General features: G+C 36.4%; 2 protein-coding genes across 5 annotated transcripts in view; one reads left to right on the top strand and one right to left on the bottom strand.

The window, feature by feature from the left end:
- The first annotated feature begins 6,871 nt into the window (after positions 1 to 6,871).
- LOC145671352 (dnaJ homolog subfamily B member 6-like) lies at positions 6,872 to 67,578 on the top strand. The gene is made up of 7 exons (XM_081740402.1): positions 6,872 to 7,021; positions 9,212 to 9,310; positions 30,538 to 30,647; positions 39,138 to 39,323; positions 50,197 to 50,416; positions 57,197 to 57,400; positions 67,075 to 67,578. The coding sequence occupies exons 2-7, from the start codon at positions 9,246 to 9,248 to the stop codon at positions 67,175 to 67,177; spliced, it is 888 nt and encodes a 295-aa protein (XP_081596528.1). The 5' UTR covers positions 6,872 to 7,021; positions 9,212 to 9,245; the 3' UTR covers positions 67,178 to 67,578.
- Positions 67,579 to 135,045: 67,467 nt separating this feature from the next.
- Positions 135,046 to 144,179, bottom strand: part of LOC145671353 (uncharacterized) — a 26,336-nt gene continuing 17,202 nt past the window's right edge. For all 4 annotated transcript variants that reach the window (XM_081740406.1, XM_081740403.1, XM_081740404.1 and 1 more), the window contains exon 3: positions 135,046 to 139,087. In XM_081740406.1, the coding sequence (XP_081596532.1) occupies positions 137,776 to 139,087 (1,312 nt within the window). In that variant the 3' untranslated portion in view covers positions 135,046 to 137,775. The remainder of the gene's footprint in view (positions 139,088 to 144,179) is intronic.

Consider the following 144,179-nt stretch of genomic DNA (forward strand, 5'->3'; position numbering starts at 1 on the left):
ATTCAAAGAAAAATTTTCTGGCTGCCAGAAGGTCAGGAGTAATTGATCTAGTCCAGGATTTGAACACATGATCAACAATCTAATCTAAAAAAGGGGCTCGAAAATATTTCGTATGCTATCTTAATTTTGTTTTGTTTTAAATAGTTTTCTGTTCCATGCTAGGAGTAAATTTCCGACAAATAATTGAAATTTACATCTCTTGGAATAAAAAAAAATCGTTCGTCTACTGATGTAAAAGAAGTTAAACCTGTGAAATGATAGGTGCAATGATCCTTAATAATAATTAACCAGTAATAAAATTGCAATGACAATTAGATAAAGAATAATTTTTTATGAAAAAAATCATAAACTCACGATTATCTCTTCATAGGGTCTTAATGGATCATCTAGACTTACAATGAAAATATTTTAACCACCTAACAATTGTTTGTGTAAGCTTAAGGAACTGATTAGCGTAGGTAAGTGGTTAACGATTTGGGCTTGCTAGCAGAACATCCATGTTAGAATCTCGGAAGACTTTTTTTTAACATGCTTCAATCTTAGCCCATACTCATTATGATAAGGAAAATCATCTTCTATGGCCAACGAAATAGATGTTCGAGTAAGAACAATAAAAGGAAAGCAAAGTAGGAGCATGACTGGAGACAAATATTTGCAAACACATTTCCTTCAATTGTTCTATAGGTGATATTTTTATTTTATTACATTTGCTAACTCATGTGTAAGCAGCATTTCTTCTCTTATGCATATGTAGTGAAATAGTACATTATACATACAATGAGTATCAGTGTCCTTGATATGTGGCATCATTTTACAATTCCATCCAAGGATAAAGATTAATCTTAAAATGGAGTTTCCTTTTTGAGTATCAATTTCACAGCAAAATCCTGTTCCAGTGTTCCACAGGCTTACCAACCGTTTGGAAAGCTATGTATAACTTGAGTTGCATTTGTCCAAAAGTTGTGTTACAAACAAAAATACTGGATCAGACGAAATGGAGATACAACAGTGAGAGAAATAAGATACTTTTTTATTTACTGTACGTAATAATGGGTGAGTATTCGCATAAAGTAAGAGAAATGTTCAAAGAGTAGATTAAAGACATTTCCAAACTACTATCTGTAAAATTAAAATATTAACATTGTAATTTAATTTATTGCATAGGTTCTAAGAAAATCAATGTATGACCTCCGTGAAAATGAAACCTAAAATTTGAGTTCACTGATATTAAAGTGGTGTAGTATCTTTAATGTAAGTTTATTTATTTAGATCTTTTAACGTTACGTTTATTTTTTGACAACTTTGTATATATAACTTTTGTCGGAAAGAGAAGTTTGATTTTGATCCATCCGACCCCCTGAAGATTTGATTCATCCAGTGCCTATAGTAGGATATACTCTACTAATCTTCCTTAACATATCTACTATTTCAATCTCAATCTACCCTATCCTACTTACCTAACCTAACGTACTCTACTTGTCTTATGTATTTTACTTGCCTAAACTTGTTACCATACATTGGTAAAGCCATAAAAGAGAAATGTATAAAAAATGATGAGCGACTTTAAATCCGCGGAAGGATATTAAAGAATTCTAGGCACATAGGGATCTGCAATTATCAGTGCGTAAATATAGTAGTGTATATATATATTTTTTTTTTCCTTTAGTGTATTCTAATTTCTTAAGATTTCATTTTGTAATCATTATTATTTGTATCTAAATGAAAAATACTTGGCTTCAGCTGCAACCCTGATTTGCCTCTGAGTCACAGAGCAGTACCAACTGTTTAATGACTTTTATACGAATTGATTCAGACACGTGAATTGTTTTTGCTGTGTATTCATCATAGACGAAGCTCAGAATTTATTCTCTAACACCTAAGTTCAGTATGTATTACGGAATTAAGATTAGTTAAGCTTGACTTCGGCCATGCGTTTCACTTCTCTGTACTATATTGATTGCTTATCAGCACCAACTCATAAAACGTTCTAGGGAATTTGCTCTAGAAAAATGTTCTAGTAAATACACTCTGCAATATATTCTTGTTCAGTTATAAATGCCTTTTGGTACAGAAACGGCTGTAATTGATTACTGGGTTTTGAGATACGAGGGCATTCGGAGAAAAGAACGTGTGGTACATCAACCAAGCACACCACCTTTGAAAGTATTCCACTGGATCACTCTTTCCCGTGTTCTGTTATATGCAAAGATTCTGTCCAACGAAGGATGAGCTATAATTTTCAAGCAGATTATAACTAGAATAAGATAAAAGTCAAATCCTTAAAATTTATTTTGGACAACTGACAACCGTCGGCTCGAAGAAGTTACTGAAATAAAGTAATATTGGCCTACTCTGAAAACCCTTCGCTCAAACATCCGTGGCGGAAACTGTCAAAATTGTGAAGATTGCATCATACTGCCTAGAATTCAAAAGATTTGTACAGAACATCCAGAATAATCAAACAGTTTCGAGTCTTAATCATTTTTTCGAGCGATAATGTATATTTATTTCTTGTATTTTGGCTTCTATAGGTTAATAATCTCTGAGGCTTTTGTTTTTATCTTTCTGTAAGTTGGTTTATTATTATTATTGAGAATGGGATTTAGATTTCTGGGCTTTCGGCATCTAAGACCATGCAACCCTTCACGTTTTGAGGAATGATGTCCCTCGACGAGCACACAATCAGGGGAAAGAGAAGAAAGAAAGGATGGGGGGAGGAAGGATGCGACCTGGGACCTATACGTTAGGTACCACCCCGCCAGTTGCCTGGTGTGAATGAGGAAAACCCAGGAAAACCTCATTCAGGGTGGCTGGCCGGTCGTTTTACACTTTTCCGAACGAGTGCCTCCACCGGGAATCGAAGCAAGGGACTGCTCACACCGGAGCCGAGAGCGGTAGCGACTACGCTACCCGGGCCACTATTATTTATTATTATTATTATTATTATTATTATTATTATTATTATTATTATTATTATTATTATTATTATTATTATAGTACATATATTATTCTTTAGGTTTATTTTGTGTTTGTATGTTTCTTATCTCGATATTTACTCTTTCAGATCTACCAGGAAATTAGGGACAGAACAGTTAGGGCACCGAATAAGAATATGGATTTGTTAAATTTGTAGAACAATATTTGTAAGAATATTTTAATAGATCAGTGAGTAAATAATCAAAATAGTGTTCTTACCTATCAGAATAGTATCAGATACATATCTGCGTAGAAACACATTAACCCATAAGTACTATGGTTCGTCTCTCAGATTGCTGCGACTTTTTGTATCATCATATTTTCTACACGCCTGCCACTACAAGTGAATTTTCTGGTCTACCTTCCTGTCTAGCAAATAGTTACATATTGTGAAGTTTGTGTTATAGTTGATCCCCTGTGCGCGGCGCTGGAGAGGTTGCGTGGTCTCACAGACGTACTATAGTAGTTACGTGAGTGTTTTAGGTTTAGCAATCTTCCGTTATCTGCCAATTATTAGCAGATTGTGTCTTACCGTGTGGCTCGTCTGGCACCACACATTAAATAATGATCCAGAGACTGGAAAACCTGAAATAAACATATCTTATAACAGGACTAAAGGCGGAGTGGATATTCTAGACTAAAAATGTACAAATTACACGTCAAGTCGTCGAAAAAGACGATGGCCACTGACAATTTTCTTTATGCTGCGTATGCTGGATGTTGCGTATGGTGTCATTGCCTATGTTTTGCATCAAGTCTACGCTAAGTCCGCAGTGATGACAAGACTTGATTTCATGAAAATGGCAAAAGGACTTCTTAGGCATCACATGGAATGTAGTTTGTTCATCGGACATCTGCCACAAAGGTTAAGTTTTTCAATCAAGAGCATACTGCAGATTGAAAGTGAGCTTTCCACCATCCAGCACGAATGAGGACTTCGAGAAGATGAAATCGTGGCCTTCTGTCTTCTGCGTCCTAAGCGGAAAGCAAGATATTCATATCAGCAATGTGGAGTGCAAATGTGCTTTCAGTGCAACAAAAAAGAAGTTCCAAGTACCTACCCCAAGAAAGTGCATGAAGTCAGAAAAGTTAGTATAGTACTTTCTTTACCGGTAAAATCAAGGTGACCAGACGTCCCGTTTTAGCCGGGACAGTCCCTTATTTTCAACCGTTGTCTCGTTTCTTCTGACTCTCAAACGGGGCGCCTAAATGTCCCGTTTTTAAGCAAACATGACCCAGATGTCTCGTAATTATTATTCAAAATATAAATGGTCAATGCTAATTCTACACTTTTCCGTACCAACACTGATTGGGAATATTCAGCCGTGCCTAGAACTTCTGAATATTCAAATGAAAATTGAGTGTTCTGTGGTTCAAGTGGGAATTCTGAGTGTTGAAATAGTTAAAAGTATTGTTGGGTAGTTAGAAACGTTCATTCTTACTTGTGTATTTTGTAAATTGAAAACACTGCTGACAAGTGAGTCCTAAAATGCAATGTGGAAGTCACCCCACCCCCCTTGCCGATTCATATGCGTCCCGTTTTTCAAAGTAAAAGTTCTAGTCACCTTGGGTAAAATTCATTTTTGTTTACTTTCGACATCATATAAGAACGAAAAATTAGTTTTATTCATTACCTTTTCACTAAACAAAAATATAGCAATACTTTCCTCTAGGTTTGAAAAACCTACAATTCCATGTTTTTTCTCCGCTTTTACTGTATTTTTTATTTTTAGAGCATCTATATGAACAATATATTTTGGATTAGTGTTATTTTGACTGTATAGAAACAGAGAAATAATTGAATATTTCAACAATTAAAATTTTAGAATAACAATGAAAGCATTGTTGCAACTTTTGACTACGTTTTCTTTCTCATTGTTTTAAAAATATACAACTTTTTTACATAGTGAAATTACTATGTTTTATTTTTCTATAAAGAACTAAAATATGTAGGATACGTTTTTTAAAAATATTTAATAAAACTACTTATCAGAAAATGTGAAACAACAATGCGGTCTGGCAGACCGCTACATAGTATTTATGTGATTATTTTCGTCCATAGTACTTAAGGGTTAATGAAAGTCTTGCCTGTTAAGTACAGATATCTCCATAAGGTAGACATTAACCACATTATGCATGATCCTTTACGATTTCAAAAGTGGTTTGAACGAGACACAAAGCTTTGACCGTTTGCAGAGGGCAATTGGGGACCTTGCTCCTTCCCGTGCTACAATTTTTCGGTGGTTTGGTGAATTCAGAAGAGGCCGGACATTGCTTAAATATGAAGAGAAAGCTGGACGTCCGGCAACAGCTGTGTCAGATGAAAACATTGCCGCTGTGAGACAAATGATTCCAGAAAATCCTCGAACAACTTTCAAGGACATTGAATCTACAGTGAACATTGGATCGCCAGCAGTAACAAAAATTCTTCATGATCATCTTCGGCTCAGGTAGGTTTCATCTCGTTGGGTGCCTCACACTTTGACTGAACAGCAGAAGCGCATGCGTGTGGAATGGTGAGAACAAATGCTTGCAAGATTTGATGGAGGCAATTATCGACGCGTCTCTGACATTGTTACTGGTGATGAGACTTGGATCTATCAATTTGACCCTGAAAATAAAAACGCCAGTCTACAGTTTGGATCTTTCCAGACGAAAATCCACTCACGAAAGTGAAGCGACCGCGAAGTGTGGGGTAGAAGATGGTCGCAACTTTCTTCTCCAAATCTGGCAATGTTGCAACTGTACCGCTTGAAGAACAAAGGACTGTTACTGTTCAATGGTACACCACTGTTTGCCTAACAAAAGTGTTCCAGAAGAATCGGGAACGGCGTCCAAGAACTGGATTGCGGGGATCCTGCTTCATCATGACAACGCGTCCACACACACGGCCAACATCACAATTCAGTTTTTAGAATCTACGCAGGTCAAACTTATGACTCATCCGCCGTATAGCCCTGACCTGGCCCCGTGTGATTTTTTCTGTTCCCCAGGATCAAAGATCGCATGCGTGGGAAGAAATTTTGCAGCCCTGAAGAAGCTGTAGTGGCTTACGAGAATGAACTTTCAACACTTGAAGAAAAAGACTGGCAACATTGCTTCCAAAAGTGGTTTTCGAAGATGCAAAAGCGGGTACAATGTAATGGTGAATACTTTGAGAAAATGTAAGTGTTAAATTGATTTTAAGTATGTAAGTTATTTCACGTCTCGAAACTTTCGTAGTGACCCTTGTAGCTATCTGTAGGGATTGTTGTAATTCATGGCTTCCTTAAATATAGAAGTGTCTCAGTATTAACGGATTCACAAATTGCTTAAATTTGTGCGTGATGATACATTATTTTAGAAGACAACAGAAAGTAATGGAAATATATTGTGATCTTACCATTAACGTCTATAACAACGTAAAAATATAATCCCATGCGCAAGGTGTTTTTATGCAATACAAAGTTTTCCTCTATTCTTTTTTTATTTGTATACTCACGTGGCAGACGCGCGTGGCGTTCCTTACGGACGCACTCCAACGCTACTGAGCTTCTGCTCTGATTCGGTTAACATTAGCCATGTTTTTCAATACAAACCATGTAGAAATTGGTCAGTGTTTTTTGGACAATAGTTTTTGATGGCATTTGCACAGTTAAGCTCTACTAGAATGAATACAAGTTCACATACCAAAAATTCGTGTATTAGGCACAAACTGTCGATTTGATGAGAAAGATATATATAAATGCAATGAATGTATGTATGGATCTCCAGTCTCAATGCCCAATAATGTTACGGAACGAGATTCATGCCCATCGATAATTACCTTTGATCGTTTTCATCAACTTTTAAGTAACAAAACAATTTCTTATTGCAAAATCAATGGTGTAGGTGACAGTGATCTTAGTCTGCACTTGAAGATACAAAACCTCAATTGAGATTAAGAAAAAAGAACATTTTTCAGAACTTTCAAATTTATATTTTCTTCTGACACTCTTTCGGTTTTTCTAAATTTTTGTGTTATTATTATTTGAAGAAGATTTTTGTTCATTTTTCTCTTGTAAAGGTATGTTTTTGATCTCCATTTAAAATTTTCATCATTTTATTAGGTTTATGTTTCGGCTGTAGATAGTTTCGTAATAGAAACAAATAGCTTTAGTGGTGACATCCCCATTAAAATTTTAATCAATCAGGGAACAAAAGTTCCTGTCTCTCAACTGAAATTTTAGGATAAAAAGAGCTTAGTATCTATTCACAAATGTCGGTGGATATGTCTATATTTCAAATGGATTGTTATCTTACCTGAAACATTTACTATCCTTAGAATTCAAAATGCAATGAAATGAGATCTTAGTGTTTAACGTTCCATGTTTATGCATGTTTATGCCTGTTAGGCTAAGAGAGACGATGAACAAAGCAAGTGAATGAAGATTGAAGAATTGGTCGAATGAGAAACAGGGAGGGGCTTGTGTATAGACCGCTCCCCCAGTTCTTTGTCACCGGAACTGGAAGAGTCACTACTACTGATACTACTACTACTACTACTACGGTACTATTACTACTACTACTACTACTTATATCGAGAACAGAACCCAACCAATCCCTGCAGGGCTTCTAACCCGTTCCTACTACTAGCACTACTACTACTATTGCTACTAACTACCAATACTACTACTACAACTACTACTGCTGCTGCTACTATCGCTACTACTACTACCACTAATACTAAAGATCAATTACCAAAAGATTTACATATTAAATCTTTATAACATGCGATTCCGATTCATTATGAATATCAATCGTTAGAATCACTATGATTCGTTAAAAAAATCACTGGGGGGAGTGGGCTATACTCAATCCCAGGGAGGAAAAGGTGGTCCCCCAGAAAGACAACGAGCACGATGTTGTCCACCAGGAACTTACTTAGCCGGAGATTAAACGACGGATGCCACGCACCAAAGGTAAGCGCTCTACCACTGAGTCACCGTGCTAGCACCTTCTGTAGAAGTAATCCTCGTTGATGGTAATGTACTTCTGGTAACCGCCAGTCAAATCCCTGGAAACTCCTGATGCTCTTGTCTCTAGGGACGGCCTTCTGCTGAATCGTAACATTACGTTGTATATCGGAAAAGACTGAAACCTTCTGGCCCTTTTGGGCTGATTTCAATTTTGGAAACAAGAGAAAGTTCGGAGGACCCAAGTCTTGGGAATAGGATTGATTGGCACAACTCCCCCGTTAGCCAGGTATTGCTGAGTCAGAAAGCCAGTGTTTGGCCGGGCATTATCATGAAGGAGGTTCAAATCGCCTTGCTTGTGTACTGGGAATTTATCCTCTTAATTTGTTGCAGCAGGCGATTCGGTATTTAACGTGCTGCCTTTAAGGAGGAATTCATTATGGATGAAACACTCAGAGCCTATGAACGCCACAAGCATTGTCTTGATGCTGGGTCTCTAAATTCGGTGTTTCTCCGCGACCGTAAAAGACACCCTTCTCCTTAACACTTGCTTTGGGTCCATAACTTAAGCACCAAATCTCGTCGTCTAACACAATGGTTTTATTAAATATGAGTGTTAATCCGCCATGTCGATGAGGTTTACATAGGCATGAAGTCTAAGTTGCATTTGTTCTGGAGTGAAAGCGTGCGACATGAGTCGGGAGGAAAGCTTTCGCCTACCCAAATCCTGTATTACTGATAAGGGCTGTCGTACGTCCAATTCCCATTTTCTCCGCTATTATTCACAATGTTACATGACAATCCTGAGTGAAAAGTTCTTTCACTTTCTGTACATTGTCTGGGATGAGTGCAGCTGCGCATCTGGAAGTTTTGGGGGGATTTTCCACTGTCTCGTCCCTCTTGGAAACGTAAACCACATATAAACACACTTCAATGTGACAACACGTTCTTGGTAATTTTTGGTCCTCATTTCATGAGTGTCTTTCACAGATTTCCCAAGTTTGAAACAGAATAGCATATTCATTCGCAGTTCCATTTCAGTATCCATTTATGGCTTTGACCGCGTGCAGTACATCTTCATTCTACAATGTGCTATTTACACACGATAAGCCCACCCGCAGTAACGCAGCACGGAAAATCGTTCAGACATGTCTTGACGTGGTCGGCGTGGGTTGTGGTGATGGCGCAATCTTACGGCCGTCGGCGGTACTACGTCATTCACTGAACTTTCTGAACAGAGTTTGTAGTTGGTTATCTACATTTACTTTTTTGTAATAATATTTTGTATTTTTAACCTATAGGTAGGGCTACTTATATTGGAGTGTTGCGGGCACAATGGTTAATTACTATAAAATACTAGAAGTGTCACGAGATGCTACGCTTGAAGATATCAAAAAAGCGTAAGTATTTTTGACGTTTGTGCCAAACAATAAGTCCAAGAATTTAAGGTTTAGATTATGTTAGTTTAAGTTTCATATTTCTTTACTTACTTTTCAGTACTGAATCTGTACTTTTGTTAGAAGCCCTTTCTTATATAAGATGTATCCTGAGGCCCGAAAAAGTTTTCTTTTCCTATTTAGATTATTAAGTAATAAAAATGTTTCATCTTTCATTTTTGGGGATTCTATTTTATATGTTCTGATTCGGACTGTGTATTGTGACTGAGAAAAGGACGAAGTTGTGATTGTTAATTATCAGTGTTACTCTTGGAGACGAATATGGTACAGTATATTTCTTGAATAACAAAATCTAATTTTTATACATCGTTATTATGCAATACTAATTAATTTCCTAGGTATATGTTATGCCAAATCAAATTTTAGAATGTGAAATCATCTTGCCCAGAGTGTATCTCTTTTTTCAATTTATAATGTAATATTTGACTTTGTTTTCGAAACGAGGATTCGAGAGAAGGATATTAATTTTCCAATTCAAATATTACATCCCCTATGAAAGTTTCCTGTATAAAACAATTTGGTCCAAAGTAAGTGTATGTGCTAAAAGATAATAGGAAATGGTATCAGTTTATAATGTAAGATTTGAGTTCGTATTTGAAGTAACCAGGAACCGAAAGGGTTATATTAATTTCTTGGGGAAAACATTACCTTCCTACGGAACTTTTGGATATAAAACCATGTTGTCTAAAATGAGTGTGTCTGTTAATATTATAGATAACGCGGATTGGTATCAATTTATGACGCAATATTTGTCATCGATAATGAAGTAATCTAAAATCGAAAGTGAAAATTAATTTCTTAGGAAACATACTACCCTCTATCAATTTTCGAATATAAAGTCATTTTGCCAAAAACAAGTGCGTCTGGTAACATAACACGGAATGTTATGAATTTATAACGTAATATTTGCATTTCGTTTTAAAATAACCAGGAAGCGACTAGGGATTTTAATTTCCTAGAAAAATATTAATTGCGTATCAAATCTCTGGCTGTAAAACCATCTTGTCCAAAGTGAATGAAAATGTTAAGAGATAACATAGAATGATAATTTATTATTTTGTAAAAGGTGCATTTCGCCAGCCCCCCCACCTTGGAATTTCGAAACGAAACCTATGGCAATCGTTTGTGCTACGTTTGTGCCGGAATGTACCGCAAAAATTTTCGTTTGTACCACTTCCGGTACGAAGTTATAAGGGTTTTAAAGTGGGAAGGCTGGAGAAACGGCAGCCTCCAAACTTGGAATTTCGAAACAAAACATATGGCAATCGTTTGTGCTACGTTCGTGCCGGAATGTACCGCAAAAATTTTCGTTTGTACCACTTCCGGTACGAAGTTATAAGGGTTTTAAAGTGGGAAGGCTGGAGAAACGGCAGCCTCCAAACTTGGAATTTCGAAACAAAACATATGGCAATCGTTTGTGCTACGTTTCTGCCGATATGTACCGCAAAAATTTTCGTTTGTACCACTTCCGGTACGAAGTTATAAGGGTTTTAAAGTGGGGGGGCTGGAGAAGCGGCAGCCTCCAAACTTGGAATTTCAAAACAAAACCTATGCCAATCGTTTGTGCTACGTTTGTGCCTGAATGTAGCGCAAAAATTTTCGTTTGTACCACTTCCGGTACGCAGTTATAAGGGTTTTAAAGTGGGGGGGCTGGAGAAGCGGCAGCCTCCAAACTTGGAATTTCGAAACAAAACCTATGGCAATCGTTTGTGCTACGTTTGTTCCGGAAAGTACCGCAAAAAATTTTGTTTGTACCACTTCCGGTACGCAGTTATAAGGGTTTTGAAGTGGGGGGCTGGGGAAACGGCAGCCCCCACCTAAAAATTTCAAAACAAAACCTATGCCAATCGTTAGTGCCGGAATGTACCGCAAAAATTTTCGTTTGTACCACTTTCGGTACGAAGTTATAAGGGTTTTAAAGTGGGGGGATGGAGAAACGGCAGCCTCCAAACTTGGAATTTCGAAACAAAACCTATGGCAATCGTTTGTGCTAAGTTTGTGCCGGAATGTACCGCAAAAGTTTTCGTTTGTATCACTTCCGGTACGAAGTTATAATAGTTTTAAAGTGGGGGCAAACTTCAGAAACATCAAATTCAGTACAAATAGAGATAGAAACATTGAGTTAACGGGAATCGTTAGTGCACTTATAAGCACTAAGCACTAACGTTAGTGCTATCATATTTTGAGATTTACTCAAGATTTTTGGTGGGGGGGGCCAACTTCAGAAATATGAAATTGTATACAAATAAAGGTAGAAACATAGTGTTAATAGCAATCATTAGTGCACTTAACCGCACTAAGCACTAACGTTAGCGCTACTATATTTTGAGATTTATTCAAAAAATTTGGTGGGGTGGTCAACTTCAGAAATATCAAATTCTATACAAATAGGGATAGAAACATGGGGTTAATGGCAAACGTTAGTGCATCGTTAGTGCACTTAAACGTACTAAGCACTATCGTTGGTGCTACCATATTTTGGAATTCATTCAAGATTTTCGGTGGGATGGGCAACTTCAGTAATTTCAAATTCTATACAAATAGAGATAGGAACATAGAGTTAACGGCAATCGTTAGTGCATCGTTAGTGCACTTAAAATACTAAACACTGACGTTAGTGCTACAATATTTTGGGATTTATTCAAGATTTTAGATGGGGGCAACTTCAGAAATATCAAATTCTATACAAATGAAGGTAGAAACATGCAGTTAAAGACAATCGTTATTGCATCGTTAGTGCACTTAAATGCACTAAGCATTAAGGTTAGCATTACCATATTTTGGGATTTATTCAAGATTTCTGGTGGGACCAACTTAAGAAATATCAAATTTCATACAAACATTTAGTGCTTTCTAGAAGCACTAACGATACACTAATGAATGGCATTAATTTTTTGTTAGTGCTTGAAGTTGACGCAAGTTCACCGTGCCCTCCAAGGATATTGTACCTGTAGCACCTACACTAATGAAGTACTAACGTTAGGGGTTGGTGCACTAAGAACCACTAGCAATTGCACTAGAAGATATCATTAGTGCTTTTGAATATGGCGAAAATTTGATGCAATTAAAAATTCCCAATAAATGTCTTATAGGAGTTTAGTGACATGTAATTGTCCATAACTACACTAATATTGAAGGACAAACGAAACTGTTAGTGTTTTCTAGAAGCACTAACGATGCACTAACGATTGCACTAGAATAGATCATTAGTACTCTTGAATTTGACGGAAATTTGACGCAATGAAAAATTTGCCTAAATTTCTTGTGAGTCTCGTGATATGTAATTGGCCATAACTACACTAATAGTGAAGCACTAACGAAATTGTTAGTGCTTTATAGAAGCACTAACGAATTGGACTATTTTTTCCGTTAGTGCTTAAAGTGTCGGTGCGAAATTCACGCTGACTTCTCCATAGGTTTTTTTACTTGTAACACCTACACTAATGAAGCACTAACGTTAGGTGTTTGTGCTCTAAGAAGCAATTACGATGCACTAACAATTGCACTAACAGAGGTAATTAGTGCTTTTGAATGAGATGGGAATTTGATACAATGAATAATTCCCCATGTGTTTCTTATGGGAGTTTTGAGACTTATAATTGGCCATTTCTACACTAATGGTGAAACACTAACGAAACTACTTGTATCTTCTAGAAGTACTAACAATGCACTAACGTATAAAACTAATTTTTTCGTTAGTGCTTGTAGTGGGGGCTAAGTTCACGATAAATTCGAAAGTTTTCTTTCCTTGTAATATTAGTGCTTCCTAGTGCACCAACACCTAAGTTTCGTGCTTCATTAGTGTAGGTGCTACAAGTAAGAAACCTTTGCGGCCCAGCGTGAACTTGGTTCCCACTTCAAGCAGTAACGAAAAATAAGTCCATTCGTTAATGTATCGTTAGCGCTTCTGCAAAACACTCATAGTTCCGTTAATGCTTAACTATTGATGTAGATATGGCCAATTATATGCCACAAAAATCCCATAAGAGATTCATGTGGAATTTTTCATTGCGTCAAATTTCCGCCAAAATCAAAAGCACTAATGACCTCTTCTACTGAAATCGTTAGTGTTTCTTAGTGCATTAACACCTAACGTTAGTTCTTCATTAATGTAGGTCCTACAAGTAAAAAAACCTTTGGAAGCTTTCATGAACTTGGCGACCCACTTCAACCAATAACGAAAAAATTAGAGCTGTTTTCGTTAGTGCTTCACTATTAGTGAAGTTATGGCCAGTTAATCTCAGGAAACTCACATAAGAAATTTAAGGGGAGTTTTTCACTGTGTCAAATTTCTGCCAAATTTAAAAGCACTAATGATCATTTCCAGTACAATCCTTAGTGCATCGTTAGTGCTTCTTCGTGCACCAACCCCTAACGTTAGTGCTTAATTAGTGTAGGTGCTACAAGTAAAATATCTTTGGTGGTCAGCGTGAATTTGCGCCCTCTTCAAGCACTAACAAAGTAATTAGTGCATTCGTTACTGATTCCTGAAAATACTGACCCTTTGTATGGAATTTGATATTTCTGAAGTTGCCCCCCACCAAAAATTTTGAATAAATTTCAAAATGTGGTAACACTAACGTTAGTGCTAAGTGCATTTAAGTGCACTAATCACGCTCTAACGATTGCCGTTAACTCCATGTTTCTACCTCTATTTGTATAAAATTTGATATTTTTGAAGTTGGCCCCCCACCAATGATCTTGAATAAATCCCAAAATATGGTAGCACTAATGTTAGTGCTTATTGCGTTTAAATGCACTAACAATGCACTAACGATTACCGTCAACCCCATGTTTCTACCTCTATTTGTATAGAATTTGATATTTCTGAAGTTGGCCCCCCACCGAAAATCTTGAATAATCCCAAAATATGGTAGCACTTACGGTAGTGCTTAGTGTGTTTAAGTGCACTAACGATGCACTAACGATGCGCTAAGTTTAGTGAAAATCTGTCTGCATAAAGATGCGTGGGGGGCTAACTTCATATGAAGTAGGTCCCAAACCAAAATCTTCAATATCTCGTAAACGCTGAAATTAGGTCTCGTTTCGAAATTCCGAGGGGGCATCAAAACGGCAGCCCCGTAGCTTGAAACTCTCGTATCTTTGTACCGGAAGTGGTACAGAAAAGAGTTTAGCGAAACGTTCCTGTTCAAAAGTAGTGCAAAGAGTGGGCATAGGCTTCATTTCGAAATTACTGGGTGCGGGGCTGCCGTTACCACAGCCCCTCTTGAAAACTCATATAACTTCGTACCGGAAGTGGAACAAACGAAAATTCTTGCGGTACATTCCGGCACAAACGTACACATACGATTGGCATAGGTTTTGTTTCGAAATTCCAAGGTTGGAGGCTGCCGTTTCTCCAGCCCCCCCACTTTAAAACCCTTATAACTACGTACCGGAAGTGGTACAAACGAAATCGTTTGCGGTACATTCCGGCACAAACGTAGCACAAACGATTGGCATAGGTTTTGTTTCGAAATTCCAAGTTTGGAGGCTGCCGTTTCTCCAGCCCCCCATTTTAAAACTTTATAACTTCATACCGGAAGTGGTACAAACAAAAATTTTTGCGGTACATTCCGGCACGAACGTAGCACAAACGATTGGCATAGGTTTTGTTTCGAAATTCCAAGTTTGGAGGCTGTCGTTTCTCCAGCCCCCCATTTTAAACCTTTATAACTTCATACCGGAAGTGGTACAAACAAAAATTTTTGCGGTACATTCCGGCACAAACGTAGCACAAACGATTGTCATAGGTTTTGTTTCGAAATTCGAAGTTTGGAGGCTGCCGCTTCTCCAGGCCCCCCATTTTAAAACCTTATAACTTCATACCGAAAGTGGTACAACCGAAAATTTTTGCGGTACATTCCGGCAGAAACGTAGCACAAACAATTAGCATAGTTTTTGTTTCGAAATTCCAAGGTTGCAGGCTTCTGTTTCTGCAGCCCCTCCACTTCAAAACCCTTATAACTTCGTACCGGAAGTGGTACAAACGAAAATTTTTGCGGTACATTCCGGCACAAACGTAGCACAAACGATTGCCATAGGTTTTGTTTTGAAATTCCTAGGTGGGGGCTGCCGTTTCCCCAGCCCGCCACTTCAAAATCCTTATAACTGCGTACCGGAAGTGGTACAAACAAAAATTTTTGTGGTACATTCCGGCACAAACGTAGCACAAACGATTGGCATAGGTTTTGTTTCGAAATTCCAAGTTTGGAGGCTGCCGCTTCTCCAGCCCACCCACTTTAAAACACTTATATCTTCGTACCGGAAGTGGTACAAACGAAAATTTTTACGGTACATTCCGGCACAAGCGTAGCACAAACGATTGCCATAGTTTTTGTTTCGAAATTCCAAGTTTGGAGGCTGCCGTTTCTCCAGCCCCCCCACTTTATAGGAAAGGGGGCCAAGAGTACGCAAATTTTAATTAAACTTATATATTTTGGTAAAAAATAGTTACAACGGAAAACTTTTACATGGAACACAAAACTTGAACTCTCCTTTACGAAATGTGAACTCAACTTTTATATACCTCTATTCTTAGAGGAAGTAGAACTCATAAAATGAAAACATTCAAATTCGTACTCTTGCCCCTATATGTGGGGCAAGAGTACGAAATCAAAGGGGAAAGAGTACGCACTCAAAAGAGCATTAACAATTATCACAGATGAAGGTGCTACTCCTTTATATGATGTGCATTGTTGATACCACCATTCATGGCATCTTGCGCACTTGATCCAGTCTTCTATTGGTGGATCACTGTAAATGATATTGCATAATGGACACTCGTACACTATTTCCTCACTGACCTGAAGAGTTGTAGCTACAACTTCGGTTGTAGCTTTCCTGGTGCAAGATGATGTTTGCCTTTGCTCTTCGGAGGGCGCCATTTCGAAAGTAAGTTCTGCTTGAAAGGAGAGGATGTCAGAATCTCTGATTGACTTCGAGAAGATCAAGATCTACTGGTTGAGTGCTTGGTAGCAGTTGGAGGAGGACTGACAACCACCGAAGGAGTGCATGGTGTAAATGGTCCACATGGGCCCCTGCTTACCTCCAGTTAAGATCTAGTTTACTGGTTGAAAGTTTGGTAACCGATGAACGAGCAGTCAACAGAGAAGTGTTTGATGTGGATAATCCGCATGAGCTCCTGCTTGCTTCTAGTGAGAATCCAGTGTTACTGGTTGAAGGTTAGATAACAGATGAATGAGAACGAGCAAACGGCAGAAGAGTATTTGAAGTGGACAGTCCGCATGAGCTCTTGCTTGTTTCTAGTGAGGATCTAGCGTTACTGGTTGAAGGTTTGGTAGCATGAATGACAACGAGCAACCGGCAGAAGAGTGTTTGAAGTGGACAGTCAGCATGAACTCTTGCTTGCTTCTAGTGAGGATCTAGCGTTACTGTTTAAAGGTTTGGTAACAGATGGAGGAGGACGAGCAACTGGCAAAGGAGTGTTTGATCTGGATGCACCGCATTGGTCCCTTTTTACTTCCAGTGAATCATCCGATGAACGATTTTGGGCTCTATTCAGGTCTGATGCTTGATTTTTTGCTTCAGGAATGCTTTCGTCTTCAGACCTGGCTTCTACATTTAAGTCTATCACATCCACAATAGAAGGAAGAAAATCTTTTTCAGTGAACACATCTGGATTCAGTAGGACAACTCTAGATTCTTGAAGGCTGGATACCAATGGTTGCAGCGTTGTAGTCATCATCATCATAGGTATTCTGCCTTTATTGGCAGGTCACTTGCCGCAGCTGAGAAGCTTCCATTCTCCACGGTCCTCCGCTAACTTCTTCGTCTTCACGTATGATCTTTCTGTTTTTATATCATCCATTAATTGTAGTCTCCTTCGCCCCCTCCCTCTCTTTCCCGCTACGATACCCTCTAGGACGTCCCTCATGATACAATATCTTCTTAGGCAATGTCCCAACCAGTTTCTCTTCCTCTTCCTAATAATATCTAAAAGTGTTCTTTTCTCACCCACCATTTCTAACACTCTCTCATTCGTTTTCCGCTCGACCCAACTAATTCTTTCCATTCTTCTCCACATCCGCATTTCGAAGCTTCCAGTCGATTTTCATCACTTTTACGTAATGTCCACGTTTCCGCCCCATACAGTACAACACTCCACACGAAGCATTTTATGAGTCTTTTTTGTAGTAAGCCTCAGTAAACAAACTCGCAACTTGGAATTATGTGGGATGGATGATTCCTCATCCATTTATCACACACAGTTGAATACCAGGATTTCATCGGGTCAAAAAAAGGAGCGATCTAATGGTTTCAAATTATGACTGGGATTTGGTGGTAAACTCAACATCACTATCCTATTTTGCCTGCAGAAATCAATCGCTTCGATTGAAATGTGAGAGGTCTGATTGTCAACAAGTAAAAATACCTTTTTCGTAACCGAATTTGATCGCACATGTTGGTGTAAATAATATAACCATTCTACGAAAAGTTGTGAGTTAATAAACCAGAAGTAGATATTCCCACAGAACCTGGCGGCGAGCCATCGAATAATTCTTGTTTCATTTGTTTTGTGGGAAATATCTGGGGAATAAAGGAACCAGATGCACTCACCATGAAACAGCTGTTATGTTAACTCCAAAATCACTTGATTTTTTCGTCGACTTTTGGAACTTTATGAGGAACCGTATTTATTCCAGTTTCGTACATGTTGTATATATCCCCCTGGAGAAAAGCCGTTTTGTCTTACAAGATCTTTTAGACAATTAAAAAAACATTCAACTTGTGGTTTGCTAAAACCACGAGCTCTCCCCAGACCAGTCTTTGAAGGCTGTTGCAAAGCAATTGTTAAATGTCTACGACGGAAAGACTCTGTCCAATCTCTTTCTGCCATTCGATTCAAATGGCTAAAGGATATGGGGCACCTAGTTACGTTCAGCAAAATTCTATATGCCATTCTTCTTAGATCTTTTAAAGTTAATTCATAGAAGAATTGATCCAGTAATGTGATATATTACACTAATTCGTTCTCCATTTCTTCGGTAAATAGGCCTACTGGCTTTATTGTACCTAAAGACGTTGCAGATTCTCATTCAAAAAAAGAAAAGAAAAATCCTTAATTCTCCTTACATCAGTAATGGGAATGCATAGGATACAAAAAAATCAGATAATATTTAGACACTTTATAAAATATATTTCCAGCTTATTCCATCAGTTACAGAATGCTTGTCACCTACAAGGGTAACTTGAAAACTTCTCGATCTATCCTTGATGAATCTACATATTGTCAAATGTTAGGTTAGGTTAGCTTCATATATATCTTTATAGAATCCCATACCAATCATTGGACTGATACCGCCTTATGCAGAGTCGTTTTAACGTATGATTACTAAAGGACTGACAACTACAAGAAACATACGGTAGTCGAACTTTTTAGTATGGCACTAATCACGCGTCAGAACGACTCTGCATAAGGCCCATTGAAATTTATTACTGAAGACTACTGACATTTAAGATAAAAGAGGACAAAGCGTAGTATTTCTGAAACCTGAATAAAATAAGCAAGCGTAACGTTATTCAATAACTGCAGATGTCACTTTCGCACACGTTTATCTGTTTCGAAAACTCAAACACCACCTTAGATACTGTTATGTAAGGAATGGTATTTAGAATAAAAATTTATCCCTCGTACATAAGAAAATATCAGGATTCTTCAGAATTCTTAACGTTAGAGGCTACATATGGGAACCAGTATTCGTAAAGTTTGCCGTCACTCTCTATTACAACGGAATCTACATTCTTTTTTGATTGTTAGTTCTAAGTCAAATTAGATTCTTTTTCATAGAACAGAAGGGGCAAGAGTACGCACGCGTACCCTTGCCCCGTAGGTATCTGCGTACCCTTGCCCCCTCACTACACAATTGACTTTCCCGTGATGTTGTACAGCCAACTGTTGGAAGAAAGTCAATTTACTCCATCCTGTCAAACAATGGATATGTTAGAAACTAACGCTTTATAGTACTTTGAAATCGTTATAAAATTGTGTAAGTTATTTATTAACTACTTATGTCCCAATATTATATCAAACTATTAGAAAAACATAAATAATTGCCTAGATAGCTTGTAGTTTGCCTAAGCACACTCAAACTTGTTTAGGTTCTAGACGCCATTAACATCAAACTCCACGTGACGCATTATTGCAATACGCGAATATATTCACCTGATTTTAGGGAATCGTATCCTTACCCCTCACGTACTCTTGCCCCCCTCTACTCTAAAACCCTTTTAACTTCGTACCGGAAGTGGTACAAACGAAAATGTTTACGGTACATTCCGGCACAAACGTAGCACAAACGATTGGCATAGGTTTTGTTTCGAAATTCCAAGTTTGGAGGCTGCCGTTTCTCCAGCCCCCCACTTTAAAGCCCTTATAACTTCGTACCGGAAGTGGTACAAACGAAAATTTTTGCGGTACATTCCGGCACAAACGTAGCACGAACAATTGGCATAGGTTTTGTTTCGAAATTCCAAGGTAGGAGTTTCCGTTTCTCCAGCCCCCCCACTTTGAAACCCTTATAACTTCGTAGCGAAGGTGGTACAAACGAAAATTCTTGCGGTACATTCCGGCACAAACGTAGCACAAATGATTGGCATAGGTTTTGTTTTGAAATTTTTAGGTGGGGGGCTGCCCTTTCCCCAGCCCCCACTTTTAAACCCTTATAACTTCGTACCGGAAGTGGTACAAACGAAAATTTTTGCGGTACATTCAGGCACAAACCTAGCACAAAGGATTGACGTAAATTTTGCTTTGAAATTTTTAGGTGGGTGGGCTGCCGTTTCCCCAGCCCGTCACTTTAAAACTATTATAACTTCGTACCGGAAGTGGTACAACTGAAAATTTTTGCGGTACATTCCGGCACAAACGATTAGCATAGTTTTTGTTTCGAAATTCCAAAGTTGCAGACTTCCGTTTCTGCAGCCCCTCCACTTCAAAACCCTTATAACTTCGTACCGGAAGTGGTACAAACGAAAATTTTTGCGGTACATTCCGGCACAAACGTAGCACAAACGATTGGCATAGGTTTTGTTTTGAAATTCTTAGGTTGGAGGCTGCCGTTTCCCTAACCCCCCACTGCAAAACACTTATAACTTCGTACCGGAAGTGGTACAAACGAAAAAGTTTACGGTACATTCCGGCAAAAAGGTAGCACAAACGATTGGCATAGGTTTTGTTTCGAAATTCCAAGTTTGGAGGTTGCCGTTTCTCCAGCCCCCCACTTTAAAACCCTTTTAACTTCGTACCGGAAGTGGTACAAACGAAAATTTTTGCGGTACATTCCGGCACAAATGTAGCACAAACGATTGCCATAGGTTTCGTTTCGAAATTCCAAGGTTGGAGGCTTCCGTTTCTCCAGCCCTCCCACTTTGAAACCCTTATAACTTCTTACCCGAAGTGGTACAAACGAAAATTTTTGCGGTACATTCCGGCACAAACGTAACACAAACGATTGCCATAGGTTTCGTTTCGAAATTCCAAGGTGGGGGGGCTGCCGTTTCCCCAGCCCCCCACTTTAAAACTATTATAACTTCGTACCGGAAGTGGTACAAACGAAAATTTTTGCGGTACATTCCGGCACAAACGTAGCACAAACGATTGGCATAGGTTTTTTTTCGAATCTCCAAGGTGGGGGGGCTGGCGAAATGCACCTTTATATTTGATTTTGTAATCGAAGTAACTAGGAGTATATGGGATAGTTATTTCGTAGGAAAATTGTATCCCCTATAAAATTTTGAAATATAAAACCATTTGCTCAGAATGAGTGCTTATGCTAACAGGTAACAGAAAATAGTGTCAATTTGTAACGTTACATTTCACTTTGTCTTTGGAATAACCGAAACCTGACAGTAGATATTAGCTTCCTAAGAAAAGGTTGCCCCTGTGTCAAATTTTTTTGAATACGAAGTCATCTTACCGAAAGTGAATGCGTGTGCTGAACCTAACAGCACAACATGTGCTAGTAATGTGCCATTTAGGTGTCCCAACTATTTTTAGGTACCCGACATTTGGCACATATGATATTCATGTGCTAAGTATGTACTTCAGCTACCCACAGTTTTACGTACTTTTTACACCTAATTGATATTTGCAACAATGTACCACAAATATAGCATTTATATACCTGGCTCAGTTTCGCACTCTAAGTCATTTGTTTTTATGTCGTTATTTGTTACATATATCTGTCATCTTCTAGGCATGTCTTTTAGGTACATACTGCTTCAGATACCTAACAACACAAAATGTGCTTGGCATATGCCATTTAGATGTTCTAAATTCATCTCCCTCATTTGATGCATTTGTTGCTTCTTTTTCTAAGCGATTGTGTACTAGAAGCAACAAGTGCATCAACTTTATTAGATGGTAACTGTCGCCGATCATTTGAAAGTGAATATGGAAGAACCATGAAATAAAGTAAATAAACAATGGTCATGTTGTTATAAAATTACATTGCAAGCAGATTTTTTATCTTATCCCAAACGGTTATCGTCGAATATACGTTGTTAACCAAATTCAAAAAACCTCAACAATTTATACCTCGTGTACAATTTATAGCCGTGACCAAGTTGGAAGAGCACGCGGCTAGTAATCCAAAGGTTGGTGGTTCGCGCCCATCCTGGGGAACATTTTTTTACTTGTGTGAAGAGACTAATATTCATTATTTATTGACTTTCGTTGATCTCCCACAAAATCATTTATTGTTTGTATAAGAATCATGATATTCTTTAAGACTTATCATCGGTGTTGTGAGACTATTCTTTTTTTCTTCCTAATTACATAAAACTATTTCTTATGTGTCGAAGAACGCTAGTCATTCGGAAGTCTTAGTTAATGAAATTCATTTATGTCTGAGATTAGAGATTTAAAGTGATTTTTTAGACTCAACGTAATGTAAACACATTACGCATATAGGCGATTTAACGTATTATAGGTGAGTAATTTTGTAATTCATTGACGTTTACATCATAGGGAACATACCTAGAACATACTAAGCACGTTCTCCAGATACATGTCAGGCATGTGCGTAGGGGCGGACATAGACTGTGACTATCACTTGTCATCCATGTCTCTCAGAGGTTCATAAGGCACATACTACACATATTACCATGTACCTGAGGGAACATGATAGGCAGATGCCTGCTATGTAATTGTGCTGTTAGGGAAGAGATAACAGGGAATAATATCAATTTATAATGCAACATTTGATTTTGAAGTAACAATGAACCAACAGAAGGTTTATTACTATTATTATTATTATTATTATTATTATTATTATTATTATTATTATTATTATTATTAAAAAATATTAAATTCGTATCTAATTTTCGGATATAACTATCTCGCACAAGGTGACTTTGTCTGACATGAGGTAACACTGAATAATATCAATGTATAATGTAAGATTTGATTTTGTCTTAGAAGTAACCATTAACCGAAATTGAGATGCTAATTTCGAGGGAAAATGTTACCCCTTACATCTTGTTATATATTTGTATATACATTGATATGGTATGATTTTACGTTCAAATGTTTCAAATAAATGGCAATTCGAGGTTTCCCCAGCCTGTTTGCTCCTCGGCTGTTTCTTTGCAGTGTCCCTTTATATGGTATGACTTATCTTTCAAGCTTTTGTAGATAAATGGGAATTACAAGGTGTAATAATTCTCTAAGTTATTATGAAACCCTCGTCGAGCGTTTCTTTAATAGATATATCTTGATATGGTGTGCTTATCAGTTCAAATATATCAAATAAATGGGAATTCAAGGGGGGTAAAAATTCCCTCTATTATTATTCCCGAGTCATCTGGATTTTCCGTAATGCGTCTTCTGGATATCGTATGATTCAATGTTGAATCTCATCAAATCGAATGAAATCAAATGTTTGAGTTTTACGTCCGACGTGTATTCCTGTTTGACTATGGGAGAGGATGAGTAAAGCAAATGAATGATGATGGGAGAATTAGTGGAATGAAAAAGTGGGAACAGACGGGTGTACCACTAGAAAACCCACGAACACGATGTTACCACCACAAGCATACTTGGTTGGGGTTAGAACCAAAGACCCAACTCACTTTGAGCACTGTTCTAGCAACGCTTAAACCTTCTACTGTTATTCTGGGTATACTTATGTGTTGTTTAGGATGTGACTAAGTCCTAAGCTCGAGCCTTAGTAGAGTCAAGAGCTATAGTCGAAAATTCACAAAAATGTAGCAGTAGAATAGACAGTAATTCAAATTTGTCAGCAGTGAGAATTTGGTGGTCACAAACATTTCACGGTGTAGTCTGAGGGAGTGATGCATAACACCACGCAACGGCTGTATAATTCAGAGAAGTATCTCACGACGATAGCCTAAAGGTGGTTCATTTGCTTCTGCATAAAAGCTAGGAACTTAGCTAGTACGAAGAGCAATAACAGCTACCTGAATACTCAGTTAATAACAATCAGGTTATTTTAACAGGGAAGACAAAACTGATGAATAAACAATATAACAGGTCGAACTGGATCAAAATTTGGCTAAGACACAATTATAAAGACATAGTACAGTTAGAAAGTACACGAAATAAATTCAGATCTCTTAGACAAAAGCACTTAGTAACACAAATAAGAGGTGCCCATTTTAAGGAATGATAAAAAATGGAACCCAAAACTGAATCGTCTTAATGAAAGATACACAAATTCTACCAGATCAACAAGGTAGGTTCGTTAGTGGTAGAAGGGTACCTACTCTGTTGCAAGTGAAAAAACCAAAAGCTTATCTTCTGCGACCAGCGAACATGACGATTTTGCATAAGATGAAGCTGTATAGTAATTTCATGAGCGTATTTTGTGTTGCAATAAATAACAAGTCCGTGTAAAGCGGTCCAGAGACAATAGCCTAGATCTGTCATTGATGACGACATTGAATAGTATAACAATGAGAAAACTACGTAGCGAAACATCGTTTACCAGCAGAAATCGCTCTAAAAACAGCAACTCTCAGACTTTTAAAAATAATGTTCATTCCTAAAATACTTTATAGTTTTGTCATACCGCTAGGAAGACCACACTCTTACAGCTATTTTAAAATGTATTGCCGAAAAGTAGTGTTACAAGCCTTTCCCCACAAAGATATCTATATCTATCTATCTATATATATATACAAAGTGTTAATGAACTATACCGACAATCTGTAAATGGCGATTCTTCACATCAAAATAAGTTAAAAAGTCTTATAGACGTGTCGGGAAAAGTGTATGATTTTCAAGTTATGGTTGTCCAAATTCGCGAAAGAAGCCAAAATTCAGGAGGCCCTCCTTCAAATTCGAGAAATCACGGAGTGGTGGTCCCTTATCAGCGTAAAGGAAGTCACGCATACATAATCGAAAAATGCATATTTCATTAATGTTCAATGGGTGTGCAGAGTATTCCCTGCAGGGTGAAATTCCCAGACATGCTATCAACCGAATTTTCAGATATCCTATGGTTTTATAATTGGTCCAAAGTTGGCAAACGATAAGCTTTTACAGCGGTGAACAAAGAATCCTTTGGGGCGATGTCGCAAGTGTTAAGGATCGTCGACAGCACGGTTTCTCGTACTCGGGAAAATGCATGCTGCGATTTTTTCTTTCACGGTTATAACCAAAGAAAACGTGAAATATACAGGACGAAATACATGGCATCATACGTTATTCCGAACACAAAAAAGCATGGAGCTTCCGGTTCCTAACACTTCTACTTCCCTCCGAAGCATTGGATGTCGATTGTTGTGAAGGTTTACCTCGTGCCTACTTTGGACACTCCTTGAAATTAGGGTATATATGAAAACTGTATTGAGCGCATATTTGAGAATTATACCCTGACAAGAATACCCTACTCACCTATTGAAAATTGATGCAATATGCTGTTTTGGATTGTGTATGCTTGATTTCCTTTACACTGATCAGGACCATCATCTACAGTTTTTGGAATTCCAAACAGGACCTGTTGAAATTAAGCTTTTTCGCGAATTTGGACAGCCATATCTCTGAAACTATGCACTTTTCGCAATAGATATATATGAGCTCTTTCTCTTATTTTTATGTGAGGAATCACCTCTTACAGTTTGTCGGTATAGTTCATTAGAACAAGATCATTATAACAAACGTTATAAAACATTATATATATATAGGTCCGCGGTGGCTCAGTGGTAGAATGTTCATCTTTGGTGTATGGGGTCTTTGGTTTGATCCCAAATAGTACAAAGTTAACTTTGTGGTAGACAGGTACCATGTGTGTGGTCTTACTCTGGTTCTAACGTTTCCTGCCAGATACAATATTCCAACATTTCCTTCATTTCTCATCGTCACCGTCTCTTTTAGCGTAACCAGCATAATCCTAGGACGTAAAATGAACTATTTCATTTTCATTTCATATATATATATATATATATATATATATATATATATATATATATATATATATATATATATAGAGAGAGAGAGAGAGAGAGAGAGAGAGAGATACAAGCGTGTTTCCATGATGCTGTGCAAAACTCAGAGGGATGAAAGCTGATGCCAAAAGAAGTCAGGATAGGAACAAGTGTCCGGAAATGCGTGGTTTTGGAGATAAGGCCCGCCGACAATTTGTCGTAAGGGTACAAACCTGGTCATAACTTGAAAATTAAATGTCGGATTAAGGTCCGGTAAAAGGCAGTGTGCATTATTTTTACCTGCATATTTCATTAATGTTGGAATGGATTGACAGCATGGGCGGCGCAAGGTTAGTCCCTAAAAAAATATATAGGATATTTCGAGCATCTGCAACAAACATGCGACAAGAAATTGGAAACTGTGTTCATTACAGATGTTTCAGATAGTCATGATGCCACTAGCTTAATTATGAGCTACACATAGTAGTATACGTACGTGATGGTGATTGTGCACGTAGGAAGGATGGAGAGGGAGGATGGTCAATCACAAAGGAAGGAATCCGAAGTGAGGAACTTCTACTAGCACATGCGACTAGTGGCACGGTAGGAGTGTGAAAGAAAGCCGTAGCAGGGCGTCAGTAAATATATCGCGCAGAGATGGAGTGGGTAGATAGCGTGACCCACGAGACATCGTGACCCAAATCCACTCTGACCCACCATACCATATGAATCGACTCATCAGTCTGACCCACGAATTTAATATTGTACGAGTGTGTGAGCTATCGTGGATGGCTGTGGGTCATTGTGGGTTGCGTCATTTCTTTAGTTAGTATTAGTTGGTTGTGATTCGTAGGTCATAGAAAGACTTAGGCTCTCAGTTGATTCAGTGCAAAAGAGAGTGTCGTCTTGTGCGTATAATTTGTGGGTTCGTTACATTTAGTTAAGTGCAATCGTAGCAAAGCGGACGATTTAATAATCCGCGAAAAGGTTGAAGATATCGAGTTAGATATACCACATCTCCCAGCAATAATATTATTTAGCAGAAATAAGTTTCTCGTTAATCCCTTTCAGTAATTGAGATACGTACTAAATAAGAGTATTTTCATATTGAATGTCACGTATTTACGCTCAATCATAACGTATTTACTGGATATTACTGCATATAATTACTGTTGAGAGAAATTAAATTTCTGTAACCTCTCAGTAACAGACAAGAATTCATGTCCCATTGGTGTCCGTTATTCAGAAGTTTCAATGTATATATATGACAACAACATACTGATGATGGAGGAAGGCCTCTGGAATTAGTAAGATTGTGTGTGATACGCCGAAAAAAGCAAATTCTAAACACAAACTTGCTCATGAGGGTAAAACGCTCAATATCAAAACAGACGCATGCTCGTACAGATTATAGATACATATTAATGGGCCTGTAGCTTGTGTCTCTTATAGTAACTTTTTCTGGTTTCAGAACGGGAAAAATCAGAGCATCAATCTATATATTGAAAATCACTATGTATGTGACTCTAAATCTCCTCAGCCGCCCGACCGATCTCGATCAAATTTGTAACATGGATGAGATTCGAGACTGGGCTGTTTTAGGGTATTCACTTTGTTGGTAGAACTGGGGGTACTGGGAGGGAACATAAAAAATAAATAAAAAAACTTAATAACTACTGAACCACTCGACCGATCTTGATCAAGTTTTCAACATAATGAGGTTCAGGCCTGGGATCGTTTTTATGATTTAAATTTGACGGAGCAACTCAGGGAAGGGGAAGGAGGGGAAGATATATATAAAAATCAATTTATATAAGACACAAAGTGATTATCTTTATAAGTTGATAACTCGAACTACCCGATCGATCTGAATCAAATTTTCAAGGTACATGAGGTTCGGATTTAGAAATATTTTTGTAATTTTACTTTAACGGTAGATCCAAGGGGAAGGGGAGGGGAGGGGACGTAAGTATAGAAACCAATAAAACCTAATAACTTTTGAAACCCAACCAATCTCGATCGAATTTTCAATATATATGAAGGTCGGGCCTATACGTGTTGTTTTCGTTTCACTTTGACGATCCAACGTAGGGGAGGGGGAGACATATATGTAAAATATTTAAAATAAAAATGGCTTCCTTTGTGACTTCATCACTCTTGAACCATCCGACTGATCTCAATCAAGTTTTCAATATACATGAGTTTAGACTCAGGGACTACTTTAGGCTATTCACCCTGACGATGCAACGTAGGGGAGGGGAGAAATTGAAAAATGATCAAAAATCACCGATATTAGTGTTTAATCCACAGTTTTCGGGATCCACATGTCATCCTACCAGAATCATAAACATATGCCGTAATGCAAGATATGATTGGCGCAGGAGTTTTGTAATATATAATAAGATGTAAAAACAATTACTAAATCAAAGTTACACTACTCACAAAAGAGAGAATCGAGTTGAAGAACCGTGAAGGAGAACATTATAATACCCCAAACGTTACAATACCCCAAATTAGTGTTACGGAAATTTAAAGCGTTTCTGTCATTACTGGTACGAAAGCGATTAACTTCACCGAATAATGGAAAATAAAATACATAAAAAATAAGTCCCGATTTTGGCTATATTTGTTGGATTAGGCTCAATAATTTCACCTGTTGGTAGTGCAGCTACACTAGTACTGAAACAGTGTTTATTTCTGTAGGAAATTCGACTCAGACAAGTCACATAAGTTCGATTCTGAGATAGTTTGCTTAATCTTTCTAACTATACCGCTTTGAAGGTTTAATTTAATGCTTACACGAAGAATGCTGTGCACGAAGAATGCTAACTTGTTGAAGATTATTAGCAGCTATATGCAGTTCAACGGTTACAAGAACATGGCGGTGAGCCAGTATAGTTATTGTATTTCACAAAAATCATCGCCTAGATATTGTGGAATACGAGAACCGTAGAACCGTAGAACCGTAGAACCGTAAAAGGTGTCTCTGACAGTCTTCTCAAATAGATTTAACTACCGCATACAACAAAAGTTATCAGGAAGGAAAACTTACTCAGCTCCCAGAATATTGATCAGTCAGCATTCTTCAACGGAAGATAATGTTTATTATTAATAGGTTGACCATCAGTGATCAATGGAAAATGTTCACTGCAAGAAAGATCACGAAGAGTCTGCATGTGACGGAAGCTATTAAGGAAACACTAACAGAGAGATATCAATGTATAAGTAAATACTGTGTCCAGTAGAAAACTGAAGAACAGTATAGTCGTCCTACTTCATCTAGGAATTTTGGTAAATGAAGACCACAAAATCGTCAATTCGGATGCATCCCCTTAACTGATGGTAAAAATTCATTCGTCCGGAATTGAAACTCGGGCTCAAGTTGGAAAAAATTGTGTTGAGGAAAATAACACACACTATTGCTGCTCTATTGAACGCATCTGACAAAAATGATATGTTATAATTCATGTGAAAATTTCTGCTGATTATATGATTAAAAATATTGTGATGGATTGACTTTACCTTTATAAATTTAATCTGAGGCCTAACGTACAAAGTCACTAAAACTACTTACTAAGTCAAATTTAAAAGTAGATAATATATTTACTGTGAGTACCTGCGATATGTTCTGTAAGTTTTGTTTTGCTATTGTTATCGGTATTTGTTAACCTTTCAAATGTATTTTCAATAACATTAAAAAACATGTACAAAGAAAACTGAAATGTCGAAAGAATTGCCTCCATATTCTGTTCTTTGTATGATAAGCCAGTCCCCTTACAGAAAAATAAGACATTTTGTGTGAACGACATATTGAAATAAAACTTTGGCAACTAATGACCGGTTTGCCCAATGTGTACAAAAGATTTTTGCTGTCACTTGGACACGTCTTCGTTCTATCTGAAAACAAGCTTTGTGTATCTCGAAATTTCTACTTATCTTATGACCAGGGCCTGTATACAAGGAGATCGCTCATTGAACACTTGCAAATTGTGACTCAAACTAATCGAGTAATCCTTGCCTTTAAACTTTGTTTCAGTTTTACGTTGTACATATAATAGAACATACACTTAATTAAAATCTCGATATTCATTTATAAACAATCTGCAGTATATCTGAAAAATGATGTAGATTACCAAATATATATATTTGAGGAATAAGTATTAAGTTACATTTGGTATTAAAATTTTACATTTTCAGACGTCGGTAAATTAAAAACTGAGTGGCATGGTAGGAAAAAACTTGATAGCCTTCATAGAACTCATTGTGTATGCCATCTTTCTCAAAATTATTTAAACAATGTAATAATCGTTTTCAATTTATACAGGAAGTCTTTTGTAAAAGCACAATTAAGATGGAAAATTTGAGGTCGTCAATAAAAGATGTATTTGTGACGCATTAATTTATCACTCTTGTTCTTGTGTGTGTTACTAGTTGTTTCGGCGACCTGTGTTAACTACACACGGTTTATAAAGTGATTATTATAAGTTGAAGAGTGAATAATACATGTCAAAATAACCTATCAGTAAGCTTAATGAACATAGACAGTAAAATGTTCAATCTTAAGTGTTTTCAAGTAATTTCGCTTAGGAAAATTAATTTTAGCTAATAAAGGGAAGCTCCCGAATATTTTTGTTGTTTGAGAATATAATGGCAATTCGGAAGTCGGTTGTTCAAAGAAATTAATATTACTTTTATTTTTTAAAATACGAATGTTTCACCATCAATTTTGCTTTCCTAAAATATTACTAATTTCATTACAGCTACAGAAAACTGGCACTAAAATGGCATCCAAACAGAAATAAAAATAATGCAGTGGAAGCAAATAAACGATTCAAAGAGATCTCCAAAGCGTTTCAAGTCTTGTCAGATAGTAAGTATTTTTTTAGAGTTTTTTTTTTAGTTATATATACTCGTAAATTCAGTTTCGCTTAATATTCTTTTATCAGAATTTGGAATGCATTCATGTAGAACGCGAATATTAAATGTTCACCAAAATTTATCAGATCTCCTGCTTACTTTGTTAGCATATTTGACTTTTTGCTGGATATTCCTAATTTACTGAAAGTGGATTTGGTCGCTCGTAGAAGTTAAATGTTATTTGGATTTCATGTTAAATTTAGTTCAAAGATTGATATACTCCTATTAAACTAAAGCATTAAACGATCTACAAGCAAAGCATCTGTAGAAACTAAGAGTTTAGGTCTCAAATTATCCTTCCGCTGTTCGCAATCTCACCATTTCAGGGCAGAGCGTCAATGTGAAAGTACGTTTTCAGAGAAGCACAGACAACTTGGGTTGAGTTGCAATATGTGACGAGTATGTAGTATGATCAGTCATACAATTTATGATTTGTCTAAATGTGTCAGCAGCTATAATTCACAGCCGAGTTGGTGAAATATGAGTAAATATATAATGAGTGTCTTTAAAATAGTACGAAAATTAGTGCGACAGTATAACAAAGCGCGGAATAGTGTTCATGATTAGGATCGCTTACAGAATTTGCGTGCAAAGCATTTCTTCATCAACCGAATCGTCATCCCCTACATCCAGATTTCCTTGCTGACCAGACCAAAGCCTCGAGATAGATGATGCGTTCAGACATGTTATAATCATGTTAACATTAGGTTATAATCAAAGGTGGCATCGTTCTTCAGTATAGGAATACGAAGTATAGTCCTTCTTTATGACAAACATTTCAACAAGCATAACAAATATGTTTTAACATAGTCTACACTGTATATGTAGTTGAGTGCAAAATAAAATGTTATTCTGTTACATTTTGCGTCATTTTAGCTGGATTACGGAACTTAATCTCTTGATGACCCCTCTATGTACATTTGATCAAAACTATATAAGTTCCCAAAATTCCTTTCTAATCGTACATTTGAGTACATTGAATGCTTTTAAGTAAATACAATTTCCTGTTATAAGTTAGCACTAAGGAATTACTACACTACTTGAATTATAATTTATCAGATACTGTGCTCTATTAGCAAAACACTACTATTATCTGTGTTCCATTATACAAATAAGTAACTTTAAAATTACTGCCATCCAAAGGCAAAACACCGTATCTGCAGATTTGGTCGAAATTGAGTTATTAAGAGCAGGCACATCAGAAGGACGTTTTTCATCAACTGACAATAGCAGAAAGCTGTATCTGCAGAAGAGGCCGAGTTATCACAGACAGACAGTTGCCGTATCTGCGTCTGAGGAGAGTTTCCAATTACAGAAGACCGCGTCTACATTTCTATTTGCCACTGCAGCGGCGGCAGTTACGGCCTTTTGCCATTGTTGCAGCACTCGGGGCGTCAAAAACAAAAGCAAGAAATATAGTATATGTTGTATATGGCACGAAAGCGTTTGCAAAGCAGAGTAAATTGCGTCCCCTTGTTGGCAGTGTATATTGAAATTGAGAGATGTGTCAAAAATTCGGTTCTGGGCAGACAAGTGCAGTGCTCAAAACAACAATTGGATCCTATTTACAATGTGTGTTCATGTCATCAACTCTACTACGGTAGTCCTTGAAGAACTTGAAATATGTTTTCTTCCTATAGGTCATACATTTATGTCTGCGAATTCCATTCATCATGGCGTTGAAGCACAAACGAAACGTATGAAAAACGTGTTCTATCTTAATTATTTCAAAGTGTGTTGAAAATGCAGTGAAATCGCACCGACTGCATAAGATGCAATATGACATGTTTGTGCATTTGCCAAATGAAGCTTCCCCAAAGAAACTGAAGGAAGATTCGCGACCATTTTTAGGTCGAATAGTCTCTGTGTGATTTCGGAGTAATTCGCGGAAAATGTACGTACTGTAAATATTCGAATGACACACAAGCTAAATATAATGAATTTGATTTCCTTAAGGTTGAGTTTACAATCCCATTGTCACTCCAACATCATGTTGAGCAAAGAGGGATTCCACAGGGGAAGAAAGAGGACATTCTGGAGAAATTTTGCCCGTTAATGTTACCCTCACGCCATGATTTTTGCCGCAGATTAGCAACTGCGATTGTTGAAGATCTTACTGTTAAAACAATAAAGCCCAACTTATCCAATGTTAGTTAAAAAATAAGTTTTTAAGTAAATCTAGTATAAAGGAAGTCCTGAAAAATTTCTCTTCGCAAACAAACAAAAGTGTATAAGTATGTGCGCAATGCATAAGGTCCTCTCGCTTGTCCAAATATGGTCTTAAGATGTAACGTTGAGGGTAAATTCCACCTTAATGCATTCCTATCCACAGTCTCTCATGGTTAATTTTAGAAATTATTTTATCCATTGCGTTGCGTTGGTAGTTGGGAGCACCAGGTTGGCACAGACTGGCAACAGTGAATTCGTTCTGCGCTGAACGAGAATATGAAAATGATCATACGAATGCATTTAAGTTTGAAACATACCCTTTATAGTTCGTAGTGCAACAAACAAGTATAATAACTAATAATAAGTGCAAAATATATTATATAGAAATGTATACATTCATCAAGTATATTAGAAAAATATTTAAAAAGCGCTAAACGTGGGACGCTCACTCATAAAGTCGTACCTTATAATGAAAAGAAATGGAATAAAACTGGATTATCACAAATCAGATAAATAATATAAGCAAAAGGTGAAATGAACAGTTAATAAACACGTTTACGCGATTTCAACAGATCCTAAAATAAACGTAAATTCATACAATTAGCACAAAAAATAACCGTCATAAGTGTGTAGTGAAATTTCGTCCAATATACTATATTGGACGAAATTTCACTACACACTTATATAAACTATTCACTACACACTATTATATAAAAGCGTACTGTCGTTTTTAGTTTTTCGAAATTTGTCGTTTTTTCGAAAAAAATTCGTTTTTCGTTTTTTCGAAAAATTTCGTTTTTCGTTTCTTTGAAAAAATTCGTTTTTCGTTTTCGAAAAATTTTCCATTTATCGTTTTTCGAATTTTTTTTCAATTTTTGTTTTCCGAAAAATTTTTCGTTTTCCGTTTTTCGATGATTTTTCGTTTCTCAAGAAAGTTTTCGGAATTCATGAAATGATAATGTGGAAGGAAATGGAAATACCCCAGGAAAATCTACGGACAGGATGTTGTCTGCCACGAACTTACTTGACCTTGGATCCCACGCACAAAATGTAACCGTTCTAACACTGTAGCTACCGTGCCGCCTTGGATTTGGGTTTGAAAATATAGTGATCAAAATTAGTATGGTTATGGACTGTGATGTATTTAGCACGCACGTTAAATATTATTGTGTTTGGGACTTTGGTTCCAGAGTTATTGCTAATCAAATTTGTGTTTTAAGTTAGTGATATCAAAAAATCTCATTAAGACGCATTTGATTAAACTCAAATGATCTTGACGAAAGTTGGTAGGATCGTAAATATTGACGAACTTGGTATGTATGAAAGCTCAGTATAAAATATTATGGTGTACACACTTTTTGTTCCTGAGTTATTAGCTGTCACTGTTAGGTTCGGAATCAGTGAAATCAAGAAATGTCATTAAAGCGCGAAAGATGGAGCTCATCCAATTTTTACCAAATTTGGCATGGTGGTAGATCTTGACGAGCTTAAGGTAACCAAGAAAGATCTGTCGCTTTTTGACCCAACACCTTCGAACATCGATATGTAACCTAAGACTACCTGGAAGATCAAAAATAGTCTCCATCAGCATCGACGACCTTCTGCCAACGTTTTGGAAGGTCATGTACTCCATCGCGGTAGAACTTGGTGGACCATGAAGCGAAGAAGAAATCAAATGCATTTTGCGCCTCTACTAGAGATTTGAACTGGCCTTCTCTAAGATGATTGTCCAAGGAATGAAACAGGTGATAATCGGTCGGTTCAATATTCGGGGAGTATGGCGGATGCAATAGTGTTTCCCATCCATAGTGTAGAATTGTGTCGCGGGTCATCCTAACCACATGGGGTTAGCGTTGTCCTGTAACAGGAGGACCTTTTTGCGATTCAGAAGTGCTGGCTCCAAAATTTTAAGTTTTTTCTTGAATACGGCTCAACTGCTGACAGTACACAGTTGCATTGATGATCTGACTAGCTGGTAGCAGTATTTGTTCTCAAAATACTGTCCAGAAAATTTGCTTAGTAAAATCAAGCAATTTCATTAAAACGCGTTAAACTCATCCGATATTGGCCAAAGTTGATATGGTCATAGAAATCTTTGAGTTTTACGTCCCACGGTTATGCCGGTTAGGCTAAAGGAGACGGTGATAATGAGTAATGAATGAAATGGTGGAATGAAGAAAGTGGGAGGAAACGGGAGAACCCCGAGAAAACCCACGCACACGGTGTTTGTCCACCACAAAGTTCACTTGGCGGGGGCTGGGATCGAACCCGGATATGGTCATAGACTTTAATGAGTCTGGTACGCGTGCGAGCTCAGCACGTAATATTGTGATGTACAGATCTTTGGTTCTTGAGGGATATAAATTAGAAATAATAATCCACAAAGGTAAAAAGTGTAAAATTTATATTTTAGAGAATATTAAAATATAATTATTTACTAATAGTGATTATCAATGCGTTATCGACAATATATAAATAATTATCGAGGAATTTCTCTTCTGTCAACATCCTATAAAATCCTTTCAAATATTCTATTAGCAAGATTTGCCTCATACGCAGATGAAATTATTGGAGATTATCAGTGCGGACTTAGACGAAATCGATCAACTATCGACCAAATATTTACCATTCACCAAATACCCGGAAAGAAGTGGGAATATAATACACCGGTACATCAACTATTTATTGATTTTAGAAAGGCTTACGACTAGGTTAGAAGAGAAACATTATACAACATTCTTTCAGAACTTGGAATATCGAGTAATCTAATTAGATTAATTAAGATATGTTTAAACGAATCCCAAAGTAAAGTCCGGGTAGAAAACTTTTGTCCACGAGCTTTCACGTTGAAAATGACCTGAAACAAGGAGATGTGTTGTCGCCATTATTATTCAACTTTGTGCTGGAAATCGATATGAGGAAAGTCAAAAATAGCAACCAGGAGCTAGAGTTGAACGGTATTCACCAGGTTATGGCATAGCTGATGATGTAAATTTAATAAGGGATAAGAGGAGAACAATAGAAAGCAATGCAGAGATTTTATTAAACGCTTGCAGGGAAATGGGTTTAGAAGTAAATGCAGAGCAAACTAAATACATGGAAATACGTCGGGACCGTAATACGGCAAATTATGAATGCCTTAAAATATTAATAATACTTTTGATAAAGTGGATACTTTCAAATATCTAGAATCAATATTAACAGACGAAAATAATATTCACGAAGAAATTAAATGTGGACTAAAAGCAGGAAATTCATGTTAGTATTCAGTTTATAAGCTCTTGTCGTCGCGAATTCTGTCGAGGAGTTTGAAGCTTAAAATATATAAAACGATAATCATGCCTGTTGTTCAACATGGTTGCGAAACATGCCATACCTAATTGATACAACTTAATACCGTACTGTTACACAAAGTAACACAAATACATAGATATATTCCCGTACTCTGGGCTTAACAAGTTAAAAATGGTGGTTATGGTATGCAAGCTTCGCGGGTGCCTCTGGGTTTACTTTTGTGCAGGTCCGGTATGCAATAAAAATCGGTATTATTGCATAGCAAACACGAGCGGAGTGGAGCTGGAAATAGCTGCAAAAGAAACAATAGTGCAATTACATTTGTGTTCTTTCATTGGTTAATAAAACAGTATATTTTCTAATCACTAAGGTCAATATAAAAAGTAGTACCATAGCACTATACAATCACTCACCCACCTGCCTGTACGTTAATAATAAGAACAGTAAAATACATCCAATAAGACATAAACCAAAAACCGTTATACTGTGAATCACGATGGAAGGGAATTACTGTAAGGCAGTTTCGCCACCGATACTTCACTTGATGATGAAAGGGCAGCTTATCAATTTTGTAATGTATTCATTTCCTTTACGATTTTTATTAGTATTTCATTAATAGGTAGTAGTATTTACATAGTATGAGACGTTAAGTATTTTCTGTATTTGGCAATAGCTATGGACGAAGAATAAACAATATCGTTTGCAAAACGTTTAGGTATTTGTCAATCTGCTCCCGTGGAAACATTTACAGGTTTATACCGTATCTGCAAAGACACAAGAGATTTCCAACGACAGAAAGACGTATGTGCAGTTCTCACCAAATGTAGCCAACTGACGTCATACTAACAATCACGTTAAACAGCATGCTTTAAGAGGAACAAAATCCGCTATTAAGGATTTGGAGATCTTTGAACTAAGTTTATGGTTTCTTGTAAAACACGAACTCGCGTTATTCTCAAAAATACTTTTTTGTAGATACGGTGGTTTGCCTTTGGACGGCAGATTAGTGTATGCTTAGACATAAAATAACATTTAACTGTTCAAGACTGTATGAAATCACTAACTCCATTATATCGTTACACCGATATATAGCATATTCTCTTCAGAATGCAATTTAATGTAATTCAAGGTGCATTATCATGAGAAAATGCAATATTAAAACGAAGATCAATGAACACATTCCATAGGGAAAGAGCTGAGGAGATAATCATTATCTCCAATTTCTCGAGATAATAAACATAACTGCTCATAATATACGATTGTATGGTCTTTATAAAGAATAAATGAAGTATCTCGATACAATTTGCATTAAAGTGGAAAATCCGAAACTAAATACTGACCAAGAAAATTAAAATAAAATATGGATACCGGTATCCATTAAGCAGTGAAAGTAAGCGCAATAGTTGGGAACACTGAGATGTTAACTAATTTTATGGAACAAGTCTTATCTGTATGACAGGTTCACAGTACTTATTTTCCTTTTCTTTTCAATTTCATTGTCTACGTCTATACCTAGAACGTTTAAATTAAGAAGATATTATTCTAGTTATGATCACTGATGATTGTAGAAATTGCATTTATTCTCATATTGAGGATGTAGCGAAGTAAGACTTACTCCTTTTTTCATTGTCATTACGTATAACGAAGATCAATTAAATAATAATAGTTACAGTGACGAGCATAAGTAATTATTCATATTTTACAGCGTTTTTATCATTAACTAAGAAGTTGTCAACCAATATTAACTTAGTTTTCTTTTAAGGAGAAGCAGGGGCGTTATTTAGGGGTGGCAGGAGGGAGCAATTGCCCTCGTCCTGCAAGATTTTCAGGAATTCATATACTTTAATCGATTGTCTACTAATATAGTAGTGCAAAACGTGAAAGTCTTATCTCGGTGGTGCTCTTGGCCACCTCAATCGAAGTCTGAAATGACGCCCCTGAGTAAAAGGTACAGTACAAGTAACTCTAATATAGAATACTGAATTCAAATTGACTAATTTGTTAAACAAATGGGAAATATTTTCTCTATTATACGTTCTTTTACTTTCGAGTCAATATTTGTAGTTTCTTTCTTTGCTGATGTCAGTATAACGCAAATATACACGTAGTTTTCAATGGACTTTTCTTGTTGCCTGACAATTTGTCACTCATTAAGAGGAATATTAAAAAGCAACTAATCAGGATTTTTGTGTTCTATTCCCTTCCCTACTTGCTGAGATAAGGAATGACCAGTAATTGCAGTACTAAGTTTGTAAAAACGAAAGAACTACAATCTTTTTTTTTAAAAAAGCTACTGCATTATGAGAGCTTTCGCACGCGAAGCTTTATTTCTGTTTTCCTTGTTGCAAAATAACGTTAACCTCTACACGCTACCAAAAATCGTACTCGAAGCCTAAAATTATATTCTGAAGGAAATATGTACGGTGGTTTTTCTGGTGATCGTGCATGATTTTCTGGTATACAGTCTATTTAATATTATAAGTTCTTATTATTACTATTATTGTTATTATTATCACTACTATTATTATTATTACCTAAATTACGATTAGCCTGATTTCGGAATTGTTTAATTCATCGGAACCAAACGAGTCGACCCAGAGAAAGGATCGAATACTTGCCTGGAGGATTGAGATTTCAAAACCAGGGAATATGAAACTTTAGAACTTACCGCAACCGAAAGTTTCTATTCGAATGAACGAATCGTTGTTTAGAATGGATTGCAAGATATCGATTTCAAAAAGAAAACTACCCATAACCACTTTTCATGCATTATATGAAAGCTAGTACCATCTATATCTTGTGGCTTGTATTTCTTTACTGTGGGATATCCCAAACTTTTCCAATTTCCTATCTAAAATTTGTAAGGTGATGAAATTTTAAATTAACTGTCTCTTTTGAACATTGTACAGGTAGGATACGCTCTTCTTCCACCAAGTTCTTCAACTGTGTATTAAATGATATGTCTATTTGTTTCTTTCAGAAAAGAAACGCAAAGCATATGATGACAAGTTAAGCAAAGGAGGTTTGATAAGCGGCGGAACATCAAGTAGCGGTGACACCAACCTCGACGTAGACTTTGAGGAATCCCAGCATTTTGCTTTCCGAGATCCAGAGGAAGTATTCCAAGAGTTCTTCGGCAGTGGATCTGTTGATATGTTTCCACAGGGTAAAGTTTGCCTTACGTTCATTTGCGAGGTCTCACATATAATGTGAGTTGATTTTGAATTTAACGTCCCTTTCAGCATCGAGGCTCTTTGTGACGTAGACTAACTGATTAACGTGGAATCCGAACCACATGAACTCCCGCCTAGAATCGAGACTACGTCTGACACACTAAAGGCGCGTAAGCTAACCAATTAGCCACGCAGGAGCTTGTCTTACAAGGAAATGCAGTGGTTATAGAAACAACTATCTCAATAACGATGTTAAAAATTTAGTTTCCTAGCAGAAGAACTAATGTTAAAGTATGGCTGAATAACTTGTTTAACACTAGAAGAGTTTGACTCGCTCTAGTTCAGATTTTTTAATTATAACCTTTTTTTCTGATAGTTACTTTTAATCGTTTTCGCTTGCAAATATATTGAAAAAAAATCAAAAGTTTAGTTAAACACCTTTGTATGTTTCTGCTTGATTTATCTTAAATCAACAATAGTCATTGTTTCTTCCCTTATAGTTTCAAATATACATGCGTCGAACTACTTTTCTGATTTTTATGGAACTACGATATATGTGAGTTGTCATAATGTTCTAAAGTTGAACGTAGAAATACTGCTTATAAAAAAAAAAGTGACTTGCCTGGCAATCCTGTCAGTACATTACATTTTTTCATAAACGACTATATACTGGAACATATTCAGAATTGCACAATGACTGAAGCTGACAAATAAGTACAAAAACTTATTTTTAGCCCTATTTTACAACTAATTGAAACATTAATTTGGAATGTACTATTTTCATCTGGTGTATTCGATATGTCTGGCATTCCAGTACATTGCCTGTGGACTTAGCTTTGGAACTTACCGTTGGTAAAATGGCTATATAATGAAATCGATTCTGTGTGGAATTCTCGAGCAGACGTAAGGCTGCAACGCTTTGACTAGAAATCTATGTGTTCAGGGAAATCAAAAACTGACAAATTTTCTGCTTTCAACTGTCTTGAACACGTTTATTGAAAAGTGAATACGAAACGGAGTACCATGTTCAAGTTCTGTGCTGTTCTTGATCCTTGAACAGCTTTTCCATTAGTATAATTCTATCGGGTAGATAGAAATTCTTTATATTCCTTCAAAGCCGGATACATTTGGCAAATAAAACACTTCATTGCAATATACAAAGAAACTACATATGTTTTGAATGGATTTTATTATATGGGGAAAAAACGTTAATTAGTGAAAGAACAATGCACACGGTAGTGATAGTAGAAGACCGTGCTTTTACCCCGTGGAAAAATTTTCGCCCAGGGTACGTTCACTACGCGCTGGATGGTTGGTTGCTAAGTGGGAATAAAATATTAGGACTATGGCCATACTCTTAGATGCCTGTATAAACAAGATGAAACATGATTTTTTGCTCTTCTTCCCGTGAAAATTTATCGTTGCCAGGTCTTAAATGAATAGTTCGTATATTGGTAGTTATTTTGGACTCCGCCCAGCGTCGGCTATGAGCTGAGGCTGAGATATCCAATGATCGAAGCTTCCCATAGAAAATTGGATGTTGGGTTCCAAGTGAAAGTTATTACTGAAGAACTGATGATAATGATGATGATCCTCAGATTCATCGATTTTTGGTCTTAGTTGCTAAGGGAATATACAATTTCATTTAAAGTGGCTTTTACAGGAAGCACCGGATCAGATTATTCCATCTTTATTGATGACATAGATTGAGAAGTCGTATACTCAAGTCAAATATTTTGTAGACGTAATTGGAGTATGGCCTTGAGTTCACACGTGAAATCGGTTGTGGATAGTGAATAATGATGAAAGATTGTATAGGATTGGAAAAAATAATTTTAATTGATAGTTGTAACAGTATGTTTGTGTTCGGCGGTTCGTCTTCCGCTGGATTCAATAGCTGTGAATAGGTATGATCACTTGCTGTTTTTATTAAAATAGGTAAGTAAGAAAACTATAAATACGGTATTAATATTAATTAAATGATAATATTACTTGAAATTTTACGTCCCATGATTATGCCCGAAGCATTATCACTGTGTGTTATATCTTCGTTTAGCTACAAAGGAGCTCGAGAGACAAGGAGGAATAAAGTGTATTGTTCATAGTCTTTTAGTACTTGGCAATGGCAATGAATTCTGAGGTTAAAGAAAAACACATACACATACATACAAGCGAATACAAGGTTAGCATCTGATTGAGCTGTGAATATCTGTTTCGTATTTATGAAAGCTCCGTATCTTCATTGTACATTGAATTCGGCATTAAAAAAGGCATACTGGACATATACATGTACATACATACGTTGTGTAGTTTGAAGAATAAAATAAGATAACAGAGTATCTATTTGAGTTCGTTGATGTTTCGTATTTCATTCCGCTTCCAGCTGGCGTGGGAAACGTTTGGAGAATTGTCTGAGACCCAGATGTTGAACGCTAAACGAAAAGAGGCATCACTTGTATGTTAAAATAATATTATGAATATATATTTATTTTAACTATTTATATCGTGTTTTAGCTTTGATAATATCAAATGATAGAAAGCTTTAGGCAAAATTCCCCGATACACGAAGTGTTTGTTTCTGGCGTACAAAACATGAATGCTCTATGAACAACCGCCCTTGTACTTATGTAATATAAATAAAATAAAAGTGTTTATCTGTCTGTGTGCCGGAATGTGGTCTGGAGCCAGACGAGTGAAACGAAAATTATCAAAAATTTGGTCCAAGCCTCAGACCAAGACGAAGCTTTCTTTTAATATTTGAGTACACTCGAGTTCACGTTACTTTCAAATTTATTCCCCATGAGTTAAGGAACACCCCATAATAGAGGGTGGGTTATCGAAACATATACAAATATCTAGAGAGAGAGAGAGAGAGAGAGAGAGAGAGATGAAATCTTTCAGTTTAAGATCCCACAAATATACTTTTACGTTAAGTGGCGTTTCATAAGACCTGTTCATAAAGACACAGATGTGGACATCGTATTATCATCAAGTGTTACTGCCATGTTGGGATTGATTCAAACGTAGATTTAGAGATATATGCGGCAATGCCAAAGAGTTCCAAATTTACGTTTAGGACTTCAATCTAGAATGTATGTATATTGTGATATAATTGAATCCGTATTTGTTGCAGATACATACGCACTATTATTAGTATCATAAATATGAATCCTGTGAATTATACATTTGGAAGTACTACTATAGAAATTTTTAATCCTATACATTATGTACCTATAAAAAAGATACATTTTGAACCCGTCAAAATAGGTATAAGAGACAGTACAGGCTCTCCACTGGCATTTACTTTGGAAGCTGTATGCGTTAAACTTCATTTTCGGCCAGTGCAATATCATCAGCAATTATGAATAATCCATATTTACGATATTATTTAAAAACAAGCCCTTTCTGGAACTGGAAACGTTTATATTGATCACCTTATCAAGTTGGACATGGTATTGAAAATTTTCTTGGATGATGATTTCCGTCTGTCATGCCATTAGTAAAACAAGGAGCTAAACAATAGGAAAGAAATTATTATAATCTGGAGCAAACGTTTATTTACGTCATCATTGATAAACAGCCTATTAACGAATCCTTTCCTCAACGAATGGGTGAAGCAAGGTCCACCTTGCAAGGAAAAACTGAAAAAACTGAAATCGATGCTAGGATCTGCATATCAGCGAGGGAAAAGGAGAATTACACATCTTTCCATCCTTGGCCCTTCATTATTGCACGTCATCATGAGGAAGAAAAATAAGTGCAAGATACCGGTAGTCTATTTTACTTTTACTTGTGTTTTTGCAAGATGAAGAACGAAAATGCTTTACCGTTAGAACATTTGAAGAAACATTTGTAAGGTGGGGATGATGGTGGACAGAATTTAAAAGTAAAGTGGTGTCCCGGCGGAAATATTTATCAACAACTAGGGTGCCATAATTAACGATATACAGTAAGGAATTAATATGAATAAACTGTGTTCTGATGAGGAGGCCAACTTTATTGATTATAGAGTTTGGAACAACTAGCATAAAAAGCATGTATCGATTTTAGAATTACTGGCAAGTTTTGATTCACCTTCATTTAATGTGTTCCCATTTTATTAGTAGTAGTGTAATGTTTCTCTATATTCTGTATTTTTAATTTTACATAACAACATTGTTATTATTATATAATTAGTTTAGCAGAAGAATAATAAACAATTATTTTTATGTAACGCTTATTGATTGGCAAATGTCGAGCTAAAACTCGACTCAGATTTAAGTCGAGTTTTTGAATCGAGTCAAAGGTAATATTCTCGAGTCAAGTTCCGAGCCGATTCACTGTTTTTAGCGTCGAGTTGAGTTTGATAAATGGTTCGCTTGTTTTAACTCGTTTTAAATCGTGGCCTGATTACACTCGAAAGCGAAAGCAATGAGAAATGTAAGCTAAGCAGTAATATGGAATACTTTTAATGTTGCTCACGAGAGGAAACACTCCTCGCATCTCTTCTCGTCTCGATATTAAGACTACAGGAGATATTTTAATAACAAGCTCAGTTAGGCTCGGCTCAACTGATCCGATGGCTCGAGCCGGCTCGATTGGGGTGAACCATCTGCCCGAGCTGGCTTGGTTAGGATCAGCCATCTGCTCGGTTCGGCTCATCTGGGACGAAGGCTCTAGCTGACTCGGTTGGGTGAGCTGTTGGCTCGGCTCACTTCTCGGTTCACAGCCTAGCTGCTCAAGTCGTTGACAATTCTAGACCTGGGCCGAGCAGTTTTGAAGATATTTGGCCAGTACCCTATAACTTTTAACAATGTTTGGCTCGAGCCCGAATACTCAACCTAGACCCTCAACCCTAATTGAGTAGCTCGTGAACAATGTCCTTGACTCCTAGACTTCACGACTACCGAGGTTGGCAATCAACTACTCTTTTAGTATTCAAATACAAACCGCTTATCTTTAATGTTTAAACACAGTGTTGTAATAATAATAATAATAATAATAATAATAATAATAATAATAATAATAATAATAATAATAATAATAATAATAAAAGTACTAGTAGTAGTAGTACTAGTATCATTGATAACATACATTGTCTATGCAAGATACTTGAAGAGAATACTCGAAACTATACACCAGATTTGGCTGGACTCCACTCGAAACTCCACCCGAAATCGAGTCGAGTTGGAAGAAATTTTTCGAACCGAGTTTTCGGGTCGAGCTCAAAGATGTCTGTTTCTATTCGAATCGAGTTAAAAAAAAAAAACTCGCTCGTGCCCAGAGTAGGGTGACCAGATTCTAACAAACGAAAAGTAGGACACAAGTATAATAGTATATGATAGCTTACTGCGTCGCCAATAAGCATACTTTTATTTCATTTAATGTTAACCTCAAGTTAATCAACTTTTTTGTTAAAAAGAAGAACCACTGAACAAAAGTATTAAAGGAATTCAACACAACTCCAAATGCTTTGATGAATAACAAAATGGTTTATTTTATGAACGTACAGTCAAAGTTCGTGTTGGGCTAAAAAAATTTCGAAGCGTGGTATTATTTTAAGAAATGAGAGAAAATTTAGACCGGCACAAGGGAACTTCTATTTAAATTGGTTAGCATCACTGTCATAAGTTCAAAAAGAAACCTTTCTACCTTACCGATATCTCAACAAGCCCTTCTCAGTAACAGCAATGCGTTGTAAAAAAAAAATGGTTTGTTGATTGTTCTCCATCCCTTGTCTTTTGAGGAGTGTTAAAAAACACAGCGGTTCATCATTTAGGAAAAGAGTGTATTTGATTCAAAATATTGTGAATAAAGAACGAAACATTAAGATATTGCAAATAAATTAACTCTGGACATTTCGCAGGACATTTTAAAGAAGAAGGACATTTCTCGATGTTCTAGACATCTTCGCAACACGCAGAACCTCTTTGAAAAACAGTACTGTACGGCGAAAATCAGCACATCTGGTCACCGTAGCCCAACTCTACGAGTAACGCAGTATGGCATTTTAGTCAATGTTACGTTATATGAAAATATTCATATAGCTGTCAATTAAAAAATTGTCCTTGCATTTACATAAAGCGATTCAGAACGTGCAATAATAATAATAATAATAATAATAATAATAATAATAATAATAATAATAATAATAATAATAATAAAAGCTGTAGTAATAGTAGTACGAACAATTGAAGTATTAAGATTTTTTCACACATTCAAAGTTTCGGAATTAAAAGTAACGCGTTACTTTCGAAGTAAAGTAACAGTTACTTATTGGGGCAAGTAACGCGTTAGTTACGCGTTACATTTTAAGAAAAAGTAAAGTAACTTGTAACGCGTTGCATTTTTACAAATAACTTACCCAACACTGCAGACTCTTAAATAGAAATGCACTCTCCTTGGTGGGAGAATAAATTAGTCCATAAGAGAATGTCCCACTGTTTTAAAAATTATTAAAATTGGTCTGTATTCCCCAATGGTGTACAAATATGTTGGAATAAAACTGACAGTACAGTAACAGAGTGCGATGTAGAATATGTTTGTCTTCAGCACAATGCATGATTCATACGTTGACATTTCAAACAATGAGAACAAGATTTTAGAAAGAGTAACATGTCACAGTGACAATGCGATTTAGATGACAAAGGTATAGTCAATGCTAACAGGCATAAGGTGGGTTGTTCATTGATTTCAGAACTGTCTGGAGTTAGCAATCGTATGGTTCCGATCTGTGTCATGAAATGACATCAAAATATCTTAAATGCTAGGAATACATCAAATTATTACCAACCAAACTGCCCGAAATGAATGCATGTCTAGGGTAATTATGCAACAAACCAGAGGAGAAAGCGAAAACAATGGCGCCACATCAAATAATGACAAATAAAGTGTAATGTGTCTACCATTACGCTGCTGGATTTTGAAACATATAAGCAGTATGCGGATATTGTAGCTGAAACTTTGAGAGTGTGTGATTTCTGGTCTTGCTAACGAAACATAATTCTAAATGATTTCAAAATAGTGTCGTGAAAATGTAGTCTCGTCTTGGAGAGTATATTTCTTTCTTTTGGAAGAGATTTGCCTCGTTTTATTTCTTATCACGAAACATCTGCTTGTCTTGTCTCGTGGCAAGATTTGTGATAAGAAAAAGTTCCAGAAACAGTTCTTAGATAATATGTCCAATATGTTTGTCTCTGCTATTAGTAGCTAAGCCCAAAATTTAATTGAATATTATTTCGCTCAGCAAATGATATTTATGTTAGGTTGTTTAAAAGTAATAACAATAACAATGACTTACGTAAGTTTATTAAAAAGAACCTAAAACAAAATCTTACCTGCAATAAACGTATTATTCAGATAGTTAACATGACTCGACGGGCATTCTAGGTAAGTTTCATTTCTCGAGTATCCTAGTATTACGTAAAGCGTTAATATTTCATTTTGCTTAATTGAATAAATAATATCTCAGTTTAGATGTTATGAGATTTTAAATGATGTACAAAATATTACGGGATATTGATCAGAAGTTCATTGGGAAGGGTCGAAAGTGAAACGATTGTAATGTTATATTTTCTTATTAAAACTTAAATCTTATTTTTAATGCATTCTAGTGTATTTAAAAACCGACAAACATGAGCTAATATCTTGAAGTGTTGCTGGATTAAAGTGAAGACCTGAAAGATTGCTGCAATCTAATATTTTCGAAGTGCCGCTTTGTAAGATAAATTAAACATTGGTCAGCCTACTAAATGACGAAATTATATGGAAGTATGAATTGAATACGACATCGAATGTTAAACTGATGAGAGATTTTCACTTCTGAAGCTGTAATGGTATTTAGCGTATATATAATAAGCATACCGAGAGTAACACGTTACACTAAACCGACTTTGACAAGCTATGTCTGTCTAGAACTGTCAAAAATAACAAACAAACATACCTCTTCATAACTCGATGGCTACAGCGCTCGGTCTGGGATTCGTTTTAAGATGAAGGCGCTGAACTCATACACAAACCTGGCGTGGATCTTCCTTTAACCAGTAGTTACGGTCCTATACAGCCCTCCTAATAAAAAGCGACGGCTAACTACGATCAACCAATGACAAACAAGCAAGTAATTAACATCGCGAATTACAACTGGGTTTAATACAGACAACACTAGATCCGGAGGGTAACCAAGTGTAGTACCTCACTGTGAGTATCTGTGGGATATGAGAGCCAAAGAACGAGATTGGAACCTCTAAGCACGTGGACAAATTGAGTAATCAACTGACATTTTTATCTAATATTCAAGAGAGTTTAAAAGAGACGTATATTGAAATTGAAAAAGAGAGAAATGGTTTGGAATTGAACAATGGTTTCCGGCTTACTATACCTTAGAATTTCTAGCGAAGTGATGGAAAGAGAATGAGGTTCAAGCCGAAATGACGATTTGGATCTTTTCAGTATCAAAGTATGGATTTATAATCCAGTGTGTCATTTGAAACGCAAAAATCTTGCTGGAGATCGGAGTAGATGTGTGACCAGATTAAGATCTTGTTTACGAAATACTTGGGTACTTGCTTACACCTTGTAAAAGTAAAGGAAAATCATTATATTTCAATTAAAATCTAGAGTTACATTAAGTTTAAGTTACGGTCATTTTTTGAAACATTACTCGAAAGCAGGCCATTTTGTGAAACATTACTCTAAAGCAGACTCAAGCATGATTTCCTTCTTTAGTATAATTGAATTTTTAATCTGTAGTGTGGGAGGTTGACCTACTGTTACATGCTCTATTAGTGCATATTGTAAGTAACAATTTGCTTAGGATTTTATATTTCATAGTTACTTAATATGTATTAGTTCTAATTCGTGTTCAATGTGCAGAAGTAAAAGGCAGGATAGCCTTTCATAAGAGTGATCTCTTATTTGTAAATATCAGTCAAGAACATCTTTGAAAATCCTGCAAGAAAGACAATGCTGTAATCATTTATGAATACGCATCAATGTGAAATACGATTGATTTTATCATTGTGGGTAATAGTTACATAGTGATAACTTTATCTGATATTTCGATCAAATGTATATTAAAATAATCTACTTCTATTAAATATAAGTAACAAAGGTAATATTTTAAAACTTCAGATTTCTTATGTGCAATGTTACCTGCAAATTAAGTTCCTTTGTACTCTCCATCTTCATAATATCCGCTTAAAATTTAATTTACTATGGTTTTATCTAAAATAAAATTTAGAATAAAGTTGAAATATTATACCTTCTGAAGCGTTAGTTGTGGTGATGCATGTACATATTGACTCTACTGTTCATATCACTTAAGAAAGTACTACAAATTACAATCTCTCAGTAGTAGAGTGCGCATCCAGAGCTTGTTAATTTGTGGTGCAGAACAAACTTCCCATAGGCTTTCTATGTTCTAAAGTTCAAGTTAGTCCTTATTTGAAAGCGCATTGTTTATAATTTTAAAATACCGTAAAGTCATTACGTATCTTTTCATTTCGTGTGGTTTCCCTGTCGTGGCTTTTTCATTTGTTACTTCTGTTTAGAATATAAACTTTGTAAGAGTGAGAATAAGTAGCTTGTAATATTGTTTTTATTATTTCTGAACAGTAAATGTAATCGTATTATAAATGAATTACACTTCTAATCTGTATCATAATCTACAGACAAAACGCTTTCGCATCAAATATTGTATTATGTATTCTAAATCTTTCACATGTGTCTTAAACTCTATGACTTGTCATAGACATTAATCTTTTATTTATTGCTAATATAATTATCCAGAAGAAACTACTTTTCTTAGATTTTAATATTGATCTAAGTTATCAAAACAGCCAGACCTTGGAATTGAGTTAACCTCCTATTTTCACAAACGTACTTTAAAAGCACCTTTAATAATAGGTTACAAACTTTATAGCCTTTTCTACTAGTTCTAATTTCCAAATAATCTTCTCTCTTTACAAACTCTTACAGAAACATTGCTTGTAATATTAGCATTCTAATCCATTTCATATTTCGTGCTTTTCGTCTAAACATTGCAAAAGGTTGTTTCTTTGTGTAATACCTCTTAAACTAAGTGAACCATCACCAGAAGTTATTTATAGTAGTCTTCTTAATATCGTTGCTACTTACAATCTCTGAATTATTCTAAGTTTTTATTTGACTTCCCTAATGGCCATCAAGCTAGTATTGTTACCACCAATGAAACAGATATAATCGCTTGTATGCACGACTGTTGCTTAATATGACGATGGTACTTTTGCTTCGCTTCTAGGTCAGTATAGTTCATTTTCACTTCCTCCTTTTTTATACTTTCTTAATTTTCACAAATATAGGTGAAACCAAAAATCCAGATATCCTCTTGTCTTTGAGAAACTAGTCTAAGAAAAAACTCATTCCCAAGGGTAGAAAATCCATTGTGATTTTTCCGTAAGGAATGATTTACACAACATTTTAGAATTATTAATGAACTATTTATTCGTGAAATACAAACAAAATTACCTGAGACATTTTGAGAAAATTAACCAAACAGTCTTACGCCTAAGAATAAGCTCGTAGGTTTTTAAAGATAAATCAGTTATGCAATAATATATGGTTATTATCGACATATTTGTTTATGAAATATGAAGAAAATCGCGTAGTCGTTTTTGAGAAAATCGTCCGAGAAAATCTCACATCAAAGAACAACTATAGTGTTCCGCCTAGTGGAAAAAGAACTGCACATCAAGGAAGATGCTTGGTAGTTGAGTGTCCATATTATTCTGTTAGTCCGTTGTTCCTCATGCATCTGAGTCTGCTGATAATTACTCATATAGAATATTTGCACTTCAAAATAAAACCTTTTTTCCTTCCTTATAGCAGAATAAAAATTTATTTTCTTTTCAGGAACGAGTGACCAAAACAATGATAGGAATGAAAACACAAATGCTGGTAACAATGAGATGTCAGGAATGAATGTCGATGGTCCATCTCCTGCTGGAGACAAACATTCCACATCCTTGTCTACTCCTGGCAATAATGTCAGAGGAGGCCAAAATAGAGGCTATTATAAGAGCACCTCTATTTCCACCGTAATTGTTAACGGGAAAAAGACTGTAACTAAGAAGTAAGTTTCACACCCAGCTTTAACCTTATGTATATGAATAATGTGCAGAATATGTTTTCACAACACGTTGAGACCATCCAATGTATTAACACTTGTAACTAAAGAACGTCCACAAATCGTCTGCCTGTTGTGCTAAAGCGTTTTCTAAGCGTGGGTTTCACTCTAGCAGCCTCTTTTGCAACTACGGTCTTCTTATGCTCCGTAACGGCTGTCTATCAATCTGAATACACATTGCCGTCCACGCTGGTGTTTACAAAAAGTCGTTTTTCCAGTGCAACTATGTGCAATCGTAGTCTTAGATCTGATATTTTGTCTTATGATACGTAAAACGCTTCCGTACCTTGGTTACGGAGGTATCCATCGTACAAGCTTAAACAATTTATTTAACTTCGAACTTCGTTAGTTTTGACAAATTTCACTAACGATTGCACAGGACAGTGTCTCGACTGCAAATAAAATTTACAGCGTGCTGAAGCGTTACAGTGTTTGAAAAGGGCAAAAACTGCAGTTTAATGTACTAGTTCCATTATACTATTAGCTCTACCTACTAGCATGTAAAAGCAGTAAAATATTTCACGAGATGTTTACATATATTTTAACCCTGTATCTCGTATGCTGCATCACTTATAATCATTAGATTTTCGTTGTATGTATATAGGCTATCACATCATTAAGATGAAGAGAAATAGGAGAAAGTCAAATGTAAAACAAGAAAAGTATCCATTGGGATAGAAAAGAATCGTCCTCATTCAATGTAATATTTATAGATTGTTTCAGAAAAATGGGACCAAACGATAAGTAGAGACTTCCTACTTCATAATAAATATTTTCGAACAGATAACTTAAGATGAACGAAGGCAAAGCAAGATGTAAATGTGTTAAAAGTCTGGATCGGTCAATTTAATTAGATAAACTTAAGGGCTAGGGATGATTTTAGACTTGGAATCACTTATACAGTTGAGGAAAATGTTATATGCATTCACTTAACACCATTCTATTTTGAGAATGACTTTATATTTTGTCTCAAATAGAAATTCGGTCGTGTAAAACGTTTCAGTCTTAGAATTCACAAAGAAAACTACTAGTAAAGTGAGTTTTGCTAAACATGTGAGAAATTTAGCAAATGTTTTATATAAATATTTTACTACACTGATTTTTAAATATATTTAAATTGAGAATCTAATCCTGAACTATGTATTACAAAAGGTTGTTTTTGTTTCAAAGAATTCGAAGATAATCCTAAATAGCTGATATAAAAGTTGACAGACATTGTCAACAATTACTACTTCCCCACCCATAGTGCTAATTTATGTTATACAAAAATAGAATGGGTACAAGCCCTCGGAATATAACGTACGTCACACTCGCGTTTCTGGAATATCGAGCTGACGGTTAATGCGCTGGTGCACTGGAGGTGGAACTCCGTTCTTCCATTGCAATGATGTCTTCCCTTTCCTTAACTGACTGGACGGCAACATGTTGTGATGTTACGTGTACACTGGGTAATGTTTCGGATTCATGTAATGTTTGAAAAACCCGTGGGAATGCCCTAACACAGGGTGTTCGGCCAGGGGCGTCATTTAGGGGGGGGGGCAGGAGGGGGCAATTGCCCCCCCCCAGTTTAGGATATACATATACTTTAATGGATTGTTTACCAAGATACTAGTACAAAATGTGAAAGTCTTATATCGGTGGTGCTTTTGCCCCCCTCAAGCAAAGGCTGAAATGACGCCCCTGTGTTCGGCGATCAGGGAGCGTTCTGGCATTCTGTCACAGTCGCACGGCCACTGCCATTACAGTACTCGTTCATAAACAACATGTCTGCGTATTCTGCATGGGTGAACGTATGCGATATGTTGGTATTCATGGACAAAATGGACTTGCTGAATTAAACAACGCATACGGCCTCCCGAATGCCCACTGATCCATCTCATGATTGCACACTTGGCAGTGTGACCACTCAGCAAAAATATTTAGTACTAACCTATGTAGAAAAAAATACTATATCTGGGGAAATATTACTGAAATTTTATCTCCTCCCATTTCACCCTGTTCATGACATTTTACGATAATATATAAGGTTTCCGGCAGCTCCCCCTCCCCTGTGGGTGGGGGAATGACCCCCACATTCTTCAAAAAGCACCCAACTTTAACTTTTTTCAGTGAATATTCTATTCAAACCTGCAGACTACTTACAACTACCCCGACTTTCAACTTTCCATGGAGTTTTATAACTCTATTGTACTCCCCCTTCTCCTCAAGGCCTACATCTACAGATGGTATCTGCCGTGTTATTTCTTTGTATTATCGTTGACGGCGACATCTCGCCTTTCAAGATTTTAAATAGTACTAGATGGTTCGCTTTCTTCCTACACCATAATACTTGCCCCAAAAGCACTTGCCGTGATTCAAAAAGAAACACTGGGTCTATCATCCCGTTTCCCGAGAACTATGCATTTTCAAGCGACGAAAAACTAAAAACTGCCATATTTCCTTCTCGTTGCAGGAGGCGACCGGACGGGACCTATATCCTACTTCCGCAATTGTAAATCTCACTATTGAAAAAAGGCAGAAAAAAAGTTACCAGGAACATTGAAATTTTCGTACATTACCAAAGTTTCATTAGATTCCTTTTTTGTCCCTCAAATGTATTTATGAGAAAAGAAGAGAAGGAGAAAAGTACCATATTTGTTGATGAATGTGCTAGAACACTAAAATATTATAAAATGTACTAGATCTAGTACAAAAGTACTAGCGGTGGCCACACTGACACTCGATACGCTTGCAGCTGTTGTGTCGGTGCGACATCACAGTGCTATCATCTGTTGGAAATCAACCACACTTCTTGTAGGATGTATAAGTCATCTTTGCCAACATTATTCTGTCCACCATACCGCCTACACAACATTTTGGTGAGTAACATTCACACTTGTTTCATAATGAATCATGGATGTGTGTAGTCATCAACCTGCTTCACTTCCGTAACGATGGAAATCGGACACATGTTCATAGAACTTTTTCACATGTAGAATCACCTAACAAATTATGTGACAATATTCCTGAATCATCCTGAATAAAGACTTCCCAGATTTCTAAAGCTCAAACTGGAACATTTTAATGTCAATATTTTACCATAAATTTTCGTGATAAATTTTCAGCTTCACGGAACAAATGCACAATCAAACTTTATACGGCATGCTTTTCGAAATTGTAATATAAGATTTATTGTTACACATCACTCAGAATTCGAACAAAATGACACTACATAAATATTAGTATCCACAGATATAAAAAAGACAGTAGGGGTATATTTTTATTTGTAGTACCAATAATAGTAATTGATTAATAATGCAGAAATCAGTGTGAAATGTTTTGGTTTGAAAATTTGTTATTGACCAAGTGAAGTGTCGCATTCTAAATTCTAAAGCAGTTCAATTTATCTCAAGACTCATTTCTGCTTAAATATATACATACAACAAATACCAAGACAAAATTAATTAACTAACGAATTTAATATCTGCAAAAGAAGAAGAAAGGACACATTATTCAGGCTTTTAATTTTCACTTCAATGAACCTTTCTTAAAAAGCACTTATTGTTGTTTATTTTATCAAAGAATTCACTGCAAGTCATTGCAAACTTCATTTTGCAAAGGATTAGTCTTCTCACTGTTGACTCTTCCATTAAAGTTCTCAATGGAAAAAGCACATAGAGTGTGTTAAATAACTTTGTGACTAGAAACTAAATTTATTCATGTGATCGATACTAAACACGAAACTGACCGGGACGCTGGGGCCACCCATCAAAACCGAGACATCTGGCAAGCCATATATGTATATATCAACGAAATGAATAAATAAGTTGCCTGAAATTGAATAACGTTTATAATTTTAAAGAAATTCATAAATTGTATATATATGATGCTAACATGTAGGTGATTGTTTGCCAATATCAATTTAGAGTGCTTATTATCGTGGTACAGATTATTTTTTTATTGTACGTGCAAAAATAAACATGCTGTTATTAAGAAGATAGTACTTGTTGTTGTAAGTGCTCCGTTAACGGTGACGCACTTGTTTCTTGCAAACAAATGTGTGTGTTTATATCATTTTCTATATTGCTTGTTTTCTTGTTTGTGTCCTGTTAATTGTTATATTCATTCATTTCTCATTTTTATTCTAGGAGTATATGACTTTGTGGATGGTAATCGTTATTTTTATCACATATCCTATTATTCTTGTTGATCATATTGGTAACATTCTGATCCTTCGGTAAAGACTTGTTTACGGTACGTGCTATGGGCAATCGTTGAATCACCTGATGATTCTTTGGTATGTTGTTGCGCCGGCCAAACTTGTTTTAATTTATACATTTCAGAAACGAAACAATCACATAGATAAGGAATCATTAATTTATGATACGTGCTCACCCTCTCGTTAAAACTTCAAATCAAATGTTAGAAATACTGAAAAATAACTAATGTATATATTGTAAAAATACGTAGGAATTGTGACTTTTCCATAGTATTTTGTTAAAGAGGGGATTAATATAAGAAATCCTCCCTTTTCGTACGTCCATTGCGCGCGAGGTTCACAACATGACCGTGATTTAGGAATAAGTATTTCGTAGTATATATCGTCGTATGACATATTGCAAGTAAGTGTTGGAGAGCAATCGCAGTACCAGGTGAAAAAATACGTACCGTAGTCAGGGGTTACCAACTATGTTAGGATATTCACCAATTTTCAAAATAAAAGTGTATTCCATAGTTTTTGTTGCAGTCTATTTCTTGCTATAACAAAACGGACATCAGTTATGCATCATCCAGGCATTTGGTATTAACAGTGTTGCTAGTACTAATTTAAGAAAAAAATGTTGTTAAAGCTGATGTCATAAATGACTATTTAACTATCAAGCCATACTTTGTAAACACAATATATTGATCTGTTTCGATATTTTTGCACATGTCATTAAAAATAAAGAAGAAATTATTATGGGATTGGATGTTGGAAACGTTTCCGGACAGAGTTTCCATAATTTCTGTTTTTATATACAACCCTTTCCTTCCTTAATCCTTCTCACATAATTGTTTACATGTACATTCGTGATTAATATTACTTCTTCATGAAGATAAACCAAAGAATTACACTTTCTTCGTCTGGAATCCTCATTCAGGTCACGTGTTTCAATTTCGACTTATAAATAGTTTTCGAAGTGAGATGATACGCAGTAGTATGACATACTATCTCTGGTTTCTCAGTAATGAAGGCACACCGCCTCTGGTTTTTCACTGATCAAGACATATCGTCACTGGAGAGTTAATGCTTTAATAAATCCATTTTTATACACAGTAATTAACGAATAACTTTGTACGTGAAAAGATTTTATTTATGTAGAAATAATTTCTAAGTTGACAACACCGACATTTTTGTTATTTTTTCCTACCTTTTGTTTTCCTAATGACGTGTCTTCAAAGTTGTTCATTTAGTTTATATTTTGATGTGCCATATTGAATTGTTTCTTTCTTATATATGTGTGGGTCTTCCTGTCTTAATGCATATAAAGGTCGTGTTTTGAGTATGGGCAGATTTAGGCGTTGTTTCCTGTGAGAGGTGGATCGTTTGGGGGTTTGGAATACCCCTCAGTCGAGAGGGAGTCCGGGAGTTTTGCCGCAGGAAAATGTTAATATCCTCAGTCGTTTTTTGAGCATGTTTGTGTATAATTCTTTACAATACGTCATAAAGGGATATTTTTTATTTTTTCAGAAAGTTGTAGGTGGGGAATCAAAGTCTCTCCATAACAAAAGAGAAACTCTCCAATGGTTTTCAGTTTGTATTTAAATAGAAATACAATCTTTTATTTCAAAATTTCACTGTATTTAAACATTTAGATAGCCGGTGTGTCGAGTCAAAATGGTAATAAACCATAACGTCTCTGCTTGCTTTTCACTTCGACCACGAGTTATAATGCTTCAAATTTCATGTGAGAAACTTTATAAGCATTAGGTGTTTCGTCCAACACATGTACTCTCAATGACAAGAGGATTGAAACACTGCTAATAAAGTTAAGTTTCACCAAGTTAAACTTATTTTCGGCAGTTGTCAGAGATCGTCGCGTTGTAATCGCCCAGTTAAAGTGTTGTAACACCTGCTTGCGTATCGTACACTTTCGCTTCGCACATTCCTATTTAATGCGTGTCGGCAAACTACAGTATGCTGAGCACTGTATTGACAGACTGAATATTCGGCAAGTCCTTATAGAATGTCCAGAATATCAGACCTCAGAGATTCGTTACAACTACTTAAAACATTATTGAGATTTTGGGAGAAAGTATTGGCTTAAGTGAAAACATTCCTAGTTTTTCCATAAAATTGTAGTAGTTATGCACCATGATGTTTTTCGTTTTTCAACAATTGGTTGTGTGTTTCTTATTATTGATATTTTTGTTTGTCTCAAATATTCTGTACGTATAGAATGTCTCTTTGTATTTTCTTGTCATATGTCTGAATTGTATTTATTAATTTTGTCTTTCTGCGACACGTGTTTTAATTTGATATGTATTTTAAATATTTAATTTTGTAAAACATTTATTAATATACATTTTTGAGATTTTTATTTTGATGTTTAATGTAACCCATAAGTTTGCCAATTGCTTTACTGTGACAGGGACAAATGTCGCCGTTGATGTTTCGATTATACCACACTCAATACTTCATTCATAAAGCTCTATATATATATTTTTATTTTATGTGTACATAAGTATTTTTCTTGTTCCTTTCAGGGTCTGTGAGAATGGGCAAGAAACAGTGGAGGTATATGAAAATGATGTTCTTATTAAAAAGACTGTGAATGGCGTTGAGCAACCGTTGCCGCCTTCGTCTACTCATAATAACAATAATAATAATGTCGTACGAAGCCCAAATGGGGTAACGGTCAAAACTACTTCCACCAAAACAATTACAAGAAAGGAGACTCTTACGAAGAGGTGAATTTCTTACCTAGTTTCATCTTGATACAGGCATATGGAATATATTTTAGTAATGCGTTTACGGTCATTTATTGCATTGGTGCAACATTTCTATCACCAATGAGTGGCTTTGGAATAAGATTTTGTTCTTGAATATATTGTCTGTAGTAGTGATAGGGTTTGTGAGCATGGTATTCTCTTTAGGAGTCACTTTTAGAATTGCAGCCTTCTAATGTTTCGTTACAACTCTACACAACATTAACCTGTGTCCAGCAATCAATACGTATTCCCGTCCTTGTTGGCTTTTCGAGAATGTTGTGTTTCGAGTGAAACTGGATAGATTGTAACCTCATGTACTATATCTCATTATGTCAGACATTTTCTCTACCTAGGTTGCAGAGGTACACGCAACATTGTCCCCATAACTACCTAAGTTTTAATTCCTTTGGTCAGGCTGGGTTAATTGACTTTTGGACACGACATAGTCTTAACTACATACAACTTTGCAAAGAACTCCCAGAGTTATTCGGTATTTCGATTAGACCAAAGTCTAGATGAAGCAGTACCACCTAGTAACTTCACTATAGAAAATGCTAAATTAGTTGTTAAATTCACGAGGTGTTTACATATTGTTATCTACCCTATATATTATATCCTATATTACCTATAGTTACTAGATCTTTTCATATAATGTCCGAAGATTATACATTTAATTAAGGAAGATTGATGTATTTTTGTGGTGGAATGACAAAAACGGGAGAAAGCAGGAGAATTCTGACAAATCGTACGAACATGGTGTTTGTCTATCACAAGTCATACTTTGTGAAAGGTGGGTCTAAGGTAGATACTTCACGCCAGAGACGAGCAATCTAATGCTGTGCCACCCGGATCTTTCGTTAGATTTTTGTATTGTTTTAAATGCATTATATCTGAAAATGTTATGGAAAAGTTTGAGAAATTGTTTCTAACTCTGTACAGAAGAATTTAACATAGAGAGTTTGCGGCCAGAAAAGCGAAGGTAACATATACTGTGTGTCAACAGGTCTCCATAGGTCATGTACTTGGAGATCTTTCAGATCTCGAGATAGTTATAGATTTAGAATGAGTGATGCGGTAAAGGCACACTTAAATAACTTCAAACTTTGAAATTTTTAATTTTGTTTGAAATACCAATGGAGAAAGCATGGGTACCCATGGATGTCATGTAAATCATGTTCTAGGGTTAGAGTTTACAAAGTAAACCAGTAGTGAAGTCCATTTGGCATAAGCTAACAGATTAGCAAGTCATCCATAATACATTTTATAAATGATTTTCATTACAGAATCTGCTGTAAAACATATTTCAGAGTGCTGTTTTCGTTTGAAAACTTTGGAGTAATACATACATATCGCTAACTTAAGATCTACAGCCATCTGTATTCTTAATTTTTAAATTAAAAGGTTTAATCCAGAATTTTAGAACATCCTGTATTTCTGTTAGCCTCGCTATCTTTAAGTTGCTGGGCTCAGAATCATCAATATGTAATTACGAATCATCTCTGAAAGTTTGGCAGTAACCTTTTAAAGCTCTCTGTATATTGCGGGTAACTATAAAAGATATCTAAGAAAAGTTAATCTGTCTATTAAGACATACATACTGACGAAGTATGGAGTACAATGTTACAAAAGAGGATTTCTGTTTAAGTGAATGTATTTAAAAATCAAAACCCATACAATGGAAACCCTATCTGAATTGATTGGAGGGTGTAATGGATACTTCATTATAATATAATTTCTCGTGTTATTTCAAGGTATAATGATATATCGTTAAACCACGAAAGAAGACACTTCCCATTTCTTAACGGATTTTTATACACTACAACCTTGCTAATCCAGAAATTTCTTGCATAGGAGAAAACCAAGTGTAAAAGCCCTGGACTAAAAGTGCCTAATATTTTTGCATTTACATTATACGACTTAATTTACATCGTACACCAACTAAATTTCTTACAGATGGATACAGAAGAGACTTTGTCACCACTCATTAAACTTAAATACCATACAATATAATACAGAATACCGTGCACAAAAACTTGAAATTTTTACTCAATATGAGGGTTTTCTGCTTTGCTGAATTCCCATTTCTTTCTTTTTAATGTAATAAACGTTTACCTGCCTTATGTTTTGTTTAGCAGCAATGGCTTTCTATAAAGATCGTTGTTTTATCTTCTTTAAAACCTCCAATTTATTTGAACAACTCCAGCTTTAGGTGTTTCCTTTTAAATTCCATTGCTGAATTATGACAATTGTTTCCATAATCATGAAAATTTCAAATACAAATTAAAATTACATATATGTGCTGTTACAGCAGCGTCACAAAACTCTTCTAAGGTAACAGTCTCTTTAGTCTAAGCGCATTTCGTCCAAAGTATATCTTGTCCAGAGACATTCGTTCCGGTCGCATTTGGTTCAGTGACATTACGTACAACAGACATTTGGTGCAACGTAAAATTCTTCCAAATTACAATTTATTCATAATCATTTTTGTCCTAAGAACAAACACAAACATTTTGTCCGAACAACAACTTCTTCATTGAAAATTCTATCCAAAGGATACTTCGACTATTGGACATTCGATCCAAAATACATTTTGTCCAAACACTGGTTTGGTACAACTTTGTATCAATAATAAATAAATAATACGTTAATAACTGTACGAAATTTTCCTTTTAACTGTGAAGTTCTCAGTGGATCTGTAAACACTCACAGGTCCGAAATTTTTCCAAAGGCATATTCACAATGGAAGAACTGCGGATGGACTTCGAGTTCTTCTTGTTCCAGTAATCATGTTACTAACAGTACGGTTTTACGAAAATACGTATTTCTCTATAAGTAGTCGTATTAATTCCGTTAGTGGCTGCATCGGTATGTTCTGATTGTTCAAAATATTACCACCAGTCTTTGTCTGAAGACCTTGCAGTTAATCTTATTCTTTAGTGAAATTACATTTCTATATCTATTAGTGCTGAAAAGCATAAAATGTAGTAAAATAATAAGGATCAGATTCTGATGCTTACAAATGTTGTGTTCCAGATCAATAGAGTCGACTTAAATGATAACAAAGTAACAAGAGCTAGGAAGTGAACGTTGAATGAATATAAAGAAGCCAACATCATGAACATTGCTGAGTATAAATTGAGCGGTACACATCATTGTGTCAGTAAATTGTGTATTTTGTCATTGTAAACCATTGCACAGTATAGAGAAATTAGAAACTATTCGTCGATTTAAAAGAATTATTAACTATTACCTTGTAGTATTAAATCGTTAATCAAGTATCATGTATTTACTACGTTTCTTTCTTTCCGAAAAACCTTCTAGTTAAATGTAATACTTTTTCTTTTACCATTCGCAACTAAAATTAATAGAACAACTTAAAAAACATCCGATTTTAGTTTTAAAAACACCTATTTTTAGAACGTTTTTCTTTTCATTTTATTGTATCTTCGCTTATAACACTGGTCGGCAAAATGAAACTTTTTTCGCTCCCACGAACGAAAATAGTGCTTCTTATAGGTGTCGAGCTCCTGAGTTCGAATTCGTAACCAGTTTTTCTCCAGGACGTACCAGTTTTCAGGAAGGAGGGGGTGTTTCAATATCCACCCAAAAATGTTATTCTCCACCCATAATAATTTGCACGTTATAATTTAAATATCAATACAAATCATACAGATAAAATTGCATAAGAAGTTAAGGTTTAACACTTGAATGTCACTTGGTTTTCCTACTCCTCTTATAATTACTACAGGGTGTCTCGCGTGTCACATTCCAAGAGAAGTCTGACAACATATTCACACTCCATTTACAACTGTAGAACCTCTCCATGGTAGATATTTGCTGGTGAAACCTTTCCCGTGTTCGTCAGAGACCTCCGCCAAGCTGTACATTTCAGGGAAAAAGTCCAGGTGGCAATGCAGGAAGTGTAACTTTAAGGACGTATTACATCCCATTTTACGAAATGAAGTAATTAACCTGCCCACAATGTCTTTGTTATCAGGTGACTTATGATTCCCTAGAAAGTCACTGCACACTTCTCGAAAGGCCTCCCAAGACTCACTTTCCACTTCATTAAGCTTAGAAGAAAATGTAGTATTCTTAAAACCGTCTCTGATTTGAGGTCCCATAAAAACACCTTCTTTCACCTTGGCCTCGCTGAGTCTTGAGAATAGTTTTCTGAGATGATTAAATGCTTCAACATCCCGGTTCAGGCCCTTGACGAAGACCTTCATGAGCCCTAATTTGATATGAATGTGTGGTAAGAATATTTTCTCCGGATTCACAAGACGTTCATTAGCCACGTTCATCTCCCCTGGGACCAGTTGCTTCCTTGGCAACCATTTTGTGATGGTGTACTGATCTTTAGTTCGACTATCCCAATGACACGAGAAGCAGCAGTGCTTTGTCTAACCTCCTTGCAAACCTCTGAAGATGGCAATAACCTTAAGGTCAGGGCATACAGATGACTGGAACTGTTCGTACTTTATTTTCCGCAATAGGTTTCGCATGCTCTCGTATGTTTCTATCATATGTACAGCAGTAGGGGTGATAGAGATGGCTGGCTTTTCATTGTCATTGTGTAGTAACCCTGCCTTGAGACTTATCCTAGAGGAATCTACGAATAGCCTCCAATCTTTATTGTTGTAGTTCAACTTCAGTTATCCCATAAGCGATGGAATGTGACTGCAATACACCAAATCACCATCTTTTGTAAAATTAGGAAGTAGGCTCACCTCTATTTTCCTATACATCGATATATTCACATCTTGGTTTAGTATATTCCATTGTTGAAGTCGTGATGCAAGCAACAGGGCCTTAGACTTGGGAAGGTTTAAGTCTCTGATCAGATCATTCAGCTCTTCCTGACTTATCGCATGTGGTTCATTAGTGTCAGGCACTGGAGTGTAATTGGGATCTGACTGTCTACTCGAAGATTGTGCAACATCCTCACAAGCAGCAGGTTCTTCATCGGATGAAACACTGCACAGGGTGTATGAGTCTGGTGGTACAGGTACAGGCAGACAAGCATTATGTTTCACAGGTCTCCTCGCGGAATCCAAGTTAGGATACTGTATTTTATGCTTCATGTTTTTTGAGAAACCTTTTATATTAGTCAAGCAGAAGTGACAGTCTGAAACATGATCATGGGGCTCGCGCCAAACAATAGGTACGGCGAACGGCATCGATTTCAACCATTTTGTGAGAGTACGCGCACACGAGTTACAACTTTCTTTCGGAGCCCAAACGCGATCCTGATCGCCGATTTTACAACCGAAATACAGACGGTAGGCTGTCTTCAGGAACGGTGACAATGGCCTACGTTGTCCCTTGAAAAACACTTCCCGACATATGTAGCAGAATGAATCTGTCGAATTGTTGCAAGTTCTCGACATGTTTCTTTTAACACAAACGTCAATATTTTACGCAGAAATATTTTTCACCTACGGTATACATAGACACAGCGTAACACCACCTTTAACACGAAGACGAACTCGAAACTGAAATATTTGTTTCACGCGACAACGTGGTGTATGTCTTGGCGGCTTTTTTCAACAATCTGTATCTCGTCTAGACAAAAGGGAGCCGACGAATGATCTCAAGTTCATTACGAAATCTTTCTCCGTCATTAACGCCTAAGTTTTAGTGTATGCTGTGTGGAACGACAATAAATTTTTGCATCCCAAGGGGAGGGGGTACGTGTCCGGGGGTTCATGAGCTAGAGAAAATAATGTTCCTGGGATATAGCCTAGTAACAGTTCTTGGATTAAGATAAAAATGCAGAACTATGCACTCCAAACACGGGAAACACATATTAAATACGAAAAATACGATTTTTCGGTCAATTGTGGAAACACCACCCCGCCCCCCCAAAAAAAACCTTCCGTGCTGGAACTTTCTCGATGAGATATTCGTAATCAGCTTTTTCAAATCTATCCTGTACACCCTTTTACCCTCGTAACAATTCAGAATTATGCACTCCAAACACGGAAACACATATTAAATACGAAAAATACGATTTTTCTGTCAATTATGAAAACAGCACAACGCCAAAAAAGACTTACGTGCTGGTACTTTCTCATGAGGTATTCGTAATCACCCCACCTCCTGTAGAGCAGGATCGTGGGAGGAAAGGTAGCTAATGATGTGTTGTTGATCTTGAACTTCATGAGAAGTCACTGTTTGTTTCATGATTCTGAAACTTTTCTTTCCTTTGCAGGCTTGCATGAAGAGGACAGTGTTCTGTAGTAGTGCCGGGATCATGGTGAACAGTAAAGCTGAGCAGTGCATTAACAACAATTTTAAAAAAAAACATCAACGGAATGTTGTTCAATGTTAAAAGAGGTGTATGGTGATAATGCTATGTCATGTGCGCGAGTTTTCGAATGACACATACGTAGGGAGAAGGTTGAAGATAATGAACGAACCGGCCGCCCTTTGAGGTCAAGAACGGACGAAAATGTTTAAAAAATTAATGAACTTGTGCGGAAAGACAGACGTCTGAGCATTCGGGTCATTGCAGACATGACGAACATTAACAAAGAGACAGCAAGACAAATTTTGCATGACAATTTGAACCTGACAAAAGTTTGTGCAAAAGTGTCTAGAAAAACCTCTCCCAGGAAGAAAAATACATTCGAAAGATCATTTTCTGTGACGTCATGGAAGGACTAGAAGCAGAACCAGACTTGTTAAGACGTGACATCACCTGTCATGAAACATGGATTTTCCAGTATGATTCCGAGACTAAGCGCCAATCCATACACTGGAAGACTTCCACATCGCCAAGAATGAAAAAAGCACGATTGAGCAAGTCGAAAGTGAAGGCAATGCTCATCGTTTTTTTCGATAGCAGGGATATCATTATGACTGAAATGGGTGCTTCAGGGTCAAGCAGTGAATCAGACCTACTACAAAGAAGTCCTAATCAAGCTGAGAGAAAGAATAAGGAAAGAGAGACCGGATTTGTGGAAGAACGATGCATGGATCCGCCACCAAGACAATGCGCCTGCCCATAATGCAATTTCTGTGAAGCAGTTTTTAGCAGCCAAGTGCATTCCTGTGTTCGACCACCCTCCGTATTCCCCAGACTTGGCTCCCTGTAACTTTTATCTATTCCCAAAAGTGAAAAGTGCATTGAAGGGAACACATTTTCAGTCTGTGGAAGAGGTGAAACGAAAAACGACAGAGTTGTTGAACAGGGAGACTTCTGATGACCTACAGCATTGCTTTAAACAATGGAAGGCACGGATGCAGCAGTGTATAGATAGGGGAGAGGAGTATATTGAAGGGGATAATAGTCAATTGTAACTTTCTTTGCAATACATCTCAATTATGACATCAGTCTCGTTATTTCATTGCAACACCTCGTATATATATATATATATATATATATATATATATATATATATATATATATATATATAGAGAGAGAGAGAGAGAGAGAGAGAGTAATGCGTTTACGCGTGTACCTTGTTATCGAACAAATACAACTGATAACTTTATTTCTATTCAATCAGTTCATCTTTAATAATATATACCCAACTTAAACAACTTTATTCATATATAACTCAAATTAATTTTATAAATTAATTGTGTTATTGTCTAGTTCGTTTATGCGTATAAAGAGTTTTCGTATTCTGTTGTCCTCATGTTAGCAACAATGTAAATTAAATACTACAAGAAAATAATATCGACGGCCCTAAAAGAGTGTTAGAAAGTTCAAAGTAGTATAAAGCGCTTGAAAGTGAAACCAAGAACAAAAAGACTGTAAAATAGAACATAAACTATTACTATTATATAAAAAGCTCTTTTTCAACCAAACAATTAAATATAGTTTCACCGTTCATTGTATACAAATTAATAGTTTCAACGTTCACTAATAGATAGACTACAATTCAATCCCGTGCCGCAGCTGTGAAAATAAATCGAGTGCAATTGAAGCGCCCGCCAAGTGTATACTGAATGATGTAATTCAATTTCCCCAGGCAGGGCATAAAACATATATAACGCATTGTCGCATGAATAAGGTTTATGGAGGGAACTTTGATAGAAAACTTACTTTCGTAAACTTTCGTAGTTAATTGTCGAAACCTGGAGTAACATACAACACGTGATCAAGGCACGAATCATGTGGTTCGTAAAAGGCATAAGTTTGGGTTTCTGAATTGTCAGATGTTGGAATTTCAGGGAACTCAGCGGTCGCCTGGAAAATCGAATTGCATCATAGAGTTCAAACCTGAAAGGAGCTTCGAATGCACTCGATTTGTTTTCACGCCCGTCAGTCCATATTGATTAAACGACAAAAGGAGTCTCTCGCGGACGTAGATGGGGGAAATGCAATGAAAAAATTGTTTTATCTTTGTTCCGTAATCTCACCTGGTTTTCTTCAGATGGCTTAAGGAGCTTTGGAAAAAGTATCCCTCTATATTTTGTTTATATTATCCTCCATAGGTGAATATTAAACAAATTATACGAACATCAATATTAGTGTGAAACGTGTGTGACCTTTATGAAAAAGAGGGTGCAGCATAGTGGTTAGCACTCCAGCACTAAGGCTGAGGAGGGTTTGAGTCTTCTGACATTTTCCTCTGATTTTAGATTAAAGTTGTCATTATACGTCAAAAAGAAAAAGAAAAGAAACACAATTGTTCACATGAATCAACCTATTCCTCAAAAGAGCCCATACTTAGCAATGCTATGGACGAAACGGACGATCAGAAGAGAGAGAGCAAGATAAATGTGTCATGGTTGACAATTTGGCTAACAATTTAAGATAAAAACGTCTAAATTAGCCTCGTGAAAGATAAAAATCTGTAAAAAATATAAAATGTTGGAAACTATGAAAAGTGCATAAATCTTGCTGAGTGTTTATAACGTTAGTGAAAATATTTGAGCCACATATTTCAACACTCTTTCCCTGCTTGGGATAATATTTGAATTGAAATGAAGTTATAAACACTCAGATTGACCCAAGTGATATCAAAGTTTTATAAAACCAAGTCGCTATTTTTTGTGAAAGTTAACATTCTAGGTAAAAAATTTAAAAACGGTAATCACTTGCCTTGTAATGACAAAAGCTTGATCCATCCTAGTGGGAACTACTTTCAAAAATTGATTATAAACTGCTCAGCAGTTTCGTAATTTTGTCATTTTATAGACACAAAATTAGAAATGAGGATTTGTTGAAACTGTTCCGTTTCTCTTTCAACAGCAGTTTTGAATTTTTATTTGGGAGTATGAGACACGTGTGAACCTATTTTTAATTAGAGAGTTTATATATTTAGCTTAATTTCCCTCACTTTAGGAGCTACCGAGAAATTCTACTATTAACATCAACTTTGACGCCGTACCTTAGGATAGATATTTTGATAAAACCAAAAAGGCAAAGCCCCGATCCGCTACAAGTGCTAAATATATATAGATATGCATTTCAAAGGCGGAATTGTCGTGAGCTTATAGAGTGGGCAAACAAACACACTTTCAGAATACATGTGAGGTGAAAATTGGCTAATAAATACTAAAATTACTCAAATATATAAGGGTACAAACTGGAATGTACAGTGCTCGTACAATGAATAACCAAAATAGTATCACAGTTAGAGAGATGGATTTTCTTTTATTTTGCTTGTTACGTTAATAAATGATTTTCTTTCCAGGTATTGGGAGAATGGCAAAGAAATAGTAGAGGTTTATGAAAATGGTGTTCTTACGAAAAAGCTTGTAAATGGTGTTAAGCAACCCATCAATCCCAAACGTTAAATGGAATCCTTCTAGGAGATCTTAATCTGGAGCGATTTTGCTGTTTTCATTCTGGGCAACTCAATCATTAAACATCAACCTACGAAAAATGATATATTCACCTACTTGAAAAATAATTTTAAAAAGACTGTGCAACATGAAACTGAAACAGGTCTTTGTGTCTAATAGTGTACCCGAACAAATTTAGTTTCTCTTATTGTTTTTACAGTATTATTTCTATTCCATGAAAGTTACAAGAACCATCCAATCAGTTAATTTCTTGTCACCATGTTTTGCATTGATGCGAATTATCACACTTCAATAATGTTGCTTCCTAATAATCATCTGTTAATTTGTAATATGTCACTACAATAGTTATAAATAAAAAATTTTGGCCACCACACTGAACTTTCTGGATCAAATTCGTTTAAATAATTCATATTATGCTGGGGTGATTTTTTCTTTTTTCTAATTACGAACCAACCTATGAGGAGTTTTTTTGGAAGTTTCATACAGACAAAGCATTCACAAGTTAAACTATCCTTTATTGATCTTTTTCATAAGAAATGGCTTGTTCCGTATGCTAGAATTGTTAGTGAAAAGTTATTTATAAAATAACAAAGAAACAGCATGTGTTGTATTTTAGAAAACTCATAAAAAATCACTCTCAAGAGTAAACCGATATTAAATGTGTACCCGTAATAGCATTCTAGACATTTAACAGGCTTACTCAAAATCTTTAAGCCTAAGTTTGTAGACTTGCACAAATTTTCATTTACATTGCTGGACGAGACCTAACCATGGCTTTAGCAAACTTGATAGTTCCTCAATTGAAAGCTTGTTTCAGACTTGTCAGTAATGCATAATATAAGACTTCCCTTAAAATTTCTTTAAATTGACACACCTCTCAAGCATGACTTAAAATTTAAACTTCGCAAAGCAATTAACGGAGAGAACTTCTAAGTCTGACGCGCTAGTATACTTGTGCAGCCTTTATTCTTACATCTGGTCTAAGAACAAACAGGTTTATATGTCAAAGCTATCAGCATTCTAAGCATGAGTTGATATTTAGAAAACTTAGTCTTACTTCAGACGTGATTGCTTGCTCGGAAAAATTCCTGGGAATTTTCTGATGGAAGTGTTTTATACAACATTACAGGAATATTAGTAAAATATTGTTCATGAAATTTTAACAAAATCGCCTGAGACATATTCAGAGAGTTGTACGAAGAAACTTAACCTCACGAATACATTGTCTCTCATAGACTTTCTTCTGATAAAGGAGTCGTTATATCATCGAGTTATTAATGAAACATTTCATTACGAAATCTAATCAAAATTATCTGGGTCTTTATTTGAAAAAGACCCTTACCGCTCGTAGGATTTTTAAGATCAGACCTAGATTATTAATATAATATTTAGTTACGAAATATGAACTATCTTTGATAGTTTTTTTTCTTCTTAAACTTCCGGAATTCCTGCTGGAAAAAAGCGCATTTGAACTCCTGCTGTCAGAGCTTAACTAGTTTTCAAAACAGATATCATTCGGTAGATATACCATGAATCACCTTCGAATATCTAGTTGTAGAACCCTTGAAAAGTTATAAAAGTATTGTATTAATACATGATGATACAAATGTCCTCTTACCATTTGTCATCATGGTGGCCATCTGAAAATTTGCCATTTGAATCCAGGTCTAATATTTTAAGTGGAAAGGAGGTTATCGATATATACATTTAAGCTAGAATTTTCTCTCAGAAAGGAGAAACTGAAGTTATTTTTTTAACTAAATTAAATTGGTAATGAACTTCTGTGAAGTAAATAATTCATGTGGGATCCTACAACATGTACTCTGTCTTCTCCGTTGTGTGCTACACATAAAGCAAGACACTTTTCTCAGTCCTGATGATCAGCCAATAATTCTTCCGGCATCAGAGAATCACAAGCGTGCCTGATTCGTTGTTTGGGGTGTCGGAGTTCAGTGATTTTTCTTGATAAACAAGTGCTTTTAGATATCCCCATAGATATAAGTTTAATGGTGTCAGGTCGGGCGAACAGGGAGCCCACTCAATTGTTCTTCGGCGACCAATCCAGTGACTCGGGATCTGTGCATTCAACCCCTCCCTGGCATATATTGCATAAAGAGGAGGCGCACCATTTTGTTCCAAAAATGCAAGGCTATCACCCTCTTTATTCAGAAGAGATGGGAACACTGTTCCTGCAGCATTGCAGGATATTTGTCAATATTTAAATTCCCATGCGAAGATTAGACCGATGATACGTCTTCTATATCCCATATCATACCATCATTTTTTCCGCAACAACTACCTTCGAGGCATTTGTCCATGCTGGGTTTGTGTCTGGCCAATAATGGTGATTCTGTTTATTGACCTTACCGTGCGCATGGGACAAAGCTTCATCACTAAAGGACACACTAAAAGTAAGCCATGTTACACATCGCCACAACCCACTCTGCAAATTACTTTCTTCTATTTCCTATCTGAAACAACAAGCATTAAAGAAATTAAACAAATAAATACAAAGATAAGTGCAAATATTCAAAAATCTGTCTAACGAGGAATAACCATATTACTACTATAATCATAAGAGTCATAATAAAAGGAACTGATAGGGAGAAATATAGAAAGTGAGCTAAAGATGTCTAGTAGAATGATATGCACCTATAAAAGGTCTGATGAATTCTCAGTCCTGACTTTATAAAAATAAAAACACTTAACTACACGTTCATTCATATAAATATGAAGGTGAGAATGAAAATACAAGATCTAATATAAAACAAGTACTTACAAAAAAGGAAACTCTGATACGTTGGATAATTAAAAATGTAAAAGGAAATATATGAGGTAGCGTTATACTATTAGTAAAAGGTATAATATATACAAGTAGAAGGTTTTGTACAATAGAACAACACAAAACGATAACACTCTATATAATATACAATAAGGATAGAATCAAAGAAAACTTTCCACGTCCGTAAGCAAATAATACTTAAATTACTAGTCCGTTTGTGATTCAAATATTGTTGTTGCAAAGATTGGATAAAGTTTCTCCATCAATAAGTTAATCATCTGCCAATAGTATATAAATCTTCCAATTATGTTAAGATTTATATCTCACTTCCAATTAGGTTAAGATTTCCCTTCCATAAGTTATGATATTGTTCAAACCAAATTCATAATGATGCATTTTTATACGAACCACAAAATAATTATTAAAAATGAATTTAATCATTATTATATCATTATTAGGGCCTAATAGATCATTTAACGATACTGAGAAGGATTGCACAGGGCCTGCCTTAGGTGACGCGGGGCCTGATTGGAAAAATTTTACGGGGCACCCTGTTTACAACTAACTTGCACCAAGGTCTGTAGAACCAATATATATCTTTTACCTGATGATTTATTGATATTTCCTACCCCTCTTTATTCTATTCTTTCAAATATTAGTGACTTCATATTTGAAATACATTGTTTATAAACTAAAACTTGCCTTAATTACACTGCTCGACAAAATGCAACTTTTTGAAAACTGTTTTTTTATTTGACACCTGATTTTATATAATTTGAGGTTGCTAATTACGAAAATGAAATTAGTTTTCCCCCCCATCACATCAGTTTCTTGTTTTTCACAAATCGGAAAACTTGATGGCGTAAATTGTGCTATTTATACAGCAACGCTAGAGTAACATTATGAGTATATACGTGTTTCTAACATAGGAACATTATTTTGCGTCAGAACTAATCTAAACATCGATATTCCAAATAATTAAGATCATCAGTGACGTAACTAGGGAGCAAACGGGGCTTGGCCTCGGGCGCCGGATTTGGAGGGCCCAAAATGGGCAAATATTTGGGGGAGCGTTTTAGTTTGGTTAGTCAGGACGGTGCTAAGGCGCGTTCTTGCCGCGACAACTAGCGTATTTACGTCGCTGAAGGTCATTGATAAACAACTGACCTCATTTTTGTCTCTCCCTTTTCACTTGCAAGCTAGTAAAACTAGACTTTCTTTTGTAAGTAGTTCGTGAATCTTCACCTACCAACGTCCAACAATAATCGGCCAACATTGCTGTTCTCCAACGCCCCTGATAGTGGAATTCATTTGCTTTGATGTCCTGGTGAAATCTTTCACAATTTTCTTCACTTTAATCACCGAAGTTAGAAGAACAGCTATCTAAATATGAATACAGAAAATAAATCCTAAGACTCATTTTGTACCCTAGTTTTTAAACTTCTGGAGCATATTAGACACAATGTACTTTTCTTCTCTGCTGTTCCCGAGAATATTATGACACACGCTCCTGAATGCTCTTCATGCTTCCTTTTCAATACTTGTCATACAATGTTCAAAGTCTGACTGATCTGAGACTTTCTGATCTGAGGACCAATGAATATTCCTTCTTTTAAATTAGCACTCGAAAGTTCTGGGAATTTTCTCAGTAGACACTGGAAGCACTGCCCATCTTTATTCAGACCTTTTACAAATTGTTTCATTAGGCGTAGTTTAATATGCAAGGTGGCAATATGACTTTTGAAGGGTCTACGAGGCAGATGTTTTTTTACATTTTTACTTCCTATATTGCGGCTTTCCCTGACAATCAATTTGAGTCCAGTGTTTATCGCGTTCTCTGCTGTTCCATTCGCAAAATGTGGCTTGGATATTTGGTGTACTCTTACTTCTGTCCAAGAAGCATATCTATCAACTTCAGATCGCCCCACAATAACCACTGATGATCCTCGTATTTTATTTTTGAAAAATCATTTCCTTATTTTCGTAAGTCTCCTTTAAATGTACAGAATGAATAATGGGTATACACTGCGATATAGTTCTCGCAATCACATCTTACAAAGTGCTGTTATTGAGTTCCCAACTAGTAACGCGTTGTGATATCATTCAGTGGTACCAGATACAGTACATATTTTTCAATGTTGGCAGAATAAGTAACTGCACGTCTTTTATTACAAATTCAAAGATAATCAGAAGGATATGGCATCGAAAGTATCTTTTTTATATTTCTAAGCATAATCAGTACTTCTTCCGAATTATACATACATACGGCTTTTTTCCTGTCCCCCACCCTCTATTTTAAGAAAATTGTACGTGATAGGGCAAAACTAACTACATTTTTGGATTTCTCAGGTCAAAAACATTAAGAAAACCGTAATACTTTTCAAACAGCAAAATCATTGTAAAGCTGTGTTATATTTCAATGATAGAACAATCGTAAATCCCAATCAACTGTGTTTACAGCATAAAAGCACATTCGAGCCACACCCTCTTTTATTCTGTGAAACAAACATAAATCTGTCGACGCAACTGTTGCACTTCAGTTTTCCCCGCACATAGGTTACACTACCGCTCTCTTTCGATTATTTTTGTTGATTAGTAAGGTTAGTGAAGAAGTACTAAATAAAGGACGAAGCCTATTGCACACAGGCACGGATTATTTTTTTTTTATATATTTATTTACTTATTTAGTTTTACATATAGTTTCAGTAACAAACCTTGTAGCACTGATAACACATATCTACAAATTTCAACTTTCAAAAATGTGCAGAGATAAAAACAATGCAATCCTTACTAGATCAAACGTCCTGAAAACGAAAATGCAGTCGGTTTTTGTTTTCGTATCATACTTAGACTTTCTGCTATAATAATGATGATTATCACTGACGTTTTCACGAGTTTGTTTCGGGATGGGGGGCTTTTCTAACTTTATTCCTGAAAATGTGAAAATTCTGCGAGATGTTTCATTTACTTTAATATAGAAAATAAACTTTCGGGGCTGGGGCTTGAGCCTGGAAACCCACCCTTAAATTAACCACCGATAATGATTAATTGCTGACAGCAGTGGCTAGGCCTAAATATAATTTAAGATAATTATAAAGTAAAAGGTGTTTATGAAACTAAATTCTAAGTTTTAATGAAACAAATACATGTATGTCATACTAAACACTGCAAACACATCATTTACAAAGTTATTTAGATATATATCGTTATTACGTATTCATATACAGGGTGTTTCGGGAAAAGCCGTCAAGCTACGCATATGTGTTCACAACCTCAATAGAAGAAAACCATCTGCAACAGTGATCGAAAACGCTTAATTACGGAGATAGAGATATTAAAAGGGTAAGAGGTATGACCAATTGCAGTAATTATTTTTAATTAGCTCTCTCTCCGTAACTAAGCGTTTCCAACCAGTCACATAAAAACATTTTTCTTGTATTGAGATCCTGAACACATATGATAAGTTTGTCAGTTTATCCCTGGAAAACCCTGCATGTTTACCTATAAGCTGATTAAGAAAATTATTAACGGCAAATACAGTTTCGAAACAGTTTCCCGTTTCTATGTTGTGGGGTTCTCTTTCAGAAGGAACTAACAGTAATCTCTCATCATGGACGGGTCCCATTTTCCTTTATAAGATTGTTCCATCTGCAAAATGTTCTGGTGGAAACGCTGATTCTGTTCATTGCCTATAGCAGCTATAATTTTCCAGAGAAATAACTCAAATGGAAATGCAGACATTAATGCATTTTAAAATACATATTTCACCCTTGTGCCTCGCAATTCGTCAAGAAGGTTCTGCAACAGTATTTTATAGTTTTCTTCTCTTACAAGTAAACCAATTGATGTCGAAATCTAATTTCTTGACCAAACTTGGCAGACAAGTGTGGAATATTAAGAAACGACCGTAAGCAAAATTTAAAATACTTCTATCCACAAAGAGGGTCGCAGTGACCAAAAACCTGATTGATGACATAAGCCATAAAAATGTGTTTCAAGTTTAAAAATTTCATTTTATTTGTAAGATGGGTAAAGGGGTGAAAAAACGAAAACACATTAATCGACAGCGGGAGGAAGCATACATGTATTTGATTGTATGCTTATCATGGCCACCATCTTGAAGTCGGCCATCCTGTACCTCGCTCGACTTTTTTAAAAAAGGAAGGGCTTCATGTAATATATCAAATTAGGCTAGAATTGTACGAGAAACACAATGGTAAAGTCTAGGTTTCCATAAGTTCTATTTGTAAGTCATAATGAAATGTACATTGATATGGATTCGTTGGTTTAAATATTTCTTAGCAGCTGTATCTTTTTGAAAATAATACAAGTCAGGAAAACCTAATGTACGCTGGTAAGAACATCGTATGTAGCTCCTTATGAAAGGTATAATCAGCTTGAAATCGTTATCGATTACACACAAAATGAAATGGTGGTGATACGATCACAAATCTTAAGGAACTGATGGAAGACGGATGACATACCATTGGATTATTCGAGTTAGACGACAAATGTTCATAAGGAGCCACCTATTCAGTACGCACTAGTATAGATTCGGTTTTCCAGACTTGACCCTTCGGTGCACCGAGTATAATGATATGATCTATCTATCTATCTATCTATATATATATATATAGATATAGATATATATAGATCTATATATATATATATATATATATATATATATATATATATATATATATATATATATATATATATATAGATAGATAGATATATATATATATATATAGATAGATAGATAGATAGATAGATATTACACTCAAAGGAAACAATATTTTTACTCCTAGTGGTGTGTGTAAGGAAATTTGGGGACTGTTAGGAGTGTGCAGAATACTCCTTAAACATAATATCTATTTTTACAATAGAAGTTGTAAATGTAAAATAATAATAATAATAATAAACTACTGCAGCATTAAATTCAGAAAATATTTGTTATGCCCGGAAACTTTCTACAATCTATTCACTTACTTGTTAGAGAGAGGCCATACCCTCCCTTGTGGAGTCCATGGATGTATTTGTATTGGAATATGTTGTTGTGTGTACTTGACAACCGAGAGTAGCAGGGCCATACTGCAAATGCAGTGCAATAACGTGTACACAAATCCATGATGACAAGAGCAAAGGGAGTTTGTAATTTTCCTACAACATAACCTCCTAGCATATAACGGTAATGCAATCTCTAGGCTTGTTAGAAGGAATGGTTCTGAGTAACTTGGAAGGAGGATGTTGCTCTGGTTTCAAATGAGCACACGTGATACAATCTCTAATGAAGTTCTTAACTGAACTCCTTAATTCTTTCCAATGTAATGTCTTAGATATTATATCTATTGTAGGAGCTATTCCGGGGTGGCCCACATCAGTATGGTACGCGATAAGGATGTTGTGAACCAGAACTGGTGGAACACAAATCTTCTAATTAGTAAGATGGTGAAACCCTCTGATAAGCAATATGTTGTTGTCTAACTTGTAATGTTGTTTCCATGCTCCTAAACTGTTTCATTCAAAGTTTCTTCTAAAACTCGGATGACATCTGAACACACTCTTTGAAGTTTTGCTTATCGCTTAGGTGAAATATACAATATTTCGTCTTGCAACATTTGCAAAGAGCATACCTTAGGAACAGCCATTGTGATACCTAAAGAGTACTATATAATATTGATAACAATTACCTTCAAAATTGAATGCAGAGTATGTTTGAGATTCTGGATACAAAAAGCACTGATGGTAGTGAAGGGATTGCCATGAAAATTAGCCAATAGATCATATGTCCTTTCAGGTTGAATCTGCCGTAAATTGGAGTCGATATTGATCAATTTCAGATCAATGCATAGGCGTAATCTATTGTTTTTCTTTGGTACAATCAAAATAGGATTATTGTGAATAGATTGACTACCAGTAATTATAACAAGTTTAATAACATTTTAATCGCACTTCGTACAAAAATAAAATACTTGTAAGATATTGAATACTACTTTCGTACGAGGGACTCTGTGGTACCAATTTCCATTTTTCTGAAATCCTTTACAACTACCGGGGTAGTTAGTAAAAATTTCTTTACACTGAAAAAAACAAAAACAAATCAGTAATTGATTTCGTCGGGCCTGATTTAATTAATTTGCACGGCTAAATGCTGCCTTTAGATGCTCTGCAGTTGTTACTCGCTTAATGTATACTTCATTCTTCTCACATCCTATGCTATAGACATATGACTGCTCGAAGACGCCATCTTACTCGTCAGCTCATTCAGCAGATCCATCTTTGGTCTCAACACAATTTTGACATTTAATGGGTAGGAGAGAAAAAATACTCTAATGTAGTTGTATTCCACTGAAACATTTAACATAATAAAGTTAATAATACACTGAAGTTGCTCTAATGCATTTAAATTCATCATAAATTTCTTGTTTAGAGTCTAGAACGATGAAAATTTCAACCGTAAAAGTAAGTGAATCTAATTTTACTGGGATGACGGTCCAACCTCTACGTTTTCTCTTAAACTTCCCACTGCAATCTACTAATGAAACCTATTCAGCTGATTGTAACCTAGTAAACGAAATTTATCTTGTAACTTATTTCAGAAAACTTTTTTCACAATAAATTAATTTTTGCTTTGTTGTCAAACAACGTTTTGACTTTAATATCGTTTACACATAGTATTGCCGACGTTTCATAATATTGCCGGCAGTACGCTCTAGCAATAGTTTCTTCTATTTTATCATCACCATTGTCATTACGGGCGTCCTGATCCAAATCTGAGTCAGATTCGAACGTCAAATTTCGAACACGGAACATTGTTGGGATTTTACTATTGTTGGAGTTGACGGTTTCCTTACTTTTTTCCGGTGGTTCGTGGGTTCGATTCTGATTGTGTCTTTCGTCATTCCTATCTCTCCAGCTGTCACGATGGTTTTGTTGACCTTGTCTATTTCTTCAAAAATAATCTACGGTTATCACGATTATTATGGCTTCGCCAGTTATCATCCCCGTCACTTCTGAACTCTCGATTCGAACTTGTTCTTTATTTGCGCGTGTGTTATCACGACCATTATTTCCTGAATTAAATCAGTTTCGTCGGTTACCGTTATCATTATGATTTTTTCCCTTCGGTTTTCTTTTGTGTATTGGTTGGCTCTCTTTAGTATGTTTTACACGTATCACTTAACCAGCTTTCCAGTTACCACCATTATTTGAATTATAGTCGCGTATGAGGTTATTGTTTTCTTCTAAGCTCAGAGATTCAATTCTAGTGACGGTAGCCAAGAATTGTTGAAGCGAGGTGCATGGGTGCAATGTGAACTCTTAACGATTTTTACTCGGTAACGTACCGATTATGTTGTTGTTCGATTGTTATCCGTTCAAGGGAAAGCCCGAGGAAATTGACACTTATAAAAACATTTTTCAAAGTATAAATAACCTAAATTCTTTACTGAGTTCAACACAAGGACGTACAAACTTAAGATGATAATCATGTCGATGAGCATTTTAAGAATTTACCAGTGCTATTACCGAACAACTGAAAACTAACAATATTATTTCATCATATATTCACGCTTATTGTCGTTTTATTTAGTCTATGGAACATACTCGTAAATTGTTTATATTAGTTCCTTTGATCATTTACAGATCGATTGACGTGTTTTGAACAGTATCAAAACGAATCAATCTTCAAAGAGGAGTTCCGCTGGGATCAAAACTAGGACCCCTGCTATTTGTCTGTATACAGCAGATGTACCAAAGTTACACTCTAGAGTACGTCTGTATGCAGACCACACAACTCTGCTTACCCACGTCTCCACAGCACGCCTTACAGAGTGCAGCCCTCATTAATGAAGACTTAGCAATATTTAGTGATCGGTGCTTGTTCAATTCCTTGCAAATATACGACGCAAATGCATATTTACAGTCATGGGAACAAGAGAAAATATTACAAAATTGGAAACTGAACAAATTAAGATTTCCTTTTGAGGCAAGCCACTAGATTACTCACCGTCAGTAAAAAATCTGCGATTAATACTAGATGATGAGCTAAACTGGAAGCACCATATATCTACTGTATCTAATAAATCAATATCAATTCCCCGATTATTGTATAAATATAATGATTTTCTAAATCAAAACATAAAACTGTATTTAGTGAACACGCTCATTCCTCCACTATTCGACTATTGTTATTCTGTATATGGATCAGCCATTACAAAATCCTTAGCAATATCAATTTAAAAAGTTCAAAATGCCTGCATGAGATTTATCTATAACATGCAGAAATCTGAACATATACAGCAATTACTAAATCAAAACAACATTCTAACAATATCAAGGAGGCGTTTGTTGCGTCTTTGCTGCGTAGTGTTACATGATAAGAGATATGGTCCCGGAAGTTCGTCGTCGATTCTCGTGGATTCACTTATAATATTTTTTTGCAAGAAGATTTAAACTCATGTAGCCTCAAGCTTCTTTGAAGCATTTTGTTTGGTTAATTAAACTAGGTACAATACCAGAAGTCCTTTACCCTGCACATTTCTACATCTTATTCCTTGTTCTGACATTTTTCCATTACTTGCTAATTTCTCACAATACACAGCTTGTCATATGTCAGCTATACTTTGTTATGTTACTTTGTTGAGTCAATATTTTGATATTGACCAACATGCCAGACAGTGCTTTATACAGACTGAAGTGATTTATATCCGCAAACATAAAGTTTATTTTATCGTGGAAATCCTTATTTTCTACTTTATCAGCTGTATTAGTAAGTTCACGTTGGACGATGTCACCTCCTGTGAGGTCGATTGAGGGTAACGCTTGTGGTAATGAACTTTGGAGGTTTATATCCTAAATCTTCTAGAACTTTAGATTTACGTTATGACAACGTGATTGTGGGTGTTCCCTAACATTTAAAGTTTGCTACCTTTTATGGAGGAAAGAAGAGAGGGGGTTGGGTTTTATAAAACCAGACTTTGAATAAAACCACGAACACTGAGTTTGTGAGGAAAGTGTGCATAAGATTTTGACAGAGAAATTTCGTTGGATGACAGATCATGGAGCTACCTGAATACTTGAAGGTATTGTAATCAGCTGATGAAGTAGAAAATAAGGATTTCTACAATAAAATAAAGTTTATGTTTGCGGATACAAATCACTTCAGTCTGTAGAAAGCATTGTCTGGTATGTTGGTCAATATCAAAATATTGAGTCAACAAAGTAACATAACAAAGTATAGCTGACATATGACCTGTGTATTCTGAGAAAGTAGCAAGTAAGGGAAAAATGTCAGGACAAGGAATAAGATGTAGAAATGTGCAGGGTAAATGCCTTCTGGTATTGTACCTAGTTTAATGAACCAAACAAATTTTACAAAATACTTCAAAGAAGCTTGAGGCTACATGAGTTCCTATATGAATATTGTCTTTATATACAGTATGTACGTGTAAGATATCTTTACATATTCCTATGTAACATTTCTGTATCATTTCTAACTGTACTTTTGTAGGGTTAGGTACTAGAGCAACCTACGGCTGAACCTCGCCTCATTAATAAAGGCATTTTCAATTCAATTTAACACACGAGTTAATATTTAAACCAACCAATACACAGATATGGTGACAGTAATGATAAACTAATTAAAATTGGCTAATTAGTGAATAAAATGAAATTTCCACTTTTATGTTCCACGAACATGCTCTGTAGGCAAAGGGACATAAATGATTAATGAGAGTGAGTGTTCTCCATCACAAAGTCATATGGGCTGGGTTCGAACCAGGGACCCCTCACATTAGAGGTGAGAGCTCCACTATTGATCCACTGTGTTCTTTGATAGTGACTGTTTGTGATATGTCATGACGAGTAATAAACATAATATTCTGTTCCAGTGAGCAGTGTTTCTTCCAAACATGTTTTTTTAAGGGGGTTTCACTGCTCCACGGAGCTCTAAGGTTGCCCCCGGAGAAGACCAAAGTAATACGACTATAATATAAGAATAAATAGAATAGTACTGTGTGAAAATAATACGTGCCCTTCCGAGAATTAAGTGTACCCCACGGAACATTTCTTCTGAAAAAATCACTGCAAATAATTGAAGCAATATAGGAGAAACCAATCTACACGGACGAAATTTAACAAAAGGCTCTCTTCGAACGTTTCCTTTTATTTCCCTTGTGGACCTAGGAAAATACAAAGCGCAATACTTTTATAATATAATCATTTGAAAATGTACTGTACCTCGATATACCAAACATTAATCAACTCAGAGCTGACGAGAGAAAGAATATAAATAAACTTGCGCTCGTGTACTTAGAACATTATTTCGTGTGAGGTTATTAAAAATGTTGAAGTTTCAAAGTAATAACATGTAATACATAATGAATTTCTGTCAACATTCTCCCTGTTCAGGCTGGAAAAGTCCAAAGCATCAGGTAGTGAAGGCGATTGGAAATACGAATCTGGCGCCTAAATAATTTATACCCAAATAAAATTGTGTAAGGCCATGTATGAATTTGTATTATTATGGTGCCTAAGTTTCAGAACCGGCACCTAGGTCACAAGAAAAATTTTCGAGCACTTACCTTGTTGATGATGCTTTCTCGGCAGCCTAACCATCTATCTGCCACTATGCTCTACAGGAACAGCTTTCTTCAGCTTCAAACAAGAGAGGTGACCATGAAAACATTTCCCTTGTAGAAAAATAGTAAAAAAGTATAACGATATATATAATAAAATTCTTATAGCATTAACATAAGAATAGTTGTAGCAATTGTTTGAGATGATCAATTGCTAATATCTACAGTAAATACTAGAAAAATATATGAATGTATACTGCAGTAAATGAAGATCAAATTTTAATGAAAAAAGGAACATATTAGTAACAAACCTAAAATTCGTATAGATGTTGGAAATGATGTTCTGAACGTTCCCTGAAATCCCACTTCACCTTCGTCCGCCATATTGGAAAATGGCCGCTGGATGTGTCAAATGAAAAATACCCAGATAAAGTTGCAATATCTTCGCTGTGGTTCAACATAAAGAGATAAAATTACTGTCATTTTATAGAACATAGATAACTCAATATTTTGTTTTATAGATACACAATTTTTCCTACAACGCATACTTTCCGAAATGTTCAGCTCTAAAATCTAAAATTCCGAAAACTATTGTCAAACTGATTTAAAATATTATTGAACTTAAGAAGTAATTATGAAGAAGTTGAAATTAGACATAGATGTTAGTAAAGACTATTTAAATGACGTACTAAAATGAAACAACTTCTTCGCTCGCCATATTGGAAAGTATCTGAAAGTCCGAAGTCATTGAAAGATGATTTTTTAATTAAATATAAAGTCTGGACCGGGCAAATATTTGAGAAACTGTAAATACAGCCGATCCAAAATCAATTCGGATCAACGTTGGTAGGACAGGGAAACATTATGGCGTGGTTAACGTTGTCGTCCGCCGTCTTGGTGGCTGCTATCTTGGAATCAACTTGTTTGTTTTAAATAACAACAAGGTCGTATAACATAATAAACAACATCTTCTTTTGAGAAGAAACCCAACGGTAAAGTTATTTGTCCAAAATCTGCAACGCTTTTCAAGTTGTAAATAAATTTACGATATGTTATGGGTGAAATGCTGTGAAATGTGATATGCGATCTTTTGAATTGAAGGATAAAGGGGAAAACAAGCTTTGTAACAACTCACTTATTCTTTAATGACCAGGAAAAGAGAGAGGAGCTAACACACATGAGACAAAACACAATCACATGACATGTTCAACATGTCCACCGTTCTGTTATATGCACATCTTTAACAGTGCGACCCGGTGCTTGTGCACTCTGCGGAGCATTCTCGGGAATATTTATTCGCAGGCCGTAATGATTCTCCTTTGAATGTGAGAATTGCTATCAAACGACATGTTAAACATAGCCCCAGAAGTATTGACGGTGATATTTGTTCACAGGCCGAAATGGTTCTCCTTTTCAGTTGGCAAATGTCATTAATTTTACACTGGTGGATAATAGCTTGAAGGTATTTTCAGAGATAAACATCCAATGGAGTTAGCTCAGAGGATCTTGCTGGTTACTCAACTGGTCTATGCCGACCTATCCAGCAACCGGGAACCTGTACATTGAGCCATCGATTACTTTACGACCTTAATTCAGCGGTCTTCCCCCTTGTTGGCAATATTGAGAAAATATCCCTTCCTCGTTCAAGAAAAGTGGCAAAATAGTGTTTTCAAGCATATCCCCATATTGTGCAGCATCCAAGGTCCTATTTTATATATAAATGAAACCCATCCCAGAGTTTGGAGCTCTTAAAAGTAGCTCTAACTTCAAACCATAGCCCCCCCTCCCCCGGAAGTCCGTCCTGGATCTGCTCCTGATTTATAGTATAGCCTTGAATTGAATGAAGAATAAAAACACACATATATGCATAAATTGTATTGTATTCATTTTTTGGTTCCTTCCTTGTAAACTAACTCATTGATAATGTTTGTAGTTAAGTTATTGTAGTTGCGGTTTCATTACAGATACACATTTTTGTATTCCTTGTTTCTTGAATTGGCCTTATCCCTCTACTCCTCCTCTTCTTTTTGATTGTAATGATTTGTTGCAACGTTTCGTATTGCGAGTTCTGTAAAAAGAACGAGGAAAAAAATTAATATAGAAATAGATGTTGATAAACAAAAATGTAAATATTGCACTCTCAATGATACATGTCATAAAATTGCCTGGATGATGTATTGCAGCTGTCTACGGTGATTAACCTGGGATACCTCTGTGAACAAGTACAGTAAAAGCTCTTTATTCGCGGGGTATATGTTCCATAAATATGCCGCGAATACAGAAACAGTGAATACGGAATGGTAATTTATATGGGATTATAGGCGATACCTTCCTAGGTGACAAAATAAAAAAAATACATATATAAAAAATCAATTTACTGTAATTGAAGTTTTTGACCATATTGATTAATTATTATATTCAGGCTTAGGCAATGGTTTGAAGAATTTTGTAATTTTTTCTTGCTTGGCAGTTTTTAAAAGCTCCTTCAATTCAGACTGATATTCAGCAGTGGCATTAGCAATTTGCCTCTTAAAAATAAGACTTGGTTCCATAGACGGTTCAATTTTCATAAACAAATCACAAAGCTCATTTGCCATTCTTAAACCTTCACTAAGATTTTTCAAATTAAACGTCACGTTTCCAGTGTTTGTTGAAGCCTCTTCTTCAATGGGCTGTGAATTTAACATTTCCTCCAAGTTGGTTTCAGTAAACCCTCGAGTAGTCGCGCCGCGGTCAAAAGCACCGCAGGGAAATTATTTTTGATCGTGTGTCCATTCTGTTTGTCCGACAGACTTCTCCGTCTAGCTAATCTTTCCCCTCACCTTCCCGAATATTTCTGCTCAATCACTCCGTTATCCATTGTTTAGTTTAACTACTAGCGATTGATTTCTGCGGTGTTTCTGCGGTGCTTTCCACCGCGCGCAACTAAACGTGTAATGTTTTTTCCCAGTTCTTTACTCGGCACGTGACCTTTGCTTTGGAGATGTTTTAAGGTTTATAAATATAAATATATTTAGTGGACAGAAGAGAGGTCCACAGAGTTAACAAACTGGTACTAAATGTGAAAAAAGAGGAAACTAGAAATGAACAACTTAGAAGAACACAGGGCAATGTGACGAATGGACTATTCGGATAAATCAACCAAGATGATCTTGTGGAAGCTTTGTCTAAGAAAGTTGAGACAAAGAAGACAATGTAGAAATACGTGAACAGAAAAGTGAAAGTGATGAGTCTGCAAGCAAGTTTGAAAACATTAAACCCAGAAATGACCAGCGATTCTCCGAATGTTGTCAGAGCAGCAGAGGCCGAAATAAGCGATGACAAAGTGAAAAACAATGTAAAATTGAAGATAACCTAAAATAATTCAATGTAGTGTTGTATAGGTGAAGTTTCAAAATAACAGGACCGCAAAATAATTCAGTTTAAATTTGATTTGATTTCAATTTAGCGTCCCTTTCAGCATCGAGGCTATATGAGACGTGGACCTACTGCTTAACGTGGAATCCGAACCACATGAACGTCCACCGGAAATCGAACCCGGAAGTCCCACTCCAAAGGTGCGTATACTAACCTCTTAGCTACAAGTGAGCTCTAATTGAATGTAAAATACACTGTAAAGTTTTGTTTTTTTGTTATGTTTATATAGTATTTATTTTACTAATTTACAATTGTATTTCTAATTTTAGACGAACCAAAGAGTTGACTTCCAAATGTATTATTATAAAGAAAGAAATATTGTATTTCGTTACAAAAACAAAAGAACATAATCATAATCCGAGTTTTAAATAAAACCAATGGGCAGTTCTCTATCTAAAGAGATATGTAACAAAGAGAAACATATTTTATTCCAAATAATAATTTAAAAAAACAGTAGAGGTCTAATTGTAGGTTTCTCTAATAGTTTTATTACCTCAAAACTTATTATAGTAGTACATATTTTATTCCCTCATAATCAACAACAAGAAAATTATCTTTCTAATACAGGAAAAGATGTTTAAAACTATATTTCCGACACATTATATTCATGCGGTCCTTTTGACCGCGCGCGACTACTCGCGTTACTTTTGCAATGCGACTACTGGAGGGTTAAATCTTCATCTTGCGATTCAAGCAATTCCTGAATGTCACTTGATTCTATCTGTTCGAAACCTTCTCGTCCTATTCCATTCGCAATTTCGGCTATGTTTGCAGTCAAAGTTTGAATTTGCACACATTCTTCGTCATTTTCCGCAGTTAGAGCAGGCCACAGTTTTTTCCAGCATGACTTCAATGTGTGTGTGGCTTCAGTTCTTCCAATGATTGTTTTATGTTTACGATGCATTTTGCTATGTCAAATTTATTCCAGCATTCCATAACATTCAAATCAGGATTACGTTCCATATTATCCAAAACGATTTTGAAGGTTAGTCTAATGTAATAGAGCTTAAAGGCCTGGATTATTCGTTGGTCCATAGGTTGAAGCAAAGCCGTCGTTTGGGAGGTAAAAATGTCACTTTTATATTTGGATGCACAGTTTCAAGTTCGCTAGGATGACCTGGTGCATTGTCCAAAACTATAACTGCTTTAACGTCTAAATTCTGTTTTTTTTTTTTTTTTTTCAAATAAGTTTCAACTTCAGAAACAAAACAATTCCGGAACCAGTCACAAAAAATAGCGCTTGTAACTCACGCTTTCTTATTAGCATGTCAAAACACTGGCAGGTCGTCCTTGTTTTGATTTTTTAAAGCCCGAAGATTTAACAATTTGCAAAGCATCAGTTGTTTAATGATACAATCTCCAGATGCATTAGAACATAGCAGCAGTGTAACTCTACCTTTTGCTGCCTTAAATCCAGGAGCAGACTTTTCGGTTTTAGTAATGAATGTTTTATTTGGCATTCTCTTCCAAAAGAGTGCATTTTCGTCTGCATTAAATACTCGCTCAGGTTTGTATCCTCCATCACTCACTAAGTTTGCAAATTCTTCTGGATATCGTTCTGCTGCAGCAGTGTCTGCAGATGCAGCTTCTCCAACGATTTTAATGTTATGCAATGATTGTCTCACCTTAAATTTATTGAACCAACCTTCCGATGCTTGAAATCCTTCATCTGTACATTCACCACTACAACTACCATCAGGTTCTTGAAAATGAGCGTAAAGACGCTCTGCCTTCTCCCGGACCATTGGACCACTCAGGGGCACCCTTTTTTGATTGCGGTCTTCGATCCATAATGACAACGCCACTTCCATTTTTTTCTATTGCTGGATCACGAACAATTTTCGCTGACAGTGAAGTTGAAGCTACGGACGACCTTATTTTATCTTCGGATTTTTTATCGATCGTAAGAGTTGATTCGTTGACATTGAATGAGCGTGATATGGATGCAAACGACTCTCCAAGGCGTAAACGATCAAGCATTTCTATTTTCACTTTAAGCGGTAACACAGATTGTTTTCGTGTCGAAAATCGTTTCTCATTTATTTTAGTTGACATTACTGTATAAATTAGGAAGACAGCGGTAGAGACGTGTTACTCGATCACAATTTTTATAACGAATGGAAAGACGAAACAATAAAACACGCAAAGCGTCACTTACCAAAGGACGGAATGTCTGTTAATGTGGTGGCATTTAAAAATGTACTTTATTCATTGAGTAATAAGGTTGCTTTCATTCTGTTTGTTTACATTCTCAAAAACACCGATCGCGGGGAAGGCGGCTTATGTCAAAGTCCGAACCAATACAGCGGTGATATAATTTAACAACATACTTATTAGTCCATTTGAAGGCGTTTACAAAGGATATTGGGTTGGATACCTATTGGAGTCCTTTTTGTTATTATGTATGTACGTACTGATTAGATCCGCGAATATAGGAATTGGGTCGCATTTTCTTAATCCGCGAATAGAGAAAACGCGAATAAGGAGCTTTAACTGTATTGACTTTAATGGAGGGATTTTCCTTGGACTTCCCGGCGTAAATAAAAATAAGCAAAACAGCCATATACTGTTGATCCAAAACATTGCTTTTGTCCACTGTTATATTTATAATACACACAGTGAAGTTTAAAGAATGCAACGCGTTGCGGTACGAAAGGGGGAAGACCATAGTTGTCAAAATATTCTTCACAGCCGCGATTATCAGTTTAATTGCAATCCAATGGCTCCCTAATTTTTTTATGGATCTGCATTCACAATGATTGCCAGAGAGAAAGAAATCTATAAGGCTATTATTTGCTGGCAAACACCTCGGTAAAATAACTTCTGAATAATGGACTAGGCAATTGTACCGCTAAATGTATACGGTACCGTTTAAGGCACTAGCTAATTGTAGTGTAGTTAACATCATGAATGGAAATCATAAATAACGTATACGTACTTTGTTACTTAAAACTCCAGAATAATGCTGCGCTAGTGGTCGATCTCAAGCAGTGAAGAAAACTCCCCATACACAATACAGTTTTGCAGGTGCTGCTAATTTCTCTTACATGTAAGGGACCATATGGTAGTCGCGCAAATCAGATGCAGACGTACGCCCTCTGATTGAGCATGAAAAGATATGGAGAACACAAAATTTAAGGTGCTAAGGGCCATAGGGAGCGGAGCGAGGAAAAAGGAATCATTGAATGTCGGCAAAATTGAAGAAAGTCAGGAATGACGGAAAAAGTAAATTTCTTGCAAACAGGGAAAGAAAGTCAACTAAAAGAAAGAAACTAAACATAACAAGGGCATCACGGACGAAGAAAGATCATAATCAGGGTTGCCATCCAGACCGCAGTATTGCCAGCGCTGCATAACATTGATATGGAACGTATAGCACAGTATAGCAATTCATGCACAAAGAAAAATATTAGTAACACAAAAGACAATTGAAAAGACTCTGTACACATGCGTAAAAAGATATAACGATAGTCGTGAGTAAATAATGTACATGAGGGAGGACAAATATAGACAGGAAAATGAAGAGGGTACACATGATAACACAGAAACGAAAGTGTTTGGGAGCATCGTTCCATGATGATGATGATGATGATGATGATCGGTGTTCTGCCCGAAGGCTGGTTTTGACCTGAAGGTCCCTGGGCTGGATGAACCCATGGTGGTTTGCTATTGCCTTCCATGGGATAATAATGGCGTATAAAGGACGGGAGCTACAGTTTAACGAGGGATCTGAACCTTTTGTATCCCACCGGGAATCGAACCCGGGACCCCTTGAATACAAAGCGAAGAGCTTAACCACTCATCCATCCGGGACACTATGGATCCAGTGTGGATATTAATAGAGAAAAAATTCGGCCGGCCGTCCTGCATATTGTGCCTTATAAGCCGTCGTTGCACAAGGCGAATGTCGGGATGATATATGGTAGCACGGACCAAACCTGCTTGTTTCATCTGTCTAGTCTCACCAAAAGTACCAATGTAGCCTCGGAATTAAAGATATATAACTCTGATTGTATCCTTGACTAGAAAAATAAATAGATTGGAAGAAGACCCGGGTATGCGTATTCGCTGATTTCGTAGACAAAAAACCGCAACGCCGCCTCGCCGTAGGTAGGATATATGTCACCAAACTAGGTGGGAGACAAGTGTAGGACTCCTCCAAAACACGGGGACATTCTTTGTTTCTGTTGTTTCCATGGCAATCGCTATAAGAGCTAACCGAACGTTTTTTTTTTTTTTTTTGTTCATAAAATACAATGTGCACATGTTTTTCATATGTGTACTCATGGTTCTCCTTCGGGATTGTCCAAGCAATGATCTTATGAGAGAAGACAAAATCAGATGGCGTGGAACTACAAAATAAAAGAGGTACGAAGTAATTTGTCATGCTATGGGCCACAGGCAACTCCGTAGATAGGGGCGCATTTGTAGGAAGTGAGCAGAGAGTGTGGGACTTAAAGGCGCGAGACACAACTAGTGCTTGTTGTTGTAGAAGTACGAATGTTGAGCGAAGATTATGTTCTGTGTGTGCCACAACAAAGGGCAGTCAGGAAATGGCATTAGACCGAGTGTGGGGATACTTTGGAAACTGATTTGTACACTTGTTGCGTGTGGTTTTGTTAATGATATATTAGAAAAATACCACACTAGATCAATATTGATCTGCTATTGGAATAGGAGAAGCGAGTGATTTCAACGTAGGTAGAGCACAAAGATTGTGAGATGTTGTCGTCATATATTGAAGCAATTATGTTTATTATCCAGCAGGCACGAGTGTGATTTACTAGGCGCGTCATATGTGTGCAAAATACGACAATCTGTAGTTGTGAAGTTGTTAGCAGATGTGTTCGGCATTTCACAAGAAACACCAACGCGGGAGGAACTTATCGTTACAGAGCAGATTAAAACACAGTTGTGGAACGAAGAAAGTGTTGTACATGAGTTTAATACATTAGTGATGGATGAAGATGGGACAGATGTTGAGGACATTGAAAGTGCTTTCGGTGATGATACAGCGTTCGCAGAAGTAACAATGTTGCAATCAGAACGAAGTCCACCAACCCACAACGAAAGCAGTGGGTCGTCATCTTATGCTCCATCTCCACCAAAGAAACAGTTCAAAAAATTCCCGGACAACTACTTGGCCGATGCATACAAGATATGGACCAAGCAGCCGACAGGGCCGGAGCTCCCCCAACTGTGTTTTCCTGGGTTAGCGATCGATATGTTACCGCGTCTAAAGTTCACTACCGTTCTGGCACAAAAACGCAAAATAAAAAATAAAACCGTCTTACAAAAATTTGAAAAGACACTCACAACACCTTGCAAATGCCGGCACTCCTTACAGGAACGCTTAAATAATGCTGTACTTGGGCATTTCATCGCAATGAGACAATGCAATGCAATTGTTCACGATCGCACAATACGTATCTGGGCCATGAATAGTAAGAAAGAAATTGATCCACACAACACATTATCATTCACAGCGTCCAGGTCATGGGTCACGCGCTTCAAACGAAAAAAACAAACTGGTTTCGCGTAAGGTTACACATAAAGTTAGTTCGAGTCGCCGTTGATACTGCTGCAGTTCAAGCATCCGCCACAGACTTTGTTAACGAGATCAAGTCTTTCATTGTAGAGCACGAGTTGACTCCAGAGCAGGTCCTTAATACAGATCAGTTGAGATTTGCTAAAGAGTTGCATTCAGGCAGAACCCTTGCCATTAAAGGAAGCAACCCAATCGTTGGTGCCATAGGATCAGTTACCGCAACGACGCATTCCTATATGATTATGCCGGTGATTGGAATGGACAGTACATTGCTTCCACACCTGTATGTTCTTCTTTCGGAACCCAGTGGTAACTTTTCAGCGCGCATGGTCACTGAATTCCCCAATGTGAAAGCATATGCAAGCAGATCAGCGAATATGACCAAACGGGATTTTGCAAATCTTTCTGGAAGAAGTTTTCTGGCCCGATCTTCAGAGTAAGGATCGTGTTTTGCTTTTGGTTGACTCCTGGACTCCATACAAGGATGACACTCTTTACAACATGACAGTTCCTGACGGTGTTCAGTTCTACAAAAAGCTGATTCCTCCGAAATGTACAGGCCTTATACAACCTGCTGATGTGTTCTTCTTTCGTCCATTCAAAAGCATGGTGAAGTTCATCACAGATACGTTAGAGTTCTCCAGTACTAATATGTGGCAACGTGAGAACCTTCTCCGCCTTCAGTCATTTGTTCATTACCAGTTTTCCTCAAGGCGATTCCAAATGATGATATGCTTTGCGTTTTTCAAATATGCCTACTCTAATGAATATCCTGGACAGTTTGAAACACCTTCCACATATTGCTTTGAAAAAGGACTCACAGAAGAACGCTGCAGAGACGCGTGTGACCAGCTTGCTTTCATCCGCTGTGCTCACTTTTTGTGTGTTGACCACGCATTCATTCGTGATCTTCACGTCAACAGCAATTAAACTACAAGTGGTGCGTACTGTTCTCTATTTTCCTCCATTTGTATTCACGCGGGTGTAATATTCACTCACGACTATGTTAAACCTTTTTACGCACGTGTACAGAGTCTTTTCAATTGTCTTTTGTGTTTCTAATATTTTTCCTTGTGCATGAATTGCTATACTGTGCTATATCTTCCATATCAATGTTATGCAGCGTCCTTGATGCCCTTGTTATGTTTAGTTTCTTTCTTTTGGTTGACTTTCTTTTCCTGTTTGCAAGAAATTTACTTTTCCCGTCATTCCTGACTTTCTTCTTTTTTGCCGACATTCAATGTTTTCTCTTTCCTCGCTCCGCTCCCTATGGCCCTTAGCACCTTAAATTTCTGTGTTCTCCATATCTTTACATGCTCAATCAGATGGCGTATGTCTGCATCTGATTTGCGCGACAACCATATGGTCCCTTACTTGTTAGAAATTAACTTTCAATCAGATGGTTCCGTAGCTTTGTAAATCGCAATAGTGCAATCTCCAGCAGAAGAATCGGGAGTTACGTCAAATACAAAAAATGTATATCCATTGTCTCTTGAAATGATATTTGGAGTGTTGGTAAATATATGCCTGAGGCTGAGAACAAAGTGCGGTACGGTGAAATGTAGAAATTCTCTTCAAAGCTGGGTTGCAATAGTTTTCAAGGTACAGCTTTTCCATTCACGTACAATCAAGCCCGTATCTAAAGGGTTCTAGGGGGCAGGGCCCCCTACATTTTTGCTGGCTCCCCATAATTTTCACTGTAGGCTAGCAAATGAACTATACAAGGTTGGATCGGACCCACCTACATTTTTGGGCTGGCTACCGACCTGCGTACAATGTAAAGAAATTAATCTTTAGATGTTGAAATTCAAATGGATTGCTGGTAATAGTTCCACTGGATGTTTCGCTCGATGTAAATCTTACAATAGTACGGTTTGGCAATGTTCTCATAAACAAGTTATCAATAGTTTGAGATTGTACCTATATTTTTTGGGAATGTAAATAATTTCATTCGATCTCTTGTCAGAGGATACTTTGCCGATGTGGATTGTAAAATTTTACTGTCTGCCAATTTGACACTAAGGGTGGCGAGCACCAACCGAGAGTAAGTGAAACTAAAGTAGTAAGTTACTAAGAGAGAAGGAAATCGGCGACTTCCAGTCGAGAGTACTGAACTAAAGGAGTAAATTTTTCGTTTACTACTGTAGTAAATTTATTTACTCCAAAACTGGTGGAGAGCATCATCAAAGAGTACGCTACTACATTAGTAACTTCAGGAGTAAATAAGGCCAAAATTTACTTCTAAGCAGTAGTAGGAGTAAAGTTAGAGAGTAAGATGAGTTCTTTGGTTTCTACGTGTTAAATATCGAATTCTATGGATTACTTGGACTACGAAGAATGTATGGAGAAGGAGGAAGAAGTAGACATCCCAAGAATGAGAGTTTTAGTGGAGAGAAGAGACCTATTTGCAATGTATAGTGACATTGATTTCAAAGAGCGTTTTGGGTTGCTTAAGGAATCTTTTGATCGGCTACTTGATATGTTGGAGCCGTTACTGCAGCATAATTCTGACAGGAACCGTGTTTTGTCTCCTAGGCTGCAACTTCTTTGTAAATTGCGAATCCTTCGCACTGGTACTTATCAAATCTTAGCAGGGGATCTCATTAACATACATCGTAATACTGCTGGAAGAGCTTTTAACAGTGTGATAGACAGTTCAATTGTCTTAAAGCCACTGAGTGTGTGTGTCCACGCCACAGAACAAATATATATATATATATATAGTGGCGGGACGCTCAGGTTTACACTGGATAAAATGGGCTTCAATCCTGCTTTACACTGGATAAAACGGCAACCTATGGTTTAGCCCCTCCCTTGATCATATCCTGGATCCGCCACTATATATATATATATATATATATATATATATATATATATATATATATATATATATATATATATATAAAGGAAAAAAGTGAATTCTATCGAATTGGTTGATTTCCGAATGTCATAGGGGTCATGTGTACCTATACCCATACTTTGTCCTTTTGGAGCACAAGCAGAACTATACAGAAATTGCAAGAATTTCTTTTTTATCAATACACAAATCATTTCTGATGCCAATATGAAGATTTTGAACGTGGTAAGCCATTGGCTGAGTTCCACGCATAATGCACGCATTTGAGACAATACTAGAATTCATCCAGAATTGGAAAACGAACAATATAATGGGTTGCTTGTTGGAGATAGTGGATATGCTCTCTCCAAACATCTTATGACTCCTATGTTTCGACCTCAGACAGGAGTCGTAGGGCACTACAATAAAGCCCATGTTGTTACAAGATGTGTAATAGAACGTACATTCTGTGTTTAGAAGAACCGTTTCCAAATTCTCACTAAAACAATGAGATATAAACAAAACATGTGTGGGAATGTTATTGAGGATACTGCAGTTCTGCACAACTTTGGAACAGAAGTAGGTGTGTTTCACCCTGATGCTGTGCAGTGTTTCTTTCAGAAAAAATGTCCCGGAGGGAACACTTAGTATCCGAAGGGGATCATATTATTTTTACATAGTACTATTCTATTTATTATTATATTTTAGAAGTATTATTTTCGTCTCCTCCCAGAGAAAACTCTCAGAGCTTCCGAGGGGCAATCCCCCCCCAAAAAAAAAAACATGTCTAGAAGAAACACTGGTGTTGTGGATGTGAATGCCATGAACCAATATGCATTTCAGCCAGAAGCAGATGCTGCAGGACAAGCTGTCAGAAAAAATATACCTAATTTGCTAGTAAAATAATAAATTAGTATATATACTTTTCCTTCTTAAATGAACAAATAAGGCACTGGATCATCACTACTGCAGTGAAATGTCACCCATTTTATTTATGTATAATTTTAGTTATGTATCTCTCTTTTTCTTTCTTTTCTTTCTTCTTTATTTTGCAATTAGGGGATTAAGATTTTCATTTTATTTCTTTCTTCAGTACACAGAGTTATACAATAAGGATGTTTTGATTATTTCTAAGAAAAAGAAGATGTCTACTTTTATAACTTCGCTGATACAAATAAATATTAGAATGTGGTAATTAGAAAAATTAAATGTACTGATGCTTAAACACAAATATTATGTCATGTGAAAAACAAGAACTAACCATTGGGAAATATATCAAGCAAAAAGAATATGTTTCATACAGTGGCGTATTTACGATTTTGTTTCCGGGAGGGCTTTGTTAACTTTCGGGGGGAACTTTGCCTGAAAATGTGAAAATTCTGCAAGATATTTCATATACTTTACTATAGTAAGTAAGATTTCGGGGGGGCTTAAGCCCGGAAGACCTCCCCTAAATACGCCACTGGTTTCATAGATATAAAATATATTCACATTCATTTATAAAAACATAAATTTCTGGAGCACATTGCCTGAAGAACCTGAAGTCTGTTCCATTTCGTTCTTGAATTCGTTCTTATTCATAACTTCCATTTTAAGGTTATGGTCTTCCACGATTTCTTTTTGTCTTTCAATTAACAACATTTTTGTATTATATTTCTCTCGTATTAAACGCATTTTTAACGAATGAAGCTCGTCTGCTTTTTACAACTTGCTGTACTTCACTACAATCGCATGTTCTCTGCCTTTTTCATGGGCACTTCTTCTGATAAGCTTCAACTCCCAATAGGAAACGAAATGCACGTGCCAACAGTGCAGAAATGGCTTACTTCTTTAGTAAAAAGGCGTTACTACTTTAGTTACAACTAAAGAAGTAAATAGAAATTGAGCTCTCCAACAGTTACTAAAAGAGTATATTACTACGGAAGTAATTTACTAAAGTAGTCCAGAATAAAGAAGTAAGAGTTACTAAAAAAGTAATTTACACTAGTTTGGTGCTCGCCACCCTAAGGTTAATGCTGACTTTCTTCACTTGCAACGATGCATCTAGGATATTGATTTTCACACTAACAGCACTTTCACTCGTAGTGAGACAAAAGTTTGGTATTGCAGTAATAAGTTTCACTCGTAGTTCCACTCCATGAATTAAAAATTTACCCTGATCAAAAATGTCACAATGAAGACGTACCGTCATATCGAATTTCGTTTTTGTTTTGTCAGTTCATAGCGTTTTTGAAATCCTTAGTTTTCACTGGTGGTTGCGTTCGTATAGCCTGCAGTATCTTGAAACCACATTGCTGTTTGTAAATGTGTATTTTTAGACCCATCACTATAATTTAGCAGTTTTTCCAGGTACAAAAAATATGGATGCTTATGTGACGTAAATGAAATTAGTTTATTTTTCAAGTGCAATTGTAACATGGTATTTTGAAAATTATTCACAGGTGCAATTGGTTTATCAGTTTCAGTGAAGGAGGAACGATTTGATTTCACAATTTGTGTTTGGATGTACAATAATATTTGTGGCAAATAAATATATTCATCACTGCTACCACTCACTACAGATTCTATTGGTGAATTTTCAGCTATTGAACTAATTGGCTTTTAGCTAATAATACTATTGTCCAGATCACTGGTTGGCGTGGGTAACTTTCAAAATGGTCAATTCACTTTCTACACAATTACATGATTGATAATACAGGAAACCCATCATCGAATTAATCAAAAATATTTGATGACGATATCAATTGTCTCTGATTCTTCTTATGTGATAATTTACGTATCTTAATAAGATTGGTAGTGGTGTTGGTCGTTTGAATGTCAACCTCAAACCGAGAGCAGTCGCCTCATTTCCATTTATGATATTAAATTGTCAGCATGGCTTTATAACGAAATACTTTGGATAGATTATTAATTACCTGTATCTTGAGCAGAAAGTGCTCATACATGTGCACTATACTTAATAGAATGTTAATTTAATATTAACAAAAGAAGAATGTTTTTAATATCTGTAAGAGATGTTGACAGTGTTATGTAGTTAGTTGCTATGTAGTTGTTTATGGATACCTAATCATCTTGTATGTGTGCATGACGTTTTGAATAAGAATACATAAAAGTGTATCAACTAATAAACCATTTGATACCGTTCATCGACTTTATAATTTTGATAGAAAAAGGTGAGAATAATAATATGTATAATTATTAAAGATATTTTTACATGCAAACTATTACTACCACTCGAGATTCATATATCAACGATCGAACCAGGTTGACGACTACCCTTGGTGAGTCGTTATAAAAATTTTGGTTTACCTCACCCGGGACTTTTCATAAATTCATATCCCGAAGCAAAGTAAGGGTGAATTTACTTTTGTAATAAAGTTAATGAATACAAATTTCACAAGACTGAGAAGTGGTAAAATAATTATAAGAAAAATGAACGGTGAGGCAATAGATAATGAATCCAATGATGGTGACAACGGTGAACATAGTGTAGCACCAGGAATGACATCAGAGGACCGAATCTTGCTAGCCTTACAGCGACAATTGATTCAGATGTCTACCGAATTAAAGCAGACGATAGAGCAGAAGTCCGAAGAATCCAACAAGCAATGCGAAGAATTGAAGCAGACGATAGAACGGAAGATCGAACAGAAGTTCGAAGAATCTAACAAGCAATACGAGGAGTTAAAGCAGACGATAGAGCATAAGTCCGAAGAATCTAACAAGCAATATGAGGAATTAAGTAGACGAATGGAACAGAGATCAGATGAAACGAAACAGTCAATTGTCCAAACGATGAATGACATCACATCGCAGTTCGAGGAAAAGTTAAAAAGTATATCCGAGGATTGTCAGGATAAGCACAACCACCAAATCCAAGAAATCAGTGGTGTAAAAAAGGATTTAGAAGTAATAGAATCTTCTGTTCAACAGCAAAAGATTCAGGTCATCAATAATTCTAACAACATACGTGCAAATACGCAATTGATAGCTACTCTACAGGAAGAAATTAGAACGCTACAGGTTAAGGACAACACATACCACAATAATATGGGTAGTGATCGCTTGGAGTTTCCCCACTCACCAGAGATGACTTCGCCTTCACCTGTGTCTGATGAGGATATTATATTGGAAGAAATTCATCCGAAGAGGACAGATGTGCGTGAAAGGGATGGTGCAACGACACATCACGTCATGGATAGGAATTGTCACCCAAGAAGTACACGGAATGATAAAAGGAAGGTAAAATTAAGTGTTAAGATGAGTGAAATACGGGCTATGAGTAAATTCAGTGGTAAATGTAATGAGAACGCTACTTCTTTCCTGGAAAAATTTCAGGACGAATGCAATATAATGTGTATAGATAGATCACAATATATGAAATTAATCCCTCATGTATTACTCCCACCATGTTCTTTATGGTTTAAAGCAGTACGTGATCACATCAATACATATGAGGAATTTAAGGCAGCACTGATCGCGAATTATGAAAATGACTTTTTGCTTGCAAATCGAGATGCCACCATTAGAAATCAACATTTCAATCCTCGTTTGCACAAATCTGTTGTTGAGTTTGTTGTAAATACATACAACGAATTAAAAGTCGTTAATCCATTGCAATCGGAATCTAGAATAATAGCATCGATTCGAAATTTGCTCCCATTTAAGTTACAACAGATCTTGTTTTCTACACAGTGTATGAGTTTCAACCATTTATTAATGCTTGTCCAATGCTATGAAACTCAATACCATGCAATGAGTCAACAAGCAGGAGTAGGTAAAAATAAGAATAATTCAGATCATTTTGTACCTGTTCGGAATCTAAATATCAGAAGTGTGAACGATACGGAACACAACCTAAGCCGAGTGAATTCTAGCAATCAAAACGAGCAAAATAGGCAAAGTTATGTAGGGAATCCGCCTAACCTAATTAGTCGTAGCAATCCTTATGTTAGACCATATAATCAAAACAGGTTTAAAAATAGACGGAATGTATGGCGAAATTCCAGGAATACAACAAACTACGTGGATAGACGTAATTGGAGAACAAGAGATGGCACTTCGCATCAAGATCCAGGTATCGAAGTAATTCCTGTACAGAACAGTAATACGGGGCATAATCATGATTGTGCTGTACAGTGTACTTTATTGGAACCATACACGAGTATGAATTTAAACTAATTGCGGCTGATGTGGTAGGGGTTAAACCCATATCAGCTGTAGATTCTCATGAACATTTATCTACAAATTTAAGCGATAATTCCTATGAACATTTATCTTCTAACTTACATGTTCATGTTAATGATGAAAATAACTTTTCACATGACGTCTCTGTAAATAATTATTCGGAAATAGCAGTTAATAGATGTCAGTACCAATTTATACCTGTAGTAAATCGTTGTTGGTTCGAAGATGATACTGTCAATGATGGTTTTGATATTGAAAAAAATTTTGTATTTTTAAAATCATATAGTACAGCTAAAATACCTATTAAAGTCAATGGGTTAAATACTGAAGCTTTACTTGATACTGGAGCAAATGAATCTCTATTATCGTATTCATTGTGGAAAGCAATTACTAGTAATTATTCGAATCCTAAGTTACAAAAGGCTGAGAACCTTATTATAGTTGATTTTACCGGTAAACATAAAAAGAGAGTAGCTGGAATTACTCGTGTGACAATAACTATTCAAGATTTTGAAATATCAATCCCTATTCTGGTAATAAAGGAACTTAACGAGAAATTAATTATGGGTTTAGATTTATTATCTCAATTACGTGTCATGCTTGATTTTAAAAACCAAACGTTGACTATACCTGGTATACCTCAGGAAATCGTTCAGAAACTGCTTCCAAAATTAGATAATATTGCTTGTCAATATAATAATATTTCTCATGTAGTGAATAATGTTTCTGTTAGTGCAGAAAGTGGTAAACTAAATGATCAACGAATGGAAGACACACAAAATTTGATGAATTTAAAGGACGATGTATTGTTTTCTGAACGTGTTAAATTACTCGAAAGCAGTCTTGATTTTACAGATAATACAGTAAAAGCTGACTTTAAGAATATCCTATATAAACATAAAAATGTATTTTCAGAACGTCCAGGGCGTTGCAAGGATTTTGTTTATTCTTTTAAAGTTAAAACAGACAAACCCATAGTAACCAAGCCTTATATAATTCCATATAGATACAGGGAAAATGTACGTCAGCAAATTACAGATATGTTAAGAGATGGGATCATTAGGCCTTCACGAAGCGTGCATCTTAATCCATTACATGTTGTTCCAAAGAAAAATGGTTCTCTACGTGTGGTATTAGATTTGAGACGCACAAATTGTCACATTGATCTGGAACAAGTGAGGTATCCTCCAGTGGAAGAAATACTAGCTTCTTTACAAGGGAATGCTGTCTTCGGAAATTTAGACCTAGTAATGGCATATAATCAGGTCGAACTACATGAAGATTCGAAACCGTACACAGCATTTAGTTTTGAAGGTCACTTATACGAATACAACCGTGTAGTTTTTGGGCTTATCAATGGTAGTGCGGCGTTAGCATCCTGCTTGAATAAAGTCTTGGGTCAAGACTTACGTAGCAACGTGATAACTTACGCTGATGACATCTTAATAATGGGAAAAAATCCACATGAATATTTGAAGTACTTAGATATAGTTTTAGACAGATTGGAAAGTTCGGGCCTTACTATCAATCTACAAAAATCAAAATTTCTGCAGAATTCCATAGAATTTCTTGGATACCAAATTGATGCCTCTGGTTTACAATTCAGTCAATCTAAAGTACAAGCCATAGAAGATCTGCCTGCCCCATTAAATGTGAAACAGACACGGCAAATATTAGGGCTTTTCAATTGGTTTCGCAAAGCCATCCCACGATTCGCTGAGATAGTCCAGCCTTTATTTATGATTATAAAGAAAGGAGTACCATGGCAATGGGGTCCGATTCAAGAACACAGTTTTAATAAGTTGAAGGAGTGCGTAAAACGAAACATCCATTTGAATCACCCCCGATATGACGTTCCTTTCTATGTTCAGTGTGACGGCTCTCAACTTGGAATCTCTGCAGTACTCTGGCAACCCAATCCAACTATTCAGGAACCGGCTGTTATCCATTGCGCTAGCCGTACTTTAAAGAAAGCTGAAAAAGGATACAGCACGACAGAAATTGAACTTTTGGCTGTACGTTTTGCGATACAAAAATTTGCTCCATATCTTAGCGGATGTCATTTCATAGTACTTACCGATCATAATTCATTGCGATACCTTAACAGCGTACAGGGATATAATAACAGACTACTTCGCTGGTCGTTAGATCTTCAAGCTTATGATTTCGAAGTACGACACATTAAAGGGGTAGATAATGGACCCGTAGATACATTATCACGTCTGTTTCCTGGAGAAGAACAACATATCTTGTCCATCAACGAATTTAAAATCTTACAGGATGAAATAGCTACCATTTCAATAGAAGATTTGCGAGAACATCAAATGAAGTATCATGAATATAAACAAATCATGGAACATTTGTCTTCATGCCGTGAGGGATGTAATTGTCCCAAACATTGGAATTCCAGATTTAAATTGACCAACGGAATTCTACTTATTAAAGATTTTAAATTCAAATCTAGAAACAAAATTTGTATTCCACCTACGCTAACAACACGCATATTAAAGGCCTATCATGACGATTTCGGTCATTTTGGTTATGTAAAGGTATGTGCCTTGATTAATAAATCCTTTTATTGGAGGGGAATGAGAGCTCAAATCAAAAATTATATCAGGGACTGTATTGAGTGCATCCGAATTAAACATAATTACCAGGCTGTACAAAAACCAATGCTCTCTATAACGCCTGAGAGACCTCATTCGTTTCTGTCAATCGATTTATATGGACCTTTACCAAGAGCAGCTACTGGAGAAACTTATTTACTAACAACTATGGATATCTTTTCACGTTATGTTGTAGCCTATCCGCTGCGTAGAGCAACTTCCGCTGCTATCATAAATAAAATCTTGAATGTATATATTCCACATTGTGGCCCTATCGAACATATATTATGTGATAATGGTTCACAGTTCAAAAGTGATGTGTTCATCAAAGCCATTAACAAGGCTAACATTAAAATTCATTTTGTAACTCCGTACCATCCTAGTAGCTCTGTTGTAGAAAATGTACATCGCAATTTTGGTATGTTGTTTCGGCACTTTTGTAAAGACAAACATGCCGAATGGATCAAGCATGTCAATCAAATCACGTACCTTTTGAATCATTCTATATCAGATACTTTAGGCGTGTCTCCTGCTAATGTGCATAATGGTTCTGATTTGGTTTTCCCTGTGGAACAACATTTTGATGTCAAGTTAGAAGATTCAACAATTATAGATTCTTCCAGTTTAGTGAATATGGTAAAAATTCGAAGACATAACAAATTTTTGAAACGTAATTCTCAAGTAGAGTCTTTCCAAGAAGGAAAATATCGGATCAAGGTCAATGACTTAGTTTTTGTTAAACAACATCCACAAAGTAATATGTTGTTAAAGAAGATTTATAAATTTTGTGACAATTTTCTCAGGCCCTTATTTATGTTTTAAGGAAATAAATCCTAAAGTTTTTGAATTGTTGAACGCTAAAACGGGTACGTCAATTGGACTTCGTAATATAGATGAGTTAAAGGTTTGGAAACCTACTCAGTATACAAAGGAAAAATGGATGCATCTAGTGAAAGAGTTAGTTGCGCCTGACATTCTTGCTCAAATAAATAGGAATGAAGAAGACTGAAAAAAAATATAATAAAAGGGTGTCTTCTGTTTGTGTAAAAATAGATTTATTTTCTTCCTTTTGGGTTATTCAAACGTAGATTATGTTTAATTTTTGATTTTTGTTCAATTTAATTTTCTTTGATTTTCATTAACTAACGATAAGTTTCCAATGATTTTTATTCTTTCTTATTAACGTGAAGGATTATAATTTAATTCATGATTGATTAAACACAAAAATTGTTTTCATTATATTAATTTGTGTTGAAATCTTATTGTTAAAAATAAGTATTAATGAAATGAAAGATTTGTTATAAATGTATCTATATCTATGATATGTAATGAAGATACATACGAGGGGCGATCAAAATGTGAAATGCATAAGTAGTGTAAGACGGACCAGTGGTTCTTGAAGATAAAAGCCAAGCTCACTTATGACTTTTATATTCAGTCCAATTGTCGGGCGACATTTTATATAACGAAATACTTTGGATAGATTATTAATTACCTGTACCTTGAGCAGAAAGTGCTCATACATGTGCACTATACTTAATAGAATGTTAATTTAATATTAACAAAAGAAGAATGTTTTTAATATCTGTAAGAGATGTTGACAGTGTTATGTAGTTAGTTGCTATGTAGTTGTTTATGGATACCTAATCATCTTGTATGTGTGCATGACGTTTTGAATAAGAATACATAAAAGTGTATCAACTAATAAACCATTTGATACCGTTCATCGACTTTATAATTTTGGTAGAAAAAGGTGAGAATAATAATATGTATAATTATTAAAGATATTTTTACATGCAAACTATTACTACCACTCGAGATTCATATATCAACGATCGAACCAGGTTGACGACTACCCTTGGTGAGTCGTTATAGCTTTGATCTTATTTTTAGCTTCTTCTTTTAAATTTAATTTTGTTTCTTGCATACATTGATGAGACGATTCATCCAACGCTTGATTCGACATCACAACATAACTATTCATATTGGCATCTGATTTTATTAATTGTTTTCCCACAGTTATAGCTCCTTGGTTCACAGATGGTAACACTAAACGGAATAAGCCACCAAGAAACTTCCAATTCTACGTCTTTCCTGGTAGGGACTTCCGAGTAGGCGCTTGCTATACCACATAACGCTTGGTTTTGGCAGTATTGTAAGTACGGATGAGTCATGATGATAACGACTGAAATGTAGTTTTGCACACACAGTTCGAAAGATGAATGGCACACGATAACCTATGCTATCCCTTATATTGATTTGTATTTGCTCAAAATTCATTTTTTTCCACCGGAATATAATTGGGAAGATTTAAAGATTTGTACTGCATGACTTCCAAATGTATGATTCGCACGATCCATGTTGACAATTCGTAGTAAGGGTTCGATCGTATCTCCAACAATGACAGATTCAAAAATGTAGTAATAAACATATAAAGTCAGCCAAGAAATTTCTGTCGCTTTTTCACCCACCATATTCGGACATCGATATGACACCTAAGACATACCTGTAAGATCAAAAATAGTTCCCATCAGCATCGACGATCTTCTGCCAACATTCTGGAAGGCGATGGATTCCATCGCGGTAGCACTTAGTGAGCCATGAAGCGAAGAAGGTATCAAATGCATTTTGCACCTCTGCTAGGGATTTGAACTGGCCTAAGGTGATCATCCAAGGAATGGAACAGGTAATAATCGGACGGTGCAATGTCTGCAGAATATGGCGGATACAATAGTGTTTCCCATCCAAGGCTTAGAATGGTGTCCCAGGTCATCCTTGCCACGTGGAGCTTAGCGATGTCCTGTAATAGGAGAACCCCTTTGCGATTTAGCTGTGCTGGCTCAAGGGTTTTGAGTTTTTCTTGAACACGTCACAACTGCTGACAATACATAGTTGCATTGATGCTCTGACCAGCTGGTAGCAGTTGCCGATATACGATGCCGTGAGCAGTAAACAAAACACACAGAAGGACCTTCTTCATGTGCAGTGTTAGTTTCGGGTGTTTTGGTACCGGTTCATGGGATGCTAACAATGATGACGGTGCCGTGAAAGCTTTACACAGGACTCACTTCTCATCAAATATCAACACGCTGTTCAGAATATCATCTTATTCAGACGTGACAGCAAAATAAAGACAGGTGTCTGCTCGTCTTGCCATCTGGCCCGGTGTCAAACCATGTGAGAGCCATCGACCGAAATTGTAGTCCTTCCCAAGTTGATGGAGGTGCTGCTGAATGGTTTCTCCCCTCACATTGAATTATAGTTCCAGTTCCTCACATGTCTGGCCACTGTTGGCCTCAATTGCAGTCTGAAGATCTTCATTTTGTACAAGTGTTGGTATTCCGGCACGTGTTGCGTCTTCGAGAGTTTCGACACCGTCCTTAACCTTGTTAAATCACCACTGATCTCTCCGCGTTGTTACGGCACCCTCTCAAAAGGCGTGGCATATCTCCTGCCCCGCTGTAGCGACGTTTGACCCCAGTTTGAGCTCATACAGCATACACACTCTTATAAGGCTATAAGGAAGTCCCATGTTCCCTTTGTCTTTACGCAAGTTGACGGTGTAACTGAACAGCCACAACCATGTAGTATGTTGGATATATCCACACCAATAACTAGTAATGGGCAAATTCGCTGGAAAATAGTTTATATTCATAAATGTATATTTACTTACAATATGTTCTATGGGAGTATATATGTTGGAAAACATTTGGTATAGGAAGTTGGCATACCTCTACACCACTAAACAGTTTAAATATATATGTAAGTGGATTTTCCAAACTTGGCCCTAGTATTGATATTATAAACATATTAAATTGTTGAATGTTATAAAAATAGGTAACTGCCAGAAAACAGTCTCACAACTTTATCAATATTTGCAGATATATATTTATGTCCTGAATGTAGTAGCTTATCGTAGAATTTCGCACGTAATGTTGCCACACACGACCTTTCTTCTTACCCATTTCGCAAAAATTCACATATAAGAGAAGTGCATCTACGTCATGTCAGAGACAGCAGACAGACTGACGTGTTTTTTAACAGTTGTTTGGGGTGCACGGATAGTTTTTTTTTTTTTTGCCTGTATCTGTACAGAATTTCTACATTACTTTCCAACCTGGTTTCTTTTCATCATTTGTAAATTAGTACTTTGATTATTTTACTGGATATTGAAATGGAAGTTAAAAAATCATATTATTAACTAGTTATTCAGGGTGATTCATTATATGATTTACAACTTCAATCAGTTATAATTATTTATTGGGATCACACAGACTTGCTTTATAAGTCTTTATACTACAAAACACTTCAAGTTTGACTCACATAGTGAGTAGTTGCGGAGTTGACTACACTCGCCGCCACCGGTCAGTCTTTCAAAATAGAGACTTTTACTGGTACGTGTTTTGGTTTGAAGACATGAAGTCAACAAGAGTGAACAGCATAAGTTTCGCACACAATATAACAAAGAACCACCCAACAGACCAACAGTGTACAATCGGCCCCAGACGTTTGTTGAAACGTGTTGTTCTGTGCAACACGCAAAGGCTGCAGGGCACTCATTCGTGACTGACGATATGGTGGAAGCAGTTAGGGAGAGTTTTGTCCACAATCCTCGAAAATCTACACGACGTGCATCACAAGAAACTGGTATCCCTGAGACTATCGTTTGGCATGTATTGCATAGAGGTTTGTCCATGAAGTCTTACAGACTGTTCTTGGTTTACAATCACTGAGTGAAGCGGATAAACATACCCAACATGAATTCTGTGTTACCATGTTGGATCACATGAGTGGTAATGAGTTATTCTTGAACAATGTGGTATTCAGTAACGAATAAACTTTTTACCTTTCCAGCCGAGTCAACACACAATTGTCGTATTTGGGGCACGGAAAATCCATATGCACACGTGCAGCTCGTTCGTGACAGATCCAAAGTGAACGTGTTTTCGCTGTTTCCAGAGCAAAGTGTATGGACCATTCTTCTTTGCTGAGAGCCCCATCACCGGCATCGCCTAGCTTGATATGCTCCACAATATCCTTGTACCACAGTTATATGAAGGTGACCACGATGGCCGCTTACGGTGACAACAAGATGGCGCCCCGCCACACTACCTGATAGAGTACGTTTATCTTGGCACACTTCCCGCAAGTGCAGTTGGTTGGCCTTCAAATTATTTTCTGCTAGCACTCACGTGAACGTTTAAGCCCAATAGACGTCTTATTAGCTTTGTCGGGTATGTGACGTGAGTTGTCAGCAAGCCTAGTGATGGGCGGTGGGAATATTCCCAGTGGGAAGGAAAATAAATATTGGGAATATTCCCGGGATTTTCCCTGGCATATAAGTTCCCGGGAAGAAATTTATTTTCATTTCTTGATTTTATTTTCTAAATTATAAGAACTATATGATTACTTTATTTTCCTTTATTATCATTTACTACTATATTTTAAATAATTTGGAGGTTAAAATATTTAAATTTGTTGACTGTATTTTTATAATAGTTAATAATATGATTTTTAAATTTCCATTTCCATTTGTACTATAAAGTAGCAAAACACTAATTTATAAATGAAAAGGAACAAGTCAGTAAAGTAATCTAGTAATTATGTGAAGGTAGAGTTGAAGTACTATCAATACACCCCGAATCACCGTTAGTAATAGACGTGTCTGTCTGCTGTCTGACACATAGTTTCTGAGTAGGTACTCAGGCTTCTCTTACATGTGAATTAACGCATGAAATTTCGAGATATGGGTAGGAAGAAAGGTCGTGTGTGGCAATCTTACGTCCAAAATTCTAAAGATAAGTCAGTATCTTGCAAATATTGTGGACAAATATGTATGCACAAATGATGATAAAATGGTGAGACATGTGTTTTCTGGCAGTTGCCCAACTTAATTTGTTTATAACATTTAAAAATTTAATATATTTATAACATCAGTAGTAGAGTCAACTTTAGAAATCCACTTACATATAAATATAAACTGTTTAGTGGTGTAAAATTATGTGGACTTCCTATACCAAATGTTTTTCAACATAGTTACTCTCACAAAAAATATTTAAGTAAATACATATTTGTGCGTACTCTCTAAACATAATAAAATAACATAATACCGTTCAGAATAGACATTTCAAAGAATCCTCTGAAGACAACAGTAATAAATATGCTATGATTAAAATAAGGAATTTGATTTTTAAATCAATATATTAATAGAATGCAAGTTTCTTTCGTTTACAGATGAATTCCCGGAATATTCCCATTTCTGGGAATTTTCCGTAGGAATATTCCCCAAGAATATATTCCCCGGAATTTACCCATCACTAAGCAAGCCCATCAAATAAGGTCATTGCTCTCTTGCAGGTATTTGAAATGCTTAGTTGCCATACGTGAAAAAGTGTGTTACAGTGATTTGTAGTGTGGCGTTTTGCTGTGTTTCCTAGTGTATTGTGACTCTCAACTTAAGCGTGGTGTGGCAACAACGCGTCGCAGGCAGATTCATCTTTTAGGCGGGAAGTGTGCCAAGCAAAAACAAACGCACTCTAGACGTAAGGGAATTTCTTGAACAGCTTTTCACAGATATATGAACAGGTCATGGTGGAACAATTGCCTAGCCACCACAGTCACCAGATTATACATCACTTGACTTCCTTCTGCTGGCGTTTGTTAAAAAGATAAAGTGTAAACCCCTCATCTACCCGATAATGTTAATGAACTGAAACATCACATCACAACAATCATCGCGGACGTTACCACCGAAAAGCTGGCTACTGTTTGCCAGGAAAACTACTTTCGTTGGGACCAGTCCAGGATGACTGCAAGTGCACACATTGAGCCATAATGGATTTGTCACAAAAAAAGTGAAATGTTTTGCAGTATAATGGCATATAAACCAAGTCTATGTGTAGTTACAATAAAGAATTGTAGCTAATCGAAATTGTAAACCCTATGAAGAATTACCCTGTATATAGTATAGAGTACAGTCAAAGAATTTTTATTTTTTAACCTTCAAATTATTTAAATGCTAGAAGTAAATGTTATTAAATTGAAATAAGCTAGTTAGTCATATGGTTCTTGTAATTTGGAAAATAAAGAAATAAAAAAATCCTTGCGGGAATTTATGTGCGAGGGAAAAAATCCGGAATGCTCCCATTTTTTATTTTCCTTCTCACCGGGAATATTCCCACTGCCCATCACTACAAATAACTGAACTTTTCCTTATATCAACCGAGCTCACGGTGTGAGGGTAAATTGAAAATAACGCCTTACAAAAAGCAACAGAACTTTCCTGGTTACCTTTATACATTTGTGAGGGTAAACCTAATCGTACATCAGGTGTGTACTGTCCCTTTTGCATATATTTTAAATCAGTTTTCGGTTCAAATCCAAGCATTAAACTAACACTTGCTGATATGTGTACAGAAGAAAGGATTTCCTTTTCGGGGTGCCTTATTATGCATATATTATTACTAATTGCATCATGTCATACTGATAAATTGGTTTCCTTATGATATGTATTAATTACATGAATAGGATCCTGTATAATCAGCGGCGGTAGCTGAAGTAGGGGCAATGCGCCATTGCACTACCACAAATAATGCAAAAAAATATTATTTGACCTACTCAATTTAATACACGATACTTTAATTGCAATATTAACATTGCTTACGAGAAGCTGGTTTGATTTGTGTGGTGATTGAATGCACTCAGAAGCACTCGAATGCCAGATTTCTCTGGGATCTCCCGATGGTCTGAACTAGTGTTGTGTCGATCACGAACGATTCGATCATTATGAACGAATCATGGCGTGAATCAAATGAATTATGATTCTTGCAAGAAATGAATCGATTCTTCTAATGAATCATTTGTACTTTCCACTGAATTGTTTGTCGTGATCGAAATGAATTGAGAATCACAAAGTGCCAGCTTGTGTGAGAGAATTGGTAGGGTTGATTCTACAAATGCGCTTGCAGTTCACGCGGAATGGTAAAAGAAAGTAAACCGTACCCGCGTTGTTTCTTCCTGCTTTCGTAGATGGCGTTTTTTTTTTCTTTTTTTTTTCATCCTGCGTGGTAGGGTTGCTTCTTGCGAAGAGAGGAAGCCGCGTTGTTACAAGCAGATTACTTTCAAAATAAACTTTTCTGTTGCTTGCTTCTCGTCGTGAAGTACTGACAGTGTTGCTCAATTTGATATAATACGATTTCGTAGTTAGTTTCAACATACTCTTGATAATCGCTTATCTATTTTATCAAGATACTATACGTAGATTAGATAAATATATTACCATCACTTTCAACTGCACTAGCCAAAAAAGTCAATTTTAATGTTTCATAATCAGCTCAAAGTACTATATTATATTCAATCTGAATACAATATTTACACAGAAAAAGTGCACTGTAAACTATTTGTACTGTACATAATGGATTTCACAAATGTATATACATTTATAGAAAGACGAACGCAGATTCTTTCTGGGAAGATAATGCATTGCATTTTTCAGTAGAAACACTTATCCACATGCAAAAAAGTTAGTGGCAAGGGCGCCGATTCTGGGGGGGACCGGACCCCTGAATGCTTAAATGTATTTTTATAAATATTCAACATTTAGCATAACTTGAATTAGTCTTAAAATCCTTTAGACTCTTGTCTGCAACCAAACACACCTTAATGCCCCCCCCCCCCCAAGTTACAGAGAAATCGGTGCCCTTGTTTAGTGGCACATATTTCTCGCTTTACTACTATTGAAATGGACGTAGAGATACAAATGATTTTCTGAGCTTCCATGTAAACACGAGGATGTGGGAGACCCGGGATCGATTCCCGGCAAGAGCTCATGTGGTTCGGATTCCATGTTAACTAGTAGGTCCACGTCTCATATAGCCTCGCTGCTAAATGGGACGTTAAGCTCAAAATCAACTCAACTCAAATTTAACTAGCTAATGGTTTTCTCTTAAGAATATAGAAGAACAGTGATGATTTCAGGGGTAGGCGAGGAGAAAATACCCCGAGGCTAAGAATTATCCCCTGGGGCATTTCTCGGATTGGGTTCAATTGGGGTTACCAGTATTTTCGCAAATATAAGTTCATCTCTAGCTTATTGAAGTTGTATTGGCTCAATCTTAAAGCGTTCACCTCTGGTGGGTGCGGTCCCTGATTTTCTCCTATTTACGCCAAATGGGCTTTATGGTGGACAAACACCATATGTGTGGGTTTTCTGTGAGTTCTCTCGTTTTCGCTCACTCCCTTCATTTCACCATTTCATTCATCCTCATCATCATCGTTTCCTTTAGTTTCGACGAAGATAACCATGGAACGTAAAAGTTTTTAACATTTCATTTCATTCCGCGTTTACTTAATGTCTCCCAGAGGGAAACCTTTTAAATGATCACAATAATATTAAGTATATGTTGATGTGTTAACTCCCTTTCTTCTCTAGCTCAAAAGAATTCAAAAAGATAATTATTTTTTGCCAGTCAAGAATAAAATAGAACATATTTTAGAATGTAATAGGATAAAATAGAAATTTTGCAGTTTAACATTCCACGTTTATGTCCATTAATCTAAGGAAAACGAATGATTAAGGCAAGTAAATGATTATGGAAGAATAGGTGGAATGAGAGTGTGGGAGGAAACGGGAGTACCCGATAAAACCCACCGACATCATGATGTACACCACAAACTTATTTAGCAGTGGATCAAACATAGAACCCCACACACCGGAAGTAACAGCTTTTATCAGTGAGCCACGGTGACCTCAGGATAGAATAGAATGGATTGCGAGATAACAATTTACTTTAATTAACCATCCGCCTCTTCTTTAGCCTATAGTGCAAAACTGTATGACGTAACAACAGAATAAAATTCATTAACCTGATGTGTACTTTACAAAGTGTACATAACCTGGGAAATAATACGCACCAGAAATGAATATACTACTACGGACTCATTGCATAGTACTTTTGTATTTAAAACCAAAAACATGAATGTAGCCTATACATTGCACTTAGGACTCTATATTTTTCCCCATATTAATATGTACGACAATAAGAAGTTACAAATAAATTCTTAAAACTGCTAGTCTCCCGTGAAAATTTTATGGAGTATATTTCAACGAAGTACTTCCTCGAGAACTGAAATTGGCAGAAAAAACGTGGAGATTGCAACAGTGTTAGTTTTTGCCTCAAGCCATAATATCAAAACAAGATGCAAAAATAACAACAATGGGAGCAGAGCAACACCATATTATTGAAACTTCATAATAGCACTGAGCCACCACTCACCCCAATGCAACGCTGGCCGTGTCATCTGGCGTACTTGCTCTCCTCACAAGGAATTTATTAAGTTGCGCAGAAAAGCAATGCGGTAGCCCAAGCGATTCATATGATCGAATAATTTCCACTCAATTCATATGATCGAATAATTCATCTGCGCAAAATAGATGCGCGGAAACCTAACTGATTCAATGAGCGAATCATTCACAAACCAATACATATGATCGAATAATTCATCTGCGCAAAATAGATGCGCGGAAACCTAACTGATTCCATGAGCGAATCATTCCCAACCAATTCACTTGCGCGAAGGGAATGCGCTGACAACCAATTCATATGAACGAATTAAATGATCGAATCATTTCAGTGAATCAGACTAAATGAATCAATTCTTCGAAATGAACCATTTTGCCCATCACTAGTCTGAACACTGCTTTCTGCGCATGCGTACTACTTGGGAATCAGCACGAAAGTACGAAGGAATAGCTAGTCTTTTGTGCCACCGTCGAGGCAGGCTCCAAGCGGGAGATTTCTTTCGGATCTGAAATCTCAAAGAATTGTATTCACGTGACTCCTGGTTTGTATTCTAGTATTTCCAACTAACTAAATATTAGTTGTTATTATTATTTTGTCATTTCGATTTGATTCAAAGAAACAATTAATTGCATAGAGTAACGTGTGAACTATGTACTTTTGGGAAGTTATGATGTGCCTTTCATTATAGCGCTGTCCTCTACTTATCTTTTTCATTTATTAAAGAAAAACATTGGGAGGCGGGCAGATTTGAAGCTTATTCTGGGGGAACATCAATTTCATCTCACTTTGCTTTGTGGCAATCGGACACAAATCATCACTTTTCTCCCCAAAAATTTTAATTTTTTAACCTCCAAATTATTTAAAACCTAGAAGTAAAGCATAATGAATGAAAATAAAGTAATTAGTCATATGGTTCTTATAATTTGGAAGATGAAGTAACGAAATGGAAATAAATTATTTTCAGGGAATTTATATGCCCAGGAAAAGAACCCAGAAATACTCCCATTTTTTATTTTCCTTTCCACCGGAAATATTCCCACTGCCCATCACTATGACTTCTTAACCCTGCTATGGACCGTCACTTCAGTTTGTCGAATTCGAATTAACGCGAGTTGCAATGTAGTTTTCCATGATTTTTGGCAGCCCTACCCCTGAAAGTATGTATTTTTCACTACAAGCCAACATGATTTCTTCTCTTATTTTCAAATGAGGAATTATCTCGTACAGTTTGTCGTTAAATTTTATTAACATTCTATATCTATCTATCTATCACTAATTATTGTGTAATAAAATAATTACAAAATGAATGATTTATGCCTCTGCATGTTACTTTTGTTCTACGGATATGTTCTTTTACTGTGCACAATTTGGCACTACCACTTCATATAGTCATGAGCCCGCATTGGTTATAATAGCGTACAGGGTTCGTTACAAATCTTCATGGTTCCTGAGCGATATTTGACGGTTTGTAATATATTTTATTGTTTTCACTGTTAATGTTCAGTAAAGAATGTGGATAATGAATCTGTACAATTGCCATATCCCACTTTTCGGGAAACTCAACACATCGTTGTAGTTTCGTAATATATGAAGTCAATGTATTTTCTCAAAAAGAATCCTTGGAACATTATTACTGGGAAGTGTGACGTAAAATTCTTGATCAGGTTCCATTCTTGTTCTTCTTCTTTAATGAAGCTGTAGGCATCCACAAATTGAATGAGGTAGGATATCCTTTCCACTGGACGAGATACTTCTTTCGGAACCTTTTGTTCCTTTACGGAATATTTTATCGATGAGGAACGTCGAAGGGAGAGATAGTGGTTGCACTTCTTGTCTCTAGAAAACATCATCGAAGAGCTGTTGATTTAAATTCTCTAGTCGTTACACTCGTGGATTTCTCGACACAATGACTTTTACTCTAAATATTTCCCAAGTCCTGTTCTCGGGGTAGCCTTTGTCGAAAATACGTTTTGTTTTACTAATACGTACAGTAACACCAACAAATAAATCCGTACCTTACTTTGAACATGGTAGTTTTTGTTGTTGCCACACTTCCAGTAAATTGTCTTGAGAAACGTTTGCAGGTGCCATTTTAACCCCTTACAGCATGCCGTGCCATATATGGCACATACCCTTTTTTCACTTTAGCTTTTTTGTAATTTATCAAAGGCATCAAATGAATGTTTTGTCTACTGTGTGAGATATTGACGTGTATGAATAAGATATTTTGGTATCATCTGGCATGTTCTTTGTGAGTTGTAAGTGTGCCATATATGGCACTTACTTATTTCTCGTCGGAATTAAGTGAAAAATCTAAAATTGAAGTTTTAATTCATTTTTCAAGTTTCCATATGAGGATTTCCAATACTGATTATTTTGTTTCGCTAAAAGAGAAAAAAACATGCAGAAATGTGTTAATATTTGAATGCCGACTTTCATTGTATGCTTTTAAAAGTAAAGGTAATAATTTGATGTAAATGTACTTTTGATATTTGGTAAAATACCTGCGCACATAGGCGTAATTAGGGGGGACCGGAGGTACTGCCCCCAAATTTCTGCAGTTTATTAGGATAGTCATTCAGTGCTATCTGTGAACTGAGCTACAGCGAATACGACACCGTTTTGCTTAATTTTATGTCTTTTTGCTTCCCTGTATTAAGGCATCAGGAGACTAACCAGGTCAAGAGAAGGGAAGGGCAAGGAAGTGAAGAGACAGCGACCCTAGCCTGACAAAAGGTACCAGGTAAAACCTTGATCACTCAGTCAGGATTGCCGGTCGGAGCAGAGTTCGTACCCATGCTCCATCTTTCCAAAGCTGCTCGCTAGGCATACACACTGCCCAGGGCTTAAAGTGGCTTCAGGGAATAGCCCCCTCACCAGAATGCTTATCCGCAGTGATTTGCCAGAACATAGTCAATAATGAAAGTAAATAATTCCTGAACCATGTTCCTGACCTGTTTCGATAAATCATATTAACAGTCGTTTCATAGACGGAACCCAAATATTAATTAAAAATTAATGCACAAAGTTTGTAAAGTGACAAGTGTTGCACACAAACTAAATTCCGACAGCAGGCTGATTTGCTGGAACGCAATGCCGGAGCTTTCCGAGCGGCTCACTTTAAGCCCTCACACTACCTCTCCACTACTAGCTGACAAGCTGGGTAATTGTCACTCACTTTAGATGCATGTGGTCTGAATTGGTTCACACCTCACTTTATTGCTTTTTTCATTTTTAGACATTACATATTCCTTTACGAATTTAATAATAATTTATAAACTGTATTGTCAAATTCAGAATTTCCTTATTTTTCTGTTACATCAAAAATGCTTGTAATTTGAATAAAGACAGGACTTATTCTGAACATTTTTTTTTTTTTGGAGGGGATCACAGATCCAATGTAAAATTGTGATTGAACTATATCTAAAAATAATTTGCTCGTGTTGAGAGATGTTCATATACCTTCTCCCTTACTGATTCCGGCTGTTTCTTAGACAGTGGACAGTTATTAAAAAATTTGTCTTATCTATGCTGATATTATTATAAAATGTTCGACTGTAAACTTTCTTCCAGTCTGAAAAAAGTTCTAAAATAACAACGGGAATAGAACTCTGATTTTAACCACATCTGGTGATGTCTTACAATAAATGATTTGCTATACCCATCTTAATAAAGGTCAGTGAACTTTGAGCATGCTGGAAAAAGAGGATGCAGTGTACGTTGATGGTTAAAGGAAGTACAGGTCGGTGTGTTGTTTGGGATACAGGGTGTATTTTATAAGAGTAAGCAGAGAAATACAGAACTCAGCTCTTTGTCGGAAATCTTGTTGTCCTAAATACAAAACAAGTTTTATTGTTTTCCCTGTAAGCACGGGCGTCGTTAGCGGAGGGTTGGGGGACGCGTCGCCCCCAGACTTTGGTCAAATGTATTCAAAGAAACTAAAACAACTTTGCATATATACCTTTTGCAGGGTACGAAATAGTTTGAAAATAGTGGGGGAGGGGGAAGAAGTTTGACAATCCACACTAATGCCTCACTGTGCTTCACACGAAGGGTGGCTCCAAAAAGTTGAAATAGTGATTATTATTATTATTATTATTATTATTAATAATAATAATAGGCCTAATAATAATAATAATAAATGCTTAAACTAGTCGTCATTGTTATTTAATATACTTTAATAATGTTATTATTCATTTAACCTAAATTGGTGCACTTATCTACTGCATTTAATATACACTTCGATGCGTATGGTCTAGGGTTAGACTCCCGTGGGAGCACAGTCCTCTTGTGTTTACTATCATATTAAAGACTGCATTCACGAAAATAGCGATGTGAGATCTATAAGTGAGAAATAATAGCGCCTGAGAACCAATGTCCTAATCAAGCATTAGACCTACGAAGTTGAAGCGCTCCCTGGCCAGCCATAGATCCCCACGAGCTGTAGAGTTAGAGTAGAGTTATTATTATTATTTATGAAAATACCGTTTCTCCGCTAAGTATTTAGTGTTTCAGTTTGGTCGCTCAGATATCCGGTCACCTATGTAAGTCTAAATAATACTAACCGTGGGACGTAAAACTCAAAGATTTAATTTCTAAATAATACTATGTATCTATATTGTATTATTAGCAAGAATATATTATAAATAACATATGATGTCAATATAAATACTTGTACAACGAAAAGCCGCGTTGCCTCGGTGGTAGAGTGCTCATCTCATGTGCGTGGGATCCGTGGCTGGATCCTGCTCGCAGCAAATTCTGCTTGTGGTATACAAACACTGTGTGTGCGTGTAGGTTTTCTCGGGGTCCTCCCGTTTCCTTCCACTTTCTTAATCCACCATTATCATCTATCTCATTACGACCGTCTTCCTTAGTCTTGGTGGACATTCGTAGGACGTTAAACTTTAAGAAATGAAATCACAAACACAATAATACGATTGATTTGGTGATTTTACTTTAGCGTCCCTTTTCAGCAGCGAAGGTATGAAAGGTGGCATTGAACCACTGTAATCGTTCAATTTTTTGTAAGGCGCTCCCACCGGGAATCAAACCCGAAACCCCGTGCACCAAAGATAATGCGCGCGTGTTTGCCACTAGACCAGCGGGGAGATCCACACTAATAGTAGTACTGAATGATTGTGTTACTGTATTTATAGACCTAAAATATAGTTTGCAATAATGTATCTTACCTTAGAGAAAAATTTTAAGATGAAACTTCTCTTCACTTTCTTTCCGTGTGTAACGAGAATTGGACAAGTGATGGCCGGACGAAACCCACTTATCAGCAGCAGTAACAGCATCCCATAATTTTAAAGGAAGTCCATTGAGTTGAATTGTCAATAGAGATTACATGGTACTCGCCAACATACGGTTTCTTTCGGAACTTTTAATATTATGAGCAACACTAAATCCACGTTCACAGGCATCAGTTGATAATGGTACAGAGCGTAATTTCCGCGTTAAGGTTTTAAGAGCTGGAAAATCATTTAAAGATTTAGAACTTGATTTGTACTCTCTCCATTCTGACACTGCAATATAAGGATTCAATCCCAACAATTGAGCTGCTTTATATACGTCTACGTTACTGTATAAACCACTCATGCTATTACGATCTTTATTTTCAAACACTGGAAAACATATTAGCACATCATTAGAAAGAAACCTTCTTTCCACTTCGTCTACTAAACCCTGGATTACGTGGCCCCTTATTTGATCGAACTCACTATCATCACACCCTGTATCAGACGCTTGTCTGCAGTGCACTAAATACTTTTCTTTACAAAGACTTAGGTAGACATCATGTTTCACACGCATTTCTCTCAGAGCTTGAACCGCAGAGATTTTATTATCTTTTTCGTTCTACGAAATTGCTTCCTTTTGCATCGTTTTACTAATATTAGACAGAATGGACGCAATATCCAGAAGAAAACCTAGCAATATAATGTTCTTTTTCTCCGACAGTTTTTTGTAAATTACACTCAGTTTAGAGCGGTCTCTGCTGAAATGGTCAGTATTTTCACACTCCAAAAGTAGTAATTGCATTATAGAAAAAAAATCTTTAAAGACTGCCAATAATGCGTCCCTCTCACTTGAAATCCAACGTATGTGAAACAATTTTCTTATTTTCAGCAGTCCTGCGGCATTTGTGACTGTCGCGATACTTTTAAGCTTTGCAAATGCAGATGGCTTGCTGAACACTTTGTAAAGTTCGTCTAACAAACATTCAAACTTATGAACAGCATTCAAAATACCAAAAACTCTTTCAGAAACAAGATCCATTCGGTGTGCCATGCAGTGTACGCTAGTAAGGTACGGGTTGATATTGTTACTAATTCGAGCTGCAACACCTTCATTTCTCCCATTAAACACTGCAGCCCCGTCCGAACCAAATCCAACAAGCTTTTCTTTAAGATTTAAAATATCTATGTCATCTTCGGAAAACGCTTGAATAATTTTCTCTTCAAGGGATTTTGCATTGGCATTTTCTACGGGCACTAATTTATAAAAACAACAACAAGGGTTATCTTCTTCGTCCACAGATGTCACATATAACAGCAAGTGCTTATCCGGAAACCTGTTTGTAAATTCGTCCACTGAAATTGAAAAACAATCTGTTTGCTTGAGAAATTTTACCAATTTTGCACGCAACTGATCAGCAATAAACATGCCATAGTCGCCGCAGTTTTATATCTGTATGATGATGCGTTCCCACATCAATGTCATTTTCGATCTGTGGGTTTATTAGTTCGGGGTGGTCGCGGAAACTCCACTATTTTTGCCGCCACATAAACTGAACGTAACATACTGACGGTTGTTACCAGCTTTTCTTTCTATTATTTTATACACAGTTCTCGAGCAATTTCTGAACACTTCTGAAAGTTATGTCTTTTACAAATTTGTTCCTGCTGCAAACACTGAGAATGCAACACATTTTTTCGTGCTTATATATTGCATTAAGATTCTTTTTATTACTCTTTTTTGACACATCCTTATTTGCCCAAGGTAAATCATGGGTGGAAGTCCCCACACTTTTGGATAATAGATGTGAATGCTGCACACAAACACTACACAACATAACATCTTCACTGTCTTCATGATGTGTGAATATTAGCCACGTGCGGCCCTTTTTCCAAGATGATAAAAAATTGGTCCATACAACTTCAGACGTATCACTTATTGATTTTGACGTTAATATAGGTGACGTATAATCACTAAAATGAGACTGACTTGGTAGTTGCTCCTGAGGAAGGGATGTATCTGCCTCCACAATGTTCGATGATTATAAGTCTATTTTACGCACCTTGTCACTTGTTCCACGATTTTCACTCTCAGTCCGATTATCGTCACATCTGGCGAATTGTTCCGCGATCTTCGGATTCATTTTTTAAAAAAATTAGTAATTAAGACCGATTTCCCGGATACACAGCTTTTTGCTCGCTTCATAGTTACACGATATTTTCTATTTATGAAAAGAACGACACTAACATTCGAACGAGTTGAAGCAATTCTTGTAACTGAATTTTATTTTACATTCTGCATTCTTCAACTAAAACGAGAGAACGTCAAACCTTTGTTTATCTTTTAAGTCCCTTCCTTCGTCACCAGTACTCAAAAGTGCCCATAGCAAAGGGAGGAAGGAAACCTGTCACTCATAAGTTATTTTCAAAGAATTTTCGGAAGGACACTTGACCCAAACTGCTCCCCTGCGTCCATTTAAAGGCAGGTAGCCAGTTATTCTGCTTTGGACAATGCGATACTTCCCGCTGGTAAAGCCCATCCGTCAATGTGGTGTCAGAAAGGGACGTTGCTTAATATTTTTCCAAATTGTAAACAAAGTATATTGCATAGAAAGGGATCTAAATGGTACGTGGACTTTCCCTCGTTTTGCCAATGTGTTTTCATTATCCCTACCACAACACACTTTTTCTCTTTCTTGAATATGCATCCAAAATCTTTCCGAGACTCGTATTTATAAAAAAGAAAAAAAAATGCTAGTAAAAAACCCCTAATTGCTAGAAAGACACCCCTTACAGGCTATAAGGAAGTTGAACCTGTTTTATACATACATTACTGCTTTATTTTAGCATTATTTAGAAGCTATGAGCATGAAGATTTTTTATTTTTATTTATTCCTTTATGGCATTTGCTTTCCATCTCTCCCTTTAGTCTAATGGCTAGCATGCGCGCTTTTGATGCGCATGGACCTGAGTTCGATTGCTAGTGGGACAGACATGAAATGTGTACATAGTACGATGATTTTAATTCACCTTAAAATGGAGCCTACGTTTCATATACCGTGGGTGCCAGAAGCGGACGCCGAACTCAAACTAACATTTCCTTTCCAGTGATTTATAACACAACTAAAAGGTGCTCACGAATCCCTTTTAGTTGGTTGGAGTTACGTACTTTCCAGCACTGAGGTTATATAAGACATGGACCCACAGTTTCACGAATCACTTCTACTCCAGTATAGAATAAGAAAAGCATTATGCTAAGGTACGGCTGTCTCTGTTATGTATTGTTTCACTATATAATATTAAAATAAATATTCATAATTTGATTTCAGTTCTGTGTCTATCCTTAAATTAGGATCTGTACTTTTGGTTCTCTTTTCTCTGAGCAAGCGCTCTGGCACAGATAAATTTGGCACTACAACCCTGCTTATTGGGAATAAAGTCTTGTTATTGTGCCCTGTGCACATTGTGCCTTTTGATCAATTAAAACATGATTCCGAGTTGAGCAGATAATTTCAAATTCAGAATATTTCAAAAGGAGAATCGGGGATATTATAACTCAAATACAGTAACCAGTTTTACAGCAAAACCAGAGCACTGACACAGCAACCGAAAATGTGGCCCTTGAATATTATAGCAATAGAATAGTAAGCAGCGTCATAAATTTGTCTTCAACATTGGGGCAGGGGTAGGGGTAGGACCGTTCTCGTTATCTTTTGTTTTTCTTTACATTTCTTTGCTTTTCTTTCTTTCTTCTTTTGTTTTTTTAAGCGATGTTCAAAATATTTATAAAGTTGAAAACAATGCTGTGGAGGATCAGGGGGGAAGAATTGTCTTCAACACTGGGAAGTGGGCAGATTTGAGGCTTATTCTCGGGGGAAGTGAGACTTACATTACGTTAGATTAATCTAATTTCTGAGGTGAACCTGTTGTAGATTATATATTAGGCGATTTAGATGAAGTAGTCGGATTATTGGGGGAAACAGTCGTCCCCAGTTCCTTGATTGAGGGGTACATGTGCCCCTCATCCCCGTCGTGCCAGTGATAGTAAGTACTGCATAAATAGTAACAACTGGCTTACCAAACAAAGAAAAAAAATTTCTATAGTAGACGCAAATGTCAAAACTTTCGGTAAACGTTTAAGTGTATTTTGAAACAAAAGTCGACTAATATATCTTAATAATAAATGTGTGCAATACATTCTAACAATAAAAACGGAAAATAACTCGTAATTAGCCCTGTAGAAAGGACGTAGAATTAAAGTAACAATGAAATATGAAATTTTAAACTGCAAATCGGACAAGAATAAAATTTGATACCTATAATAAATATATAATAACTTTTTACAATATTTCACGATTTGGAACATGTGAAAAGCTGCATATCAATGTCCCGCACGGAATGTGAACGCTCTACCACTGAGCCACCGTGCCCTCTGTACTATATTAGTAATTATGTAACTGTTTGTTCATAGTACAGGTAACAATTACTGTTTTCATTTAGATATTTTTTAATGAAAGGAAACAACTGTAAAAAAAAAAAGGAAAAAGAAACACGCCCTATAACAGCTAGAAAACTGTCAGCTTCCTCTCAACCATCCTCATCGACTCTTCTCCGACCAGTCATAAATAAGCCCCCAAACTGAGTTTGATGACATCCTTTACCACCTACGGTGTGTCGGCATTGGACAAACATTGTACATAAAGAAAGTGAATGAACTTTTCTCTTGGATAGCTCTAGAGGATAAGGGTCTTCATCTCGTCACAACGAAACAACCGAAAAAGTTAACCTGATCCTTTTGCAACTGAAATGCTTTTTTTTTTTTTTTTGAGCGGACATGCATTTAAAACTATAGTTTGAAAATTTTCATTATACTTATATTTTCATATTAGGTGTTCCCCCTATAGAATTTGGTGGGGGAAAATCCTCCCGTCCCTCCGGGATTTCGCATCCTGACCTTTTGTCGGAAAGAGTATTTTGATTCATCCGACCCTCCCCTGAGATTTAAAAAGCTAACGACGCCAGTGTTGTATGACACAAAAATAGCAACATCTGGTATTGTTGTAAAGTGGAAAAGAAAAGTATACGGTTTAAGCAACGAATTATTGTTACTAATAGCCACGCTGGCACCCAAACCAAAAATAATACACTTGACGTATTCTAAAGTTTGTGTTTGCAGTGAGCGGTTCGTTCACTGGCTCAAATCCCGGGAGGATGAGGGGCACATGTCCCCCCAATGATGGACCTGGGGGGACTGTCCCCCCCAATAATCTGACCTAAAAAGTGCTTTTGGGGATAAGTGTGATGATTTGTGTCCGACTGCCACAGAGGAATGTAAGATGAAATTGATTTCTCTTGGCTTTTCCATTTTTTTTTTAAAGAATCGTATTCTGTAGTATTTCAAACTGAACTTCGTGCTGTAGTGCGTTTAGTAGTCTCATTAATATGTGTTAATTCCACCTCCGCAACTTGGGCACAAATTGCAATAAATGCCAGAGGAGGATATGGCCCTCTCCTCACGCTGGAAAGTGGTCTCAGCTGTAGGTACGGGCACAAATTCCGGGGAAATGGGGAGACATGTCCCTCCCAACATTGGAAGTGGAGGCTCTCCCAATAATCCGATTTGAAAAGTGCTTTTTTGCAGATAAGTGTGATGATTTGTGTCCGACTGCCACAAAGGAAAGTGAGATGAAAATTTTTTTCCCTTGGCTTTTCAATTTTTAATAAAAATGAAGGCATGCGCCTGTGCGTGACGCAACCTTATATGAAATCTTATCTCATCCTCTCCCCTAGGCTCTAGCACACGAAGAGTATATAGACTGTCCAATGTCAGTAGAACTCATCTTTTCAGTAAATGCGCATTTAATCTATTTGTAGTATCAGCCTAGGCATCTACTCATGCTTCGTAAGCTAACTAACTCTATAGCCTATGGAACCCAGAGGTTCAATGCCGCGTTCACAAAAGCTCTCCACTGACTTCTATCCTTATCGAAGTGGATCTAGTTTCTACTTTGTATTCCTATCTGTGCGAGATCCATCTTATATTGTCTTCCCATCTGCGCCTAGCTCTTCCTAATCGTTTTCCGATTGATCTTACCGCTAACACCTTGAAAGCGTTCCTACTTTCTTCCATCCTGGCTACATGTCCTGCCCACCTAAGCCTCCTAGACTTGATGACCCTAACAAAGTTTGGTAAACCGTATAATTTACGTAGTTCCTCGTTATGAAGTTTTCGCCATTCCCCATTCTCGTTCCTCTTGGGTCTAAATATTTCTCTCGGGATCTTGTTCTCAAATACTTTCAGTCTATGCTCTTCACTCAGTAAGCGACCATGTTTCGAAACCATACGGAACAAATGATTATCGTTTTATATATTTTAAGCTTCAAATTCCACGACAGAATTCGCGACGACAAGAGATTTTGAACTGAATAATAACACGAAATCCCTGTTTTTAGTCGACATTTAATTTCTTCGTGAATATGATTTTCCTCTCTTAATATTGATCCTAGATATTTGAAACTATCCACTTTATCAAAAGTGTTATTTGATATTTTAACGCATCCATAATATGCTGTATTCCGGTCCCGACACACTTCCATGTATTTACACTCGTGCTCATAAATTAAGGATAATGCGGATACATGGTGAAACAACGCTCTGGTGGGCGGTTTTCGGTTGGAAATCACCTCGGGGTAGGACCATGCGGTGCATTTGACCATTCGGTGCGGTGCATGCGGTGCGGTCGTCGCACAGTGGCGCTGGCAGCAGTCCAAATACGCAGAGGTGTGTTGGTGCATGTCAGAGTACGGTGCAGCGTGTAAGTGTGCAGATGTTGTCAGACGTGCTAATGGTGACTGTGTGTTGAAAATGGTTCAAAGAACACATATTGATGACGTTATGCGGGGTAGAATAATAGGGCGACTGGAGGCTGGTCAAATACAGCAGGTCGTAGCACGGGCCCTCCGTGTACAACAGAGTGTGATCTCAAGATTATTGCAACGATTCCAGCAGACAGGAAACATGTCCAGGCGCTACAGCACGGAAAGGTTCCCAGTGTACAACACCACAAGAAGACCGATATCTCAGAGTCAATGCCCGCAGAAGGCCACGGAGTACAGCAGGTAGCCTTGCTCGGGACCTTGCCACAGCCACTAGAACAGTTGTGTACCGACACACAGTCTACAGACGACTGAACAGACATGGTTTATTCGTCCGGAGACCTTCAAGGTGCATTGCACACACCCCTGTTCACAGAAGAGCCCGTAAAGCCTGGTGTCAAGAACACAGTACATGGTCAATGGAACAGTGGTCCCAGGTTATGTTCACGGACGAGTCCAGGTATAATCTGAAGTGATTCTCGCCGGGTTATCATCTGGTGTGAACCAGGAACCAGATACCAACCCCATAATTCCTTGAAAGGGACCTTTATGGAGGTAGTGGTTTGATGGTGTGGGGTGGGATTATGATTAGTTCACGTACACCCCTGCATGTCTTTGACAGAGGAACTGTAAGAGGTCAGGTGTATCGGGACGTCATTTTGCATCGGTATGTTCGCCTTTTCAGGGGTGCAGTGGGTCCCACCTTCCTCCTGATGGATTATAACGCACGGCCTTACCGAGCTGCCATCGTGGAGGAGTACCGTGAAACAGAAGATATCAGGCGAATGGAGTAGTCTGCCTGTTCTCCAGACCTAAACCTAATCGAGCATGTCTGGGATGCTCTCGGTCGACGTATCGCTGCACGTCTTCAAACCCCTATGACACTTCAGGAACTCCGACAGGCAGTGGTGCAAGAATGGGAAGCTATACCCCAGCAGCTGCTCGACCACCTGATCCAAAGTATGCCAACCCGTTGTGCGGCCTGTGTACGTGTGCATGGTGATCATATCTCATATTGATGTTGGGGTACATGCGCAGGAAACAGTGGCGTTGTGTAGCACATGTGTTTCTCAACTTATCACCAATACCGTGGATACTGTGGATACCGTGGATATCACCAATACCGTGGTATCGATATGTTTTGTTTGTTCGTATGTTGTGCTCACTATGTGCCTATGCTATTAGCGCTAGTTTTATGTAGTGCCAAGTTGTGTAGTACCACAAACTGCAATTATCCTTAATTTTTGAGCATGAGTGTAGTTTTCTCTTCATTTACTTCTAAACCCATGTCCATGCAAGCGTTTAATAAGGCCTCTGCATTTCTTTCTATTTTTCTCCTATCATCCCCTATTAAATTTACATTATCAGCGTACGCATAACCTGGTGAACACCGTTCAACTCTAGGCCCTGGTTGCTATCTTTGATTTTCCTTATAGTGTATGCCAGGATAAAGTTGAATAATAATGGCGATAACGCATCTCCTTGTTTCAGACCATTCTTCAGGTGAAAGCTCGCGGCCAAAAATTTTCCTACCCGGACTTTACTTTGGGATTCGTTTAAATATTCCTTAATCGATCTAATTAGCTTTCTCGGTATTCCAAGTTCTGTAAGAACGTTGTACAATGTTTCTCTCCTAACCGAGTTGTAAGCCTTTGTAAAATCAATAAATAGTTGATGTACCGGGCTACTGTATTCCCACTTGTTCTCGAGTATTTGGCGAGTGGTAAATATTTGGTCGACAGTTGATCGATTTCGTCTAAATCCACACTGATAATCTCCAATAATTTCATCTGCGTATGGGGTCAATCTTGCTAATAGAATGTTTAAAAGGATTTTATAGGATGTTGACAGAAGAGAGATGCTTCCATAATTATTACAGTCAGTTTAGTCCCCTTTCTTGTGAATTGGAATAATTGATTCTTTCCACTCTTGTGGCAATTCTTCCTTGTTCCAGATAAGGAGAATGAGTTTGTGTATCTTGTTTCACAATTTTTTGCCTCCAGCTAAAATTAACTCAGTCGGAATTTCGTTTACACCCGGATATTTGTGTTTCTTTAATTTCTTTATAGCGATTTCTACTTATATTCGGTTGGGTTCTGGAATATACGGTTCTGCGGTGTGTATCTCCCTTTCTCCGCGCACATTAGTTTTTGACAGCGTGTTAAGCAAATCGTCAAAGAAATCTTTCCATCTATTTAAAATGCTATCTGTATCAGTAAGAATTGTTCCATCAGCTTTCTTTAATATGAGCACGAGGTTGATAGACTTTCTTAAATTCGTTGATCCCTTTATACATGTCCCGATTCTTTTTATTTTTACTATTATCTTCAAGTTCCTAAATTTTAGCTTTCAAAATATCGCTTTTCTTTGTTCTAAGAGTTTTGGAAGTTCCCCGTCTGATGTCAACGAAATTTTGTGTAATTATTCATTCGGATTTTGTAGCCAACGTAATTTGCCTGTTTTCTCTTCTCTGCTAGTTCGAACCATGGCTTGTTCCTACGTATTTCCGCGTGTCCCAATTTTTCTTTTGAGAGAGGATGTTTCGTAAGCAAAGAAAAGAATTCAATTGCTGGAATATTTTTTTCCATAATCTTAAGGTTACATCTGTTAAGTGAAGAGTATGACATGCGTCAGATTTCTGTAACAATTCCTTTAATGTTATTGAAATTATGATCATTTTGCTCAAAGAGTATTGTTACGTCATACATAATTGATATTCTTTCTTCATAGTTTTTGGGAAGTCATTATTTATATTATTATATTATTATAAAATAATTTTAACGTGGATCTTTGTAGATGCCTAATTAGAAACATACGAATTATAAATATGCATGTATTCAGATTTCAGAATGTGTTCACGGCAGTGATTTGTAATACTGATATGTATTACTACTTAATCTACATCGCTTAATATATAATATACTCTACAAAAGTTGATCATATTCATCTACCGTAATATTGATCGTATTCATCTACCGTAATCTCCCTTCTCTAGATTAAACCTCAAATCTGCCCACCTCCCAATGTTGAAGACAACCAATGGCGTATTTAGGATTTTGTTTCGAGGGGCTATGCCCAACACAAGGAAGGAAGTGGGCAATTCCCCACCTGAGTTTGAAAATTAAATATATTTTTTAATTTATGCATAAGTTGAAGTTATAATTGCAAGAATTGCAGATCGATAAATCCTATATGATATGGTACAAAAATTTAGGAATCTAACACTTTATTCTATTCATACAAGGAAAAGGAAGCATCCTCTTGGCCTTCCTGATTTCCCGGGCTGATTATTCCTCCGTTTTGATTTTCTTTAATTCAAACATTTCATTCTTTTAAAAATAACTAAACGATATAATTTTTCCTTTGTTATAATAAATAAAGTTTTGTCATGTTGATATCCGCGCAAGTTAGTATGGAACACCAATTTCGCTTATCAATTCCTCTTAGTTTTGGTCTTACTGATGATGGCCAACTTGAATCACAACTGACAACGGTCGATAAAGTATGACAGGCGAAATGAAAGTAGTAACGTGAAGAAAAAGAAACAGAAAATTAGAAAGGACGAAAGAAAGAACAATTAAGGACGCAGTTCTTACATAGAATGAAATTTGACAAATACAGTATTATTTCTGAACAAAGATCATAAGAAAATGTAAAGTCAATGACATTCTTAGAAAAGGTAGGAAGGATTATTGTTGTTCGTGGAATAAGAAAATATAACAAATTTATTTAGAGGGGAGCTTGAGCCCGATAGCCTCCTAAATACGCCACTGAAGACAATTCTGCTCCCCTGATCCTTCACAGCATTGCTTTTTAACTTCATAAATATTTTGAACATCTCTTATATATATATATATATATATATATATATATATATATGGGAACGTCTTACCCGTCTCCCCCAATGTTGAAGACAGATTTGCACCGATGGGTTCGTTTGAAGTTTTCTTCTGTATATATAGCTTTCGTGTGCATCAGTGTATAGTGGTTTCATTTTTTTATTTTATCTGTGGTACTTGAACATTTTTTAAGTTTCATAGGAAGTTGTTGTGACTAATATAAAGTGCTAAACAAAGGGGGGGGGGGATCGATAACTTTGGTGAAATATTTTGGTAAGAAGCTGAAACGTAGCAAAAGTGACAGTGGCAGCGGAGATAATGAAATAGTGACTAAACAATCTACTTCTTGCGTTTCAGAAGATAAGAATTCAAGTGCTAGTGTGAAAACAGTGTCAGAAGATAAGAATTCAAATGTCGGTACTACTGTGGAAACAGTGTCATAAGATGCAGTTTTAGAAGATCGTGATCCAGTCAAAGGTTGTGAAAAGGCAAAGACATTTCTGGCAGTAGGTCTAGGTCCCTTTCAACCTCAATTGAAAATGTACCCCAATAAAAATGGCCGGCAGTTCTTGGCTGAGTGGTAAGGGCAATTTAGTTGGTTAGAATATAATTTTGCTCGAGATAGCGTTCGTTGCTTTTATTATCGCGCATTTTTCGAAAATATTCCGAAATATGAACACACCTTTATTAAGGCGCGTAACGGGAAGAAGGCCGTAGATAAATTCGGTATTCATTAGGCAAGTAACTCTCATAAGACTTGTATTTCTAAGGCTGCGGAATTCCGAAACGCAGTATTGCACGGATCAGTTGCGCTGGAAAAAGTAATTGATCACATGAAGACTGCAGGTATATATAGTGTCATCATGGACGAAACTCAAGATTTGAAGCAACATGCGTGATACTGTGATGAAACATTAAACGTTCAAGAAAGTTTTATACAGTTTTTAAAAACAGAGAAAAACAGACGGCTAAAGATTGTCCAAACTGTTAACAAATGTGTTAATATCGCTGGGTCTGAGCGTAGATAACGTCCGAGGACAATGTTGCGATGCTGCAGCCGCTATGCTGGTTAGTACTCTGGCGTTGTAAAGAGGATCAGGAATGTAAAAGATTTAGCCATTTATAGTCCTATTCATTGTTACGCTCACATTTTGAACTTATGCATTATTGATGTGTGGGGAGAAGTGCCTGTGATTCGAAACATGTTTGGTGTTCTGAGTAGTATGCATTCCTTCATAGGAGCGTCGGAAAAAAACGGCACGCTGTTTTTGAAAATATTTTACGTCAAGGAGAAAACTTACAGCATTTAATAACATTAAAATCTTTGAGCGACACTAGATAGATCTGTAGATTGGAAGCTATTCGTGCAGGTTTAGAAAATTTTGGACCTGAGTTGAAACTTTAGAGGAAATAGCAGATCACGATCAAATTTACGGTCCAGACGCGCATTCCCTGTTAAAAAAAATGTTCGTGACTTTATATTTCTGTTTTGTCTTAAACTGATGAGAAATGTTGTTGAATACACAAATAAACTGTCCATGCACTTACAATTGCCAGTTTTTCTACGGTGAAAAATTTGTCGCAAGCCACTATCTGCAGCCTTCAGTCCCTATGGAGTGAGGAATGTTTCAATACGCTGTGGACAGAAACAGAAGAAATTGCAGAAACCATAGTATGCAGTGATCCGAACGTTCCACGAGGAAGACGATTCCTACGAACATTGGGTGGTAGTGATATTTCTTTCGAGTGTGAAACATCAGCTAAATATTACAGTACTATCCTGCTATTGATATCCTTGTAGCAGATATTAGCAATAAGTTCAAAGAAAATGATATACAGGTTCTTCATACCCTTAAGGACGTGTTGAGTCAACACAAGCCATCAGCAGAAAGTATCACAATTATCAGCAACACTTACAAAATCCCAAAATTTTAGCTGATATCAGAGTTACCAGTTTTCTCCTGTTTGTGTGCAGAGAGACAGACTGAAAATTATGTTTCATCACGTCTAAATTTGTTTTCAGCATTCAACCTTTACGAATCATTCAAATATCCAGCTTCATAGGCTGTGCAATATCTTCTACATTATATTAAATGGTAGCTAATAGCTCACGAATCACGAAAACATCTTCCAACAATTACTAAACGTTGTGCTTCGTAAATAAGTTGACATTTTTCTGCATTCCTCTCCCCGCTGGAACATAGTGTAAGATTTCTAGTGTAGTGTTGCAACCTCTGCAGGAAAATGGCCACCATCACAAATAAGTCACCATCGCAAGGTGCAGTCAGATCAAGGATACAATTAACAAACTCGAAGATAAAATGACTACTGCACTAAAACAACTAACAGGAGATAGTTCGGGACAGATTCCTGAGCCGACTATCTCTACACAAGTTCAAAAAGAGTTACTACAGCTCTCTGAGGACTTAAAATTACTCAAGAAAGAAGTATCCGATTTGAAAGTGGAAATAAAGACCAAGGCGAGTGCATCGATCAACTGGAGCAATATAGCAGGAGGTCGTGTTTGGTCCTCCACGGAGTAGCTGAAACACCAAATGAAGATCCCACGGCACTTGCTCTTGAGACTTTCAACAAAAAGCTTGGTGTAAATCTCACCGAAGACCAAATCGATCGTTCCACAGGCTGGGTTCCTTTGGTCGTAGTCGAAGTGCTGAAAAAGTTGTGCGTAAGGGATCCCGTCCCATCATTGTAAAATTTGTGTCTTATCGATCTCGAGACCAAGTTTGGAAGGTAAAAAAACTATTGAAAGGCAGTGGACTTCTCCTTACCGAATCCCTTACCTCCAAACGTCTGGACCTTCTACGATGCGCCAAGGATGCATTTGGAGTACGAAATGTGTGGACAAACGACGGAAAAATTGTGATCCTCATCGGCCGTGAAAAAAAAAAAAATCTGTGACAAACGAGCGTGAGTTGCTTTCTCTACTTCCAAAATAAAGCACATTTTAGCACGTGTGTGTGTGTGTCAATATGAAGGATATGTTTCGGAAATACTGCTAAGTTGAATTAATAGTTATTCATGTGTTTAGTGTTGTGTTTTTTTCTTACTTCTCCCCTACATATTATAGTGTTGTTAGTGTTCTTCCAGTGTATGTTTGTGTTTGTGTCTGTAACAATGCAATGGTCCTCAGCGTCTCCTCTCAGTTACAAAAGCAAAAGCAGGGTTAGTACAATTATTTGTTTCACATTATTTTTTTCTGCTATTTTCCAATTAAGTTATGTGGAATGCAATGTATTCAATGTCATTAATTTTCATCATATAAGATCAGGTTCAATTCTAATACGTGGTAGAAAATATCCTGCTTATTCAAAGACCTCATTAGTAAACAGAAAAGCTCATAAACAGTGTACATTACTGTCGTCGTTAATTACGTAATGCAGAGTAACAAAGTAGATAGATTTGCAACACTGACCCAGCGGTCTTCATTCTTTGGGGAGTTGTGCGGCATTAACCTTGGTGTCAATGACCGCACTCTTTCCTCCCTCTTTTGCCCTTCTCCCATCACCCCCGGTCTCCTGTCAACCAGCGAAATCCTCAAAAATGAGGTGGCAAAGCAACCATATGACCTTCAGCTTCTGCACTTGAACGCACAAAGTGCCATAAAGCACCACGATGAAATTACAGCCATTCTTAGCCCTCTCTCCGAGTATGCTTTGCTGGTTTCTGAATCTTGGCTGAAACCTACCTTACCCGACTCATTAATAAACATACCCAACTACAGGGCTATAAGATGCGACAGAATAGGGAAGGGTTCAGGGGGCGTCTTGGTATATGTTAGAGAAGACGTTAAAGTGAAAATACTAGATCAATCCCCCAGTTTATATTCCGCTTCTGCAGAAAACCTGATGCTCGATCTGAATATACAAAATAAACATATTCGATTGATCTCCGTATATCGCCCAACTAATACAAACTTTGAAAATTTTGAAGAAGCGATCTCCCAAGTTATCCCCCAGTACAGTAACATCATAATTATGGGGGACATGAACTATGATCTTTTGACGTCTAAATCCGAGGTGCTGCGACATAAAAGCTATATTAATTCTCTAAATCTTTCTTTTTGTACGTTACAGCCCACTCATAGAACTGAGACGAACGAATCGTTAATTGACCACGTAATAGTCTCTGATACTTGTAAAGTAACAAATGTAGGTCAAGTATCCGTGACAGGTGTAAGCCGACATGACCTTCTTTATCTAACTTATAAAATGTCCAAAATACGTTCCGCGAGTAGTATATAAAAGGAACCTAAAACAAATAAATGACAATGCGTTATACGAAGACACAAATCTCGTGCCGTGGTACTTAGTTTACTGTGCTCCCACTCTGGATCAAAAGGTAACATTTTTAATAGTTTTGTGCAGCAATTACGTAATAAGCATGCCCCTTTGAGAAGGAAAAGAGTGCGTAGACCCCCAATCCTTGAATTAACGATAATATACTCGCGCTCATGGCTCTTCGAGACTCTGCCCACAGACGTTACAGAGCGGCTTTAAAACAAAAATCAAATATCTCATTAATGCAGGAGGAATATAGAAAATTACGAAACCGTTGTAATCAAGAAGTCCGTAAGGCGAAAATCGAATTTGCTAGAAGCCTCCTGAGCCATACGACCCAACCACGAGAGCTATGGCAAAAACTGAAGTTCCTTGGTATTGGTGTCAAAGCCAAAATCGAAAAACTTCCAGAACTTCTTATAGACACCATAAATGAACAGCTATGCTATACACCAGATAACATCAATACTTTGAAGAATATTAAAAAAACGAGCCCTGTAAAAAATATATTTAACCTTCACATCGTCACTGCTCCGGAAGTCATGAAGGCAATAAACAAAATCAAATCACGTGCTTCAGGAGCTGACGACTTGCCAATCACTCTTATTAAAAAAATATTACCGTTCATTGTAGATGTCATTGTGTATATTTTTAACAGTTCCATCACAACCGGAGAATTTCCATCAATTTGGAAACTCTCTCACGTTCGCCCATTGCCTAAAACCAAAAACCCAACAAAAGCAGAAGATCTTCGCCCTATTAGTATACTCTCTGCACTCTCCAAAGCATTAGAGCATATAATACATGACCAATTAACTAAGTTCCTCGAAAAAAATAACATCTTAAATCCGTTTCAGTCAGGTTTCAGATCTCAGCACAGCACTTGCACTGCTTTTGTAAATATCACTGATGATATTCGTGCCGCTATGGATGAACGCCAAGTTACACTGTTGTCCCTACTAGATTTTTCTAAAGCTTTCCAAACTATAGACCATGACATACTGATTGCCAAACTGTCTTCCTTCTACAACTTTTCCCAGTCAACTTTATCTTGGTTTAGCTCCTATTTATCAAATAGAAAACAAAAAGTTGTCACTAATAACATATGATTCAATACGAAACTTGTTCCATGTGGAGTCCCGCAGGGCAGCGTCCTAGAACGTCTTGTTTTCCTTATACATCAACGATTTACCTGAGCACATCACCCATTGCAAATATAACTTGTATGCAGATGATATACAATGCTATTTAACCACTAATCCCCTAAATTTAACCACCGCGATTGATCACTTAAACCGTGACATTGAAAGTATCTGCACATGGGCACGTAAAAATGGACTGCAAGTAAACCCAACCAAATCAAAATATATCATGCTTGGTTCTCGTAAACTACTCTCCACAATCAATATTACAAGCCTACCGAATGTTCTTGTAAACAATGTAGCCATTCCTGTAAGCGATAGCGTCAATAGCTTAGGACTCCAGATCGATAAATTCCTAAATTGGACAGACCATATTAATAGAGTATGCAAGAAAGCTTACGTCTCCCTCCATTCTCTTCAGCGTTTAAAAAACCTTCTTCCGGAATCCATTAAAGTGTCCCTGGTTCAGTCATTGGTAGTCTCTCATTTAGATTATTCTGATGCAGCATATGTTGATTTAACCGAAGATTTGGCAAAACGTTTACAGCGCATTCAGAATGCCTGCGTTCGATTCATATTTAATAAAAAGCGCTTCGACCACATCTCCCATTGTTATCAGAAACTAGGATGGTACAATCTAAATACCCGCCGCCGCATTCATTTTCTAACACTTTTATATAAAATAATTAATAGTAAGAAACCTACTTATCTATCCTCCAAATTTAAATTTCTCGGCGAAACTCACCCACTAAATACCCGTTCTAAAGGAAATACAACACTCGCCGTTCAAACGCACAAATCTAATTTCTTTTCCAAATTTTTCACACTATTTGCCACCAAAGTTTGGAATGACACCCCTGAAAGCATCAGAAACTCTGGTTCAGTGTTGACTTTTAAACGTCGGCTTAAAGAATATCTTTCTAATGAAGGTCTTCAGTAAGAAAAAAAATTGTTACACACGAAACTATTCCTGGCGTTACCATGCAGTCGTTTGTTTTTTTATCTTTCTATTTCTTCTTATTTTCTTTTATATTCCCTTCTGATACATGTGTTAACGTATACATTATAGACAATCACTTAAGTAGGTGCATCACTGTATCTATAGATAGTGAATCATAGGAATGTATTTTATGTTATATATAATCAAGATTGACGTCTTTGTTTCTCCTTGTATAATTTAACATGTCTTTAGCATTGTCTGTTGTTTGTTTTAGTGTTTATTTTACATGTAATAAGTTTCATTTTTCATGTTTTATTTTCTGTATTGTTATGTATGTCGGTAACTCTTTAACGTGCCTAACTGTATATCATTTTTATTCTCGTCGTAAAAAAAAAATGAGATCCGACTGTAAAAGAAAAATGTAAATAGTTGAGTGGAAGAAAAGGTTATGCCTTAACTCCGCCATTTTAAATAATAAATAAATAAATAAATGATTCCCAACCTTGAACCAAGTTTATAATATTTTTCTAACCGTGCCTGTCAGTTCCGCAACAAGAAAACCTTCGTTTTTGTGCCTGAGAAGGCTAAAAACATACGTTCGTAGCACTATGGGTCAAGAAAGACTTCGTAGTTTAGCTGTGTTGTGCGTAGAAAGGTCTTAGAACATTAACGTTTCCCAGATTGCACTGTCCTGCGAAGATTTTCCGGCAAAAGTAATTTTATGTGATATACGTTAGATTTAGTGTTCTTATGTAAAAATAATAATAATAATAATAATAATAATACCAGTTGTTTCTATCACTTACAGATCTGTTACAAGTCCTTCTCATGTTTATGCTAACGGAGCTTCGTTTTTGTAAATAAGATTTGGATTGGGTGTATAGAATGCAGGTATGGACATGTCTGAGATATCCTCTGTTTTAAAGGGGATTAGGTAATTATCAAGTAATGACTGAACAACACCTAACAGTTGTAGTTTGCAGCATGCGCAGTGCCAAACAAGCTCAATACGCCAAATTCTTTTGTCTGAGAGGGGATTCTGGGAACTGCATCACGCCTTTTTCTACAAGTTACAACATGCACTTGAAGTCGATCCGAGATGAATTTGTATTAAAAATTGCAAGTGGCAGTGATGTTCGGAGGCGAATATGTGTGAACAATCCAAACTCTTTCTGTTATGTAAGTGTCCATTATACAATTAAAGGCCAGAAGCGAAATACGAGCTGTCTGCTCAGTACAGAAAAACTTATAAAATTTGCTAAGAGATATATGGAAGTTCTAAGCGCTATTTCACATTCATGGTGATCTATTATCGATAAATTATCACTTGTTCAACTGGGAGATGTGTAGACACTTCTTTGCCTCTCAGGTGCTAGTATATCCAGTTATGTGTACTTTACTAAAACACATCTTAATTCAGATAATCCCCAATTGCCTCAATATACAGTCAGCTCCAATTAATGTGTTTTTCAAAAGGGGTATAGAGCAGTATTTGCTGAAGTCATTCACATTAAAAATTCTGCTAAAGAAGAAGTAGTATAATATCTTTAAATTTTGATCTTTTTTTCTACTAGTTTTTATTTGTAAACAGTTGCAAATTTTGATAAACAAGCCGCAAAGAATTCGAAAAATGAGGAATACTGCATATAGTTAAATAAATTGCTCTGGATTTTTTTTTTGTGTAATTATACTTTATTTTGCGCGCATGTGTCTGTGATAAACTATAACGAGGGGAATATTGTAAGTAAACTGAAATAGAACTCGGCGCACACAGCTGCAGTACACAATGAGTTTGCGACCCGAGCCTGGTTCTGGCCGAGCACTTCCAATAGAGATATTCGTTGCATAAAGCATTGGATTCAAGCCCAATGAATTTCGTTGAGATTCCGTTGGCAGTTACCCAGAAGCGAAGCAAGCTGTGTACAAACTGAGGGGAGCAACCTCTTGATCAAAGAACTTCCAAATATACTATTTTTATTTCTTAGCCAATTTTGTATTCGCCTGCTTAATTTCCTTCAGAGTCAGGAAGTAGGTACCGAGCCAAAAACTAGCCATATGAACAGAGAAGATCTGAGCTAAGCCGGTTGCTGGCCGAGTTTGGCTACCATATTCAATCTTTACTTCCTAGACCATGAGATAATAGCTCACTATATTTGGTTCAAATGCATCCGGTAATTACCGTCTCACATATACACTCGTAGACTTACACTGGGAGATAAAAGAGTGGTTTAAAACTGGGATCAAAAATAGAACGCACTTCATGTTCACAGAAATCATTTTTAATATCACTGCACTAACAAAAGGAGAATGCATCATCCTCGTTTCTCGGTTATACCATTGTCTTGCAATAACAAACTTATTACATTTAAGTAGGAAATTAAATGAGATTGTAACAATATCAGCACGCCATACTCACACCTACTGATGGACAAATATCCAGGACGATATTTTTCGGGAATATTCCCGCGAAGATTCCCAAAATAGGAATTTTTCCCGGAATTTATGTACAATCACAAAGAAAATTGCATTCTATTACTATATTATGATTTCAAAGTTAAATTCGTTTTTTTTTTATCACAGTGTATTATTACAGTTGTCTCAAGAGGATTCTTTAAAACGTATATTCTAAACGATATTATGTTATCCACATTTTATTATATTTAGAGAGTATCCATAAGTGTATATTTACTTACAATATATTCTATTAAAGTATGTGGAAAAAAATAGCATACTAAGACCACATATTTTTACACCACTAAACAGTTTAAATTTATAAGTGAGTGGATTTTCTAAACTTGTCTCTACTACTATTATTATAAACATATTAAATTTTTAAATGTTATAAATAAGTTAGATCGGGTAACTGCCACAAAATAAATGTCTCACCAATTTATCAACTTTTGCGCATACATATTTATGTTCACAAAAATTGCAAGATACTGATTTATCTTTATAATTTAGCACATGACATTGCCACACACGACCATTGTTCCTACCTATTTCTCGAAATTTCATGCGTTAATTCACATGTAAGAGAAGTCCGAGTACATTTTCAGAAATCCGAGTCAGAGAGAGGTGACAGACCGAAGTCTATTACTAACGATGCTTCGAGGTGTATTAATAGTACGTGATCTCTATTTCTACATAATTTGTACGTTTCATTACAAACTGGTTCCTTTTCATCATTTGTAAATTATTACTTTGGTACTTTTTAGTGCAAATGGAAATGAAACTAATAAATCATATGATTAGTTATACAAAGTACAGTCAACAATTGTTATTTTTTAACCTTCAAATTATTTAAAACCTAGATGTAAATCTCAATAAATGAAAAGAAATTAATTAGTCATACGGTTCTTATAATTTGGAAGATAAAGAAATGGAATTAAATTCCTTCCCGGGAATTTATATGCCAGGAGAAAAACCCGGCAATATTCCCATTTTTCTTTCCTTCCCAACGGGAATATTCTCACTGCCCATCACTACTCACACCATATTCTAGCTACATCGCGTCGCTTCGACTATTAAGAGAAGCATTTTTCTGTTTTTTGTATTTTCTCGCAAAATCTGACAGGAATCAATATGTACATAAGAAACATCTAAACAGGTTACAAAATATGAAGTAGCTTTCAAGGAGTCAGTATTTCCGACTAAATTTTTGGCCAAGATACTTGATTTTAAAATGAAATATTTGTCCAAGTGACGTAAATTTGATATACAACAGATTCATGTATGTTTATTCATGTGTATTAATATGCGTATATATGTACGAATGCTTTCTGAAATTTTTTTCGTTTGTCTGAAATTCGCTCTCTAACTTGTGTTATATGATAACTAACAAAACTCCTTCCCACAAAGATAAATGAGGCTTTACGTCTGAAAGTGTTAAAATGTCGTCTCGTGATTCTGCTTTCCTCGCAGATTGATTCCTAGCATTCCCCGTAAATTAAAATGAGTTTTGCAAGACTGATTTTTCAATAAGTTCCTTTTCATACCTTTTACACGTCAAAGGCCTCTCGTCTGTAAGGTGCATTTGTTCCCATTATAAACTTTTACAAATACCTGTTGTACAATCTTTGTGGAAAACTGAGTACTTCTTACTAATTGAGTCGTGTGAATTTCGTATCTGTTTGAATATCGATTTTGTAATCTAATGTGATTTTTTAATCAATAGCAGTCCGCATTTCTCACACATATTTCCCGCAAATCTTAGTAAGTGCGTTGCCGAATGTGGTATCCGTTAAATTTCTCACTACACTTTTGGCAGTTACCTAGTTTATTTATCTGGATATAATAACATATGTTGCCTAAGTTGAACTTCGATTAAATGCTCTTTTACGCTTAGAAACGTCAATACCAAATACTAATATCCTCTAAGTTGCATTTTACACTCTTGGAATGTTGTAGGTTTTTCTCTTGCATATATTTACATATGTTACCAAAGATCAATTGTCAATAAATCTATTTACACTCTCCTAGCACGTGTGAGGTGTTTCAGGTGCATGTGTTAACATGTGCCTTGCAAAATCAAATTTCCACACTGTTAGCAGGTTGAGGTTTTCACCTGTTTGTATTATCATGTCCTTTTCCAAGGATGATTTTTCTATAAAATTTTCCACACTCTTTGCACATGTGAGATTATTCACCTGTATTAACATGTGCCTTGCCTAATCTGTACTTTCGGTAAATCCCGTTTCACACTGTTGGCATGTTAAAAGTTTTCCACCTGTATGCATTAGCATGTATTTTGTTAAAAAATGATTTTTAAAAAATCTTTTAGACTCTTCGCACGTGCGAGGTTTTGCAACTGTATGTGTCAACATGTGCCTTGGCAAATGTGATTGTCGACTGAATCCCTTTCCACACTCTTAACATGTTTGAAGCTTTTCAAAGTGATGTGTAAACACGTGTGTTGCCCAATGAGATCTTAGAAAATCCCTGTTTATACTTTTAACATACCTGGATCTTTTCACCCGTATGAATTAACATATGATTTTCGACTAAATCCCTTTACCCACTCTTGGCATCATTCTGTAATTCACCTGTGTTTTAACATGTGTCGCCAGATGTGAATTTTTAGTAAATCCCTTTCCACACTCGTGGCAGAAGAAAGGTTTTCGACCTGTATGTATTAACATATGCTTTACTAAATCTGCTTTTCGAGTAAATCCCTTTCCACACTCTTGGCACGTGTGAGGTTTTTGTCCCGTATGTATTAACATGTGAATTGCCAACTTCGATTTACAACTAAATGCCTTTCCACACTCTTGGCATTTTTCAGGATATTCACCTGTGTGTTTTAACATGTGTTTTGCCAAAGATGATTTTTCAGTAAATTGCTTTCCACACTCATGGCAACTGTAACGATTTTGACCTGTATGTATTAACATATGCCTTGTCAACTTTGATTTACACCTGAATCCCTTTCCACACTCATAGCATATATGAGGTTTTTGACCTGTATGTATTAACATGTGCCTTCCCAAAACTGACTTTCGACTAAATCCCTTTCCACACTCTTGGCACGTGTGAGGTTTTTGACCCGTATGTACTAACATGTGAATTGCCAACTTCGATTTACAACTGAATGCCTTTCCACACTTTTGGCATTTTTCAGGGTATTCACCTGTATGTGTTAACATATGTGTTGCGAGAGATGATTTTTCTAAAAATTTCCGACCACACTCTTCGCACGTGTGAGTTTTTTCACCAGTATGTGTCAACATATGTCTTCTCAAATCTGATTTTCGACTAAAAACCTTTCCACACTCTCCGCACGCATAAGGTTCTCCATTTGTAAGAATCAACATATACCTTTCCAAATTTGATTCTCGACTAAATCCCATTCCAGGTTCTTGGCGTGCTAGAGATTTTTCGACTCCATGTATTAGCACGTCCCTTGCAAATTTTGGGTTTAGACTAAATTTCTTTCGATATGTTTGACATTCTTGAGTTTTTTCATTTTTGTGTAATAACATGTGACGTGCCAACTTCGATTTACAACAAAATCCCTTTCCACACTCTTGGCATGTTTCTCGGTATTCACCTGTATTTTTTAACACGTGTGTTGCCGAATGTGATTTCCCAGTAAATGCCTTTTCATACTCATGGTACGTCTGAGACTTTTCGCCTGTATGTGGTAAGATGTGCCTTGTCAAACACGATTTTCGGCCTAATCCGCTTCCACACTCTTGGCACGTGAGATCATTTTCACCTGTATGTATTAACCTGTGTTCTGGCAAATGTAATTTTCGACTAAATTCCTTTCCACACTTTATGCCTGTTTGAGGATTTGAAACATATGTATGGAATCTGAAAAGAATTATCAAACAAGGAAATGGAAATTGAGCTTAATATTTGGTACACTAAAGAAACGCAAATACTTTGCTTCTAAAATATAGAGGGAATGGGGTATAACTGTTTTCGTCTATTTCTCATTGAATACTAAATGTTAAGCTCAGGAAAGCATTATACATTGTATTTTGAAGTCTGATACTATCTTGAGATTCCCTGACATCTATTAGAAACATGAAAACAGTACTATCGACGGGTTTCAACACCATTTCCGTTCTTCAAACCAGAGAATAAACTTTCTTTTGATTCTTAAATTCTAACTACGTTTATATCTGCGATATCAGACTTAACTCAAGTACATAACAAGATAAGTTGAGTTGAGTTGATTTTAGTTTAGCGTCCCTTTCAGCAGCGAGGCTATATGAGACGTGGACCTACTGATTAACGTGGAATCCGAACCACATGAGCTCCCGCCGGGAATCATAACAAGATAAATATGTCACATTATGCAATAAATTTGTCATTATTATAAGTCAGAATGGAGATCCGATGTTACTGAAGATGTCTATTTATTATATCATAAATATTGGTTTGAGAAATTTTCTAATTGCAACAAATTCTTGCAATTACCCCTACCAGAAACTGTTATTATAATCGGAAGGAATCAAAAGTAGACTATAACAATTTTAAAATTTTGCCAAAAATACATCGCTCTACTAGGTTTATTAATCTCTTCTAGTGCTTTTTAATATCATTGGAATTTTTTGGTATATTAAATTGAAGTGCATATTACATTTTCACTTCGATTGGAATATATGTACGTGGTTAGATGTTATACATGCCTAAGGATATTTACGAAATAAAACCTTTTGATAACCTCTTTTCAAGTACTTGTAGCTTTCACATCCTCGTACAAAAAATACATATTATGTTAAAATTTGATGGCAAGATACTGAGGATATGTATTGCATCGTTCGTCAACCTTGTGGTATTACTGTTAGAGGCCTCAAGAATTTTGAAGGTTCTCGGACTGTAACGTTATTTTTCAACACACAGAAATAAGTTTATTTTTAATACTTTGAAAGTTAGAAGACAATGTCACGATAAATGCTCCATTCTGTATATTAAAAACATGAAGTACATATGTTAAAAATTACATTATAAAAAGTAAGGCAACTGTATGAAGTAAACTTTCTAATACTAAGTGCCTATATTCAAGTGGAATTTTATAATGTACTTTTATTGAAACGGGAAGATTAAAAATTCACGTTAGTCATCTCTGGAATCTCTGTCGTTAGAAGAAATTAGAATACCATTTAAAATGAACTGTCGCGTGTACTATTTTGGGAAATACCACATTTATGGAAATGTTGGGAAATACCAAATTTTCGGAAATACAAAGGGAACAATCTGTATATTATTTCTCAGTACGTAAACTTAATATCCAACTTGTATCTAACTAACTCAGGAAACGGGTGAAGAGCTTGAAATTAAATTTTAATCTCCAGCTAGCATTATCTCTCAATCGGCTCTTTTCTTTCATGCTTTCTTTTTCTTTACATTCTTTCATTAGAATGAGCATCATATCAGTAACAGAAAGGGTTTAAATTTTTCCCCAAAACGAAGTATCTAACGAGTGGATAATATTAGGGAGGTGAAATTTATTATATAGACTTATTATTGAAAATTACTGGCCAAGTGATGTACGCTATATGGAATGATTGACGTAAATTTGTGTATATTTATTTAGGTTGCCATATAATATAAAAATTAATATACAGACATCCATCACACATCATCTTATACAATTTAATTATCACAGTTTTTCCAGCATAGAAGAAACTTTAGGAAAACTGAGCTTCCATGCAGATGTCACGAATGTTATTCCGCTCTTAACACAACTGAAGCACAACATATATGGCTGTTACAATATTTTAGCATGTGCAACATGTGAAACTGCAGAATATCTGGCATTAAAGTTAACATGCTTTTTCAAGAAAAGAATGCATTTGCATCAGTTTTCTTGTATATAACGTCGTTTTCCAGTTTCTCACCCGTCCATTTACTGATGTGGTGCATTCTACTTCTTGGGAGAAATATGTCAAAAAATCAAACTTTCTTGGTGCGGAATTCACATTTATATTGCGTGTTCCATTCCTGAGTTATTATACAAAAACCTTTATGGGAGAAGACGTTGTGGGCATTCTTTACTAAGTGCATCTATGTAGTTTTACGAGCTACATACGTAACTTCTTTTAAATAAAAACTTGTAGGAGTAAAAATTACATGATACTCTATGCCTAATATGGCGATGAACACTAATCATTTATAACCCCTTACAACGCAGATTCAAGAAAAACAGTCAACATTTGATATACAGCATTAGGAAATATCTTCTTTCTGCTCCTTAACCAAATCATTCTGATTAAGGTAGACATTTAATTTTATATTATCTCAGTAAAGGTCACTCTTCATGTTAAAAATGCATCCTGAAACTGGTCGACATTTCATTCCAGTAAGAAGACAAACCGAGGCACTACGAAACAGCATAGCCCCACTTGTATTTACTGCATCAACTGTGAAATTCGAAAGTTTAAGTTATGCACCGATTTCCGGACATTCTATTGAAAAGGTCGCAACCTCATAGCTAGTGTGTGTTTTGCTGGCTACAACCATATAAAAAACTTGTTAATCATACGTTCGCGAAAGTATGAATGAAGACCGAAAACTGTTGGATAGATTGCCATCTCTATTTAAAATTTTGGAAGTAATTTACACTGTGTAATTTTTGCGGCATATGTTAAACAATAAAGAAAATAGAATACACCCTTCCTCGTTAAACATTAGTACACATAGAGTAATATACGAAACTCACTCATCCTGTGATTAACCGAACCCAAAGGCTCATAGTCCCAGAAATAAAAATTCTCTGCCGGATGTCATCTTAGACTAAACTAAGTCCTATCATTGCATTAGTATCACCCACATCATAGGATCTTGTACAATATTCTCTTATCTTTTCTATATCTAGCAAACCACCTACACAGCTTTTTCTTTAATAAGTTTACAATCCTCATGCGTATTATTGATGCAAGCAGCACAACCACTATATCTGGTCTCGTACTACTGTACATATGAACTATAACTACAGCGACGTAGATTTCTTTAGTTCACCGCCCCTTAATAACTTTTTAAAAAATTTTGTTTTCAAAATTCATTAGTCTTCTTTATTGTGTACTAAAACCAACTATAAAACACGATAGACTGGTTTCGTGACAATGTTACATAATCCAGCTTAATAGAAGATGAGATATGTGGAACAATTATCCTCTTCTCAACATCGACTTGTATTTAAATGGTTGCAGATGAGAAGATAGTTCGTCAACCTGCTCAACAGACAGTTTGTCCTTCCTACTCGATTGCAAGTAGTGTTGACAGCTCATACGTTAAAAAATACTACTGTAGCTTTGTGATAAGTCTATTTCAGTATCTACATTTCATACCATGATTAAAGGAACAATTATTAACGATATACATTACAAGCAAAGAAATTTTCTCGTAAAACGTGACAACATTGGTACTAAGTTTAAGAATTTAAAAACCTAGTAAACTTTGATGACACACATGTGAACACATTTATTGAACGGGAGGCAAGGATCAGAAACCCATGGGAAGTTGCTTCTAATTCGCAGGTCCCTTTCTCTAAAAAAAAAAAAAAAAAAAAAAAAAAAAAAAAAAAAAAAGCTCAGCACCGCCGTACCGCCGTACTGCATTATGAGAGAGGGAGTTCTACTTCAGAAAGATTCAACAGAACCTGTTTGCTTCTTTTTATTTTACTTATTTGCATTGTATTTGCGTGCTTGAGAGGTAATGAAGTTGCAATATTCAGCGGACAATTATCGAAAAATTAGAGGAACAAATTTGCTTTTTACCAACGACAATGCTCACACGAAGGTCTGCAACAGGAAGTGCCCATTCGGATAAGCAATCCGAACGAGATACCTGTAACCGTAAGGCCTTATTGAATACTAACTGGTAAACATAAATTCACGTTAGCTTAGGACTACCGTATAAAAATTATTAAGTGGCAAGACAATTTTTCAGTAAAAGCAGATCTTTCCTCTGTAAACTTTTATTTTAAAAAATGACGTGAACATTAGTTTTTGAAAAGAGCTTGCTTTTGCTACCTTAAAATTCTGTTCATGATATTCAAGCTGTCTCGTTTTAAACAGGAAAATACTTCTCTTAACCTTTGTTTAGGGTGTGTTTTGTTCTTAAACAGGATGTAGCCGAACATAATGTCAGTTTTAATACATAAAGTTCGTATATCAGACAGCCACATTGATATACTATTTATGGCACTTTGGTTTCAGCGTTCAATTATCTCGTTTTGTAAATTAAAATATAATTCAGTTTTACTGAAATAAGATGTCCGATTTAGTCCTTGTTAAAAAACACAACCTGGGAAAGAAGTTGGTAGTTCGTCAGGTCACATCGCATTATTAGATTCGCTATTTTATATTTTGGGAGTTGTGCGAACTAGTGATGATTTGCTCTGTGGCCTGGCAAGGAAATTCTATCCCTCTCAAAGAGACGAAATTTTCTCCGGTGCCTATCTCCCCCCATATACAATGTGCATTATCAGTAACTTCTCAGTACTATTCCACACCCTCCTCGCACAAAACTGTGGTAGTATCGTACAATTGATGACAAGGGTATGCCTCATCAGATGTATGATTTTGTATGCGTAATTATTGGCGGAGATAATCACTGATCACTACAATAACCAGTTTCACAAAAAAAATTGGAGACATATTTGAATAACATGCGCTCCTGTAACCTAGAAATGACCATGTTTAAGTCAGAGGATGTATGCATAAACCCGAAGATGAAATATTGCACAGTATTTTGACATAAAATACCATTAATAAGATAGAGGAAAAGGAAGGTTTGGAATTAGATAAAGTAAATATTAGACAAGGAGTGATGCCTATGGTTAATCATTGAAACGTCCTCTCATCCAGTCTAACAGCGGTCTATGGGTTATGGAACCCAGATCCAGTTTCTCCTGTGTATTACTCTTTCTGTGAGATCCATCTTCATATTGCCT

Source organism: Thermobia domestica, chromosome 15 (genome assembly GCF_964235325.1).
Source record: "Thermobia domestica chromosome 15, izTheDome1.hap1.1, whole genome shotgun sequence".
Taxonomy (NCBI): Eukaryota; Metazoa; Arthropoda; class Insecta; order Zygentoma; family Lepismatidae; genus Thermobia; species Thermobia domestica.

Excerpts from the sequence above, each read along its gene's own strand:
- LOC145671352 (XM_081740402.1), top strand. The coding sequence starts at position 9,246 with ATGGTTAATTACTATAAAATACTAGAAGTGTCACGAGATGCTACGCTT. Across the intron at positions 30,648-39,137 it reads GTTTCAAGTCTTGTCAGATA|AAAAGAAACGCAAAGCATAT; the intron begins GTAAGTATTTTT and ends TGTTTCTTTCAG. Across the intron at positions 39,324-50,196 it reads TGTTGATATGTTTCCACAGG|GAACGAGTGACCAAAACAAT; the intron begins GTAAAGTTTGCC and ends TTTTCTTTTCAG.